This window comes from Mytilus galloprovincialis, chromosome 9 (assembly GCF_965363235.1).
Source record: "Mytilus galloprovincialis chromosome 9, xbMytGall1.hap1.1, whole genome shotgun sequence".
NCBI classification, from domain to species: Eukaryota; Metazoa; Mollusca; class Bivalvia; order Mytilida; family Mytilidae; genus Mytilus; species Mytilus galloprovincialis.
This window is the reverse complement of record NC_134846.1, coordinates 19,088,387-19,232,565: the sequence shown is the minus strand read 5'-3', so window position 1 is coordinate 19,232,565 and position 144,179 is coordinate 19,088,387. Positions and strand designations below refer to the sequence as shown.

At 32.0% G+C, this 144,179-nt stretch overlaps 3 long non-coding RNA genes across 3 annotated transcripts; 1 reads left to right on the top strand and 2 right to left on the bottom strand.

The window, feature by feature from the left end:
- Positions 1-32,987: 32,987 nt before the first annotated feature.
- LOC143046680 (uncharacterized) lies at positions 32,988-94,596 on the bottom strand. Its single transcript, XR_012969225.1, has 3 exons — positions 94,379-94,596; positions 93,170-93,409; positions 32,988-33,692 (listed from the first exon to the last, which is right to left on the bottom strand). It is a non-coding gene; the product is annotated as an uncharacterized LOC143046680 (long non-coding RNA).
- On the bottom strand, positions 34,422-39,705 carry LOC143046679 (uncharacterized). Its single transcript, XR_012969224.1, has 3 exons — positions 39,604-39,705; positions 35,615-35,842; positions 34,422-34,628 (listed from the first exon to the last, which is right to left on the bottom strand). It is a non-coding gene; the product is annotated as an uncharacterized LOC143046679 (long non-coding RNA).
- Positions 94,597-104,304: 9,708 nt separating the features above from the next.
- LOC143046678 (uncharacterized) lies at positions 104,305-107,085 on the top strand. The gene is made up of 3 exons (XR_012969223.1): positions 104,305-104,391; positions 106,397-106,499; positions 107,001-107,085. It is a non-coding gene; the product is annotated as an uncharacterized LOC143046678 (long non-coding RNA).
- Positions 107,086-144,179: the final 37,094 nt, after the last annotated feature.

The following is a 144,179-nucleotide window of genomic DNA, read 5'->3' as shown; positions in this document are numbered from 1 at the left end:
TGTCTAATAAAATCATCCAATTTTTGTCGGGATGCAATCCATTTTATGTCAATCATCATCGATAAAACGGAACTAAGGCAGAGGTTTTGATAAAGATGTTGAAATAATTTATTTCTCTAATTATATATGTTATATATATGTATATATAATTGAGAATGGAAATCAGGAATCGGTAAAAAAAACATCAACCCGATAAAAGAGCTGAACACGGCCGAAGGCCTCCAACGGTCTTCAACGCAGCAATAAGGCAGAGTACGGAATACTTTTTTCACAGTGTTTGGGGTGACAGTTTTGGGGAGAAGTTGACAGAAGAGATCTGTTGATATGAGAACGTCCTTGATAAAAGTGTCTAAGAAAGATATTTTGGAGTCATATGTAAATTTAATAGACTGGTTGGCGTTTTTTTGCATGTCTAATAAAATCATCAAATTTTTGTCGGGATGCAATCCATTTTATGTCAATCATCATCGATAAAACGGAACTAAGGCAGAGGTTTTGATAAAGATGTTGAAATAATTTATTTCTCTAATTATATATGTTATATATATGTATATATAATTGAGAATGGAAATCAGGAATCGGTAAAAAAAACATCAACCCGATAAAAGAGCTGAACACGGCCGAAGGCCTCCAACGGTCTTCAACGCAGCAATAAGGCAGAGTAAAAATTAGTTTAAAGGAAGTCCCAGTCCGATGTCAGAATAGGTTTCAAAAGTAGCTAACCAAAATGACAATGATACATAGTTGAACAAAGGACTACTAGCATTTAATAAAATGTCAGCTGCAGACCTCAATTAAACCGATTGAAAGATTATGTCTTCATTATATGAAAATCAAGCAAGATCCCTCCCGCAAGGGGTTTTGTATCATACCATCATATACTATATATATGGAAAGAAAATGACCCGTAGCATGCGAACTACTGATTTTAGAATAAATGTGTTGATATCCGATGCAAAGACCCTATGCGTGAATTACATGTAATACTAGTAGCACCATATGCAGTCTTTAATTACTAGACAACAATATCGTAACTATTACCCTCTGAATAAGTCTTTTTAAAGGTTTAATTAGCTTTTGTAGTGAATGTCGATATGTTTTGTACTATGTAAAGAATGTTAAAATCAAATAGTTACATTGTTACAAACATGAGCGAATCGCACAGGTTAAGATAAATCAACATTAAAAGATGGTGACAAGGGGACGTCATCATCTAAAACTGTATAATTAAAATTCTTTTCTTGTTTCATAAATTTTAGAAATAAGCTTCCCTTAAGGATACAGAAAAGGGCAGTATTCTTTGTTAGTATTATCTCTTTTTATATCAGTTCAGCAGAATAAATCTCTTAAGGGCACATACTGAAGTCCTCATTATTGCGAGTTAATATATCATCCAAATATCTAAAAGTGTTGTAAAATATTGTATTAGATGTTATGTCGATGGGTTTAAGCTAATCTTGAAAAAACTCAAAATAACCTAGAAGCAGGTCAGCAATAAGTTGTGCACAGTTAGCACAAACATATTTACATAGGTTGGGATAGCCCTACAGCAAGGAAAAATAAAATGCAATATGTAAGAACACCCATATCTGTTGTTTACACCAATAATAAACAATATATGTGTATATCATTACAGCAAGGAAACATAAAATGCAATTTGCAAAAACATACATGACTCTCAATTTCACTTACAATAATTAATACATAAGTACATGCTAAAAAAACAATTTTTAAAACGATATGTTGTACGCAAAAGTAAAAAGTGACAGAAATGCTCCAATAGATACATTTTTTGTAAACTGATAAAGATGAACATCTAGTAAAGAACTGACGAAGATGCCTCAATATGAAAGAACTGTCGAAGACAATTCAATAGTACAGAACTGACAAAGGTGTTCCAATAGGTTAGAACTGACAAAGATGATCTGAGAGTTTAGAACTGATGAAGCTGATCCGATAGTTTAGAACTGACAAAGATGTCGAATATTTTAAAATTTACGAAGATGAACCACTAGCATGACTAGTTCAGAACTTACGAAGATACTCCGAAAGATTAGTTCTGACGAAGATGAACAAGAATAACTGGATATTGCAGGAAAACAATCAAGCATTTGAGATGTATCTCCCTTGTGAAGGTTGCTTAATTAAAAAAAACATTTACAATAAAGTTTCATAATTGAATATAATTTAAAAAATAAATAAATATAGCTCTATAAATTTCATACGTCCGACAAACTTTGCGAAATATTTTTTCATATTCATCAGAAAAGTTTTTAAGAGTATTCAAAATCCAAAAATATATAAAAAACAAAAAAATGTGTGTGTAATTGACGGTACAGACTACGAGTTTCTTCTTGATATTGCCCTTAGTACAGTTATATTTTATTTGTGAATTTTACACGTTTATGACTCCGGTCATTACCATGGTTACACAGAATATTTTTTTTTCAATTACACTTGATCTATAACACACCTTATTTCTTTTTGATTTTTTATCGAAAATTTGCATATGATCCTTTTATAATCAAAGCTCTCATGTGGAGGAATAATCTGTCTTTTTGGTTAATTTTACTCGATTTGTTGTCAGATTTGCAACTGCCAGAAAAAATCCCGTTAGACCGCAAAGTAAGGTAAACATATACTCCAGCCATTCGGAGACATAGAGGGCGTTGAAAATACCTATAAACCAGAATACTCCCGATAAAGCGATCATACGAAGGTACATTTTAGCGTCTTGGTATATGTCCAGTTTTCGAATGTTTGCAGCTTCAGTTCGAATTTTGCAAACTTGAATAATAACAAATATTAAACAGGATGAATTTACAAACACTGATAGCATAACAGGTCCTGTGAAAAAGATAAGATTAGCAGGGTAATTATTTGGAAAGCAGGCATTTGAACCGTATCCAGCAGAAAGAAAACTAGGTCCATATGCATCAATACAGATAGATGGGATAACTAAAAATAGAGGCATTATCAATCCTAAGGCTGTTAATTTTCTTTTTCTTTTCCGAGAGCTCTCATTAGTTTTAAATCTCTTAATTGTCATTTTCGACAACGTTGAAGTAATACATGCGACAGAAATAGTCATAAAAGAAAACACACAGAGCAACAAATAATGAAGTATAACCCCAATAACATAACACATTGCTGATTTCTTTTCTGAAGCCCCAATCCCAACCATAAATAAAATGTTTGACAGCATTATTGATACAGATATGTTTTCAATGTTAGAAATCGGAATACTAGTGATCATATTTAATTGTCGGTTGACTATAATTAGCACACATAACGCAATAGCGGATACAGAGAAGGAAACGTAAGTTATAATGCCAGATATCAAATTTCCAGATATTGTTTGAGTGTTTAAGTTAAAAGTCGTTAAACACCTCATTTGCTGAACGTGTAATTCCTCTCCCACAAATTGAACTTGAATATATACCTCGTCACATCGCCAATCGTCGATCTGGTTTATTCCGACTATTCTATTTTCCGAAGGGAATGCCTTTAGGGATTCTAGTGGAAAGTTATGTGTCTTATATAATTCCAGCTGAGATATGGAAGAGGTATTTGAGCCATTACCGGGCATTTCATATGTGTTAAATATCTCAATATCTTGATCACGAGAACCGTTCTTCAAAATAACTCTAACTTTTCTTTTACTCAAGTGTTTTCGAATATCTTCAATTTCATGATGGAAAGCGGATTTTTGTATAATCATTTCAACTCGTATAGTAACAATTAGTCCGTTTTCATCCATCCATATCTTGAATTTTGATGTTCTTATGGTAAAATTCTTTGTATTATAGCTGTGTCCTACCATTAAAACAATTTGGTGAAAGATTTCTTTTCGTAACATTTGGTTTGAAATCAAAGAAAATCTAAAATTTATTCTAGCATTTATGAAAATATCATACTGACTGCAAAAACCCAGTTGTTTAATCTGAAAAAAAATCCATAAAATTAAAACTGGAATTGTGAAGAAGTATTATAAATATGCAATAGTTTATCGAAAAATATCTGATACATGATTTAATCAAAGTGTATTCAAAATGTGTGCAGAACAATAAAATAAAGAAAACTAAGAGAATATGTTTTTAATTCCAAAAATGGAAAGGTTAACCGTACTCGGAGTGTAATAGTCCGTATGTTCAGTCCACATCCGCGACAAACCAAAGACCTGAAACTAATATTGAAACCGTGTAGCACGCAACATATGTAAGTGAGAACAGACAAATATAGTGCTGAGAAGGGATAACGTGTCCATGTAGTAAACATTTCGATGTGAAATTTTGACTCAGCATGTTGGGGTTACAAATTGTCCAAATTAACTTTAATCAATAACCAATTCTCATTGTCGTCCAAAGGTGTAACTTCTAATAGCAAGGTGAAAATTATTTATTTCAAGCACTTTCAAGGCTGCATTTCTTATCGATGGTTTTAATGAAATATTTGTCAAAGGTTTATACCATCAATGTCTCAACGAGTATAAAAATCAGTAACGTAAAAACATTAACGAGTCATGTCCCTTTCGAAAGTAAACTTAGATATGAATATTTGAATCGTAGGCGCTATCTCGCTCATATTTCATTTTTCGTGTTTTGATTAGGATTTTTATTCCCTTAATATCAAAGTAAATTTCAGCAATATTTCGAACATGTTTCAAATCAAAGTCATGTATTATCGGATGATTATGATCATGATGTCTGACAAGAGTTATACGAGCAATTTCTTTGAAACCGATATAGTCTTGGCAAATGAAATAGACAATGATCAGAGTAATTTCTGTTGGTCAGATTAAATATGTACTCCGCCGATGGACATCGACAAAACAACTTTTAATATACCATATACTATTTTTGAGGCACAATGTACAAATAAATTTTAAATCAAAACAGTAGTTTCGGCAAACTGGAACAAACTGAATCAATTCTCTTACCTCTTCTGTCCATTCCCTGCATTTGTTTTCATTGGTATAAGCTCCTGTTGGGTTTCCTAGAGAAACAAGAATCGACAAACTAAATACAAGTGAATCTTGAAGTAGCATATCCAATATTTTGTATATACATACGAACGAATACATATCGCTTGAAACATTTGAGTCTAGACAGAAATAATTCTTATACAATTTGAACGAATCAAATACTAAAATAGGATTGTTATAACTTTGACATATATTGTAGTTGCTGTTTGATATAAGATCTTTCATACAAAACCGCAGGTTAGTGTTGCCTGGTGGAATAACCTTGAAATCGGAATTGCTGAGAAAATATGTCATTTTGTCCTCCTTTTTCAATTTAAACATATATTCATACAAGTTTTCATTTAGAACAAACACAATATCAAATTCTTGAACATCTGTGACATTGTTACATAATGCACAGAACTTATTTTTGAATATCAGGATCTTTCCATATGACACGAAAATACCGTTTTCTGTAAAATTATTTTGTAAACACCTTTCTTTTACAGTTCTGTTTTTGTAAGAATTAGGACAAGATCCCACTGCTAGAAATCCAGTTCGGCTATTACTTCTTTTGACGTAAGTCTGTGGATAGCATTCAAATGATAGTTGACTATTACTGTTTCTGATATTTCCATTATAATCACTACAACAGTCGTTAAACATTTTACAGTCGCTATCACAGTAACAGTACCATTTTGTTTTATTCTGTGCCACGGAACAAGTTCCATATTTTTGACATGGATCACGTTGGAGTTCTTTCAAGGTTGTTAGATACTCTGTTGACTGAGTGCTCAAACCACTGAGTAAATTTAAGGTATCATTTATTTTCGTATTACTTATTTCTGAAGGGATATTTTCTTTACTTTTATTCAAACCTAATAAAAGACCATCATTGAAGGTTGTCCTTGATGCTGTAAATAAATCTTGGTTATATCTTTTTCGGTGTTGAGTGTGATTTGCAGAACCATAAGATATCCTCTCCGTCTGTGTTGCAGTATGCTGATTTGAATTAACAAAGCCACGAGGAGTCCTCTCCGTCCTTGTCTTTGTATTCTTATCGAGATTTTTTAAACTATCAGGGATCTTCTCCGTCTGTGTTGCAGTATTCTGATTTGAATTAACAGAACCACGAAGAGCCTCCTCAGTCTGTGTGTCTGTATTGTTATCACTATTTGTCGAACCATAAGATATCCTCTCCGTCTGTACAGTATTCTGAATTATATTAACAGAACCACGAATAGTTGTTTCTGTCTTTTTGTTTGTATTCTTATTGTTATTTGTCGAATCATAATAGATACTCTCGGTCTGTGTTGCAGTATTCGAAATTGACTTAACAGAGCTACGAGATGTCCATTCAGTCTGTGTGTCTGTTTTCTTGTCGCTATTTGTCCAACCATAAGAGATCCTCTCCGTCTGTGTTGCAGTATTTTGAATTAAATCAACAGAACCACGAGGAGTTCTGTATATCTTTGTGTTTGTATTCTTATTGGTATTTGTTGAACCATCAGATATACTCTCCGTTTGTGTTGCAGTATTCCTATGTGAATCAACAGACGCATCAGGGATTCTCTCCGTCTTTGTGGCTGTATCATCATTGCTATTTGGTGAACCATAAGGGATCCTCTCTTTCTCTTTGGCTGTAGTCTTCTTTGTACTTGGTGAAACATTAGTGATCCTCTCCGTATATTTGACATGTACAGTATTTTGATCATATGTTGAACCACCATAGCTCCTCTCTATCTTTGTGACTGTATTCTGATTGAAATTTAAAGAACCATCCGGGGTCTTTTCTGTGTTTGAGACATAATTCCATGATAAAACACCGCAAATCAGAAGAAATAAAATGGGAAAATATGATTGTTGAGTTGTTTTCATTGTAATGCCCGAACAACAAGTAATAAAGCAGATAACTCCTTATATACCCGAACGAGTTAAAGACATATTGCTCATCAACATTTAATAGATGTTGTTGCGTTTTTATGTTCACTAAAACTGAAGCTTTAAAGCAAAAATGGATACTTAAAAGCACATTATATGTTATAGTCTTTTTACAACTATCAAAGAAAGATAAATGGTCCATAAAAAAGTATCCGTTTCAGGAAATAATATCATGTTTTAAAGTCGTTTATTTATTATGCAGTTGAGACTACAAAAACATCCATTTATGTATATTAAACAATTATAGATTAACAAAAGTTAATAAATTGCGATCATTTGTCGTTCATAATGAGACATACCATTATAACATCTTTTAATGTTAGACGTTTCGTCCGAGGCCTAGTGTATCACCAGCCCAGTAGTCAGCACTTCAGTGTTGACATGAACAAAATGATGAATATCAATTAAATGGTAATTTTTTATAAATTTTCTGTTTAAAAAAAATTGAAGTTTTCAAAAACCAAGGATTTTCTTATTCCAGGAATAAATTACCTTAGCCGTATTTGGCATTTGGCAACAACTTTTTGGAATTTTGGGTCCTAAATGCTCTTCAACTTTGTACTTGTTTGGCTTAATAACTATTTAATCTGAGCGTCACTGATGAGTCTTATGCACGTCTGGCATATTAAATTATAATCCTGGTACATTTGAACTTTTTAATGCTAGATTCTAACATTGTTTGTCCAATGTACTGTTACCATCGGTCAGAAGCTATATAAAATTAAGAAGAAAAAAAACTAGGTACATAATTCCTATCATAAATATGTATTATGACTGTGAAGACAGCTGTGCTTTGGTTATTTAAAATTATTTTAGATTTACACATTACACTATAAAATCGGTTATCTGATTTTGGTAATAGCGGCTGGAAAAAATTGAGCTCATGTTGCTTACAAAGCATTTGATTTAAAATGTATATGTTGACTAAAGCTAAGTGTGGAAATGGAACTGTATGCTTTTTAAATGTTTTGGTCATTCGGTAGACTTTTAAGCGGGGCTCCCATATTCGAAAAAAATACAAGTTGCTTGATGGAATGTTTGATGAACTCTTATGTTACTATATAAAGTTGCTGCAACTTTTGGTAATCAAAACATTCTATAGGTGAATATGAACCAATCAAGAATTAAAACGATGAATGCGTTCAAATTTTTCCTTAGAATGGTGGAGCTCCGAGTAAATCGACTAAAACTTTCGTCAAAAATGTCATATAAAAACATAGAAAAACCAATCGCTGCTACCAGAATTTTCACATGTACCTTTTCTGATATATAGTTTAAATGTCCGAAAGTTTTAAAGCCATTGTCCAAGTAGAAATTCATATATATTATATTTCTCAATGTCGGATATTTTTTAACACTACAATCGCTTGCGAGTTTACAGTACAATCACTTGGACCTTTTCTGGCAAACTTAAATTCAAAAGTTTGGTAAAGAAAAATTGAAATGATGTAGACATCGATGTTCATTATTACTGAACTAGTATATATTTGTTTAGGGGCCAGCTGAAGGACGCCTCCGGGTGCGATAATTTCTCGTTGCATTGAAGACCTGTTGGTGACCTTCTGCTGTTGTCTGCTCCATGGTCGAGTTGTTGTCTCTTTGGCACATTCCCAATTTCAATTCTCAATTTTCTTAAATTGTCTTAATTGATTTAATTTCTTTGATTCATAATTATATGTCATTGATTAAAAATGTTCTTTATAAAAACTGGCTTAGCACACATATTTTCAATTGCAGGTTAAATCATTAACATAACATTAAAATTAGTTGTATCATCATATTTCGTGATATATAGCTTTTAGTTACAACACATTTTATTAGAAATTTATGAATCACAGAATATGATTGCATTTATACACAAAGGGATCCAGAATAATATTGTTCTTACATTAATCTGCGTGTTAAAAAAATTTGAAAATAAAATAACAGTTAAAAATGTCACCAGGAGATGTGTTTCAATGCTATTCCAAATCTGAGTTAAAGGGAAAGTCATTATATATAGACCAAAAAAAAAATTGATATTTTTATAGAACATATAATAGTTTTTAGTGTTTACTTTTTTTGGCAGATGAATAATTATGACAAATGTGGAAATGATTACTAATATCTTTTCTGCAGCATTCATGAAAAGTTTATATTTTCAATCAGACTTCTGTCATATAAATTTTCATTAAAACTACTTCAATCCAATACAACATATGTCTGCCATGAGGTTTAGTTTCCTATTTCTGTTACGATTTGATAACAGTTATTTGGTATATTTTTTTAAATTTATGACTCAGTTACAAATTCTAAAGGGTAACTAATGTTTATAGGTTTTGTTTTAATGGATGCGAACTGCATTAGCGGATCCGGTGAGCGACGAGAGGATGTCCTGTTGGTTGAAACCCAATGTTGTTCGATTTTTTTTTTAATTTTGTGAACGTCTAAGGGTACTCATTTTTTTTTTTAAAAAGTCAGGATCAGCGCCTGGTCTGATATTGTCCATGATAGTATTAAATGATGACCTGATCATTCAACTGATTTTTTAAAGGTTTGATCTTGTGGTCTTTTGTTGTGCTGTAAAACCAGTCCCAGTTTTGGATTGAGCGCACACAACAGAAACATGTTTACCCCCGCCACAGTCCATATGTACCTGTCCCAAGTCAAGAGCCAGTAGGTCAGTGGTTGTCGTTGTTTCATGTCTGGCATATATATTTTTTGTAAATTGTTCATATTTTTCATGTCAAGACCTTTTTAAGAGCCGAGTATACTTGCTAACGTCACTTTCATTTTAACTGTTGTTGATAGTTGGCTTATTGGCATTTATACATTTTTGTCGAGCCCACGACCTTTGTTGATTAAGCGAGACAAAGCGATCCTACATTTCGTCGTCGGCGTCGTCCACAACTATTCACCCGGTTGTTAAATTTTTTGAATTTTTTATAATTTCTAAAACTGTCCTAGATTATTGCCAAACTTGGACATACGCTTGTTTATGATCAAAAGCTTCTATCTAGAGGGAAATCAGGTAAGAATTATTTCCTGGTTATCCGTATATAACATGTATAACTTATAAATGGAATAGTTTTTCTTCCAGTTACAACAGTTTGCAGTTAAGGATTTTAAATCATTAATAAGAATCATAAACCATCCTGTTTTTTTCTAAACTTAGACAGAAGTTTCTTACAATCAAAAGATGGTATCTAGAGGACAATTTTTAATGATGTTTTTCCAAATTGTTTTTAGCATGTGACTAACAGCAAAAGTAGGCAAGACACTGTATTCCACGGAACCCTTACGCATTTTATATATTGACGATATAAATGTGGTTATGACTTAAACAAATAATGTTATTATTGGAGGATTGCACTGCTTATAACTATGAAAAATTTGATGTTTATGAATATTGTGTTTTTTTCTGTCTTTTAGATAAAAAAATGTCACACCCCGATTCTTTTGTTTGGTCAGTTATTAGTTTTGTTGCAGGTTTTTTGGAAACCAGGCACTTTTCCTGCATAAATGCAGTCTAAAACAGGGCGATGCAATATTTTTAATGAGCGTTTGTAAATATACATTAAATGGTGCCATAGTTGGTTATATAAACCAATGGGACAAGTATGTTAAGAAATTCGCCAAGGTTTTACAAACTGGCATAGATATTTTGGTTTTTAATTAAATATTATTAGACACAAAAGTGTACTTGCATTCATCATTGTTCATCATTGCAATAAAAGTTATAGATATGCTAAAAATTTATAATAAGAATAATACTATAAATTTGAGTAAAAAGTATTAAACACGAATAGTTCTTTTTTTAACCGAATTGAAGAAGCTGTACATGTATTTTATAATTTTAAGTCAAACTGGGACAAATGGGTTGCAGCTTATAAACATTTCAAATTATAATCTTTGCAGAAGGAAGTAAACTGAGGATTTACACATTGTGGAACGAGAATGGTCGCAGATAGCATGTACTGCCATATACCCCCATGACACTTACCAAAGAGGAAATCCTTGATAATCATAGGTCTGTTCTATGTTCCTTTTGAATTTCAATTAGAGATGAAGAACTGGATCTTCCATTACTGTATTGGATACTTAAACTAAATAAGTGTCTTTACAAACAACGGTATTATGCTGGGTCTTCCAAGTGCTCCACGAAACCTTTTTCTAAATTATTAACATCTATTCTATCAGCAATCAAAGCCGGGCTCATAAGTTATTGTGAAACAGATATGGATACTTGAAAATTCCAACGATCTTATAGAGTATATACAATCTAAGACTCTTTCATCTTGCAATAGTATTAAAACATTTCACTTTCCCAATTGTGAACTTTTCATTTCTATGTAATAACATTCCAGCAGCGCCTGCATACAGAGTATATATCTTCTGATTGATACGATATTCTAGGGCTTGTATTTTACATCATGATTTCCTTGATAGAGGGTTGCTGCGAACAAGGAAGCTATTACAACAAGAGTTTTACATAATGAAGTTGTGATCATCCATTCGTGAATTTTACGGACGCCATCACGAGTTGGTTGACCGTTTCACAAATGATATCAAATATGTTCATTATGTCGTAACTACACTCCCCTTCCCTTATCACGAATGTGACCTACCGAATTAGCCTATTTACAGAGTTTGTAATAACACATCAAAATGAAATTGGCGTTTTTCTAATAAGATAAGCATGAATCTACAATAACCTATTTATCGGGTAACATGTATATGTAGGACTCGAAAGTGCGATGTCACGCTAAAGTGCGATTGGCTACGCTAAAGTACGATGGTGTATCACGCTAAAGTGCGATGGTCACGCTAAAGTGCGATTGGCTACGCTAAAGTACGATGGTGTATCACGCTAAAGTGCGATGGTTGTTTGTTTGCTAAAGTACGATGGTATATCACCCTAAAGTGCGGTGGACCAAAAGGGTAAGATTATAGGGCTAAAAACGTGAAAGTACATGAATGTTGAAAAAAATGTATTTTTGTAAAAGCTAGTAAGCTATAAGTGTAAAAATGTGGTAGTCTTGAGTGATTGGTACTAAATATAGAAAACCGACCATGTTTTTATTGCTAAAAGGTAATATTGTGACTGAATTTGATACAATTCGGGCGTAAAAAATATTTGGATCATTGGTTTCGCTTATTGTTCACACCGTCTAACAATTATGTGAATATCTCCCCTTACATTTGTTTTGGTAAATTGCAAATCCAAAATTCATTAATTTTTCGGAATGTGTTACATTTATTTTTATAAGCTTTAATTCAAATGTGATGGAAAGGAGATGTTGTCCAAGTTTTCTCCATTTTCTTAGCGAGTACAGATACATGATATACTTTAAATGTATCCATCAGCTTCCAGTTAAAGCGGAATACAGGATACGTATGCGTATACTATTTTGTATCTATAAAGTAAACTTCAGATTCAAGTCCTCTTTTAAGCAACCTAGAAAAAAACACACATTTGCTTCAGCCAAGAAAGCACGGTTCTAGGCTTAAATTAATAAAGTCATGAACACTTGTTTTTCGACTGCATTGTTTATAAGTTATAAATGAAATGTATCTTCCAGCATGTACATTTATGGTTTGTATAAAGGACTGTTTACGTCATAATCAAAGCAACGTTTAGTTCGTCTATACTTTCGCGGACCATCGGACTTTAGCGTATGGAGGAATCGCACTTTAGCGAAGACCATCGCACTTTAGCGAAGACCATCGCACTTTAGCGAAGACCATCGCACTTTAGCGAAGACCATCGCACTTTAGCGAAGACCATCGCACTTTAGCGAAGACCATCGCACTTTAATTAGCGTGACCATCGTACTTTAGCGTCCCCATCGCACTTTAGAGTCCTACATATATATGATAAGTATACTGTTTATCAGATATTCAATTTAATGTTTTAGTTACAATAAAATGTCAGATGAGCAACATTGAAAATTATCAAAAAAGCGGGTAATTCAATACAATGCATGTGTTGTTCCGAACTAATTTCTTTACAATTAGTTGCCACATTACGAAGAATAATCAAGAAATTAGATATGATTTTTAATAGGTGCATTCCCACAAATTTTGCTTCTAATGAAAACATAAATGCACTTCGTTTTATATGACATTTATTTTTTGAACAGTTGATATTTGAATTTATATACATGAAGTTTGTTGCTATTATGTTACGGAACAAATAACAAATTAAAACACTATTAGATATACTACATATTTAAAAGTTGTTTGGAGTTATTAAATAAAACAATCAAGATTCTACGATCTTAGTTTAGAATTAGAACAGTTTATTACAAAACAGAAATAAAATTGCTGATTGAACATACTTCTAATATATAAATCCTAGCACCTCTTAAATTTTTCGCCAACATGCAGGTTCAAAATCTAAAAGACTATTTCACGTCATTGGTTAATTTTCTATTGTTTATAACGTTTTGAACCAATCACGACGTTTTCGTGTATACTTTTGAAAATATGACCCAGAATGCATTAGATTCTGAAACGCCCAATTAACCTATGACTGCCAGTGCGACTCATAATATTTTCAATATTTTTATATATATCCTTATTAACAGATTAAGAGTGGCTTAAAGGTTTAGGTCTCCATGTTGAGGCTGTTCTTAATTAAACTGATTTAGTTTGAGCTTAGAGTGTCCTCGAGATCTGAGGAGAAAAATTAAAAAGAAACATTATCTCATGTAACTATAGCATAGCGATTCCAAGCATTCAATATAATTCAATAACTTTAGTATGGTTCCCCTCTTTTCATATGACTTGCATGTATTGGAACACCCCTCGCTTTAAGAAGCCTGGATCCGCGACTGAAATGGCATGCATGCATGTTAAAAAAGTAAAATAACAAAAATACCGAACAGATAAAATAAGTGAACTAATTCTGGCTTGATAGCTAGATAAACTTCTGACAATCGCATAAAATTCCATTATATTAACAACGATGTGTGAACGAAACAAACAGATATAGTTGAACAAAATGTCAAAATAGGTGTACAGCAGTCAAATTTGTGTTATAATCTTATTCATTATAAAACAAACAAATTTGTCAACAAAGATTCTAGAAAAAGTCTACAGACATAGCACACCAGTAAAAACGAAAAACAAGACTAGAAGTAACGTAATGAAACTCTGCTAATTATAATAAGCAACATAGGACAAACATTAACATCATAAAACATTATTATAATAATGATTCAGAGTCAACTAAATGAGCAATATTGTGTCTAGACTTAATTTTGAGATACGAGTAATCGACAGCATAGGAAATGTCAAATTCATTTGTAGCATTCGCAATATCAACTGATTAATAAAAACTGAGATTTGAGTTTGCCTTACAAAATTTTGATTATATCCCTTGTTTCCCCAAAAGGTGCACGTGTTTCTATTATAAGATAAAACTATCTTCTCAGTAGGAAACAAAACAGAAAACAGCGGATCAAAATAAGCAGAATCTTAGCATAATGGTTGACATCACGTAAAGTGTACAACATGGTTTCTTTCCTTACCTTTATTTTTTAAGTTTTCATCAATGGTATTATTTTGATTGTCAATCATAGTCTTCTTTATAACAATGCAGGCTGCAGTATGTATGTCATTTTGTAAATTTTGTATTTCGGGGTTTGATACATTAATAGAAATAATGATATTTTAAAAAACTGATTCGCGCGAACACAGAATCGTTTGAAATTGATAAAATTCATGCATGCATTTCCTGATAAACTTCATATTTTGGCAATGGGTAAAAAAACATATTTGATAAAAATCCAACATAATTATCAAAAAATGTTGACAAAGAGATATATTTCGACTCTTTGTGATTTTGATAGTAAAAACGTTGAAAAAACATGCATGAAGGTACCAAGTCAAATTCAATCTGAAGCCTTGTTTCGATATTTAAGTATTTTAACGCTTTGTTTCTATTTATAGGTATTTGATATGTGAAAAATAATTTAAATAACAATGTAAAAATACACAGAAAGAACATTGAAATCCATTTTCACAATACATGTTTTACATAATTATGTAATAAAACAATTAATACGTCCAATCGGTCAAAACGTGACATATGGTCCTGTTAGATTAAAATGACTCTCAGACTTCGTCCTCGGTCAATATTATGTAAACAGCTTCATATTTAACGTATTGGCCTCGTCAAAATTCAACAATTGATAAATATCGCCGAAATTATACTACGGATATGCAAAGACTACACAGAAAGATAATTTGCATGCTTTTTACTAATTTTATCATATAAACTTTGAATTCTTGTTCTTGTTGAATTCTCTCGCACATGATTTCAAAGCTGTCATACAAACTGCAGTGAATTGTTTTTGTTGAAATTACGAACACTTTACAGTTGACAGACGTGGAACAATATTGGGCACATTCTGTTGTGCTTGATACCGTGAGCACTTGGTTTGCCATTGATGTGAGTTTCGTGTTATTTGACAGTAACAAATATCGATGTGTTCTTGTTTGAAGGGTACGAACTCTGAAGGAAAAAATATTTCTCGAGTTTCAATGTATATGAGATAGTATAAATGATAAACTTTACATATGACTTCATGACTAATTGCGACAGAAATTATGTCACCACATTATACTGTTTATGGTCAATTAAAATTATTTTCGAAAAGAACTTGTAATGAATACGCTATAAACTCAATTTTTTAAAAAGCAATAAAAATTCACCAAAGAAATAAGTCAAATAATCTTTCAATTGTGGCTATTCAATAATTAATTCATAGAAAGCCTCCAATTTACAAAATAAATGAAAAAGTTATCTTAATTTTGAAATTATTTTCTCAGATTAGCAACTGAACGTCTCATGTTTGCTAATATGTTCCAAACAGAATGTTCAATCAATACAGTTACCCAAATTAACTATTACAGTGTATTCCTAATAATTTCAAAATGCACTGTAAATCTAACATTTATATTGGTTTTATTGAACTCGTAGTGAATGGAGTCGTATGGCATGCTATTAATTTATAATATTTCGGATTTATTCCATTTGAACGCTCTTCCAACAAAATTTACATAATAACTTCAGTCATAGATTACATGTTAAAAGGGATTAAACGACTTATTGTATAACAATAAATTGGGTTTATATCGGGAACGTATCAAAATACTGTCACTGAATATGTATTTGAAATTTTGTGCAATTTAGTCAAATTACAGTTTTTGAATTGGTCTCTTTTTCAAATTGCAATACCTGTGCTATATATCGACAATCTCAACCCTCCTCCACACGTCTGCATGAAATTACCAGCGCACTCTTGATCACAGTCATAATTCATGATGTATGTAGAAGCAACATCATCTGGTCCATACCGATACGGGTCATTACCACAAAAACAAGCAACATGATTCTTAAACAAGATTGCACGTCTAGTAGATAAGTTAACTAAAAAAAAATACCACACCATGTGTTTCGATATCACAGATTAAAAAATAGAAGTTATTATCGCTACAAAAACAACATTCGTCACAAAAAATCAACTACACACATCTTATACGTTCAGGTATTACACATTCAAACATTAAGGTAATACTTTACACAAAGCATACACATATAGTCATTCACCTTAGGAGCTAACCAAACCTTTAAACAGACTTATTCACGAGGGATTAACTGTTGTTAAATCGTTAAAGAAAACATTGTTTACAATCATTACTGATTGACTCGTACGGTCTTGGCATCGGAGGTAAACAATTTAGTCTAAAAATATTTGTTCGCATGACATGTCTTTTTTCTTTTCGTATAATGTATGATGACATGCTACATAACCCCTAACATACTAAATTATTGGTTTTGATTGTTATTGTCTTCTGCTTGTTGGTCGGGTTATTGTCACTTTGACACATTCCCCATCTTCATTCTAAATTTTATTAATAGTTTTGAGTTAAAGCCCTTCGGATCATTTAGCCATGTACAAAATTTTCTTTGGGAGGTAACGTCAGACAAATAAATAGAATAAACATTGGAAACATAATCGACTGGTAGAACATTCAGCAAAACTCCAAAGTCCATAACTTTTAAAGATGGTGGGCTGACAATCCCATAAGCCCATCTGCACGTTTGCCTGGTTCACAAACCTGTTCGTGACAATTTCTCTGTTATGAAGCTATTTAAGTTGAAGTAGAATTTTAAAAGTTAGGTCACGTTTTCCCTCATGCGACACAACCATTAATTGATCAATGGGGTCGCGAAAGCAAAGACAAATCAGTCAGCCAAAAAGTAAAATTACAAAAATACTGAACGTCAAGGAAAATTCAAAACGGAAAGTCCCTAATCAAATGTCAAAATCAAACGATAAAACACATCAAACGAATGGACAACAACTGCAATATTCCTGATTTGGTACAGGCATTCTCAAATGTAAAAATTGGTGGATTGAACCTGGTTTTATAGCACTAATCCTCTCACATGTATGGCAGTCCATCAAATTCCATTATATTTATAACTATGCGTGAACAAAACAGACAAATATACATAAAATTGACAGCGAAATTCATCTCAAGTCAATTTTGAGAACCTGATTGAAGCCTAAAAAAAAATTCACTTTAAATATAAAGCAAGTGCTTATTTAGAAGAATAAAAATGTACAAATAGCATTTATACCTATTCGATTATTTGACAAGTATATTTTTTGTACGGCTTGTACACAAAGCTTAACTCTCTGTACATGCTGTAAGAGCCTTGAACGCTATCCTGATAAATTCGAAATGTATCTAGATTTCTAACAAAATTGACAGTTTTTAACAATTTTGTAATGCAACTATGGTGTCCGAATTGCGAGTATATAGTTTTCATTATGATTTATATCTGTAAGACAATTAAAAGGACCATCGTTCTGTAAGACTTACTTTCGTTTATTTACGAGGAAATGGTTTGACTGTTCATTTCCTTTATAGAGATAGAGTTATTCTAGGTGGAATGGTTACTTACAACTTTTGCTAGAACGACTGCGTGTTTGTATTTTGTCAAAATCAGTGTTTTCGTTTTGCGGTTGACATCTGGCCAGAATATATATTTTTAATCATCCTGCCCGCTCCCCAAATGTTATTTTTTTTAGAAAAATATAAAGTTGTTAATGACGTTTAAGTGTGTATCCTGTCTGGCGTATATACAAAATTTAGTCCTGGTATCTATGATGAGTTTGTTTACAACAACTGGGTCGATACCACTGCTGGTGGAGATTTATAATCCCGAGGGTATCACCAGCCCAGTAGTCAGCACTGTTTGTGCTGACATGAATTATCATTGATATGGTTATATTTATAAATTAACTGTTTACAAAATTTAGAATTTTTGAAAACTAAGGCTTTTCTACCTCAGGCATAGATTACCTTAGCTGTATTTGGCATAACTTTTAGAAATTTTGGTCCTTAATGCTCTTCAACTTCGTACTATATTTGGCCTGTTTAACTTTTTTGGATTCGAGCGTCACTGATGAGTCTTTTGTAGACGAAACGCGCTGCTGGCGTATATACAAAATTTAGTCCCAGTATCTATGATGAGTTTATTTACAACAACTGGGTCGATGCCACTGCTGGTGGAGATTTATTTCCCCGAGGGTATCACCAGTCCAGTAGTCAGCACTGTTTGTGCTGACATGAATTATCATTGATATGGTTATATTTATAAACTAACTGTTTACAAAATTTAGAATTTTTGAAAAACTAAGGCTTTTCTACCTCAGGCATAGATTACCTTAGTTGTATTTGGCATAACTTCTAGGAATTTTGGTCCTTAATGCTCTTCAACTTCGTACTTTATTTGTCCTTTTTAACTTTTTGGATTCGAGCGTCACTGATGAGTCTTTTGTAGACGAAACGCGCGTCTGGCGTATATACAAAATTTAGTCTTGGTATCTATGATGAGATTATTTACAACAACTGGGTCGATGCCACTGCTGGTGGAGATTTATTTCCCCGAGGATTTCACCAGCCCAGTAGTCAGCACTTTTTGTGCTGACATGAACATGATGAATTATCATTGATATGTTTGTATTTATAAATTAACTGTTTACAAAATTTTGAATTTTTGAAAAACTAAGGCTTTTCTACCTCAGGCATAGATTACCTTTGCTGTATTTGGCATAACTTTTAGGAATTTTGGTCCTTAATGCTCTTCAACTTCGTACTTTATTTGGCCTTTTAAACTTTTTTGGATTCGAGCATCACTGGTGAGTTTTTTGTAGACGAAACGCGCGTCTGGCGTATATACAAAATTTAGTCCTGGTTTCTATGATGAGTTTATTTACAACAACTGGGTCGATGCCACTGCTGGTGGAGATTTATTTCCCCGAGGGTATCACCAGCCCAGTAGTCAGCACTTTTTGTGCTGACATGAATTATCATTGATATGGTTATATTTATAAATTAACTGTTTACAAAATTTAGCATTTTTGAAAAACTAAGGCTTTTCTACCTCAGGCATAGATTACCTTAGCTGTATTTGGCATAACTTTTAGGAATTTCGGTCCTTAAATGCTCTTCAACTTCGTACTTTATTTGGCCTTTTTAACTTTTTTGGATTCGAGCGTCACTGATGAGTCTTTTGTAGACGAAACGCGCGTCTGGCGTATATACAAAATTTAGTCCTGGTATTTATGATGAGTTTATTTAAAACAACTGGGTCGATGCCATTGCTGGTGGAGATTTATTTCCCCGATGGTATCACCAGCCCAGTAGTCAGCACTTTTTGTACTGCCATGAATTATCATTGATATGGTGATATTTATAATTAAACTGTTTACAAAATTTAGAATTTTTGAAAAACTAAGGCTTTTCTACCTCAGTCATAAATTATCGTAGCTGTATTTGGCATAACTTTTAGGAATTTTGGTCCTTAATGCTCTTCAACTTCGTACTTTATTTGGCCTTTTTCACTTTTTGGGATTCGAGCGTCACTGTTGAGTCTTTTGTAGACGAAACGTGCGTCTGTCGTATATACAAAATTTAGTTCTGGTATCTATGATGAGTTTATTTACAACAACTGGGTCGATGCCACTGCTGGTGGAGATTTATTTCCCCGAGGGTATCACCAGCCCAGTAGTCAGCACAAGAGTTATCATTGATATGGTTATATTTATAAATTAACTCTTAACCATATTTTGAATTTTTGAAAAACTAAGGCTTTTCTACCTCAGGCATAGATTACCTTAGCTGTATTTGGCATAACTTTTAGGAATTTTGGTCCTTAATTCTCTTCAACTTCGTACTTTATTTGGCCTTTTAAACTTTTTTGGATTCGAGCGACACTGATGAGTCTTTTGTAGACGAAACGCGTGTCTGGCGTATATACAAAATTTAGTCCTGGTATCTATGATGAGTTTATTTACAACAACTGGGTCGATGCCACTGTTGGTGGAGATTTATTTCCCCGACGATTTCACCAGCTCACTAGTCAGCACTTTTTGTGCTGACATGAACATGATGAATTATCATTGATTTGGTTGTATTTATAATTAATTGTTTACAAAATTTTAATTTTTGAAAAACTGAGCCTTTTCTACTTCAGGCATAGATTACCTTAGCTGCATTTGGCATAACTTTTAGGAATTTTGGTCCTTAATGCTCTTCAACTTCGTAATTTATTTGGCCTTTTAAACTTTTTTGGATTCGAGCGTCACTGATGAGTCTTTTATAGACGAAACGCGCGTCTGGCGTATATACAAAATTTAGTCCCGGTATTTATGATAATTTTATTTACAACAACTGGGTCGATGCCACTGGAGATTTATTTCCCCGAGGGTATCACCAGCCCAGTAGTCAGCACTTTTTGTGCTGACATGAATTATCATTGATATGGTTATATTTATAATTTAACTGTTTACAAAATTTTGAATTTTTGAAAAACTAAGGTTTTTCTACCTCAGGCATAGATTACCTTAGCTGTATTTGGCATAAATTTTAGGAATTTTGGTCCTTAAATGCTCTTTAACTTCGTACTTTATTTGGCCTTTTTAACTTTTTTGGATTCGAGCGTCACTGATGAGTCTTTTGTAGACGAAACGTGCGTCTGTCGTATATACAAAATTTAGTCCTGGTATCTATGATGAGTTTATTTACAACAACTGGGTCGATGCCACTGCTGGTGGAGATTTATTTCCTTGAGGGTATCACCAGCCCATTCGAGCGTCACTGATGAGTCTTTTGTAGACGAAACGCGCGTCTGGTGTATATACAAAATTTAGTCCTGGTATCTATGATGAGTTTATTAGTACCATTTGTCTCACAAATAAGTTGTTCCTTTCCGGCGTAAGAATTCTTGTTGCTTTCAAAGCCCTTCATCTGTGGTTTGTTCGCCTGCCTTTCAATCAACCTGATGTACAGAGTTTTTCATATGTTAACCTACTGGGACTTAACAAAACCATTGATCTTTTGTATAGGTTACCAATGGTTTGAAAAAGAATGCTTTGACTACCTCTTTAGGACTGTAAATATTACAAATATTACTTTAGTAAAGAGGTACAGATCAATGCGCAATGAAATATTTAAATGACTTCATTGGTTGAAAAACTATTTAAAGAAAACCGAACAGTTTAAGTGATAGTTTAATTATGATGTAACCATAGAAGCACACTAGTATTCAAACACACATTTTTTTCATAGACGAATAAAAAACCTTAAGTATTTCCCTTTACCTAGACTATAACTTGTATACAAATTTTCAATAATTGTTTTGTCTGAAATATGTTTCAATCAAATTTGAAGCTCAATTATTATGTGAAAAAAATTCAACGAAAAAAATTAATAAAAGGATATTGAAACTACAATTCAACGATATACACAAATATCCAACGACTCTGCAGTATAGATTTTTTTTAAATGTAAATATTTGCATTCTCTTTACGAATCTATCAACTAAACTTATGGTAAAAATCATGTTTATCTATGTTTAGAATATCATTTATTAATTGTTTAGAAGGTATTTTATTCCCGAAATCTGGGAAAACATAACAGCTGTTTTACAACGAAATTGGATTTCAATCAACTTTTTAAAATAACTGGATCGAATGATCATGTTGATGTAAAAAGTATACACGTGTACTACAAATATCTGTATTACACCTTCAATCATTCAATACCAAGGACTCAAAATGAAGTAAGTAAAAAATTCTGAGATCTTGACTGACAAACAAAAATATTAAGCGTGTACTTTTTCAATGTATGTGGGAAAAAAAGAAACTTCATTTTGTTTACCGAAATGACAGAAACTGATCTTAGTATTCAACAGCATAAAAAGAGACAACGTTTCAACCTTTGCTTGGCTATGTTTGTTACAATTTAAATCTGCCTGTACCAAATAATGAGCTTCGTCAGCGGTTGGGTTTTTTTGTATCGAGCGATTTAGAGCTTCCTTCGTAGTAAAGATATAAATATGTTTGTTATAACATCATGTTAACCTCTATTTTTTTTTTTATCGAATTGTAGGCCAGCTTCATCTTGATAAAACGGGTAAACAATATCATATTCATCACCTTACCAAATACACTTAGATTGACATGCTTCCTTGTTGAGAACTATTAATATGGAAATCTACATCAAGAAAAAAAAAATAAAATCATAAACCTTTTGAATTTTTGCTCACCTGCCGGAAGATATAACTTAAAGTATTCCAACTACTTCCAATTTTCAGATTCAGAGAAACCACAGATTTTGTGTCATTATACCTTTTTATTTCTAACATAATGCAATTTCTCAACTTTTGAACGTCTAGAGGCTTATGAAAAGAACATAGAAAAAAAATCAAATGAAAATTTTTTGTAATGTATTTAAGGAGGCTCGAGGGTATAAAAATTTCAGAAAAAAATCAAACATTTGTTTTTCATTACAAATTTTATTTATTTCCTTTTGTAGTTGTTACTTTATCATATGGTACAAAAATCATTCAAAACAATCAATTCGTGTTGGCCCCAGATGACTTTCAAAATGTATACATCATTGAAAAAGTTCCAAATTATCTCCCTTTGGTGGAAAAATGCCATTTTTTGGCTCTAAAATTGAAATATCTTTTTCAACTCATCGGTGACCTATCTTTTTTAATATAATTTCCATATAATCTGTACTTAAACTAAATTATTGTAAAATTTTAGCGATTTCTGTAATAAATTTCTTATTTTTCTTCCGATATTACCTTTATTTCTCCTATTACTTCAACAGAAAAAAAACCGCCTTTACACAAATGTATGCTTCTTTCGAAGGCAGATTGTGAGCGCAAATGAACGGTGACCCTACTTTTTTATTTTATTTTTCTATTAACTATAAGATAAAGTTCATTTATAGAAAAATATAGAGAAATCCTATATAAATGATTTAGACCCGCGAACCCCCTTAATATGTAAAACCGATGTTTTTTTAAATTTTTACCGAACAGGCACATTATACTGATTGGTTCATTTGATACGCTGAAAAAAGTTTTGTTTCAATTCACACAAAAAAAAGGTTAATATTTATTTCTAACGAAACACTTAAAAAATTTATCATTTATGAATTATTGTTATTTTATGCATGTAATACAAATACGAAGCAACAAACATCAGTATGCTTCAAAATATTGATACAAGAAAACAGTATTCTTGTAACTATCATCTGATACTATTTAATTTTCGAAACGCGCATGAAATATTTGCTGTCTGTGCTATCAACAAAATTGAAAAAAAACGTCTAAGGTAAACATAGGAAATTTTATCTCATGATTTAAAAAGTTGTACATCTTTTCGGTAAATTTTCTTACCATAGGATGGTAATTAGCTATATAAGCTTATGAGTTCGTCAAAATATGACTAACGAACAAGACTTTAAATGATTGTACTTACACTCATGTCATGAAACAGTAGGAATTTACGTCACATACAACAGGAAGAAGTAAAAATAAAGTAAAATTATTTTTTTTCTCATTTATTACTGCACATATAATGATAAAACCTTGTACATATGTATCTTATGTTCAAATGAACATATTTAAACTATTAGTTTCCCCCCTTAACCATGTGGGTCGTCAAAAGCAAGAAAACATGCAAATCAAATATGACACAGAATATATAGATGATTAAACTATTAACAAACATCATCCTGGAGCACCGGTTCCGCCGTGAGTCTCGTATAGTTTCTGAAAGACATATAAATAATAAGATAACACTTGTGTCAAATCCTGTTTCTTTTCTTCAGGAATACAATATATCTGTTTTGTAATTAAGTCTTTCCACTTTTCTTTGGAAAGACTTATTGTATTTTTTCTGATTAATATTATTATTATTATTATTTTTTTCTTCCGGCAAATTTTTTTAACGCGTAAAATTTTGTTTCACAATATCACGAATATGTCGGTAAGATATTTGTAATATAGTATCATACAGTTCATGCAGTTTATGCGCTTTTTATTTTCATCCATTCTTAGCCGATCAATTTTCTTTGTAAGAGTTATCTCCCTATTCACTGTTTATTAAATGTGAACATCTCCTTCGTAACAAAAAAAAGATATCGACAAAATTCTTGTTCGTTAAATCATTGGCTTATTTGGATCGAAGCGATTCGATGAAATTTTATAGGAGTTATCTACCTTTACCAAATAAATTTGTCGGTATGTTTTTTTAACTCATGAACAATAAACCGTATAACCCTGGAATGTTTTTATTTGAGGCCCCTAGGTCTTTACAAAGAAAATGAGGTTAAGGTCAAAGGTCAAGGTCAAGTTCTCAATTTTGACTTTTACTTGTTTTGGCATTTTCTCCCACACTTTTGAAGATATATATAAAAGTAGCAGTGCAAAATGTTTGCTGAATTGTAATAAAGATATGTTACATTTGGTTTGAAACAATATACAAATGTAATGGCATTAGGAGTTAGTTCCCCTGAAATGTCTAATTATTAGTTTTTTTTGTTTACTATTTCAACTTGGTTTATTATATAGCAATTTGACCTTTAACAAAAGGTTGAATGACATATGACTTTGAAAAATGACAACCGGAAGTGACCTTCAGAGAACCGAAAGTAGCCATTTTTGCACTTTTTACATGGAAATATTACTCGAAATCCATGTATTTTGTAATTTAAATACATTTACTTATAAAAAAAGACTAGAAGTGACTTCCCATAAACCTGAAGTGGCCAATTATCTCCTGGTTTGCAAGCAAAAGTATAAAAAACTTTACATTTTTGGAATCAGTGTCAAAGATGAGACCGGAAGTGACATTTAATTCACCAGAAGAAGGACATTATATCCATTCTTTCACTCAAAAGTATATAGAAACTCTTTATTTATCTCATCAGTATGAAGAAACTTATAATTGGGTGCCAATTTTAACTTTGAGTAAACCGGAACTAGCTTTTTTCAATAACTTTGATGTGGAAAGGCTTTCAATTGTTCTCCGAACAATTGGTTTTTAATTCTAAATAGTTTTTTGTTTATCCTTTTTTTTTATATTCTGGTATGACATTGTCTGCCCTTTGTTATGTGAATGCTCCCATCGTATTTTCGTACTTTTCCTTTACATAAAAATTAGTTTTTGAAATTGAAAAATCGGTAAAAAACCTCTAAGAGCTATGGAACTTTCCCATTTACATCCTTATTATACCAGATATACATTTTTTAAAATTGAAATTAAATTAATTTTTTTTGTGGATAAGTTCATCGGTCGTACGAAAATATTGAATTGTTATCGAAGTTCATTTATTGGCAGTTACTCGATATCGCTGTTCATAGGCTCTTTATGGAACGCCACAGCTGCCTTATGATAACAATACCCATATCATTAAGGGTAGAGATATATCATAAAGAAAATGTTCTATACTATAACGGCATTTGGCTATATTACTCTGTCAATTTGCTATATCACTAAGGTACATTTATATACTATAACGGCATTTGACTATAATACTCTGTCAATTTGCTATATCACTAAGGTACATTTATATACTATAACGGCATTTGACTATAATACTCTGTCAATTTGCTATATCACTAAGGTACATTTATATACTATAACGGCATTTGGCTATAATACTCTGTCAATTTGCTATATCACTAAGGCACATTTATATACCATAACGGCATTTGACTCTAATACTCTGTCAATTTGCTATATCACTAAGGTACATTTATATACTATAACGGCATTTGACTATAATACTCTGTCAATTTGCTATATCACTAAGGTACATTTATATACTATAACGGTATTTGGCTATAATACTCTGTCAATTTGCTATATCACTAAGATACATTTATATACTATAACGGCATTTGGCTATAATACTCTGTCATAAATTTATATACTATAAAGACACTTTGATACAACATGGACTTAGCTTTTCATATTATTCTGTCATTTAACTTTGTTATGAAGATAATATTTCATACTATGAAGAAATCTTTATATAACATGGAGCTACATTTTCATATTTTAATAAACTATTATGTGATATTGCTACGTCATAAAGATACATTTCAAACTATAAAGACATTGTAATATAGCATAAAGCAATTTTTTCATACTACTTTGTCACCTCAGTATGTTATAACAATACATTTGTATATCATCTCTCTATATAGCATGGAACAATTTTTTCATACTATTATGTCATAAACTATCTTATAAACAAATTTTGATATCAAGCTAATAATTCTTATATCACGAGGTGTCATCTATATACCAGTAGACTATTTCATTACGCTATAAGACCATTTCACCATACCATAAGACCATTTCATCATACCATAAGACAAATCTATTAATAGCGGCGAAAATTCCGCGCGAAATTCATCAGCAACATCGATTGTAAAAAAAAAAGACTGTAAAGATAATTGTTTTGCGGACCCTAGGAAATCGCTTTCAAGATGAATGAATTTATCGACTTTAGCGATGTGGAGCTGAAAAGACGCGAAAGGCGACACATACAGTAATAATATTATAAATTCTTTTTTTAAAGAGGATAACTCAAGCCAGGAATTTCGTAACCACAAATTTTTTAAAACTTTTACTAATTTCTTCCATAGACATGATAGATATAATTCAAGATTTGGTTTTGAAGTTTGGGTGTGCCTTGAGAAAACGTTTTTCAAACGGGATAGAACATCCTCATTTTTACGGATGTTGTTTACCGTGCCATGAAATTTAGAAACGATTCTGGTAAACTTATCGATCCTTTAAATACTAGTAAACTTATTCTAAAAGGTTACCAATTCAACACTGTAATTAGATCAGTAAATATTGTTTTTTTTATTGGTATTAATAATGATTTTGTTATCAGTAAATTAAAAGCAAACTAAATATTTCTATAATGTTATATACATATACACATTCATGGATCTACAATCTGTCGATACCTGTATCATTGTATCATGGCATTGTACAAGGTTATGTTTTCTCTGACTGTGTATGACGTCTTTACACCGGCTAAATCCATTGGATGTTGGATGTTTACTGATTGACAATTCAGTCTAAGATGCATAATTTTTTTTTATTAGTTGTTACTGACTTTGACCTAGCTGTCAGTAACTACGAGTACTCTCAGATCTGTGCTTAGCGTCTTTTTGTTGTTGGGATGTACAAGTACCCGGCCACGTCTACTTGTATTTGCAGTATTTCTATTTCTTCAATCCATCTAATGAGTTAAGCCTTTTTAAACTGATTTTTATAATTCGTTCTTATATTGTAGTGAATTGTACTGTTATACCACTGTCCAAGGTAAGGTGAAGGTTGAGATCCCGCTAACATGTTTAACCGTGCCATATTCTTTATGTATGTTTCTGTCCCAAGTCAGGGGCCCGTATCTTAGTAGTTGTCGCTTGTTTATGTGTTACATCTTTATTTTTCTTTCTTTTTTTATACATAAACTAGGCCGTTAGTTTTCTCGTTTGAGTTGTTTTACATTGTCATTTTGACCATTTCTGCGTTTTTATAGCTGACTATGCGGTATGGGATTTGCTCATTGTTGAAGGACGTACGGTGACCTATAATTTCTGTGTTATTTGGTCTCTAGTAGAAAGTTGTCTCATTGACAATCACACCACATCTCCGACTTCTTTATATCAGATAGTTACAATAAGCGAATCTTCCTTGAGGCCCTCACATACAAGTTACAATACAATCAAACTCAGATATTTACACATAGTTAATTTACAGGTTGGTATCCCTTAAAAATAAACAAACTAAACTAGAGGCTCTCAAGAGCCTGTGTCGCTCACCTTAGTCTATGTGCATATTAACAATGGACACAGATAAATTCATGACAAAATAGTGTTTTGGTGATGGTAATGGGTTTGTAGATCTTTCTTTACTGAACATTCTTGTTGCTACAATAATCTCTTTCTATAATGAACGTGGCCCAGTAATTACAGTGGAAAATATTTCCTAAAAATTTACAAAAATTAACAAAACTTTATGAAAATTGTCAACAATTGACTATAAAGGGCAATAACTCCTTAAGGGGTCAATTGACAATTTTGGTTATGTTGACTTATTTGTAGATCTTATTTTGCTGAACATTATTGCTGTTTGCAATTTATCTCTATCTATAATAATATTCAAGATAATAACCAAAATCTGCAAAATTTCCTTAAAATTAATAATTCGGGGACAGCAACCCAACAACAGGTTGTCCGATTTGTCTGAAAATTTCAGGGCAGATAGATCTTGACCTGATAAACAATTTAACCCCCATGTTAGATTTGCTCTAAATGCTTTGGTTTCAGAGATATTAGCCAAAATCTACATTTCACCCCAATGTTCTATTTTAGCCATGGCGGCCATCTTGGTTCGTAAGCCGGGTCACGCCACACATTTTTTAAACAAGATACCGCAATAATGATTGTGGCCAAGTTTGGTTAAATTTGGCCCAGTAGTTTCAGAGGAGAAGATTTTTGTAAAAGATTACAAAAATTTACGAAAAAATGGTCAAAATTTACTATAAAGGACAATAACTCCTCAAGGGTCAACTGATAATTTTGGTTATGTTGCCTTATTTGTAGATCTTACTTTGCTGAACATTATTGCTGTTTACGTTTTATCTCTTTCTATAATAATATTCAAGATAATAACCAAAATCTGCAAAATTTCCTTCAAATTACTTATTTCGGGGCAGCAACCCAACAACCGGTTGTCTGATTCATTTGAAAGTTTCAGGGCAGATAGATTTTCACTTCATGAACAATTTTACCCCTGTCAGATTTGCTCTAAATGCTTTGGTTTCAGAGATATAAGCCAAAATCTACATTTTACCCCTATGTTCTATTTTTAGCCATGACAGCCATCTTGGTTTGTTGGCCGGGTCACGCCACATGTTATTTAATCTAAATACCCCAAAGATGATTATGACCAAGTTTGGATTAATTTGGCCCAGTAGTTTCAGAGGAGAAGATTTTTGTAATGGATTACTAAGATTTACGAAAAATGGTTAAACATTGATTATAAAGGGCAATAACTCCTCAAGGGATCAACTGACCATTTCGGTCATGTTGACTTATTTGTGAATCTTACTTTGCTGAACATTATTGCTGTTTACAGTTTATCTCTATCTATAATAATATTCAAGATAATAGCCCCAAAACAGTATAATTTCCTTAAAATTACCAATTCCAGGGCAGCAACCCAACAACGGGTTGTCCGATTCGTCTGAAATTTTCAGGGCAGATAGATCTTGACCTGATAAACAATTTTACCCCGTCAGATTTGCTCTTAATGCTTTGGCTACATTTTACCCCTATGTTCTATTTTTAGCCATGGCGGCCATCTAGGTTGGTTGGCCGGGTCACGCCACACATTTTTTTAAACTAGATACTCCAATGATAATTGTGGCCAAGTTTGGTATAATTTGGCCCAGTAGTTTCAGAGGAGAAGTTTTTTGTAAAAGCTAACGACGACGAACGACGACGACGGACGCAAAGTGATGAGAAAAGCCCACTTGGCCCTTCGGGCCAGGTGAACTAAACCTGAATATCATACAAGCTTAAAACAAAAAGATGGCCTATATTCTTTTCCCCAAATTTGAAAGCAAAATTCGCGTATGCGAAAGTGATTTTTTTCCATGTTGTTTTGGTTTCATATAAGGTGTGTTGAAAAATTGACCACCAAAGTGACAAGAGGGAAAACTTGAGGACAGCCATGAACACCCAGATTTTTGGCTATAAAAAAAACTTTTTATTGAACAAGAAATGACATTTATTTTTTAATCTTATATATTTCTGATATTTTCGCCTACCTTTTATGTTGTTCCGGTCGCTGTTACATTTTCTCTAATGTTAATGGATTTGTGCTGTATCCAGAAAAAAAATTAATAATCAACTTCGAATGTTACTTATTATATACGTGTCAGTGCAGTTAAGCAGGGAGAGCATGTCTGATATGTGTAGGAAAAATGCGTACTAAAAGGATGAAATGCGTCTTTGCAGACTGTTTTTTGTGCACTTGAATCGTATAAAATCCAACTAAGCATGTATGCCTTGTATGAAACATGTTCATATTCAAACCATCATAACTTACTCCTGTTCCGATATGAATGTAATATTTGTTACTGGACCTTAAACACTAGCTCATCATTTTCATCCATTTTTTTTCAAATAAACAATCCAGTCTAAAACTTAAAATTCAACGGGATATAGTATATATATATATAGGAAGATGTGAGTGCCAATGATACAACTTTTCAACACGGAACCTTGGCTCACACTGAACAACAAGCTATAAAGGGCCCCAAAATTACTAGTGTAAACCATTCAAACGGGAAAACCAACGTTCTAATCTATATAATCTATATAAAAAAAAAATGATGTTTCTCATCGATGTTTATTATTATATATTTGATTAATTTTTATTTTGTTTCGTTTATTTCGGTTACTTTCGTTCGTTTCTATTTCGTTTCAACCTTTACAGGTTCCCGATAGTAGCGTTCCTGTCTGATGTTGGTGTGGGGATTATCGTTAGGTTTTGGTTCATCAATCAAAGATTAACACCTGAACACTTCAAACTACTTCAAATAATAAAATATCAAAACATAAATGCCTCCGGGTGCGGGAGTTTCTCACTGCATTGAAGACCCATTAGTTGCTTTCGGCTGTTGTCTGCTCTATGGTCGGGTTGTTGTCTCTGACACATTCCCAATTTTCAATCTCAATTTTATTTCAGTTGGAAAAGGTTACATTTTTTCAGCTAAATAATATGTGAAAAGGTAGATTATATATGAAATACATATATATGATATGACACAAAAAAAAAAGTTCCCATTACTTGTTACTTAAAAAGCCTGGTATTTTTTTTCACAGTCGAAATTGCATGGCTATGTTTCTATCCACAAATAGTCCCTCTTCGACACTTTGATAGTCATTTTTTAACACACCAGATGAAACCAACCAAAATGTAAAAAGGTTACACTTTCACATACGCAAATGTTTAAAACCATGATTATATGGAAAGGGTAGCGTACATCAACCCCAGCGGCACCCCTTATCAATTGAGTATTGAAGTGCACCCCACCCCCTTTCTGGCCCGACGATGTCTTTGTAAAACGCTAGGAAAATTCGTTAAATGTAGATAGAAAAGTAAAGTTTAATCGACTTTCAGCATTGATATGTTAACTTCATTTTACAGATCACTATGATTTTAACAATAATGTCATTTCAAACATCTACCGATCTGGACTATCTCTCAGCTTTTAGTTAATAATAAGATTCAAGAATACGGCTAAATTATCATGGGTACAGGGAAAATTGATACAAGTTACGGATAACACAGTTTTCGCCGTACCTTTCAACATGATTTGCAAACAAATGCTTAAAGTAAACTATCTAAAAAAAAACAGGTTGCTTTCATAATAGTTAAAATATGGCGAAAACAATGTAAGCCTGCATCTTTTTGTTTTAAGCTTGTATGTTATTTAGTTTTTGTCTGTTCATTTTTTAGGGGTACCAACCTATATGCGTTGTCTTTTGTGTCGCCCTAAGTCTTTTAAACCACCCCCCCCCCCCTTTTCCAGTCTTCATTGTATGAAACATTATCTTCATAACAAAGTGAAATGTCAGAATAATATGAAACGCTAACTCCATGTGGTATCAAAGTGTCTTTATAGTATATACATTTATCTTAGTGATATAGCAAATTGACAGAGTGTTATAGTCAAATACCTTTATAGTATATAAATGTACCTAAGTGATCTAGCAAATTGACAGAGTATTATAGTCAAATGCCGTTATAGTATATAAATGTATCTTAGTGATATAGCAAATTGACAGAGTATTATAGTCAAATGCCGTTATAGTATATAAATGTACCTTAGTGATATAGCAAATTGACAGAGTATTATAGCCAAATGCCGTTATAGTATATAAATGTACCTTAGTGATATAGCAAATTGACAGAGTATTATAGTCAAATGTCGTTATAGTATATAAATGTACCTTATTGCTATAGCAAATTGACAGAGTATTATAGTCAAATGTCGTTATAGTATATAAATGTACCTTATTGCTATAGCAAATTGACAGAGTATTATAGTCAAATGCCGTTATAGTATATAAATGTACCTTAGTGATATAGCAAATTAACAGAGTATTATAACCAAATGCCGTTATAGTATATAAATATATCTTAGTGATATAGCAAATTGACAGAGTATTATAGTCAAATGCCTTTAAAGTATATAAATGTACCTTAGTGATATAGCTAATTGACAGAGTATTATAGCCAAATGCCGTTATAGTATATAAATGTACCTTAGTGATATAGAAAATTGACAGAGTATTATAGTCAAATGCCGTTATAGTATATAAATGTACCTTAGTGATATAGCAAATTGACAGAGTACTATAGTCAAATGCCGTTATAGTATATAAATGTACCTTAGTGATATAGCAAATTGACAGAGTATTATAGTCAAATGCCGTTATAGAGTATTATAGTCAAATGCCGTTATAGTATATAAATGTACCTTAGTGATATAGCAAATTGACAGAGTACTATAGTCAAATGCCGTTATAGTATAGAACATTTTCTTCGTGATATATCTTTTCCCTTAACATGATATTGTTATTATTATCATAAGGCAGCTGTGGCGTTCCATAGCTCTTTATCTCCGAGGTATCACCATCTCAGTAGTCAGCGACAAATTTAATGGACAAAAACTTTATTGATTTTTAAGCTGTCGGAAACCTTATAATATAGTTTTATAGTCAAATACATACAAAAAGATGTTATGCAGCTGTATACAATAAAATTAACGGTACCAATTTTCTTGCACCAGATGCGCATATATATCTACCTTTTCTGCATTCTGCAAAGAGTTGCAATAGATGTCAGATAAAAACTATTTTGTTTTGAATATAAAACAGATAACTTGTATTAATTGATGTAAATAACAATGTCAATCGAATAAGTCTTTTTGGAAATTGGATCTTGTATTTCTCTTAATTTCTAGGAATAGTCATGAGTTTGACTGTCCCTCTGGTATCTTTCACCCCTCTTTTAAGATTTTCTTGTTGTCAAATACCATTTTAACAGTTTTCAGAAAGCACAAATGATCAGCATCGGCTACGGAAATGTTTAATTGATGAGAAAAACGTTGTGGTCAGAATTTGACACAACATTGGCTCCAGTGTTCCGTTTCATTAAGGTGCAATTCGAGGTCTTCTTGTTGAATTCTGCAACATGACATTCTTTCATGACGGCACACATATAGGTACAATAAATGTCACTTTTCACCGTAGCGCTGCTTAGGGTCAAACTATGTCCCTCATAACTGTAACCTTGAAATCCACAGGTATAAGGAATGGTAACTAATGAATAAATAAACATATGAATAAACTATTTACTACATGGTGTTATTTTTATAAAAAGGTATAATCTACAGTTTTAAAAAAAAATAACAAAACCAAAATACGAAAATATCATTGAAGTATAAGTCACTTCCAAGTCAATGCTTTATTTTTAAACCAATCACTAAGTCAATACTTCAACCGCATTTGATGCAGTACTGTTTTCAAAAGAAAAGAAAGTCAACACTGAAAATTGAAACACCAGAAAAAATAATTGAGTATTAATCAGACCACAAAAATATGATTATGTATGCATATAAATCTATTGATTGGTTATATTTTATTTCTTTTTATAGTTTGTATATTCGTTTTGGTATGTTATAAATCCAACATGTCAATTTGAATAAAAGCCGTTTGCATGAATTAGACAGTTATAATCCTAAACAAACAGGGATCGTACATTGATCCTATTTAATGCGTAATTGTTGCATACAGAACATAACAATATATCCCCTTTTCGTTTATGAATGTGTTAAAGTGGGGCATCAGTGGTCAGTTGATCTAAATCGAAATGAAAACGATAATGAATAAAGGGTATACAAAAGATCATCTTAGTTCTTCATACTTTTAGTGTGTATGCTTAAGGGACGACATCAAAAGTTCAATGTAGGATGAAACACTTAATTCGCATAGTTTTATCAGAGACCCCCCCTTCCCCTCTTAACTTAATTTGGGAAAAATTGCCATGAACTTCAACTTCACATAGTGTTAAGGGATTTGGATCATTGAGCCGTATGCGAACATACTGTCCAAACAATCTGGTATGGCATGAAGCATTCAAAAATGTTATTGGTGCTTGCTGGTGATAACACAATTCCCTGACGCTGTCCACAAACCAATTGGGGTTGTTTCTGCATGGTTTAATCACCTCAATGTCGAAATTCGAAAATCTGTCAACTGAAAGAATGAGAACTTAATTTGAAAATGAAAACATGAAAATTTAAATTATTTATATTAATCCTGACATAAATAACGAGTGCAAACAATATCCACAAAAATACAAAATATTTAAGTAAGTGCAAGGTCTGATAATCAGCACAGAGAGTGTTAAACCATATAAACGGGAAAAAAAAAATTATAAATTAAATCAATTTATATCAAAAGGAGAAACGAGAAACATTTATGAACCACATCAGGTTCCTGACTTAGGACTTAAACACATCTTAGAGATTTAAGTATTTTAACGTCATTGACAGCCAAAGAAGACATGACTAGTTCAATGCTAAAATTTTTATCGACAGGCAGTAAGATAGTTAGGAGCTAAGATCTATATAAGAAATGAACGTGAGTGTGTATTTATTTATCCGTTTGAAAAGAATACAAATTTAGTAATGTTTTAATTTGCTGAAATCTAAATCTACATTTTTCCCAATGTAAACTACATGAATATTCAAAGATCTAATTACAATTTTGGTAAAATAACCTTTACTTATAAATTTGTTTAAAGGGTTCAATGAGTTTATATGGATCACATAGTGATTTATTGGCTTCAAGTACAATATTACTGTATATTTTAGGATGTGAAATACTGTTTTTAATAATTATTCAGGTAAATTTACTAATCACATCTTTGCATCGATAAAAAAAATTTAGTTAAAGTTTAAGTAATTGATAGTAACAATATACCTGGCTTGATAATCTACCAGTGATGCATTGATTTCGTTCGTTAAAATCTATGACGTCACTACACATTCTACAAACTCGGGCTTAACGAACGCGTTGGGATATATTAACACAGTATAATGGAGCCAAAGGAACATCTCCGTCTAAATATTTATAATTATATTGTGTTTTAATGAGAAAGAAATAACTTGTTCAAAAGTTCAAAAATTCTGTTTAAAAAACTTCTTGTCTGAAAGCAACCAACGAAATGTAGAACATACCACAACAACCATCATTTCTGCCAAAGATAATCACATTGCTGATTTCATAAATGGCACCAAGATCGACTGCCCACCACGATGATTCATCTACCACGTCAGTATGTGTACAAAAATCTCCTGTAGATGGTAATTGTAAGTAATCGCCATCTACCGCATTTTGAGAATGTCTGATACTTCCCATATTGGTTGACTGCTTGGTTGGTTTGTTTCTTGCAATTTCCATTGTATCTATAGAGTGCATATAAAACAAAATAAATTTAATTTATTAAGTAACAACTTCGAGTATGATATTGGACTAAACATGATTATTAATGTCTGTACAATACATCATTGTCTACTCGGCAAATAAGGTTTCACTTGGTAAATAGGGAATAACTCGGCAAAAACAGTAATTTAAAAGATACTTCCTTTGCTCGAGAGATACAGTAACAAGAAGGTAAACGTCAGGTAATATGATTTTGATTGTCTCTGGGTTTTCATTCAGAACGATAAAATTGTTACTTAATTTAAGATGTCGTCTGCAAGACTATGTATATTTACACCTTATGAACATGCCGAACGTCAGGGTATTTTATGCTGATTTAAGTAACATTCATATAAAAAAAAGCTTTAGTAAGCAGATGCGTTGTGGTTTGTGGTTTCTAGTTTGGTCAATGCGTGGTATAGTATCACAAAGCTCCTTTCATGTCGACCCCAAATTACTATTTGAAACATTTATATGACTGCAATGCGATTTACTGCTTTTGTGTCGCTTTGTGTGTTCTTATAAGGTATATATTTTCAACCCTGATCACGTATATCAATGGATGAAGGCAGCACGGTGACCTGTAGTTGTTCATGTCTTTGCTGGGTTTTTTTTTGTCATTTGTTTTGTGTATAGTTGTCTCATTTCCAACTTCCAACGAGCAATGGCAGTATCTTTCCAATTACTTTGTTATATTGCGTCTAATATGAATTGCAACATTTACAGTGACTAAAGAGGATGAAAAGTCCTCTGTTTCAAGAAAACAAGAAACAGAAAATGTAAGAGACACTTGTTACAGTTACAGTTATTTGTCCATTAATATAAAATGAAAAAGGTCAGTCATACATGTACTAGATCCCCGCTGGCTGTAAGTAACAAATAGGTATACATTTGCGAAAACGTCAACCCCCCCCCCCCCCCCCGGCAGAAAAAAATTAACTGAAATCATAGTCGGCCACCGGAGGCCCTTTTGTGGAAAAAAATTAGTTGATTATATAGGGAATTGCTGAAGAACGACTGGAGGAACCCCCTCCGCCCCTCTGTCTGTCAGCGAGCCCTTATAAAACAATCGTGATCCGCCACTGCAAATTACCTTGAGAAAGTGAAATTTGAAATTTCATATACGGTATGGGCCTAGCTCATTATTGAAGGCCGTACGGTGACCTTTAGTTGTCAATTTCCGTGTTATTTTGGTCTCTTGTGGAGAGTGGTCTCATTGATAATCATACCACATCTTCTTTTTTATATATACCATGTGTATATCATAGTAATAACCATGCGATGCCGATTTCATCAAATTGTTAGGCTTTTTCTGATGTTAGAATATAGTTGTGGTGGAGAGACATGAAGAAGGAAGCGATTTTGACAAAACTAAGCACTCTAAAGCAACAAATGATATAAAGATCGTCTATCGAATGTATTGAAGGTAAATAATACAATTAAAAAAAATCATTTGGACCTTAATTCGTTTTGCATTATACAAACTGCAAAAGAACAATATCAACCCGACCATATGATTTTAATACGACTGCATTATGATCTTTTTTATCACCAAGATATAGATGTCTTTTCTTTCAAATTCACATAGTAGGTCTGTTGTTAGGTATTGTCTATTGTCTTCTACTAACGTATCACCTATCGAGAATACTAGTAGACAGTCATATATATAAGAAATCAAGGAATCCAGTCAAGATTGCTTCTTTCAGTGACCCTGAGGCCACTTACACTAGTCGTATATATTTGTATATACTGTATTGGTCATTACGTTCAGTTGGTCATTTTAAATTATTTTTCTACTGCAACAATATCACTTGCACTTGCACTGAACTGACATTTCTTTTGCTCCAGACCCCCCTGGCGTATGGTGTTCCCTTTTTGTCTTTTTATTTAAATAAATGTTTGTTTTCAACCACCTTTTGTTTTTCATTTTCAGTAAATGGTGCGATGCCTCTGTCAGCGTACTGATAGTCATAGGGGTATCACAAGACCAGTAGCCTGTACTTCGGCACTGATTTGAATTTTCAAATATTTTGGCCTCGAGCATCTTGAAGATAACTTGATTGTCCAAATGTATAAATGGTGCAGAAAAATTGATACGTTTATGTTATTGATGATGGAGGTGAATTCAGAAAAGTGATTCCAACGTCTAAAGTCTGCCGTGTAGTTTTTTTCTCTCTTTAATGAACTAAAAACAGCCTAGCACTTGATTTAAAATACTTGTATATATATATTTGTTTTAAACCAAAAAAAATATATCATGTTACAGGTGCCTTATGATGCATGAGAATCGGAACAAATGACGAGCTATAAGACATATAGCAGCAAATATAAGGTCCACTTTGCCCGAGGTTGTTAACAATAGTTAAGTTGCGACCAATCAAATGTGATTCCGACGCACACAACTAATAAAGAATTAATAGATAACTTTTCAATCAAATTGAATGAAAGATTGAATGTGAAGTTTATTAATATGAAATGGATCTGTTTGTTTACATTTCAAAAATCTAAAGAACATATGTAAACCGACCATTTCATTTTAATACAACTGCAAATGATCTTATCTGTATTACTTTTTTCATTAAAATATTGAAACCAACATTGTTTCTAAGAGTGTCTAAACGTCTTTTCATCTAATAAAAAAACCCGATGTGATTCATAAATAGAATAAATAAATGTAATTCACCAAATGTAGACAACAACAGAAGGCAACCAATGGGTCTTCAACGCATTCTTGAAACACATTTTATTATTTCTCGGCGTACATGTACTTCCTTACATGGCAAGATGACGAAATAAGTTGATCAAAACATGCTTTAATAATATTGCAGTGGAAGCTTTGTATGTTTTGGAAGCATTTTTCTATTTCACAGTAAAATTAAACCTGTAATGAATTTGAAACATATAAATAGTATGCAGTAGCGGATCCAGACCGGATTCTGGGGTAGATAAAACCCAATTTTTGAACGATGACTGCTTTTGAATAGGGATACATATATATCATGTATATGTTTAGAACCCCAGAATTTTAATGTTGGTTGAATCCCCGATGGTACATGTTTTTCCATAAAAATAGTCTAGCAGATAGTAATTAAAAAGCAACTACCGAGACTGAAATGCGATTTTAATGTTTACGATTTTGAGACAAATCCTGTTAAATTTATATAAAATATTTCAAAATGCGAGTTTAAATTATTGCGTTTACAACGCTGTCGCATTTTTCACAATAATAAAAACCTCGCATTAATTTCTGAATTTACAGTATCACAATCTAATAATTATTTTAATAATTATACAATTAAAACCGAACACAAAACAAGTGTACAATTCTAAAATAAAAAAAAATTACGTAGATTATTATAGGTATTTAAAACAGAGTCTGTAAAATTAAAATTGAGAATGGAAATGGAGAATGTTTCAAAGAGACAACAACCCGACCATAGAACTTGTACATATATACCTTAGAATGTTAGAACTGTACCAGTTAATATTGAATTTTACTATTTTATGTGCAGTCTCTGTCATGTCTGTTGTAAATACATATAATAGCCTACGTCAGTTTAGTAATTTAAAAAAATTGTACATGCGTTTGCGATTCCGATATTAATTGTTTTAATGTAGGATATCTGTTATTCGAAACATTTAATATGTATTTAACTAAAATGATATTAAACAATTCACTTCTTTGAGATGATATTTATATTCACACAGAGGGAATACAAAATGAACAGAATACAAAATAACGTACCACTTGCAGCAAATAAAAAGCAGAAAAAGGTCCACAGAATAAAAAACATTTTACATAACATGTCCATTTACTCCCTGCTGTAGTCGACACCTCTGACAACGGACTGTAACAGAGATCATAATAGTCAACGTAAACTGAATTATGATAAAGCCTTTATAGTTAAATCAATTTCAATTTTCAATTTCAAAAGTAGACGCTGCTTAATTGAATAGCAAAAAACAATTTCCGATTATCAATGTGTGTATTGCTGTGAAAACTCACAAAATAAAAGCCTGAATGAGGAATTTCATGATAGGCTTGGTCCAGTTTATACATTTACAAGTTCCTCTTATACATGATATTTTGCTTTCGATCTCTATTATTCTTAAATTGGTTATTATAAATTTAATTTATCCACACGCAGCCTCGTTTATTAGTATTTGTATATTTTTGTCGTTGAATTGGCTTAGCTTAGGAATATGAAAGCTTGTGAAAATGGATTAATTAGTGTTATTCAAACGAATGTCTGTGTTATTATTTTGTGAAATGATGAAAGCGAAGTGGAAAAAGATATATGTTTAAGCTAGATTCTGTTTGTTGTCGCCGCCATCTTATTCACATCAATTTGGTAGAAAAAGTCATCTATCCAAAAATAAATAAATTTTAGAGCATATACCCGAAGTCTTCTTAACAAATCATAAGAACGTATTATAATTTTATATCTGGGCGTCACTGAAGAGTCTTGTGTGGACGAGGCGCGTTTTTGACGTATTGAATTTTAAACCTGATGCTTTTTGTTATTCATTAATCATGTGTTTCTTTGTCTAATACGTTCTCCTATTTATTTGTATTGTAGTCCTGTAATATTATGTTGTCATTTCAATGTTATATTTAACATTGCCATAAAAGTGCGAGGTTTGGCATGCCACAAAACCAGGTTCAACCCACCATTTTTTCCTTTAAAAATTTCCTGTATCAAGGTATGTTTAGCTATACAACTAGCTTAACTCTACCATTTACTTAAGCAAATGTCTGTACCAAGACAGAAATATGACAGGCGTTTGTCATTTGTCATTCATTTTGTGGTCGAGATTTTGTTGTGTTTTCCAGACTTTCCAGTTTTTTAATGTACCTTGGAAATCGTCTTGTTTTTTAATACTTTTTTTAATGGATGCAATCCCAAGGGTGTGTGTTTTCATTGTTTTTCACCCTTTCAAAGTAATGTTAGCTGTCAAAATTAATGTTTGAAAATTCGAAATAAACACTTGTATTTTTGTTAAAAAAAAATACGTAAACGTCTTTCAAAAGAAAAATGCCCTAAAGATAAAGTTTAAAATGCCAGGACTCCTTATCATGCTTAAAATATATGAACATTTCGCCCTCAAACTTACCATTGACAGGACCGGATGTTAACATAGCTATTCAAATCAATACACAATAATCAATGAGAAAAACATATTCCGTCGGATATAAAAGGCACCGACATGAATAATATGAAACAATTCTCTCGATAAAAACTTATGACATATGTCAAACTGGATGATTTCAAATTCCAAATTATCAATTTCCTAATTTTCAGCAGTAACAACCCCTTTGCTCCGTCGTATGGTGTTTATCTCAATTAATAAGTTATGCTCGAGCATGTTCATACTATACGACCTCATATACTGGAGTGTGTTCTTTATGCAGAAACAGCTTAAACAGAGTTATGAGATTATGAAAGATTAAAAATGTCACTCAGTGTATTTTATAGACACCATCAAGAGTGGGTTGATCTATAAGATGTGTCTATGTCTCAACTAACTAAAGACATTTTACCACGTCATAGATTGTGGTTTATCATCTATATCATCTATGTAATAAATCATGAACGTGGCCATTTCCGAAATAATGAATTTTGTGCAGAATTTGAATTTGCATTACTTTACGACGTGTCTCGGTATTTTATATATCCAATAATTTCTGGTATCGTTTCGGTTGATTAATGTATTATATTTGATGGTTTGTAGTCTAAAAAAAAATTAAAAAAAACTTCAATACCATCATTGTCGTGATAATTGTCTCGCCTGGTGTTGTTAATATAATTGTGGTAAATTCATAAAACATATTCGTTACATCATGATCAGTACGTCAATGTGTGTGATGTCCTGTGGCGTCTATCGGTGAAGACAGATGTTTGTTGTTGTTTTATGGCTGGAAAGTTGTGTCTCATATTAAAGTATATGTCTGAGCAGTATTTCTGTTATGTATATTTGTCATTTAAGCAATATTTAAACATTGCCATACAAGCAGGAGGTTTGGTTAGCCATTACATCAGGTTCGACTCAATTTTTTTTCCTGTACCAAGTCAGAAGTATGACAGTTGTTATCTTAAAGTTTGTTTCAGTGCATGTTGACTTTTGTTTGTGTTGCACCTAAGTTTTACACTAATATCTAACGTGTTTTTCTCGGTTTTAGTTTGTAACCTGGATTTGTTATTTCTTAACCGAATAATGACTTTTCAACACACGTATAATACTGTTGCGTTTATTCATAACAAAACAATTTATAAAAACCAAATATGACAGATATGAACCACTGAACTACATGCTCCCGACTTAGGACAGGCACATACAGAATGTGGCGGAATGCACATGCTTTTGATCGTTCAACCCTTCTTTAACATTAGACAGTTGTGTAAAAGCATATCATAAAAACAAACATAACACTAATCAGATCAATTCAACGAAATCATGAAACTAAAACACAGATTGACATTGATGGATATATCCATCCCTGATGCTTCAAAACATAAAACACATAGAGTGCAGATCTGAGAGTATTCGCATTAACTGATCGCTGGTTCAAACCCAATAAAAAAACTAATGAAATAAATCATGTTTCCAAGACTTCAATATCAATAAGTACCCATCAAACATCAAGTTGATTAAAGAAAAGGCGTCAGTAACAGTTTAATAAACCAAAAACTAAGACTTTATACAATTTCAAAAATAGGTATCAATATATGGTAGGACCATAAAAGGACGTATGTGAAATTATTTAGTATGGTTTGAATTTACCTTTAACAAAATCAATATCATGTGAAATATTTAGTATGGTTTTAATTCAACAGTTTAGTAAAACAAAAAATAAAGACTTTATGCAATCTCAAAAATAGGTATCGACATATTGTAGTACCATAAAAGGACATGTGCAATTATTTAGTACGGTTTTACTATACTTTTAAAAAAATAAATATTATGTGAATTATTTGGTATAGTTTTAATTTACTTTTAACAAAATCAATTTTAATACAAAGAAAACATTATTCTAAATTGTTATAAAAGATGTGGTGGAATTATACATGTTTTTGAGCGCTCAACACTTTTCTCACCTGGGACAGTGATGTAAAAACATAACATCAACACAAAAATAAACTCATCTGATCAATTCAACGAAAACATGAAACAAAAACACAGATAGGACGTGGCAGTGTATATCCACCCCTCATGCTTCAAAACATAAGGAACACCTAGTACAAATCTAAGCTGATTCGCATTAACTGATCGCTAGTTCAAACCCAATAATAACTAATGAAATAAATCATGTTTCTAAACACTACAATATCAATAAGTACCCATCAGACATCAAGTTGATTTAAAGAAAAGGCGTCAGTAACAGTTTAATAAACCAAAAACTAAGACTTTATACAATTTCAAAAATAGGTATCGACATATTGTAGTACCATAAAAGGACATGTGCAATTATTTAGTATGGTTTTAATATACTTTTAACAAAATAAATATCATGTGAATTATTTGGTATAGTTTTAATTTACTTTTAACAAAATCAATTTTAATACAAAGAAAACATTATTCAAATTTTAATTACAGTGTTGGTTTGATAACTTTAAAGAATTGATTAGTTTACCTGGATCGTATTTAAATTTTCAACTTTTTCAGAAATAATGGCTGACAGTAATTACTGATTTCTATCATATTATGTAACATTCCAACATATGACTATAGTTTTTAAGATAGCCCTACAGTCACATTATTTTAAAGTATTGATCCATCTGAACATTTTGTTGAATCCCAAAATAATTGTGATGTTACAACAGGAAAAACATTAAGAATCACATTATGGAAATAAAAACACATGGTAAATACTTAATATGTAAGAGCATATTGGAGAAGCTAATTATTCAAATGACAGCATCTCATGGTACCAAGTGTCGAGCTGTGAATGTTGATCTCTGACCACAAGAAAAACAATATGGTCTTATCTTAATATGTTGTAATCAAACTTGTGATTTGGATGGAGAGTTGTCTTATTGGCACTTATACCACATCTTCTTATATCTATTAACTAGCTAGAATGATAATAGATGTAAACAAAAATAACAAAATAAAAGAGTAAAAATGAAGAGGTAATCAGATCTAAAGTAAAGACATATATATAGAGATCTAAAAGTAGCTGAAACAAAATGTAAGGCTTCTGACACATGTTCTAATAACGCAAAATGATTTGAATTTGAATCTGACACCAGCAACAATCCTTAATCTAGACAAAACATCGAATTATTTTTTTAACTTGTACAATGAGAAGTATCAGTTTTAATTTGAAAACGAAAGTTGTAGTATGAAAATATTTTTATTGCATAGTTTTTAATTCTGTTTTATCTTTTTTTTTTATCTCCAGATAGAAATGAACAAATAGCTGTGTGCATTAAAAATTGAATTGTATTGTTAATGTCACTCGTCTAATGTACCTCAACGTATATGATACTATCAATTACCTTTTTAATTTATCGACCTATAGTATAGAATGTCATTACGTTTCTGAATTCCGCAAACAACAGTGTAACAAATATGAAAGTTATCCAAGTCAGACCTTTTTTTCTATGATTATTTTTTCAACCAGGAAATACAAACATAAAGACAGAAATTCTTAAACATATACGGATATATCAGTTGGTTTTCCTTGTTTAACATCATGCGTCTTAAAAACACAATTTAACATAATTCCTACATTTTTTTATAAATTTAATTCTACTGAAGTGCTTTCCTGTATTTATCTTTTTCGCATTTGAAATGTGTAAAGCCGAATAATTGAAAGCCAAGAATGTATAAGAACAGAAAAGACATGCCACCAAAAAGAACCTAAAATAAATGATCAAATCCGTTTAAGCTCAAATATTGTTTCATTCTACTACAATTCATTCGCAGTATTTGTTTGCTCATTTATACAAAACGGAACCAAAATGGCTTCTTGAAGCGATTTGTTTGCTTCAATTGTTCACTTTCATTTATAATTTTTCAACAAAAATCTTTTTATTTTTTTCTATAACTTTGGAAATATTACCCAGAATGCATTAGATTTTGAAACAGCAAATTGCAAAATAATAAAACATATAACCGGAAGCACAATATGTCAGTTAACGCCATGTCTTAATTTACTTGTAACTTTTTTGTGTGATATTAATTCTTTAGATACTATTACTGACGTCTGTTCCGTAATTATACCAAATGTATCATATTTCCAATTTTGGCATGTTGACTAAGCGTCAATGTGCAAGGCCGGTGGTGCATGCATAGAAGATGACGCTTTAACAATTTACGAAAAAAAAATATGACAGACATAAACGGACGACAACCATTGAACTACAGGCTCCTGACTTTGAACAGTCACATACAAAATGTGGTTGAATTAAACATGTTTTTGAGCGCTCAACACTTCTCTCACCTGGGATAGTGATGTAATAACATAACATAAACACAAAGAATAAACTCATCTGATCAATTCAACGAAAACATGACACAAAAACACAGATAGGACGTGGCAGTGTATATCCACGCCTCATGCTTCAAAACATAAAGAACAGCTAGTACAGATCTGAGCTGATTCGCATTAACTGATCGCTAGTTCAAACCAAATAATAACTTATGAAATAAATCATGTTTCAAACACAACAATATCAATAAGTACCCATCAAACATCTAGTTGATTTAAAGTAAAGGCGTCACTAATTAGTTATCAAAGGTACCAGGATTATAATTTAGTACGTCAGACGCGCGTTTCGTCTACATGAGACTCATCAGTGACGCTCACATCAAAATATTTATAAAGCCAAACAAGTAAAAAGTTGAAGAGCATTGAGGATCCAAAATTCCAAAAAGTTGTGTCAAATACGGCTAAGGAAATTTATGCCTTGGATAAGCAAATACTTAGTTTTTCGAAAAATTCAAAGTTTTGTAAACACATGAAACAGGAAATTTATAAAAATGACCACATTATTGATATTCATTTCAACACCAAAGTGTTGACTACTGGGCTGGTGATACCCTCGGGGACGAAACGTCAACCAGCAGTGGCATCGACCCAGTGGTGTAAATAGTTATCAAAGGTACCAGGATTATAATTTAGTACGCCAGACGCGCGTTTCGTCTACACAAGATTCATCAGTGACGCTCATATCAAAATATTTATAAAGCCAAACAAGTACAAAGTTGAAGAGCATTGCGGATCCAAAATTCCAAAAAGTTGTGCTAAATACGGCTAAGGTAATATTTGCCTGGGATAAGAAAATCCTTAGTTTTTCAAAAAATTCAAAGTTTTGTAAACAGGAAATTTATAAAAATGACCACATTATTGATATTCATGTCAACACCGAAGTGTTGACTACTGGGCTGGTGATACCCTCGGGGACGAAACGTCCACCAGCAGTGGCATCGACCCAGTGGTGTAAATAGTTATCAAAGGTACCAGGATTATAATTTAGTACGCCAGACTCGCGTTTCGTCTACATAAGATTCATCAGTGACGCTCATATCAAAATATTTATAAAGCCAAACAAGTACAAAGTTGAAGAGCATTGAGGATCCAAAATTCCAAAAAGTTGTGCCAAATACGGCTAAGGTAATCTTTGCCTGGGATAAGAAAATCCTTAGTTTTTCGAAAAATTCAAAGTTTTGTAAACAGGAAACTACAGTTTAATAAACCAAAAACTTTATGCAATTTCAAAAATAGGTATCCATATATTGTAGGACCATGAAAGGACGTATGTGAAATTATGGTTTTAATTCAATTTTAACAAAATCAATATTAATGCAAATGAAAACAATATAAAAAGATTTAATTACAGTGTTGGGTTGATAACTTTATAGACTAAGTGTATATCTGAATTCCAATAAGAACAGTTCAACTAACATAAAATTAACCAAGTCAGACCATGTTTTTTTCTAGGATTATTTTTATGCCCCACCTACGATAGTAGAGGGCATTATGTTTTCTGGTCTGTGCGTCCATTCGTACGTCCGTCCGTTCGTCCGTTCGTCCGTCCGTCCGTTCGTTCGTTCGTTCGTCCGTCTGTCCCACTTCAGGTTAAAGTTTTTGGTCAAGGTAGTTTTTGATGAAGTTGAAGTCCAATCGTTCCCTATGATATGATCTTTTTAATTTTAATGCCAAATTAGAGGGTTTACTCCAATTTCACGGTCCACTGAACATAGAAAATGATAGTGCGAGTGGGGCATTCGTGTACTGGGGACACATTCTTGTTTCATCCAGAATTTATAAAAATGAAGAACTTAAACTTTTAAACATATACGGATATATCAGTTGGTGTTCATTATTAAACATCATGCGTCTTAAAAACACAAGTTTAACAAAATTTCTACTTTTTCATAAATTTAATTCCACTGAGGCGCTTTCATGTGTTTACCTTCGTCACATTAGAAATTTGTAAATTTGTGAAAGCCAAGGATGTATAAGAACCGAAGAGATATGCCACAAAAAAAAAAAAACAAACCCGTTTGAGCTCAGATATATGTTTCATTCCACTACAATTCATTCGCAATACGAATCGAAGACGAGGTCATCCCATGATTGAGAACATAAAATCTGAATGAATTTTATTCAGGATCTTAAAAGAGTGTATGTCCTAAAGTTCATTAGTGCTCCGTTTAGTTATGAATTTATCAGATTGATTTTTAGATCGTAACTGTGAATCATTGGCATCAACACGGGCAAACGAAAAGGAAACAATTACAAAATGGCATTATTTCTATTAGTTTATACACTGAAGATTTGTTTTCAATATTTAAGTCTATCTTATGTTAGCAGAAGTCCAAATAATTATCCATTCCTGAGATATAATTAGAGTATGCTCGATTTTGCCGTTCTATACGACCTACTATTTTTACTACCAGATGTGCTTAAAATAATTTCAAGTGGCATTAAACAAACAACAATCAATCAATCTTTGTACCATTTGGCAATACTAGTATCAATTTTACTTTATTTGACAAATAGGTCTTCTTTTAATTTATATTGAATATTTATAGTCAGCATCTTTGTAAGGCAATCGCCTATGACAATTTTAACCTTTCTTTTTTAAAGACACGAATTTTCCCTCGGAGTAGGGGCAATACGGCCCTTATTTAGCCCAACTATTACCACAGAATTTAAAAGTGATCATACCTATTCCTAAATTCGTCGAAAATAGACCGTGTTCAAGGTATTCAGAAAATTAAAAAAAATAAAATTAATCGAGTTACCATGGCAACAAACCGTGACAAAATCTGCATATTTTGTAAAATGTCTTGAATATCCTTGTCTTTCATCAAATGCTAAGTATGATTTAGATCCAAAAGTATATGTGCATCCAAGAAAAAACTTTATATATGGTGGGATTATTTTGATAGTCATAATAAATTTTCTCTTTATAAAATATTTTGTTGTTTCTTGGCTGCGCAAGATATTTCCGTAATGGAAATAACAGTGAAAAATTGCATAAATTCTGTAGTTTTCATAGTTTTAGAGAAAACAGTAAATACTATGACGTGATATCGACGTCATCAGATAAAAATCTTTATGTTTTTCATTTCCTGACCCTATGCATTTCCAAACATTATGTGCAAATTTGAAATAGTTTTCAAACAATTTATTTTCTTGGGCCAAAACTGGCCCTTCTAACTATAGAGGACGGAAATTACTTACTGCTTTAAAAATGCAATTAAAAAAGGGCTTCATGTCGTTTTCGATCGTTTTCTGATAACCAGTTCTCATCAAATTAAACATATTTTTATAACAATATCATGAATATGGAGTACAGCTTTTTTTTTTGGCCTCTCATAATCATGATTTTTTTTTTGGATTGCTGCTCGTAATGTGGCATCCCTCTAGTTGCTCATGTTAGAACAAACTGGGTAATTCGGTAGGTCTCATTTGGGGAAAAAAGAGCACGGTAGTGTACAAGAGTCAACATTTAGTTCCAATAATTTGCATTCAGTCATCACAATCTTCATTTATTTGCCTGCAGTAACAGTCAGTGGCAACAATTATATTTTTATTCTACCATGCAACATTTTTGTCAATATTACTTATACATGTTATATTTTCCTTGATTAATATTTGTTATTTTAATGTTCAAATTTGAAATCACAAGAACTTCGAATGGTTATGAGATGCAATTGCCACCTTCCGGACAAGGAAATTTGCCCCTGAATTCTATATGTCTTCGTATTGCTCAGTTGTTGGTTCACTATGTTATGTCTAATAGCCTTGATTTGTGTTTGTGTTTTGGTTTATTTTGTTGTTTTTTACTTTTTAAATGGCATTGTGACCTCGTTTTCGACTGATAAGTTTGCTCATCCAGTAGATATTGTCGGCCTTTATTCAATTGTTTTCTCTCTCGAAAATTAACGTTAAAAACAATTGTCATTTTCTATGCTTTGGAAAGTCAGTTCTTGAATGAGTGAGCTTTCAAAATCTTTTTGAAAAATCTAATGGTCACAATTAAGAAGTTCTACAGTAATATTGATGCACTGCTTCGTGCAACTTATGACTAAATGCATAGCATTTATTTTTGTAGTTGTTAAAATAAATCAATGATTCATTAAATGTATCTCATGTGTTTTTAACCTATCTTTTTCAATGATAGGGAGAAATATAAGTCAATCGTTTTATAATCATCTTCTATTGATTCGACAGATTTGAAATTTTATATGCTAATCGTATCAAAGTTTCCGCACCTGTTTTTTTTTTTTTTTTTTTTTTTACATATTTTACATTTTGACAATATTCCAAATTAGATTATCTCTCTTTGATCCATAAATCGTAAGCAAGTTTAACATTAATTATGCTTAATAATTGGTTGCCACTAGTCATTTAGGGGCCCTGATAGCTTACTGTTCGGTGTGACCCGGGGGTCCGTGTTGAAGACCGTACTTTGACCTATAATGTTTTTTTCTTTTACTAATTGTGACTTGGATGGAGAGTAGTGTCATTGTCAATCATATCTCATCTTCTTCTCAGTTATTGTCAATGATCCGGTTAAAATATAAACTATACGTGTATTTGCAAAATAGGGGATGGGTAACACGTGGTTAAGTTGGAAATAGAATTGATCATATTTAATGAAGGAAAAACAGGGTCCAAATATTTTATTTCTTAGCATACATGTATATATTTTATTGTAAAAATCAAGTTTAAAATAAAAGAGGGGCGAAGGTTACTAGAGGGACATTCAAACTCATATATCGAAAATAAACTGACAACGTCATGGCTAAAAAAAAAACCAAACATACAAATAATAATACACAAGGCACAACATAGAAGACTAAAGACTAAGCATCACGAACCCCACCAAAAAGGAAGGGGTGGGTGATTTTATTTAAAATAAATCTCAAACAATTTCCAAACTGATGATACAATAGCCGATATTTTAACACACATGAAAGCTATTTATCTTCAACTACTGTATTCATCTCTTATCCTACACTCAGTTCTTTTGTAAATATATGTTTTGGTGACATTGATAGGTAATTAGAAATCAGTAATTATTATAATGTCAACCATTCTTATCACACACATCTTCGAATAGACTGTCCTTATGCAAATTAAAACCTAATCTCCGCCCGATCAGTTGAAATAACATTGATAATAATATTGAATGAAGGTGTGATAAATATCAATGAAACCATAACTGGCATAGCCATATTAATTTCCAAGTCGCAAACAACTTCCACACTTAAAATTCTAGATCCATTATTGACGTGATATTTTAAACCTATAATGCAAAGAAATGCAATGCTTTGTTTGGTTATTACGAACAAAGTATTGAGAAATTATTCCAATAAGGATTTATTTAGGGGGAGGGTTGTGGAAAGTTTAGGTCTTTTGAAAGGGGTCTTGATTGTTTTTGTTTTTGATTTCAAGGTAATGACTTAATAAAAAATAGAGAAATTTGCATGTTTATATCTACTATTTTGCTAAGCAAAGATTTCTCTATAGATAACATTTTTGTTCGCTTTGGGGATTCCGTATATCGTCAGATTATCGGAATTCCAATGGGGACTAACTGTGCACAACTTATTGCGGACCTGTTTTTGTATTGTTATGAGTTACAATTCATGACAAAAATAAGCAAAGACCCATCGAAACAACATCTGATAAACAAATTTAATAATACTTTTAGATATTTGGATGATATTTTGGCTCTCAATAATGACGACTTCAGTATGTATATTATTGAAATTTATCCTGTTGAACTTACTTTAAATAAAGCTAATACTAACAATGACCACTGCCCTTTTCTCGATCTTGATATCTATATCACTAATGGAAAGCTGAATACTAAAATTTATGATAAAAGGGATGATTTTTCATTTCCTATCGTTAATTATCCGTTTTTAGATGGTGACGTTCCCTTGTCACCATCTTACGGTGTTTATATATCTCAACTTGTACGATTCGCTCGTGTATGTAACAATATTTTAGATTTTAACGAAAGAAATTTATGTGTTACTGAAAAATTATTACACCAGGGTTTTCGATATCACAAACTAGTCAAAACATTTACTAAATTTTATCATCGGTATAAAGACATCATTCGTAAATATAGCTCAACATGCAGACTTCTAATACGTTCAGGTATTTCACATCCAATTTTTTATGGAAATATTCTTTATAAAGCACAAAGGTGTCAGTATTCACCTCAGAAACTTACAAAACCTTTGAATAGACTTATTAAGAAGGGATATAATTACGATACTGTTGTCAAGTCATTAAAGATTGCATATTTTGGCGTTAATATTAAGTCACTGATAAGGTCTTTGCATCGGAACTAAACACATTTATTCTAAAAACAGATGTTGGCATGACACGGGTTATGTTCTTCTCATATATGTTATGATGATATGATACTAAACCCCTAACGGGAAGGATTGTGCCTGATGTTCATATGATGAAATCATAATCTTTCAGTCAGTTTAATTGAAGTCTGGAGCTGGCATGTCAGTTAACTGCTAGTAGTCTGTTGTTATTTATGTATTATTGTCATTTTGTTTATTTTCTTTGGTTACATCTTCTGACATCAGACTCGGACTTCTCTTGAACTGAATTTTAATATGCTTATTGTTATGCGTTTACTTTTCTACATTGGTTAGAGGTATAGGGGGAGGGTTGAGATCTCACAAACATGTTTAACCCCGCCGCATTTTTGCGCCTGTCCCAAGTCAGGAGCCTCTGGCCTTTGTTAGTCTTGTATTATTTTAATTTTAGTTTCTTGTGTACAATTTGGAAATTAGTATGGCGTTCATTATCACTGGACTAGTATATATTTGTTTAGGGGCCAGCTGAGGGACGCCTCCGGGTGCGGGAATTTCTCGCTACATTGAAGACCTGTTGGTGACCCTCTGCTGTTGTTTTTTATTTGGTCGGGTTGTTGTCTCTTTGACACATTCCCCATTTCCTTTCTCAAGTTTATGTTATCAAGATAATAGTCAATAAAACAACAAAACTCATTAGAGCCAAAATTGCTCAAATGAGACCTTTAAATTTACAATAGAAAATATTCAGACACATTGCACTACTTGTTTTTAATCTATTGTAGATTTTAAAAAAAACCGCAAAATATTAAAAGTCACTACCGTAAATCTTCACGTAGAAAAATTTAAAACACAACTCTCTATCTGTGAGAGACAATAGCGTATTAATTTACGTTTTTTGATTGAGTAAAGCCTGCCAATTGATATTTTATCGTGTGTTTTTCTATGTTGTGATGTTATGCTATTGTTTCAGAAAAAGGGAGAAGGTTTTGTACCATTAAAAAGTTTAATCCCGCTGCAAATGTTTGCACCTGTCCTAAGTCAGGAATCGGATGTACAGTAGTTGTCGTTTGTTTATGTAATTTAGACGTGTTTCTCGTTTTTCGTTTTTTAATATAGATCAGACCGTTGGTTTTCCCGTTTGAATGGTTTTACACTAGTAATGTTGGGGCCCTTTATAGCTTGTTGTTCGGTGTGAGCCAAGGCTCCGTGTTGAAGGCCGTAAATTGACCTATAATGGTTTAGTTTTTTATATTGTTATTTGGATGGAGAGTTGTCTCATTGGCATTCACACCACATCTTCCTATATCTACTCAGTACACAATAAATAAATGCAGTGTTTTATGTTCATTTAGACACCAATTTATTTAAATTACAGATATTGTGTGTCCAAGCTATGCTTACGCGGATCTGAAAACGCTCCATTCTATTTTCTGTTTAAAGACCTTTTGGATTCTCGTTTTTTTCTTCAGATTTATATACACCTTCAAAAATATGAAAGCTGAATTTCATAGGCTGATGTAATATTTTCCAGAACAGAAAGTATAAAAGAACTTAAGTACTAGACATCGGATGACAGCAAGTTCTTGTAGATGGTCACACGTATTTGTCTAAAACAATCACATCTCTATACCTGAAAGTGAGATTAATTTACAGAGATATATTTTTTTCTGATACAAGTTCGTGCGTGGATAATGAATAAATTACAGGGATGTCAACCTCACCGTTTTCACTATTATGTTGTAATGATACAAATCAGTATGCTGTGGTCTGTTGTTATATATCATTAATATTTGAATATAACAGTAAATTGTATATAATTTTCATCCATCTGTATCAGTCTATTCTACTATCTTAATAATAGTGCAGTGAAGGTCTTGGTGAAAATTCTTCTGTAATTATTCGATTTTTCTAATAGATTGGATTTGAGTAGGCATTCATTTTTTACAGCAAAAACATTTTTTAGATAATTTCCCGCATGCGTTGACAAAAATTTTCTCTGCCTGTGCATAGATATCAATGATTAAACAGTTGATTTTCAAATATGACAAAATGTAATTGATAATTCATCTCAACACAGAAGTTGTACTTTGACCTGTAATGGTTTACTTTTATAAATTGTGACTTGAATGAAGAGTTCTCTAATTGGCATTCATACCACATCTTCTTATATCTACAGATGTAATTACTACATGGCTTGTTAAAGTAAACTCGACGAGAAAGACTTCATCAACAGTAACATTGACCAAGTACCGGCAAATATAATCTTCACAAAGATACAAAGGCGTCAGATAGTGACGCTCGTTAACATCTATACAAGCTGAGTCGTAGGTCCAACATTTTGAAGGACTCATTGACCCTTTAAATATTGGAATATTGTTTCAACAACAAAAAGTTTATACCTAGCTCGTCAACCTATTGAAAGAAATCTTCGATGAAGACTTACATCCAATTAAAACAGGTAAAAGTGGGGTCAATTGTGTTCTTTGATATTAACAACAAAAGGTCTCCCCTTTTTAACATACGAATAATACATTATCGTTTAATTGAATAGCTTATTCTAGTTTATTTTATTTTTTAAATTGATTTTATAATCAACAACGTATTTCTTTTACATGTTTAATTATTAAAGGTTTCTATCGATGGATATCAATCTTATTTAAAAAAAAAATACACTGTTCTTAATTTTCGATTATGATAAAAAAAAATCAGTTCAGAAAACAAAAACAATACTATCTTTAATTGGTAATTTATTTAACATGATGATTAAGATATATACAATATCAATAAATGTCAGCAATCAAAGACGAATATTGGTAATATTGAATGCCACATCAAAACAAACTCTGAAATGACATAAGCAACAATATATCTGTTATATGTATGACATGACTGAATACCAACGATAAATTTTACGGGGCGATGGATATTACGATTATGATACAGTACACTACAACATATAATATAAACATGTCTAAATAGGTACAACAATCACAATAAAATAACGAACGAATGTCGATAAAACGGAACCAAGACAGAGGTTTTGATAATGATGTTGAAATAAGTTGTTTCTATTATTAAATACTAGAACACACCCGTGATATCGCGGGTCCGTGACTGATATATAACTATGCGTATGCCTTATTTTAGTATTGGTATTGTCATCTGATAAAGTCATGCCGATTATAACATGTATAAGATGCACAGTTTTCTCTGCTTTCAAAATCTTTCTGTTTGAACCCGTCGACCTGGAACCTATCAATTACTGGTAATATTAATAATTTGGAAAACAAAAGGGCCTGGAATGGAATGTTTTTTACTCAACAGTATATAGCAAAATTCTAAATACACTGTTTGGTGGTGCGCCTGTCTGATGCGGAACGTACAGATAAGGTAAAAGGTAACAGGTGAATATACTGTTGGTATCGGTGTCGGACTCGATCCGGAACTTCATAATTATTGGCAATATTAAATACGTGGAAAACAGATGGACCTAGAGTGGTGTAATTTTTAATCAACACCATTGTACTATATTAGTTATATATAAAGATGAATTCTTTGATTCATCGTTTTTACGTGATGACGGCTGACAAATTGGACCTCGTAATTTTAGTATTATAGATATTTTATATATATGTATATATAATTGAGAATGGAAATCATGAATTGGTAAAAAAAAAACATCCACCCGACAAAAGAGCTGAACACGGCCGAAGGCCTCCAACGGTCTCAACGCAGCAATAAAAATCCTGCATACAGAGGTAGAGTAAAAAATCAGTTTAGACGAAGTTCATCTCCGATGTCAGAATAGGTTTCAAAAAAAGCTAACCAAAATGACAATGATACATAGTTGAACAAAGGACTACTAGGATTTAACAACTGGTTTTAGAATAAATGTGTTGATATCCGATGCAAAGACCCTATAAGTGAATTGATACTAGTAGCACCATATGCAGTCTTTAAAGACTGGGCAACACTATCGTAACTATTTCCCTGTGAAGAAATCTTTTTAAAGGTTTAATTAGCTTTTATAGTGAATGCCGATATGTTTTGTACTATGTAATGAATGTTAAAATCAAATAGTTACATTGTTACAAACACGATCGAACCGAACAGGTTAAGATAAATAACATTAACATGGTGACAAGAGAACGTCATCAGCTAAACCTGTATGATTAAAATTCTACTCGTGTATCGTAAATTTTAGTAATAAACTCCCCATTAAGGATACAGAAAAGGGCAGTATTCTTTGTTTGTATTAGCTCTATTAATATCAGTTCAGCAGAATAAATCTCTTTGGTGCACACACTGTAGTCCTCATTATTGCGAGTAAATATATCTCCTAATATCTAAAAGTGTTGTTAAATTGTGTATTAGATGTTATTTCGATGGGTCTTAGTCATAAATAACCTCATTATAATATAGAAGCAGGTCCGCAATAAGTGGTGCACACTTAGCATAAACATATTTACAAATGTTAAATTATCATTACAGCAAGCAAAAATAGAATGCAATATGTAAGAACACCCATGTCTGTCGTTTACACCAATAATAAATAATACATGTGTATATCATTACAACAAAGAAACATAGAATGCAATTTGCAAAATCATACATGACTCTCAATTTCACTTACAATAATTAATACATAAGTACATGATCAAAAACAATATTTCAAACAATATGTTGCACGCAAAGGAGTAAACAGTGACAGAGATGTTCCAATAGATACATTTTTTGTAAACTGATAAAGATGAATAGCTAGTAAAGAACTGACGAAGATGCCCCAATATGAAAGAACTGTCGAAGATAACCCAATAGCACAGAACTAACGAAGGTGTTCCAATAGGTTAGAACTGACAAAGATGATCTGATAGTTTAGAACTGATGAAGCTGATACGATAGTTTAAAACTGACGAAGGTTGTGGAATATTTTAAAATTTACGAAGGCGAACCACTAGCATGACAAGTTCAGAACTTATGAAGATGCCCCCAAAGATTAGACCGGACGAAGATGAACAAGAATAACTGGCTATTGCAGGATTACAATCTAACATTTAAGATGTATCTCCCTTGTGAAGGTTGCTAAAATCAAAAAAGATATTTAAATACAGTTTTATAATTGAATCGAATCTTTTAAAAGTTTAAAAAAAAGACCGACACACTTTCCGACATTTTTCTTCATCTTCATAAGAAAAGTTCAAAGGGAAGTATTTAAAATGCAAAAATATAAATAAAACAAAACGAGCTTATGTATGTAATTGACAGTACAGACTACGATTTTCTTCTGGATATTGCTCATAGCACATTTTTTTTTGCTTTTGGGAGTCATCCAAACAATTATTTGTGGATTATGTTTGTATATTACTATGGTAATTACCATGGTTACACGATTTGTTTTCTTCAATAAGACTACATCCACAAAACACCTTATTTCTGTAAGATTAAATACCAAATTAATACACATAACGCAATAGCGGATACAGAGAAGGAAACGTATGTTATAATGACAGATATCAAATTTTCAGATATTTTATGAGTTTTTGAATTAAAAGTCGTTAAACACCTCATTTGTTGAAAGTGTAATTCCTCTCCCACAAATTGAACTTCAATATATACCTCGTCACATCGCCAATCGTCGATCTGGTTTATTCCGACTATTCCATTTTCCGAAGGGAATGTCTTTAAGGATTCTAGTGGAAAGTTATGTGTCTTATAGAATTCCAGCTGAGATATGGAAGAGGTATTTGAGCCATTACCGGGCATATCATATGTGTTAAATATCTCAATCTCTTCATCACGAGAACCGTTGTTCAAAATAACTCTAACTTTTCTTTTACTCAAGTGTTTTCGAATATCTTCAATTTCATGATGGAAAGCGGATTTTTGTATAATCATTTCAACTCGTATAGTAACAATTAGTCCGTTTTCATCCATCCATATCTGGAATTTTGATGTTCTTATGGTGAAATTCTTTGTATTATAGCTGTGTCCTACCATTAAAACAATTTGGTGAAAGATTTCTTTTCGTAACATTTGGTTTGAAATCAAAGACAATCTAAAGTTTATACTAGCATTTATGAAAATATCATACTGACTGCATAAACCCAGTTGTTTAATCTGAAAAAAAAATCCAAAAAATTAAAACTGGAATTGTGAAGAATTATTATAAATATGCAATCGTTTATCGAAATATATCTGATACATGATTTAATCAAAGTGTATTCAAAATGTGTGCAGAACAATAAAATAAAGAAAATTAAGTGAATATGTTTTTAATTCCAAAAATGGCAAGGTTAACCGTATTCGGAGTGTAATAGTCCGTATGTTCAATCCAGATCCGCGACAAACCAAAGACTTGAAAACTAATATAGTGTAGCACGCAACATATGTAAGTGAGAACAGACACATATAGTGCTGAGTAGGAATAACGTGTCCATGTAGTAAACATTTTGATGTGAAATTTTGACTTAGCATGTTGGGGTTACAAATTGTCCAAATTAACTTTTATCAATAACCAATTCTCATTGTCGTCCAAAAGTGTAACTTCTAATAGCAAGGTGAAAATTATTTATTTCAAGCGCTTTCAAGGCTACATTTCTTGTCGATGGTTTTAATGACATATTTGTCAAAGGTTTATACCATCAATGTCTCAACGAGTATAAAAATCAGCAACGTAAAAACGTTAACGAGTCATGTCCCTTTCGAAAGTAAATTAAGATATGAATATTTGAATCGTAGGCGCTATTTCACTCATATTTCGTTTTGGTAAGGATTTTCATTCCATTAATATCAAAGTAAGTTTCAGCAATGTTTCTAACATGTTTCAAATCAAAGTCGATCAACCATTTGTAAGAGTTTTTTTGTTTTTTTTTGGGGGATATGTGTAAGTTATATGGTGAGTGCATTATAATAATTTTACACAGCATGTATTGTCGGATGATTATGATCATGATGTCTGTCAAGAGTTATACGAGCAATTTCTTTGAAACTGATATAGTCTTGGCAAATGAAATAGACAATGATCAAAGTAATTTCTGTTAGTCAGCTTAAATATGTGCTCCGCCGATGGACATTGACAAAACAACTTTTAATATACCATATACTATTTTTGAGGCACAATGTACAAATAAAATTTAAATCAAAACAGTAGTTTCGGCAAACTGGAACAAACTGAATCAATTCTCTTACCTCTTCTGTCCATTCCGTGCATTTGTTTTCATTGGTATAAACTCCTGTTGGGTTTCCTAAAGAAACAAGAATCGACAAACTATTTAAAATTCGATCTTGAAAGAGCATTTCAAATATTTTGTATATACATACAAACGAATACATATCGCTTGAAACATTTGTGTCTAGACAGAGATAATTCTTTTACAATTTGAACGTATCATATACTATAATAGGATTGTTATAACTTTGACATTTATTGTAGTTGCTGTTTGATATAAGATCTTTCACACAAAACCGTAGGTTTGTGTTGCCTGGTGGAATAACCTTGAAATCGGAATTGCTAAGAAAATATGTCTTTCTGTTTTCCTTTTTCATTTTAAACATATATTTATACAAGTTTTCATCTAGAGCAAACACAATATCAAATTCTTGGACATCTGTGACATTGTTACATAATGCACAAAACTTATTTTTGAATGTCAAGGTCTTTCCATATGACACGAAAATACCGTTTTCTGTAAAATTATTTTGTAAACACCTTTCTTTTATAGTTCTGTTTTTGTAAGAATTAGGACAAGATCCCACTGCTAGAAATCCAGTTCGACTATATACATGATCAACGTAAGTCTGGGGATAACATTCAAATGATAGTCGACTATTATTGTTTCTGATATTTCCTTTATAATCAATACAACAGTCGTTAAACATTTTACAGTCGCTATCACAGTAACAGTACCATTTTGTTTTATTCTGTGCCAAGGAACAAGTTCCATATTCTTGACATGGATCACGTTGAAGTTCTTGCAAGGTTGTTAGATGCTCTGTTGACTGAGTGCTCAAACCACTGAGTAAATTTAAAGTATCATTTATTTCCGTATTCCTTATTTCTGATTGGATATTTTCTTTACTTTCATTCAACCCTAATAAAAGACCACCATTGAAGGTTGTCCTTGATGCTGTAAACAAATCTGGGCTATATCTTTTTCGGTGTTGAGTATTTGTCGAACCATAAAAGATCCTCTCCGTCTGTGTTACAGTATTCTGAATTAATTTAACAGAACCACGAACAGTTTTTTCTGTCTTTTTGTTTTTATTGTTATTGTTATTTGGCGAATCATAATAGATCATCTCCGTCTGTGTTGCAGTATTCGGAGTTAAGTTAACAGAGCCATGAGGAGTACTCTCCATCTTTGTGTCTGTATTCGTATCGCTATTTGTCGAATCATAATAGTTCCTCTCCGTCTGTGTTGCATTATTCTGAATTAAATTAACAGAAACACGAGGAGTTATTTCTGTCTTTGTGTTTGTATTCTTATTGTTATTTGTCGAACTATTAGATATACTCTCCTTGTGTGTTGCAGTATTCCTATTTAAATCAACAGACGCATTAGGGATTCTTTCTTTCTCTTTGGTTGTATTATTCTTTGTGTTTTGTAAAACAGTGGTGATCCTCTCCGTATTTTTGACAGTATTTTGATCGTAATTTGTTGAACCCCCAGAGCTCCTCTCCGTCTTTGTGACAATATTCTGATTGATATTTAAAGAACCTTCCGTAGTTCTATCTGTGTTTGAGACATAATTCCATGATAAAACACCGCAAATCAGAAGAAACAAAATGGGAAAATATGACTGTTGAGGTGTTTTCATTGTAATGCCCGAACAACAAGTAATAAAGCAGATAACTCCTTATATACCCGAATGAATTAAAGACATATTGCCCATCAGCAATTAATAGATGTTGTGACGTTTTAATGGTCACTAAAACTGCAGATTTAACTTAAAAAACACATTATATGTAATTGTCTTTTTACAACTATCAAAGAAAGATCAATGGTCAATAAAAAAGTATCCGTTTCAAGAAACAATATCATGTTTTAAAGTCGTTTATTTATTATGCAGTTGATACTACAAACACTGCAGTTTATGTATATTAAACAATTATAGTTTAATTTACATTGACTTTGTGTGCGATTAGGTTCCTTGTACGTGTACTCAATATTCCTTTTTCTTCTGTTAAAAGAGTCTGAACATGACTTAACGCAAGGGTAACCCTTCAATGTAAAAGGTCATATGGCAATACATTGTTGTTGGTTTTTTTTTCAATTTTTTTTATACCGTGGAATTGATGACCATATTTGGTCTTGTAGCATATTAACTCATATTAGAGAAAACAACACAAGCGACATAAGTATCTACTTTATGCATTAAATGTAACTTAACAATGGTATTTGTACGTATGAAGCGTCAACTTCATTTTATTTATACCTTTCAAGCATACATTGTACGTATGAAAGTGAAAATTATTAATTTGGATTGTCTTTCTTTTCCCAAAATCATTTTTAGACCGTTAAAAAGGTGAAAACTTATGTATTACGAACTTAATCACTGACTGCATACGTAAGATGGTAAGTCGGTGATTCTTTTTACAGATATATATTTTTTTTTGACAGTAAGCTAAAAAAAAAATACGATTTTTATAGATAAAATGAAATTTATCAGTATCTTTTAATTTAAGTTGACATATGTTATGACGTTACACGCGATGTTCGTACCTCATTGGAAATTCGGTGTACAATGTAGTTGGCAAGATGCAAGTCCAAAATATATAATTTTGTGAAATCATATTCATTGCTTTTGCTCTTATAATGATAGAATTTTATGATTTTTTAAAATATTATTTTTTTTAATTTTTCAAAAAACTAAAATATATCAATTTTCGACAAGTAGTTAAAAGGCACCATCGATTTAGCGGAGTTTCAGTCCAATTTTTGGTTTGAACGTTACGAAATTTTAGCGACGTTGTGTCACGCTTTCATGTACGAACATCACGCGTAACGTCTATACATTTTTTTCCAAATTGATTATTCAAGTTTTCGGTGAAGACGACATTTGTATTTTTACAGTTGTTACGTTAACGTGCAATGTCATTTGTCAACTGATGAATATTTATTTAGATTACTAAAGGATCTTTGTAGAGTCCCCTGTCTTTTTAAATGCGTTACAGCACATACTACATGAAATTGAACAAGCTTAGAAGTTTTTGCAAGGAAATAAATCAAGATTTTATAATTATAAGGAGTCAAAACAGATAAAAGAAAATGTAGCTGATGGTTGCAAAATTATTATTTTTTTTTTGCTTTCTGAAAGTTTATTTTCTTTCATGCTGAAAGAGCAAGAGCCATAACAACATATGCAAAGTAAATTTGCAGAAATTTCAGTCAAACACTGGTACACGATTTCATATTACATTCATTTTTTTATAGTCTAAGAGTAAAGCTATTTTTAATTAATATTTTATAGTGCGTCTTTTCAATTGTAATGTTATACTGCTGTATCAGTTTTAGGGTGAAGGTTGGCGCCTGTTAAAACGTTCAAACCCGCAGCATATATTATATGCACCTGTCCTAAGTCAGAAATTTAAGTCAGGAACAGTGCTTGTCGTTTGTTGGTATGTTTGATAAATGTTTCTCGTTTAAAATAATAATAAAAACAAAAGAAGATGAGGTGTGATTGCCAATGAGACAACTCTTCACAGGAGACCAAATAACACAGATACTAATAAAAATGATCACAGTAGAGCCTTCATCAATGAGCAAAGCCCATGCCGTATAGTCAGCTATAGAAGGCCTCGAAATGACAAATGTAAAACGTTTTACAATTCAAACGAAAAAACTAACGTCCTAATTAATGTACACAAAAAAAAAATGAACGAGAAACAAATATGTAACACGGCACCAAACGACAACCACCGATTTACAGGCTCTAGACTTGGGACAGGCACATATGTACGTAATGTGGCGGAGTCCCAACCCTCCCTTAACCTGGAACAGTGGTTTTATAGTACAACAAAAGAACGAACTGTAAAAATCATTTGAAAAAGGCTTATCTGTAGATATTTGGTCTCAACAGTATTTCATGTACATTGTAGAAACCCGCAAATATATTACCTCTTCTCTTTATTTCATAGCAACGTTATGTTACATATTTATATATGACCTTTAAAGCCAAGACGCAAAGATATGCTGATTTAGTTTAAGTTTGGTTAAGTTTAATCGGTAATTAAACTAAATTGATTTATGTGGGACTAGTGCCTAATTAGCTATAAAACATTTTGTTGATTGATATAGATCGTTAATCATCTAGTGTTAACTAGATATATAAGTCCCTGACCTGTGAAGTGCAGCTGTAGTGGAGACTTTATTATATTTGTTTGTCTGTCTGTCTTGTAGTCTTTTTTGTCTGTCTGTCTGGGGGTCTTGTTTGTCTTGTCTGTCTGGTGGTCTTCTCTGTATATCTGTCTGGTGGTCTTGTGTGTCTGTCTGTTTGGTGGTCTAGTCTAGTTGTCTTGTGTGTCTGTCTGTCTGGCGTTCTGTGGCTGTCTGTCTGTTTATCTGGTGTTCTTGTCTGTCTGTCTGTTTACCTGGTATGTCTGTCTTGTCTGGTGGTCTTGTCTGTCTGTCTGTCTGTCTGGTGGTCTTTTCTGTCTGTCTGGTGGTCTTTTCTGTCTATCTGGTGGTCTGGTCTGGCTGTCTGTCTGTCTGGTTGTCTTGTCTGGCTTGCTGTCTGTCTGATTGTCTTGTCTGTCTATGCCTGTTTGGTAGTCTTGTTTGTGTGTCTGTCTGGTGGTCTTTTTGCGTGTCTGTCTTGTGGTCTTGTTTGTGTGACTGTCTGGGGGTCTTGCCTGTCGGTCTGTCTGTCTGATGGTCTTGTCGGTGTGGTGGTCCTATTTGTCTGTATATCTGTCTTTCTGGTGGTCTGATCTGTCTGTTTATCTGTCTTTCTGGTGGTCTATCTGGTGATATCGTCTGGTTGGCAAATGTCCATGATAAAATCCAGATCAAGTTCGAATTTGTTTGGGTCTCATGAGTTTGACCGAGTAATTCTCTTATATGCTGGATACTGTCCACGCTAGTCTGTGTCCACACTTGTTTCATTCGATTTTTCGTATAAAGAAATTCTTCCCAAGATATATCTTCGTTATTTATATGTTCAACCTTACTGTGGATACTCGTTTAAAGAGATGTTTGGTAGAATATGGCAAGGAGATAGCAACTCAGATGTTCCGTTATTTTTCTTTCTAATGTGAACATCACAGAAGGAATGAACCATCTTTTTATGTGTTTAAATATTTGGTGCGGAGGGGCATTTTATTTCGTACAGACAATTTGATGAAGTATATATATGAAGCCAAAAAAAATAAACTTAAAAAAAAAATCCTTTGTTCAACCACAAAAGATGAATCGTCGATATCTAACAGTATTAACAATCAGATAGCTAACTATCAGGGGAAATAATGTTGATTTTAAGCAACTATTGGTTACCGTATGGCCTTCGTTTTTAGCTTTAGTCCGGACCAAGGGCTCAATTTCAGATTGCCTTAATTATGTACTGACGACAATAAACAAACAAGAACTATCTTGATACAAGATATACGACACATTTATATGTTGGCGTGAAGTTTTGTATCAACCATAAACATTTATCTTTTGATTTTTTATAATTTCACACATATGTTGATTCTGACTTGACTATAAAGTATATCTGAAGGTTTTTTCCGGAGAAAAAAAAAACCCTTCAAAATACTAGTTATGATAACTATACGTCAAACACAACTTTAAATTAGAGATACAACCTATTTTGGTTTGAAAATCGTGGATTGACGGTCAACAAAGTGGGATGATATTTGTATTTTGAGATTTTTTATTTCAATTATAATAGTTTAATGATAATATGCTTTGACTTAATAATTAACCCTTGGCATTTTACACAAAGTACAACAGATGTATAGCAGTGTCTCCAGTTATTGAATCCTAAACTGGATATAAGCTCTTTATACATTCCTTTGCTTCCATTAATTACGATTATTTTTCTTAAGGTTTAATAGTCAATAATTTTAAGTTACAAGAATCAATATAAATACTAAAAATCGAAACTGCTTTTTCAAGTTGAAGACGTGCATGTACGCTTAAAGATCGATTAATTATGCACTGACAAAATCGCTATTTTGGAAAGGGAAAGGCAAGGGATTTAAAACGAGAAAGCAAACATGTGCGAACCAAACACAAATATTATAAACAGCAACAAAGTCAAGCACTGAGTAGCATATGACCGAGCATAAATTATGGCGGTAGACAAACATGTTTACCGACTCAAATTGCTCTCCTAAGTTTAGAAAGTGATGCAACAGCAGTCGGTAAAAATCAATTTAAAAAGACAGTTGCAACAATTCACACTAAATAACTCGTAAGAAATAGTCTAAGCTAGGACATAGATTAACGATCTGAGATATTAACGCCCGGGATGACGAAGTATGAAAATAAATGAAAGACGAAAACATTCCAAAAAAGACCACACCAGACCATAAAGCATAAAACAGTCCATTAATGGCATTGGGCTGTAACTGGTTTTTGATCGGTTTGTTTCTTATAAACAAAAAGACTTACACGTACAGTATCAAGATTGTTTTAATTGTCCAATGTATTCATGATTCCCTAACTGAAAATAAACGCTTTCCCTATGTACAACAATGTTGTCTTAATTCAAATATCCTAATTAGATTAAGAAAAATATGAAGATAATGGCGAAATTATAGCTGAATGCATTTTGATATGGGGTTTTTTTTTGGAAAAAGGGAGACAATTTAATCTCAAATACAGTCTTAATTGTGATTTCTTACGTATACTTTATGTATGACGTTAGTAAAGTCAGATATCGAGAATTCTCTATTTAGACATACCATATGAACATCTTTTAATGTTAGGTTCCAACATTGTTTTGTCCAATGTATTGTTACAATTTGTGTGAAGCTATCTTTAATTAAGAATAGAACAAATAGGTACATAATTACTATCATAAATATGTATAGACTAGTGACTGTTAAGACAGTCTTTTGTTATAAAAACATATTTTAGATTTACACATTACACCATAAAATCGGTTATCTGCATTTGGTTATGGCGGCTGGAAAAAAATGAGCTCATGTTGCTTACAAACCATTTGATTTAAAATGTATATGTTGACTAAAGCTCAGTGTGGAAATGGAACTGTACGGTTTCTTAATGTTTTTGTCATTCTTGAGACTTGTAAGCGGGGCTCTGACATTCGAAAAAAAAAATATAAGTTGCTTAAAGGAAAGTTTGATGAACTCTAATGTTACTATATAAGTTCCTGTTGCAATCTGATTGGTCATTATGACAAAAGTGTGTCAGAAATCATATCTGATATTCTTCCTCAGTCATAATAACCTTCCATCATTATCGAACTGTACAAAGAAATAACACGACGGGTTCCGTATACGGTGCAGGAAATGCTTACCCTTCCGGAGCACCTGATTTCACACCCGGTTTTTAGTGGAGTTCGTGTTGTTTCATATTTATTATTTATAACTGTTGATGTAAATGTCTTTTGGTTTTGTGAGGATTTGTTTACTCCTTGGTTTTGATTGTTATTGTCTTGCTAATCAAAACATTATATAGGTGAATATATGAATCAATCGAAAAACTAAAACGATATATGCGTCCAAATGTTTTCCTTAGAATGGTGGAGCTCCGAGTAAACCGACCAAAACGTTTGCACAACAGTAATCAAAAATGTCAAATAAACATAGAAAAACCAGTCGTTGCTACCTTAATTTTACATGCACCTTTTCTGATAATTATATAGTCTTAATGTCCGAAAGTTTTAAAGCTATTGTCCTTGTAGAAATTCACATATATTCATTTTCTCAGTGTCGGGTAGATTTTTAACTGTACAATCACTTGCGAGTTTACTGTACAATCACTTGGACCTTTTTTTACAATCGCTAAGCAAACTGTATTTCAAAAAGTTTGGTAAAGAAAAATTGAACATTATCAAAATAGACAACGTTCAAGTTCGATGCATATCCGTAAAAACTCTGGTTTTATGTAACATCATTTTTGCGTTTGAGGGCATCGTCACTTCTGTTCCAATGTTGTATCTGGACGTCACTGGTGAGTCTTCTGTGGACAAAATGCACTTCTTGCGTATTAAAACATTTTAAACTTGTTGCCTTTTGTTAGCTATTGTTCGTGTGTTTCTTTGTCAATTGTGTTCTCCTATTTATTTATATTGTACTGTAATGTTGTGTTGTCATTTTAATGTTATATTTCACATGGCCATAAAAGAGGGAGGTTTGGCATGCTACAAAACCAGGTTCAACCCTCCATTTTTTCCTTTAAAAATGTACTGTACCAAGTCTGGAATATGACCATTGTTATATTATAGTTCGTTTCTCTGTGTGTTACATTTTAAAGTTGTGATTCCGTTGTGTCGTTTGTTTTCTCTTATTTTTGAGTGCGAATTCACATCACTATAAGACGTGTCACGGTACTTATCTATCCCAAATTTATGTATGTGGTTTTGATGTTATATTTGTTATTCTCAAAGGAATATGTCGAATGCTTTGTCCGTTTCTGTGTGTGTGTGTGTTACATTTTAATGTTGTGTCGTTGTTCTCTTATATTTAATGCGTTTCCCTCAGTTTTAGTTTGTTACCCCTATTTTGTTATTTGCCCATGGATTTATGAGGTTTGAACAGCGGTATACTACTGTTGCTTTTATTTAGCAAGTGGTTGGGAAACTATCATACTATATTGCAGGAACTATTCGGCAAATTAAATTCTAATAGTTGACAATCAGAACAGTTGTCATTAGGGAATTGTGATTAAGTACTTACAATACAAACATTATATCTTGTTTATTCTGCACAATTACGATGACTAAGACGCTTGATGAACATTGACAGTACAGGGATACAGGCGATCCCCTCTATCTGGTAAATGGCGTCATACAGGCGCACAAAATGTTCGATTTTTTCCGGTGACGGATGAACTCGAAAGTGGTCTATTGGTTCGATTTGTTAGAATCGTAATTAAATTATTAAAAATGTTCTATATAAAACATGGCTTAATCAATGACACAAATGTAATTAAAATTAGTTGTATCATCATATTTTGTGATATATAGCTATTTAGTTACAACAAATTTTATTAGAAATTTTTGAAACCTGTCAAAAACATGAAAATGATATCACGTCTATTCAAACGGATAAAAATGTCAACACGAGATGTGTTTCATTGCTGTTCCAAATCTGAGATAAAGGGAAATTCATTATAGGTCAAAAAAATGTATTAGTATTTTTTTAGAACATATAATAGCTTGTAGTGTTTACTTTTTTTTGGCAAATGAATAATTATGACACTCAAGAAGATAATTAGGTCTTTCCACTTTTCTGTGGAAAGACCTATTGTTTTTCTTCTGATTATTTTTTTTTTTTTTCTTCCGCCTAATTTTGTTCTTGCGATAAACATTTGTTTCGCAATATGTCGCTTAGATATTTTGTATATGATATAGAACAGTTTATGCGCTTTTGAAATTTACCCTGCGTAAACAAATACTTTTCTTTGTAGGAGTTATCTCCCCAAACACTGTTTTCCTTGTTAGCGCATCTCCTTCGCAACCGTAAAAGATTATGACAAATTTATTTTACAAAATTGCTTGTTATATCCTTCGCATGATTTGTCCTATTTTGACCGAAGCGATATGACCGCTCCATATGAGAGTTATTTCCCCTTATGCATCTGATATAAGTGATATGAATTTCTATCTTATAAATCATAAGTGATAGAGACCTAGGATCTTTTGATTTGAGGTCCTTGGTCCCAAAAAATGAAAATTAGGTCAAGGTCAAAGGTCAAGGTCATATTCTGATATTTGAATTTGGTTTATTTTCACTTATATCCAAAGACTGTATAAGATATCAACAAATTATTTTTACTAAATTGTTAGTTGCGACATGTCGTAAGATGTAAATTTTGATTGCAAGCGTACGTTGAATGTAAAAGGGAGTTTTCTCCCCTCTTGTATGTAAAAATACGCGCTTGGTGATATAACTCATTAACTAAATATAATTAAGACCTATGGTCTTTTGATTTGAGATCCTTGGTTTATGACCTTGAAATTGATCTCAAGGTCATAGCTTAATTTGACGTTCTAGATTTTGACCTTTGATTTTATTCTATATGTATACATGATAAATATATACAACTTTTAGAAAAAGGTATCAAACCATTTAACCTTGAAAAAAAACAACCGGAAGTGACCTTTTGTAAACCGGAAATAGCTATTTTTTTGTACTTTATTAATATAAAAGTATATAGAACCAGATATTTTTGGAATCAGTGTCAAGTAAATATTCAAATATAATCGGAAGTAACATTTTTCAAACCGGAAGTAACAAATTATCTCCCTTATTTAAAAAAAAATGTATGGAAACAATATATTTTTGGAATCTGTTTACTAGGAGCTATCATTTGACGATTGAAATGACATTTTAAACTTAGTTTCACAACTTTTCATATCAAAATACATTGTTTTGATGGAAAGACCTTCAATTGTTCTCTGAACAATTGGTTTTTAATTCTTACTAGTATCTATTCTGTCATATTGATGAAAAAGTTTATATTTTCAATTAGACTTCTGTCATATAATAAACTCATCATAGATACCAGTATTGATATTTTATATGTGCGCCAGACGCGCTTTTCGTCTACAAAAGACTCATCAGTGACGCTCATATCAATAAATATTTAAAAATTACAAATGTTCATTTAAACTACTACAATGCAATACAACATATGTCATATATGATTGTTTCCCCTATTTCTGTTACATTTAGATAACAGCTATTGTTGTTTTTTTTATTTATGACTCGGTTACACATTCAAAAGTGTTACTAATGTTTGGAGATTTTGCTTTAATTGATGCGAACTGCATTAGGGACTTTTTCGATTACTGTAAATTCAGAAATTATTACGAGGTTTTTATTATTGCGAACAATGCGACAGGGTTATAATCGCAATTATTTAAACTCGCAATTTGTTTTTTTTAATAGGAATTAAACAGGATTTTTCTCGATATCGCAAAATTTTAAGTCGCATTACAGTCTTAAATGACAAAATCGCAATAACAATTGGCTTATTGGCAATTATACCACAAATCCATATTTTTGTCGAGCCCACGACCTTTGTTGCAAAAGCTATCCTACATTCTGTGGTCGGTATCTCCGTCGGCGTCGTCGACGTCATCCACAATTATTCAATCTGTGGTTAATTTTTTTGAAATTTTAATAATTTCTAAAACTATCCTAGATTATTGCGAAACTTGGACAGAAGCTTGTTTATGATCAAAAGCTGGGATCTAGAGGGAAATTTGGTAAACAATCATTTCCTGGTTATACGTATATAATATGTAGAACTTATAGATGGCCTTAGTTTTTCTTCCAGTTTACAACAGTCTGCAGTTCAGGATTTTGAATTATTTATTAGATTCGTAAACCCTCCTGATTTTGCCAAACTAAGACAGACGTTTCTTACAATCGAAAGATGGTACATAGAGGAACATTTTTAATAACGTTTTACCCATTTCTGTTGAGCCTGGGACTAACAGCAAAAGTAGGCAAGACACTGTGTTACGCGGAACTCTTACGAAATTTTATATTGACGATAAAATTGTGGTTCTGACTAAAACAAATAATGTTATAGTTTGAAATATTGAAAAGTTCCTGGATGGTTGCACTGCTTATTATTATGAAGAATTTCTTGTTTAAGAATGTTGTGTTCTCTCTGTCTTTCAGATAAAAAGTGACATCTCGATCCCTCATGCAATTTATGTTTGTTTGAGTGTTTTCCACCAGTGGCTAGAGGTTGTTATAAAAAAATATCTAATTTGCAATTGCACCAATTTTTTTTATAATTTCTATTCATATATTCGTTTCTTTTCCTGGTTCCGTTAGTAGCTACCACCAATCGACATTCGAATGTCTCTATCTAGTTAGAATCCCGATCCTCTGATGAGTAATTCTTTGTTGCATTGTTGTATTACTTATATATTCTTTTTTTAATTGCTTGTAAATGATAAATTATGTTCCCTTCAAATACATTTACCCTTCCAGAGCACCTAGTCACATTGTCGGTTATATATTTTGTACAAGGATTATTTACTTTTTCGAAATTTGAATCTTCGTAGGATTATGATACAAAATCGATACAAAAAAAAACAAACTCATACATACAAAGATGCGTATTTCTGTTACTAAAGTACTGAATATAATATCTGTGAGATATTTTGGTTTATGGGGTGTCCCTTTTTATGTTGATTTTTCTACTGTAAAATAAAGACGTCTATTTCTTTAAATTATTATTCTCGACAAAATCAAGGTTGTTTTTTATCCTTTATAAAGTTTAATTTAATAATAAATAATTTGATTGCTTGTATTAATGCTTTGAGTATTGGTATGAACATAGACGAAAAATAACTTTCGAATGTGTATAACTATCAGTATTTAGGCTTGCCGCAGACTATTTTTTGAATTATCAATTAATGACAAATCAGTATAAAATTAGTCGATACATATTGGCATGGGATAAGTGAAAAACATGTAGGTTTTAAACTCTTTTCTGAAAACTGTACAATACTTTGGTATGGTCAGTTATAAGTTTTCTTACAGGTATTTTGGAAACCAGGCACTTTTCCCGTATAAATGCAGTCTCAAACAGGGTCATTCAATATTTTTAATGAGAATTTGTAAATAAACATTACATGATGCCATAGCTGGTTATATAAACCAATGGTGTAGTGCATCGGACTACTAACACAAAGGTTCCTGGTTCGATTCTCGTTCCGGGATGAACATTTCAGGGACTGAATTTTCGGCTCTCCCTTGACACCATTTGCGAGTATGGTCTTTAGGAAACGATTATAATTCGTCGGAAGGGGGGGACAGATGGGTGATCCGTGTTAAGAGAGAGACATGTCTCTTGCACGTAAAAGAAACCCTTGTAGATTTCGAAAAAAAGCAGGTTAATGCCGCTACAAGGCAGCACTCGGACCTGCAAAGTGGAAAGGGGTTAATATAAGTTGCAAGACTTGTTTCCCAATTCACTATAAATTAAAATGTGTAATCCATATCATGTATATAAACCAATGGAACAAGTGTGTTAAGACATTTTAACAAGGTTTTACAATAAGGTATTTAATTTTAGGTTTTCAATTTAATAATATTCGATACAAAAGTGAATAACTTGCATTCAGCATTGCAGTTTAAAGTTATAGAAATGTTTTCAATCTATAATTATGAACAATACTGTAAATTTTAGTTTAAATAATTTTTAAGAAATTGAGAAAGACATATTTAATAAGTTTAAGTTAGACGGGTGCAAATGGGTTGGTGCTTATAAACATTTAAAATTACAATCTTTGCAGAAGGAAGTAAATTTAGGACTTTTATCTCATTGTGGTATGAAAATGGTCGCAGATAGCACGTGCAGTCATATACACCTCACGGCACTTTCCAAAGAGAAAATCTTTGATAATCATAGGTCTGTTCTATGTTCCTTTTGAATTTCAATTAGAAATGAAGAACTAGATCTTGCATCACTGCATTGATTCCTTAACTACATAAGTGTCCTTACAAACAACGGAAAGACAAATTGAAAACATTGGTAATACTTTAATTCTTTAAAAAAAAATCACCAACGTAGATATAAGTCTCTTGTCTTAGGGTGGTATAAATCATACTTTGTAAAGAATCACCATAATTCAAACTAAAAATTATCTGAAACTGACGTTATCAAGATGCTTATTTTCTTGATCGACAATATATTTGTTACGTTTAGAGAACAGACGATCGGCATTCCAATAGAAACAAATTGTTCCCCTCTTCCTGCCGACTTGTTTCTTTATCATGATGAGGTTGATTTCATACAATAACTTCTTATCAAGAAAGGTAAGAAGAAAGCAATATCCTTTAACTTTACTTTCCGCTATAGAGATGATGTTCTAATTCAAAATTTGATGATTATGTTGAACGCATCGGTCCCATAGAACTAGAGATAAAGGATACAACAGATACAGTTAAGTCTCTTGACTTCCATCTATAAATTCCCAATGAGGGTCGGTTGAAAACACAACTTTACGAAAAAGGAGATTATATCAACTTCCCAATTGTTAACTTTCAATTTTATGTAGCAACAATCTAGCAGCGCCTGCATACCGAGTATATATCTCCTGATTGATACAATTTTCCCGGACTTGTATTTCCTATCATGATTTCCTTGATAGAGGATTGCTGATCACAAGGAAGCTTTTAAACCAAGAATTCTACATAATGAAGTTGAAATCATCCCTTCGTGAATGTTGTTGGTTGACCCGTTATGGAATAACTGTTTCACAGATGATATCGAATATGTTCCTTATTTCGGAACTACAGCACCCTTCCCTTTTCACGAATGGGACCTACAGAATAAGACTATTTACCGGTTTTGTGATAACATGAGCAACACGACCGGTGCAACATGTGGAGCAGGATCTGCTTACCCTTCCGCAGCACATGATATCGACCCCAAGTTTTTTGTGGTTCGTGTTGCTTATTCTTCAGTTTTCTATGTTGTGCCATGTTTATTATTATTTGTATGTTTGTCGTTCTCATTTTTACCAATGGCGTTGTCAGTATTTTTATTTATGAGTTTAACTGTTCCTCTGATTTATTTCGCCCCTCTGTCATTGCTGTAATTTATACGGAAATGAAATATAATATTAAGAGTGACTCACGTTTGTTGTCAACCAATCAAAATCACAGATTCTTATAAAACATGCATGTTATGTAGTATTATCCATTAAGTATTTACATGTTATTAAATATATCCTTTCTTTAAAGCAATTCTGTTTCATTTTAGTTTTACGCAGTATCATATTGTTACAAATGACCATAAACAGCAAATATTAAAGTACAATATGAAGCATGTTTTTGTTTGAACAAACGAAATAAAATTTGAACTTGAATACCTGTTGTTTTGTTTTTACAAAATGAAATTGGCGTTTTTCTAATTAGATACGCACTAATCTACAATGAAGCTACTAATTGGGTTATATAATTATTAAGTACACTGTTTATCAGATATTAAGTTAAATGTTTTTGATACAATAAAATTTTAGATAAGTTACATTGAAAATTAACAAAAAAGGCCAGTAATTCAATACAATGCATGCTTTATTTCAAACTAATTTCTTTACAATTAGTCGTGCATTACAAAGAATAATCAAGAAATTAGATATGATTTCAGTTGGTGTATTTCACTTAAATTTTGCTTCTTATGAATATATACATACGCTACGTTTTATGTGACATTTATTTCTGAAATTATGATGCAGTTGTCATTTGAATTTATATAATATAAAGTTTGTTGCTATAATGTTACGGAACAAATAGCAAATTAAAACACTATAATTACATATAAAAATTGATTGGAGTTATTAAATAAAACCATCAAGATTCTACGAGCTTAGTTTAGAATTAAAACAGTTTGTTACAATAAAAAAATAAAATGGCTGATTGGACAAGTTACTACATTAGACCTAGCACCTCTTAAATACACGATTTTTGCCAACTTGCAGTTTCAAAATGTAAAGGACTAAAAAAAGGTTCACGTCATTTGTTAAATTTCTATTGTTTATGACGTTTTCAACCAATCACGAAGTTTTCGTGTATATTTTCGAAAATATGACCCATAATGCATTAGATTCTGAAACGCCCAATTGACCCATGACAACCAGTGCGACTCATAACATTTTCTATATTTTCCTTAACAATGCCTTTATATACATCCTTATTAACAGATTAAGGTTGTCTTAAATGTTTATGTCTACATGCTGAGGCTGGTCTAAAACTGTCTTCACCCCTAGTTTTTTGGTGGAGTTCGTGTTGTTTATTCTTTAGTTTTCTATGTTGTGTCATGTGTGCTGTTATTTGTTTGTCTTTTCAATTTTTAGCCATGGCGTTGTCAGTTTGTTTTAGATTTATGAGTTTGATTGTCCCTTTGGTATCTTTCGTCCCTCTTGTTTGAGCTAAGAGTGGCCTCGAGATCTGAGCAGAAAAAAAAATAAAAATAAATATTATCTCGTGTAACTATAGCAAAGCCAGTTTAAGCGTTCAATATAATTCAATCACTTTAGTATGGTTCCTCTCTTTTCATTTGACTTGCATGTATTGGAACATCCCTCACTTTAAGATGCCTGGATCCGCGTCTGAAATGTCAAAAGTCAAAGCTCTAACAAATTAAACAAATGGATAACAACTGTCATATTCCTTACTTGGTATAGCTATTTCCGTATGTAAAATTAGTGAATTAATCATGGTTTTATAGCTAGATAAACTTCTCACGTGTATGACAATCGCATAAAATTCCATTAAATTAACAACAATGTGTGAACGAAACAAACAGATATAATTGAACAAAATTTCAAAACAGGTGTACCGCAGTCAACATTGTGCTATAATCTTATTCACTATAAAACAAACACATTTGTCAACAAAGAATATAAAAAAAGTATACAGACACAGCAACCCAGTAAAAACGAAAAACAAAGCTAGAAGTAACGTAACAGAAATAGATCATCATAGTCAACATAGGACAAACGTTTACATATTAAACATTATAATGATTCAGAGACAACTAAATGAGCAACATTGTGTCTAGACTTACTTGTTATGCATACGAGTAATCGACAGCATATATATGAACTGTCAAATTTATTTTCAGCATTTGCAATTTCATCTGATAAATAAAACTGAGATTTGAGTTTGCCTTACGAAATTTTGATTCGATACCTTGTTTCCCGAAAAGGTGCACGTGTTTCTATAGGATGAAACTATCTTCTCAGTAAGTAGACAAAAAGAAAACAGCGGATCAAAGTAAGCAGAATAGACCGTGTATATTTACGCCAAACATTTTTCATTTTAAGCTGAAAAAATAGATTTTGCAAAATACTCTACAAATTTTAAAGTTTATTTGTTTGATAAATCTGTTGAAGTCAATTCTGAAAAATCATTTTCATTATAAGATTTGAAATTTGTAATATGTATGTCATTTTGTTAATATTGTAAATCGAGGTTTGATACATTAATAGAAATAATATAATTTTAAAAAGCTGATTCCAACACAGAATGGTTTGAAATTGATAAAATTCATGCATGCATTTCTTGATAAACTTCATATTTTGGCAATGGGTAAGAAAACATATTTGATAAAAATCCAACATAATTATCAAAAAATGTTGACGCAGAGATATGTTCCGACTCTTTGTGAATTTGATAGTAAAAAGTAAAATCACAAAAAAACAGAAAAAAACAGAAAAGAAAATTCAATTTGAAAGTCCATAATCACATGGCAAAATCAAATGACAAAACACATCAAACGAATGGACAACAACTGTCATATTCCTGACTTGGTACAGGCATTTTCAAATATAAAAATGGTGGATTGAACCCTGGTTTTAAACCTCTCACTTTTACAACAGTCTCATCAAATTCCGTTATATTTACCACGATGTGTGAACAAAACAGACATAATAAATAAAATAGTCAAAATATGGGTACAGCAGTCATCATTGTGTTACAATCTTACAACAAACAATTTTACAAAAAAGGCACACAAGCATCTTTCAAAGTATAAACACATTCATTGCTTCGCGTGTCTGACGTCAGAAAATTTATACGTCACATAGGAATAAATTTTGTCGTTCGGTGTTTACAGAAAACAATTTTATAATTCACATGGGAAATGTTGGCATACAGGGTTAAAAAATCAAAAGTATGTTAGAATTAATTTCAGAAATAGACCTAGTTTTAAAATTGTCCAGAAGTTCTGTAGAATGTCTAAGAATCCAAAAATGTTTAATACCACTACTCGATTAAAATAACTGTGTCATTTGTCGTTCATTGTATTTTCGAATTTATATTCGAACTATAAAAAAATGACATTTGATACTATAACATAAACGACACAAAATGTCAACAAACCATGCATGAAGGTACAAGGTCAACCTCTAACTGAAGCCTTGTTTTGATTTTTAAGTATACTAACGCTTTTTCTATTTATGTGTATACTAACGGTGAATTTAGATCCGGATATGAGCCGTTCCTCTCCGAAATTTTACTAGTAGATAAGTTAAATGACTTTACACATAACAATTACAGGAAAACACCACAGCATTCTAAAATCATATAATATTTTTTTAATTGTCCTAAACAGAAAAACAAAGGTTTATCTTCTTTATTAATATTCTCAATGGTATGTGAAAAATATTACAAAACAAAAGTTAAAAAAACATAGAAAACACATTGAAGTCGATTTTCCTACTAAATTTTTACATAATTATGAAATAAAACAATTAAGACTTCCAATCAGTCAAAATGTTATATCGGTCAATAAAGTCTAAACTGGCTCATCTTTAACATATTGACCTCGTCAGTAGTTTATTTGATAATTGATAAATATCGACAAACTATATATATATAGCTAATAATATGGATCGGCAAAAACTATTCAGAAATATAATGTGCATGCTTTCAACTTATTTCATCAAGTACACGTTGAATTCCTGTTCTTGTTGAAGTCCCTCGCACATAATTTCTAAGCTTTCATATAAAACTAATTTTGTGGAAATTACGAACACTTTACAGTTGAGTGACAAGGAACAATATTGGGCACATTCTATTGTGCTTGATACCGTTAGCACTTGGTTTGCCATTGCTGTGAGCTTCGTGTTATTTGACAGTAGCACATATCGAGCGTGTTCTTGTTTGAAGGGTACAAACCCTGAAAGAAAATTTCACCAATGTATATGGGATAGTATAAACGATCAAGTTTACATATGACTATTTGTGATTGAAATTGTGTCACCATATTATACTGTTTGTTGTTAATTTAAATTATTTTTTAAATGAACTTGTCATGAATAAGCTAATGTCTCAATTTAAAAAAAAAAACAATAAAGATTGACCAAATATGTTTTCGGAATGTTGACCTTATGTTGATACAAATGAAAATATGTTAAATAATCTTTCAATTGTGGCTTTTTACTTATTAAGTCAAAGAAAACTTCGGATGCACAAAATAAATGAAAGTTATCTTGATTTTGTAATTATTTTCTCAGATAAGCAATTGAACGTTTCAGGTTTGCTAATATGTTTCAATCAATACAGTAACCCAAATTAGCTATTGCAGTGTATTTCTAATATATTCAAAATGCACTGTCAATCTTACATTTATATTGGTTTTGTTGAATTCGTAGTTAATGGAGTCGTATTGCATGTCATTAATTTAGAATCTTTCGGTTTTATTCCATTTGCACGCTCTTCCAACAAAATTTACATAATAACTTTAGTCATAGATAATATGTCAAAACGGATTTAATTCCCCATTTCCATTCTCAATTTTATCATTGTATAACAATAAATTGGGTTTATACCGGCAACATTTCAAAATACCACCTTGAATATTCATTTGAAACTTTGTGTAATTTAGTCAAATTATATTTTTTGATTTGGTCTCTTTTTCAATTTTCAATACCTGTGCTATATATCGACAATCGCCAACCGCCTCCACATATCTGCATGACATCACCAGCGCACTTTTGATCGCAGTCATAATTCATAATGTATTCAGAGGCAACATTATCTGGTCCATACCGAAACGGGTCATCACCACAAAAACATGCAACATGTGCCTTAAATAAAATATCACTAGAAAATAAGTTAACTGAAAAAATACTACACCAGGGGTTTCGATATTTACAAAAAAAGTTATTATCGATAAAAACATCATTCGTCACCATAAATCCACTACAGACATCTTAAACGTTCAGGTATTCCACATTAAATCATTAAGGTAATATTTTACACAAAGCATACACATGTGGTAATTCACCTTAGGAGCTAACCAAACATTTAAACAGACTTATTCATAAGGGAAATACTGTTGTCAAATAACTAAATATGACATGGTTTGTATTCAGAGGCAGCATTATCTGGTCCGTATTGATACGGATCATCACCGCAAAAACAAACACGATGATGCTAAAACAAGTAATTACACTAGTAGATACGTTTACTGAAAAAATATAACACAAGGATATGTAGATATCACAGATGAATACGCAACATTTATCATCGCTTCATCATTTTTTTTACAAAGGCATCATTCATCAATATCTATCAACTTTCAGACATTGAGTTATTTCACATCAAATTATTAAGGTAATATCTAATACAAAGCAAAGAAATGTGGTCATTCAACTCAAGAGCTAACCAAACATTTAAACAGACTTATTCATAAGGGAAATACCGTTGTCAAATAATTAAAAATGACATGGTTTGCATTATAATCCTGGTACCTTTGATAACTTTTTGCAATCATAACTGATCGACTCGTACGGTCTTGGCAACGGAAGTAAACAATTTAGTCGAAAAATATTTATTCGCATGACATGTCTTTTTATTTTCGTATAATTTATGATGACATGATACGTGACCCCTAACATACAAAATTGTGGTTAATTTTCATATGATTATTGCATTATACTTCATTATACTTCAGTCGGTTATATTATGTAGCTGGCATGTCCTGTGACTTAAGGAGAGATAATCTGGAACGATTGACTATTTTAAATATTCGTCGCTTATTGGAAATAATTGTGTGATAGCGATAATTTAGGTAAAATGTGCTCATTTGGAACTATTTTAAAAGTGTATTATTCATACATTTTATATTTATGAATTTTTACTGATTTCAAAATGTTCGGTCATAAATTTACATTATATTGTTTTATCTAAATAATTTAATTTGCAATATTTGTCATTTTCGTCATTGTTCTTTATAAATCTTTTTTTTTCTGTTAGAAGAAACAATTAATGTCATCATATTTTCTCATAGTCGGAAATTTATTTCCAGATATTTTTTTTGTAATAATAGATATAGTCGCAGCTTTACATAATTCTGATGTTTTCTGATGTAAAGAATAATTAATACTTTATAGTTATTTCAGTTAGCCGGCTATTTAGCATAACGCCAAAGCGACATACTTTTCATCTATATATTCTTTTGTTAATTCATTTGCGCGCAAATGTAATGGTAATGCGCGCAAACATAAAGCACCGGTGCTGATTGTATTATTTCTTTGTCATTCGATAATCTTGTGTTTATCATTAAATTGTAACCTTGCAAATTTGAATAAGTATTCTGAAGTTCTAAAATCAGTGAGAGTCAGGCATTCGTACTGACAATATCCTCTCAATTTGTATCATTTTGTAAAACTACATGTAATTCATCCTGAGTTATTAAACTTTCAACTATGTCAACTGCATATGACTTGTGTCTAATTCTACAAGTGGAATTCAAGCAAGTATTTTCAAGCAAGTGACTAAATGCTAGTCATTGTCTGACGCTGGCATCGCCAACATCTGCAATCGGTCGTGGGTTGTAGCTCGTTATCAACTTCAAATCAGTAGCCAGTCTCCCGGTTACTTTTGGTTAAATTGAGAAAACCATCATTTGTAGCAAGGCTATAGGTTCCTAATACATTTAAAGTCGTATGAAATTCAAATTAAAAACAAAATGATGTATATGTTTTTCTATAACTTAATGGATGGGTTTTGTTTTGATAAAACTTATGAACATATACTTTTTTTCTCAAAACAAATCTATAATTTTTCCAAATTAAGAAGACATTTATGTTGTTTTAATTGTTTGCTTCAAGGAAACAATTCGCCGATGTGTTTTCCGTATGCAATAAACTCAGCGTGACCTTTTTAGTAGAAATGCGGGGATCTCAATACGCATGGATCTGCCATTTTAATAAGCCATTATCGTATTGTACATGTTATACACGTCCTCAACATCCATGTTTATTTGTTGATTGTTTATTATTAGGCAACAATTGGTAAACTACGGCTTCAAAACATGATAACTAATTAGCTGCCACATTTTCATGTCATAACAGTGAGAGCAAGTTTTTATGTATATACGATATTGATGCGTAAAAAATTATCAAATCGTGCACATAAGACCAAGCGTATGGTATATATATGCATGCATTGGTTCACGAATTGGATATGCATCAACAGTCCCGCGTTGCATATGACTTTAATCTACTTAAATAGTGTGTTGACAATGAATAAATAGGAAATCATTTCACGCGTGTTATACATACATGTTAACATTTTACTATTCGATTTAATTCTACAAATTTAGAAAACCTTACATTTCTTAGGCATATTATGAACAAATAAAATTGCAACGATTTATACAGAGTAAAATTGTTCAAGCAAATTATAGTTAATGGTGGCATCTAATTTCGGAACATATCTAGCATAATTACTCTATTAATCAAATACATGTTATAAGCCAGAAAAGAATATCAATAATGGAAAAAATAAAACAAAAAGATCAAATATATAATCAGCCGTGTATGTTGACATTTGCAGGAAAGAACATGCAAATCTCGTTCTCACTAAATTAAAAAACGAACAGATGTCATTCAGTCTAAAAAAATGTACAATGTATATTCCAATAAAAAAATAGAAAGTTATTTTGCAAAAACAAATAAACAAAAACCGGAAAAAAGGAAATGGGACATACAATGCAAAAACGCTACCTCACCACAATAATGACAACAACCATGTCTTAATAAATATATGTATATATATATATATCCTTGAAAAGCAGGTCAGTATACACATTTGTTAAGAATTGCACATGAGGTGTTCCCGCTACCGCTCTCCATGTACACGACGTCACTGTTGTTGTGACGTTAGCTTTTCAGAGTTCAATACAAGTATCATTGCAAGCAGACGTTCTTATTTACTAAGCCTTAATTTGTGTCCGAAACAACCACTCTACGATATTGGTACCGAGACCAGGATGAATCTGAAGCTACGTTCGATACGAGCAGGACATAGAAGTGCAGTTTCCAGACTGATAAAGAAATTTGAAGATGTTCAACAGGAAGATGATGGAACCGTGGACACGGAGGATTTGTCAAACATATTGGATAGTCTGAATCGGAAGCAAGAAATATTACGCAAGTTAGATGAGGACATAGTACAGGAACTGGACGACGGAGATATTGAAACAGAGATCGTTGAAGCAGATGAGTATGCATTTAACTTAGAAGGTAAAATTCGTCAAGTCAACAAATTTATCTTAGTCAAAACTACAGCGTTGAATACACACGTAGAAAGTTTTACTTCACGCATAGAAACTACTCAACCCGTTCATACTATAAACTCTTCATATACAGAACATCAGAACAATTCAAATTACCGTTTGTCAGATTTTCGCCCATCTTTTAGCTCAACTAGTGAATACAACAAACTACCCATGTTGAATCTCCCTACTTTCGATGGAGATATACTTCAATGGCAATCATTTTGGGACTCATTTGAGACAGCCGTGCATACGAACCCAACCTTAAGCAACGTCCAAAAATTTAATTATTTGAAATCGTTACTTCACGATGAAGCTCTAAAATCAGTGACAGGTTTTGCGCTCACTAATGCAAACTATGAAAAGGCCATTTCCCTATTACAAGAAAGATATGGTCAGCAACATAAAATTACACAGAGGTATATGCAGGAACTTATTGATATTACGTCGCCTAGGTACACACTTTTCAACCTCCGACATTTTTATGACAACATTGAAATTTACATAAGAGGTTTAGAATCACTAGGACAAACTGATGATTCATACGGAGCGCTGTTAGTGCCAATAATATTGAACAAACTACCAGGGGAAATTCGAAAAAGCCTAGCAAGAGAATTTGGGTCCACAAACATACGCTTAGCAGACTTACGAAAAGGCATATTTAATGAAATAAATATCATGGAAGCCGGTAACTCAACAGACAGTCATGAAAATCCTACTGCTACTGCAGCATTTCACACCAATGTAAAAGTACATACAAAACAAACCAACAGACAAATTCACGTAAAGTCATGCGCATTTTGTAAAGAATCACACACGTCGGTAAACTGTACCAAAGTTACTGATTATAAAGACCGCATGTCAATAGTAAAAAGAGACCGCCTCTGCTTCAACTGTTTAGGACATCACAATTTGGTTGATTGTAAGTCAATCAAATCATGCAGAAAGTGTGACAAGCGTCATCACACAAGTTTATGTAAAGAGAATACAAATAATGATTATCTAGACAGTGTAAACGTAAGTACCATACAACACAACGCGAAGGAACCGGACACAATTTCACAATCACAGGCAACCACAAATGTTTTGCTCAAAACTGCAATTAACCCTGTAAGATCGGGACGAATCTGTTCAGATGCTTTATTACAGACTGTGAAATAGTATTATTTTCATTCGTGCTCATTATCAAAGACAGTGAAAGATTTAAAGTTTTATATTTATCAGAGACAGTAATTCAAAGTGAAATTTTCATAATTTATTTCATCTTATTGTATTAAAAATTCATTTGCGGGCCCCAGAATGTTAAGAATTACACATGAGGTGTTCCCGCTACCGCTCTCCATGTACACGACGTCACTGTTGTTGTGACGTTAGCTTTTCAGAGTTCAATACAAGTATCATTGCAAGCAGACGTTCTTATTTACTAAGCCTTAATTTGTGTCCGAAACAACCACTCTACGATAACATTATTGAGACGACATCCTATTCACCATATGTACTGATACAAAATTTAAGATTTAAAAATAGTAAACTGAAAAAATACCCTTAAATTTATAAGTTTAAGAAAGATACTATGGAAGTTATAAGTTTTGGTGTTCGTTAGTAGATGCATTCTGGGAAATATTTCAAAATACTATATCAAAACCGTGTAGTTGAGGACAAAAGTCTTAAGCACAGGATATCCTACCAATGACGTAACGTTTATATTCATTTTTGATGTAAAATCAAGAACATTATTCACTGTGAAATTCTTTAACTCATATGCATAATTTATGTGTTTGTTTAGCGGAGCAGGATCTGCTTACCCTTCTGGAGCACCTGAGACAACCCCTAGTTTTTGATGGGGTTCGTGTTGCTTATTTTGTTGTTTTCTATGTTGTATTATGTGTACTACTATTTGTCTGTTTGCCATTTCATTTTTTGCCATGGCGTTGTCAGTTTATTTTCCATTTATGAGTTTGACTGTCTCTCTGGTATCTTTTGTCCCTCTTTTATTTGAAACGTAGTCATTTTTCAAAGATATTGTAGCTTTTAAATTTTCAATATTACCTCTGTTCCAGCATACATATATCCTTGATCTTTACAATAAAGTACACATCTGTTGTTCTCCATTTCCTGGTAATCTCTGCCATTAAGCTGATATCTTAATGGTAACAGTCTATTACGGGTATCAACAAAACACCCAATATAACTTTGATCACCTGTACAATATATTGATAGATATTGTATAGCGGGTTATTGTCGTTGGTTAAAACATTTGCGATTTTCATTGAATAATGTATACGAAATATCTTGGCGATTTTTATTTTGACGGATTCAAAACATTATCAATATCTTTGTATGTGCACTTTCAAATTGGCGGAATTTATTTTGGCGATTTTGTTCTATCTGCGAAAATTTGCAGCCGCGAAAATAACCCGCTATACGTGTCACAGTACTTGTCTATCCCAAATTCATGTGTTTGGTTTTGATGTTATATTTGTTATTCTCGTGGGATTTTGTCTGATGCTTGGTCCGTTTCTGTGTGTGTTAGTTACATTGTAGTGTTGTGTCGTTGTTCTCCTCTTATATTTATGCGTTTCCCTCAGTTTTAGGTTGTTACCCCGATTTTGTTTTTTGTCCATGGATTTATGAGTTTGAACAGCGGTACACTACTGTTGCCTTTATACGGTATGCCATTTGATTGATAATGGATAGATTGTCAGAACTGTCACTTAATTATTGTGTGTTTCCGGGACCGTTGAGTACAACATTATCATTTTAGAATATTTCTAAACTACTTGAGAAGCAGTCTTCACAACTGCTCGTTTATTATTTTTCAATCTAATTCAGGTTATTATCAAGATAAATAAAAAAAAACATTCTTATTTTAAGGTTACGCTGCTAATTGGTGTTCCTTATTGAGATGGTTATCATCAACTCTCAATGATATTTATTGTAAAGACATGATTTACTGTTGAAATTGTCCCGAGTTTTAATTTTGCAAGATCTGGTGATTGTAATTTATAGTCACGAGAAATAATGTTTACCTTAGTTCATTGGTATTGTATAGTTGAGCCAATAAGCCAATTACGAAGATATTTCTAACATTTATGACATTGATCATCTGAAGCTATATCTTTACTAGTGTAAATCTTAGAGTATTGAAGACTTTCTTTTGTGTCTTTTCGTTCCACTTATGACATTGCTGAACAATATTTCAATACATTGTTCTTGTTTAATTTTTTTCTTACTTGTATGATTACTAACAATTATGGGTATTGATAATACGAATAGTTACAAATTAATTCATAACGACCAGGGGAACTAAATTTAACCGTAAACTTACTTATTACTTGTACTTCACACTAAAAATAGATATAAAAGTATAAACTAAAATTTAAATCAGAATTTTTAATTAATACAAACAACATTTTGACATATGATAGAATCTACAATAACGATATGAATTTACGTGGCCAATTAAATCATTTATCTTGTAGTTTGAATGTTTTTTGTTATCTTTCTCATCACATTTAGAGGTAAGTCTCAACATCTTAATGTCTGTTAAGCATATAGATGTCACTCCAGAGATTATGTGGTAGATAATCATATTATTATCACATCTCAGGCGAAGACGTTACAAGAACATTTAAAATGTACTCACTGTGTATTGACCACATAAACTACTCAAACTATATCGCTTTATCTTTGATCAATAATATATTTTATTCAAATAATCCCTTGCTAAAATTAACGAATCTCCCGTACATTTCATTACAATGAACAAATTACTAGTATTAGGCAATAATTAGACTAAAATAGTAGTATTACCTTAAATGATTCCACAGAATGAACACAGATCAACAAGCTTAACAGCTTCACCAACATGATTGTCGTAACGAATTGAAACCACAGAATTTACGTTAGCTTGGAGGAGCTCCTTTTAACAAAATAAATGATGTGTGTTTTCTAAAATACCTTAGTCTCTTTAAGCTTTAATTATTTCTGACTTAATGGCCAAATAACGATTCTTCTTGTACTGCATACAAAGTATTTGGTATGATATAATAAATGTTTATAAACAACATGAACAACGGTTAAAACTAAAAAGTCAAGTGTCTATACTATACATTTTAAAATAATCTATTTCGAAGATGAGTATCCAAAAGGATACATGTTGAACAATAAGTACTAAACGTCTATATTTTCGATTTTACACAATTAAAAACGAAAACTTGGAAAGTTAAATTGAATGAAAAGCGGAACATTTTCCGGTTATTTGAACAAATATTTGAAGAAATACAATCTAAAAGCTTCTTTTTATACAAATGTTTACTGATAGAATTGTTTGAAAATTAATGTCTACATGAATTTGATGTGGAAGCATATTTATAGAGAAAAAATATAAAGTAAAATTGTATACGTATCGTAATATTATTGTGAAAATTGTTTAATCTCTATCCAAAAATAGATTGTCTCGTCAAACCCGGCAGATCAATTGGATTTTTCAAGAGCTTGTCATTATGTGACACTTGAAGCTACACTTCTGCTCAATTAGGCTTAACTCAATACTGCCTACTATACTTTGTAAAGATTTCTTCTTTCAAAATACAAAAGATTGAATATTATTTAGCTTTATTAAATATTAAATTACCGGTTATCGAAATTCAGCTTCAAAATTTAGTACATATAACAATTGTGTCAAAGGAGGCAATACCTCTGTAGCTACGTATACAGTCATCAACAAAATCGCACGTGGTTATCCATAAAATTTCAGACCTGCTCCGGATAATCTTCAGATATTACTGTGCAGTAACCGGTAAACGGAAGAACCTTTTCTCGATCTTTTACATGTGACATTACATAAAAAACAAATAAAAGACCATTATATGTCTTATAGAAAAACTGAATTTGTTTAAATGCCAATAAGGAAATGCCATAATATTTATAGTGTAATATAATATCTTTTTGTCAGTAAGAAATATGAATATACACCTATTACAACAGATATTTGTCACCATAGACTTCCTTCAAATTTTCAAACCTGATGCTCATAAAAATTATTTTATAAAAAATAAAAGAAAATGATTGAGATACTGATTTTAATAATTTGTCTTATATTTGTCATGACTCTACCGTTTAATATTTTATACATCAATATACTGTGGGAATTACCGAAGGAAACTTGCTTTTAATCAATCAAATAGTAACAACAATAAGTGTCACATAAATAAACAATAAAACAACTGTTTTTTCTTTCACTGCTTTTAGTATCATTTTTCCTTTTTAGACGATGTTGTTCCTTTTCCTTTTAACGGCATTTTTATATCTAAACTCGTTCGCTAGGCCCGTGTCTATGTCTATGCAATGAGCGTAATATTTAAATTTGTAGTAAATAATTAAATCAGGAATTACGTTTCCGTATATTACTTAAAACCTTTACTAAATTATTCACTTGAAACCAAGATTTGGTTCGCAGGTTTGACTGTACCCATAGAAATAGTTATCAAAGGTACCAGGATTATGATTTATTACGCCAGACGCGCGTTTCGTCTACAAAACTCATTTAACGAAATAGCGCATCATAAATTGTACAGTGATGTTGATAACCGAATCCGGACATTTAGAAACAATCGACGTAAACTTATCAATCTTTGAAAACAAAATAGTATAAGAGGTTACCAATTCAATACTGTAAATTAATCTCTGAATATTGTTTTATTGGTATAAATATTCTGTCATTAGTTAGTTCAAATCTTACTAACTATTATTATTATTAAACACATATGTACTTACATGTACATCGTACTTCAATATATCGATGCTTATCTATCAGTGATGCGCTGTTATAGAGAGGAGTGTATAAGAATCAAGTACTACGTAGACTTAACTTATAAGGAAAATTTCAGGGAATACGTGTACAATGCACGAAAATATTGTCAAAATATAAAAAAAGAAGATGTGGTATGATTGCCAATGAGACAACTGTCCTCAAAAGACCAAAATGACACAGACATTAACAACTATAGGTCACCGTACGCCCTTCAACAATGAGCAAAGCCCATACCGCATAGTCAGCTATAAAAGGCCCCGATAAGACAATGGAAAACAATTCAAACGAGAAAACTAACGGCCTTATTTATATAAAAAATGCACGAAAAACAAATATGTAACACATAAACAAACGACAACCACTGAATTACAGGCTCCTAACTTGGGACAGGCACATACATAAATAATGTGGCGGGGTTAAACATGTTAGCGGGATCCCAACCCTCCCCTAACCTGGGACAGTGGTATAACAGTACAACATAAGAACGAACTATAGAAATCAGTTGAAAAAGGCTTAACTCATCAGATGGACAAAAATACAAGTGGAAAAAATTCCTTTCAATTTAAGAAACAACAAGTTTGAGTCAATTTACTATGTATTTAAACTTAAACAAAATCGATACCTGAAAAACCTGAAAACGACCAGAAGTGATTAGCCAAATTAACAAAGTTAAAGTTACAAGAAAGTATTGTCAATGTCGCACTTAATGACTGGTATAATTTTGAGTTAAAGCCCTTTATATAGTCATGTACAATATACCAAATTTCTACGGTAGGTAATGTCAGACAAATAAAGGGCATAAACATTTGAAACCTACTCGTCTGGAAAAACAGTCAGCAAATATCCACAGCCCATAACTCTAAAAGGTGGAGGGCTACCAATCTGCACGTAAGCCTGGTTTACAAACCTGTTCATGACAGTTTCTTATTTATTTACAGAAGAAATAAGTTTTAAGATACCTATACGATCCTATTGGAAACAAGATGACTATTGTTTTCGTAGTGTACATGTTATACTTTTAACTTAAAAAACCAATGCAGCTATTTAATTTGAGGTTGAATTTAAAGTTCACTCACGTTTTCACTATTGAGATACGTCATTTTAACAACTGGATCGAATGATCATTTTGATGTAAAAAGTATACAAGTGTACTACATCTCAAAAATCTGTATTACACCTTCAATCATTCAATACCAATGATTCAAAATGAGGTAAGTAAACAATTTTGAGTTTCATAACCGACCAAAACAAATATTTAGCGTGTATTTTTCTATGTATTCGAATTAAAAAAGAAACTACATTTTGTATACCGTAATGACAGAAACGTATCTTAGTATTCAACAGCGTAAAAGAGAAAATGTGGAGGCCTTTGCTTTGCTTATTTGTAAGCATTTAAATGTGCCTTAACCAACTGATGAACTTCGCCAGCGGTTGGATTTATTTGTATCTATCGATTTAGAGCTTTTTTCGTAGTAAGATATAAATATGTTTGTTAAAACATCATGTCAACCTCTATTTTTTTTTATCGAATTGTAGGCCAACTTGTTCTTGATAAAACGGGTTAACAATATCATTTGAATTGCATATTCATTACCTTACCAAATACACTTAGATGGGCATGCTTCCTTTTTGAGAACTGTAAATATGGAAATCTATATAAAAATAACAAAAAAAAGAAACAATACATTTTGTATATTTTGTGTCATTATACCTTTTTATTTCTAACATAATGCAACTTCTCAACTTTGAACGTCTATAAAAAACATAGAAAAAATCGAATGTAAAATGTTTGTAATGTATCTAATATGTAAAACTGATGTCTTTTTGATTTTTACCGAAAAGGTAAATAATACTGATCGCTGAAAAAAAGTTTTGTTTCAATTCACACAAAAAGAGTTAATATTTATATCTTACGAAACACTTAAAATATTTATCATTTATGAATTTTTGTTACTTTATGCATGTAATACAAATACGAAGCAACAGACATCAGTATGCTATAAATTATTGATACAAGAAAAAAGTATTCTTGTAACTATCATCTGATACTATTTAATTTTGAAAACGCGGCATGTCATGTGTGCTTTCTGTGCTATCAACAAAATTAAATAAAAACATCTACGGTAAACATAGGAAATTTTATCTCATGATTTAAAATGTTGCACATCTTTTCGGTAAATTTTCTTACTATAGGATGGTAATTAGCTATCAAAATTAGTCATCGGCGCGCTTATGAGTAAGTCAAAATATGACTAACGAACAAGACATTAAATGATTGTACTTACACTCCTGTCATGAAACAGTAGGAATTTACGTCACATTTAACAGGAAGAAGTAAAAACAAAGTTAAGACTAATAATTTTCTTATTTATTACTGCGCATATAACGATACAACAGTATACATATATCTTTTATGAACATATTTAAACTATTAGTTTTCCCCTTACAATGTGGGTAGATAAGCAAGAACACATGCAAATGAAATATGGCACAGAATATAAAGATGATTAAACTATTAGCAAACATCATCTCGGAGCACCGTCGTGAGTCTGGTATAGTTTCAAATAGACATATAAATAAAAGATAACACTTGTGTCCATTCCTGTTTCTTTTTCTAGTTTACAACATATTTGTTTTGTAATTCTAAATTGTTTTTTGTTTATCTTTTTTTTTTTTGTATTCTGGTATAACATGGTCTGCCCTTTGGTATTTGAATGCTCCCATCGTATTTGTTTACTTTTCCTTTACATAAACAATAGTTTGAAATTGAATAATCGGTAAAAACCTCTAAGAGCTGTGGACTTTCCCCATTTACATCGTTATTATACCAGATATACTTTTTTTAAATTGAAATTAAATTTGATTTTAACGTGGATAAGTTCATCGGTCGAACGAAAATATATTTTTTTATTGAAATTCATTCATTAGCAGTTACTTGGTAGCGCTGTTCATAGGCTCTTTATCTCCGAGGTATCAACATCTCAGTAGTTAGTGACATATTTCATGGACAAAAACTATATTTAAGCTGTCGGAAACAGTCAAATACCTTCAAAAATGTTATGCAGCTGTATACAAAATACATATCTATCTTTACCGCTTTCTACAAAGAGAACAATAGATACAAGATAAAAACTATTTTGTCTTGAATATATAACAGATTCCTGGTATGGCTACATTATCAAAATGTTTAATTGACGTAAATAACAATGTTATTTTAATACGTCTTTTGGGACATTAGATCCTTTTTTTTCTTTATCTCTAGGAAAGGTAAGGGTTTTCTGGTCGTCTGATACCATTTTAAGAGATTTCAGAAATCCACAAATGAACAGCATCGACTACAAAAAATGTTTAATAGATGAAAAACACTTTGTGTTCAGAATTAGCCACAACATTGGATCCAGTTTTCCTTTCCATTAATATGCAATTCGAGGTATTCTTGTTGAAGTCTGCAACATGACATTCTTTCATGACGGCACACATGTAGGTACAATAAATGTCACTTTCACAATAGCGCTGCTAAGGGTCAAATTATGTCCCTCATAACTATAACCTTCAAATTCACAGGTATAAGGAATGGTAACTAATGGATAAATAAATTAATTATTTACTACATATTATTATTTTTTATTAAGGGTAATATCTACAGTTTTGAAAAAAATTACAAAAACTTTAATGACTTTGTGTAAATATCACTGAAGTATAAGTGACTCCCAATTAAATCATCTTTATTGCAGTAAGTCAATACTTCAACCGCATTTGATGTAGTACAATTTTCAAAAGAAAAGAAAGTCAACAGTTACACTGAAAATTGAAAAACCATAAAAAAAAAATTGAGCATTAATCGGACCACAAAAATATGATTACGTATGCATACACATCTATAGTAGTATGAAATAAAACTATCCCTTACAAATCGTAATTATACGATTGCACGTGCTTGCTTGTCTATGATGTCTTTCTAAACACGCACAGAACACTGATAATTTGTAACCAATACCAGCATTGTTTACTGATTATATATATATTTTTTTAGTTTGAATATTGTATGTTAGACATTTTCATACAAGTGAGAGGTTTAGCTAGCTATAAAACCAGGTTCAATCCACCATTTTCTACATTAGAAAATGCCTGTACCAAGTCAGGAATATGACAGTTGTTATCCATTCGTTTGATGTGTTTGGACTTTTGATTGTGCCTTTTGATTTTTGATTTTCCTTTTTGAATTGTCCTCGGAGTTCAGTATTTTTGTGTTTTTACTTTTTTCCAATATGTCAATTTGAATGAAAGCCGTTTGCATGAATTAGACAGTTTATTATCCAAAACAAACAGAAAACGTACATTGATCCTATTTGATGCGTAATTGTTGCATACAGAATATAACAACACATCCTCTTTTTGTTTATGAATGTGTTTAGGAGGGCATCAGTGGTCAGTTGGTCTAAATCGAAATGAAAATGATAATGAATAAAGGGTATACAAAAGATCATCTTAGTTCTTCATACTTTCAGTGTGTATGCTTCAAAGTTTAATGTAGGATACAAAACTTAATTCACATAGTTTTTTTTTTCACAGACCCCCCTCACCCTCTTAACTTAATTTGGGAAAAATTGATTGATCAATATGGATATATCGTCGCTGGGCTTCTAAAATGTCGTATATGACTTTTTTGGCTAAAAATACTTTTTGACACCAATGCGGGAGGAAATCATTGGTATTACAAAATAACATACAGTTAGACCAATCAAAATGTGTGAAATAAGACATATTACAAAATTGCCAATGTCAGTTGTTTGTAAAGTTTGCTTCCAAAATGTTGTATGAAAACTTGAAAATCGTTGTAAAATGGCTTTGAGAAAAAATAACTGTACATTTCTTTATTTCTGTGAAAATAGTTTAAGTTCTAGGATAATCCAGAAATGTCGAAGCTTTTATTTCACTGCTATTTAAAAAAATGTTCAAGTTCACATACGACATTTTGGAAGCATGCATTTTGCCACAATTTTCAAAGCCTGTTTGTGAGATATTTTTTTATTGAAAATTTTGTAATTCACAACATTTTAGAAGCTCAGCGACGATATGTAAAGTCGATGTCAAATAAACAAAACTTTTGCCTCAAACCCCAAAGTATTTTAATTAAGTTTTTTATCCTTCATTTACATCAAATTATGTCGTCCCTTAGTAGAAACATTTGTTGTAATATACAATCTGCTATCTTCGATTTTCGAGCTTACACTAGATTTTAGAGCAAACATTCACCATATCTGTGTTGATTGACGTCATGGTAACCTAAGACAAATGATACAAACGTGACCAATAATATACTTCCAGTTTTCACTGGCCATATGAAAACATGAAAATCCCATGTTAAATTAAAAACGTTAAACAAATGTAAGGTATTACATGTTTCTATTATTTGACTTGACTTAATGAAGAATAGTTTCTTGAAAAATTACCTGAACGTGAATAACTAATAAATGTGCCATGAACCTCAACTTCACATAGTGTTAAGGGATTTGGATCATTGAGCCGTATGCGAACATACTGTCTAAACATTGTGGTATGGCATGAAGCATTCAAAAATGTTAGTGGTGCTTGCTGGTGATAACACAATTCGCTGACGCTGTCCACAAACCAATTGGGGTTGTTTCTGCATGGTTTAATCACCTCAATGTCGAAATTCGAAAATCTCTCAACTGAAAGAATGAGAACTTAATTTGAAAATGAAAACATGGAATCCTGACATAAAAAACGAATGCAATCAATAACCACAAAATTATAAAATAATTAAGTAAGTGCAAGATCTGATAATCAGCACAGAGAGTGTAAAACCATTCAAACTGGAAAACCAACTTATAAATTAGACCAATTTATATAAAAACGAGAAACGAGAAACATTTATGAACCACATCAGGTTCCTGACTAAGAACTTAAACACATCTTAGAGATTTAAGTATTTTAACGTCATTGACAGTCAAAGAAGACATGACTAGATGAAATAAAAGTATCGACAGGCAGTAGGATAGTTAGGAGCTAAGTTCTATATAAGAAATAAACGTGAGTGTGTATTTATTTATCAGTTTGAAAAGAATACAAATTTAGTAATGTTTTAATTTGCTGAAGTCTAAATCTATATTTTTGCCAATGTAAACTACATGAGTATTCAAAGATCTAATTACAACTTTGGTAAAAGAAACCTTTACTTTTAAATTTGTTTAAATGGTTCAATGAGTTTACATGGATCACATAGTGCTTTATTGGCTTTAAGTACAATATTACTGTATAATGTAGGATGTGAAATACTGTTTTAAATAAGTTTTCTACGGGTTCAGATAAATTTACTAATCAAATATTTGCATCGATTAAAAAATTTAGTAAAAGTTTTAAGTAATTGAAAGTAACAATATACCTGGCTTGATATAGTACCGGTGATGCATTGATTTCGTTCGTTAAAATCTATGATATCACTACACATGCTTCAAACTCGGGCTTAACGAACGCATTGGAATATATAAACACCGTATAATGGAGCCAAAGGAACATCTCCGTCTCAATTTTTATAATTATATTGTGTTTTAATGAGAAAGAAATAACTTGTTCAAAAGTAAAAAATTCTGTTAATAAAACTTTTTGTCTGAAAGCAACCAACGAAATGTAGAACATACCACAACAACCGTCATTTCTGCCAAAGATAATCACATTGCTGATTTTATAAATGGCACCAAGATCGACTGCCCACCACGATGATTCATCTGCTAAGTCAGTGTGTGTACAAAAATATCCTGTTGTTGGTGATTGTAAGTAATCGCCATCTACCGCATTTTGAGAATGTCTGATACTTCCCATATTAGTTGACTGCTTGGTTGGTTTGTTTCTTGCAATTTCCATTGTATCTATAGAGTGCATATAAAACAAATACATTTAATTTATTAAGTAACAACTTCGAGTATGATAGTGGACTAAATATGATTATTAATGTCTGTACAATACATCATTGTTAACTCGGCAAATAAGGTTTTACTTGGTCAATAGGGAATAACTCGGCAAAAACAGTAATTTAAAAGATACTGCCTTTGCTCGAGAGTTACAGAAACAAGAAGGTAAACGTCAGGTAATATGATTTTGATTGTCTCTGGGTTTTCATTCAGCACGATAAAATTGTTACTTAATGTAAGATGTCGTCTGGAAGACGATGTATATTTACACCTTATGAACATGCCGAACGTCAGGGTGCTAGATATATTATGCTGATTTAAGTAATATTCATATAAAAAAGACTTTAGTAAGCAGATGCTTTGTGGTTTGTGGTTTCTAGTTTGGTCAATGCGTGGTATAGTATCACAAAGCTCCTTTCATGTCGACCCCAAATTATTATTTGAAACATTTATATGACTGCAATTCGATTTACTGCTTTTCTTTCGTGTTCTTATAAGGTATATATTTTCAATCCTGATCACGTATATCAATGGATGAAGGCAGCACGGTCACCTGTAGTTGTTCATGTCTTTGCTGGGTTTCTTTGTCATTTGTTTTGTGTATAGTTGTCTCATTTCCAACTTCCAACGAGCAATGGCAGTACCTTTCCAATTACTTTTTTTTATATTGCGTCTAATATGAATTGCAACATTTATAGTGACTAAAGAGGATGAAAAGTCCTCTGTATCAAGAAAACAAGAAACAGAAAATGTAATAGACACTTGAAAACAGTTAAAGTTATTTGTCCATTAATATAAAACGAAATAAGTCAGTCATACGGTGTACTAGATCCCCGCTGGCTGTAAGTAACAAATAGGTATACATGTTGCGAAAACGTCTTCCCCCAAAAAAATGAAACGACACTTTAAAACACTATGTCAATACAACAAAACGAACTGCTGTATCATGCTATATGACAAATCATAGGCGGACACCGGAGGCATTTTTGTGGAAAAAAATTAGTTGATTATATAGGGAATTGTTGAAGAACGACTGGAGGAACCACCTCCGCCCTGCTGTCAGTCAGCGTGCCCTTATAAAACAATCATGATCCGCCACTGCAAATTATCTTGACAAAGTGAAATTTGAAATTAATATACGGTATGGGCCTTGCTCATTATTGAAGGACGTACGGTGACCTATAGTTGTTAATTTCCGTGTTATTTTGGTCTCTTGTGGAGAATGGTCTCATTGGTAATCATACCACATCTTCTTTTTTATATATATACCATGTGTATATCATAGTAATAACCATGCGATTCCGATTTCATCAAATTGTTAGGCTTTTTCTGATGTTAGAATATAGTTGTGGTGGAGAGACAAGAAGGAAGCGATTTTGACATAACTAAACATTCTTAAGCAACAAATAATATGAAGATCGTCTATCGAATGTATTGAAGGTAAATGATACAATTCATTTTTTTTAATAGGACCTTAATCGTTTTGCATTATACAAACTTCAAAAGAACAATATCAAACCGACCATATGATTTTAATACGACTGCATTATGATCTTTTTTATCACCAAGATATAGATGTCTTTTCTTTCAAATTCTCATAGTAGGTATGTTGTTAGGTATTGTCTATTGTCTCGAGAATACTAGTAGACAGTCATATATATAAGAAATCATGGAATCCAGTCAAGATTGCTTCTTTCAGTGACCCTGAGGCCACTTACACTAGTCGTATATATTTTTATATACTGTATTGGTCATTACGTGCAGTTGATCCTTTTAGATCCCTTTTCTACTGCAACAATATCACTTGCACTTGCACTGAACTGACATTTCTTTTGCTTCAGACCCTCCTGACGTATGGTGTTCCCTTTTGGTCTTTATATTTAAATAAATGTTTGTTTTCAACATGTTCAACCACCTTTTTTTTTCATTTTCAGTAAATGGTGCGATGCCTCTGTCAGTGGACTGATAGTCATAGGGGTATCACAAGACCAGTGGCCTGTACTTCGGCACTGATATGAAAATACGATTTTGTTTTATTAAAATTTGATTTAGAATTTTGATTTTTTCATGCAAAGCTCTAAATCATTGACCCGTTCTGACTATACTTATTGGTTTTTTTTTGTGTTTTTTTTTTTTTTTTTTTTTGGGGGGGGGGGTATAGAACTTCATCTTTCAAAAAAACTTTGAATTTTCAAATATTTTGGCCTCGAGCATCATAAAGATAACTTGATTTTCCAAATGTATAAATGGTGCAGAAAAATTGATACGTTTATGTTATCGATGATGAAGGTGAATTCAGATAAATGGTTCCAACGTCTTAAGTCTGCTGTGTAGTTTTTTTTCTCTTTAATGAACTAAAAACAGCCTAGCACTTGATTTAAAATACTAGTATATATATTTTTGTTTTAAACCAAAAAAATATATCATGTTACCAATGACTTATGATGCATGAGAATCGGAACAAATGACGATCTATAATTAAAGGGACATAAAGCAGCAAATATAAGGTCCACTTTGCCCGAGGTTGTTAACAATAGTTAAGTTGCGACCAATCAAATGTTATTCCGACGCACAAAACTAATAACAGTCGGCAAGCAAGCCCTTAGAAACGACCGTTGTTGCTTCTTTCTTAAGACGACAATGGGACTGATATTAAAACCATCCATTCTGAAATTGCATTAATTTCGCGGAAAAAAAAATTTGGCACTAATTTGGTATTTTGTCTTTTGTCTGTTTTTAAATTGCCATTTTTGCTATTGATTTTTTTGGGAAAGAAAGTTTGTTTCCAATTTTGGATAAAAAAATAATTTGTTTTTGACCCTGAGAAAAGAAATGTTTTTTTTACCCTCAGCTGCCATTAAAAAAAGTTTGTCTGGAAAAAAATCCATAGCCCCCCAAACCTAAACCTCCCCAACCCCCCTCCCTGAAAATCAAATGGTTGTTGCCTTAAAACCATCTCTTGCAGAGTAGCCATACTGACATGAAGTGTGACTTAATTTTGACTTGTTATCTAAAACATAACTGACTAAGCCTCCCCCCTCCCAAACAAACAAAAAAAACTGCTCTGAAATACTTTTATATAAATATAAAAATGCAGTTTTTTTCAAATAGAAGAAGAAAAATATTACTGAGTCTTTTTTGTTCTTATTTATTTTCAAGTTCATGATTATCACCATTTATTTATTGGTTTAGTGTGGGTTTTTTTTATAATTTGAGTCCATTCATTAGAACTAACTTGCATGGAATCAATGAGACAACATTCATTGTTATATTTAGTTTGTTCATACAAGGATTGCAAACTAATTTCCTTTTATTTGAAATAATGAAGATTTTACATTCAGAATACTTTCATTATGATCTCTTTTAAGTTTAAATGAAAAAGGTAGGACCAGGTATCAGTAATGAGAAGGAACTCCTGTTTTTATCATTTTAATTCTGTCTTGATGAGTTGATCCATTATTCATGAATATTTTGACTACCCCTTGTATTAATTGAGTAGAAATTTATTTCTGTGTTAAAATAATTTGGTTACAGCAGTAAAAATACTTACCAAAAACATAAATATTAAATTAACTCTTGGAATATTAAATTAATATTAAATTATTATCGCTATTAAATGCCACATAGGGACACATAGGGCCTATTTCACTGGGACTGAGTTCTGAATTGTGATAAAATGTGTTTCTTTCATTTTTTTGCAAAAGTGACATGTTTACAGTATCAAAATATATTTAATAAGATTATTTTAATAATATCCAGAGGTAAATAACAGCATATGGTGCTTGATATATATAACAACAGTTTGTTCATGATAGCGTCAAACAAAGGGACGTAACTCGTGAATTACCGTCGGCCCCGCTTTGTCAGAAATATCGACACATCGAAGTGGCACATTTGCATATCTTAGCGTATCAAGTGGTACAAACTTGACATCATAGTCCAATTTATGTTACATAACATAATTTTAATTCAGCATAGCTTCCCGAGAAGTTAAGAAAGAAAATTACGATTTTAATTTCTGTAACCATTTTTTTTCGTCAACACCTTGACTTTGAAGAGACATTTTGAGAGAAAAAAATGAGTTTAATCCATAATTGAGTTAAGTAATATATTTCTTATATACTAAAGAATGTTCACTTAAAAGGAAATCAGTTTTAATTCATGCAAAAAACTACATATTTCAAAAAACGGGCTTCACTTTTTTTGGTAAAAAATGCCCATATATGGTAATCACATGACGTCCATTGTTACTTTAAGAAATGGGGTCAAACCGGGGTCAGCTTTCCGACTGATAAAGAATTAAAGATAACTTTTCAATCAAATTGAATTTACAGATTGAATGTGAAGTTTATTAATATGAAATGGATCTGTTTGTTTACATTTCAAAAATCTAAAGAACATATGTAAACCGACCACTTCATTTTAATACAACTGCACATGAACTTTTCTGTATTACTATTTTCATTAAAATATTGAAACCAACGTTGTTTCTAAGAGTGTCTAAACGTCTTTGCATCTAATAAAATAACCGATGTAATTAATAAAATATGTGTATTATAAATGTACAAACAGAATGATAGAATTTTATCATCAAATCAAGATTGCTAATTTAATAACCGTGAGATTCGTGTGTTTTTGTAGTGTATTTCATCAACAATTTTCCAATACTCAGCAATCTTTTTGGGGTTATTTCGGACAGTTGGTCCTTGAATGACTTTTTTTCTACTTAAACAATATATCTTGTTTGGTACTGCCATGACTTGAATTATTCGTTTTTTTTTTAGACGAAATTCAGAAGCTTAAGTTCAAACTTTTGCAGACAAATCTGACTTAAATTGCATAAACCAATTCTTTGTAGTTTCCTTTTAGTCTTTTACCTCCCCATGTACAATGTTTTCAATAAAATAGATGATGGAAATGGGGAATATGTCAATGAGATAACATCCCGACCAAATGTAGATAAAAACAGAAGGCATTCAATGGGTCTTCAACGCATTCTTGAAACACATTTTATTATGTCTCGGCGTACATGTACTTCCTTACATGGCAAGATAACAAAATAAGTTGATCAAAACAGGCTTTAATAATATTGCAGTGGAAGCTTTGCATGTTTTGGAAGCATTTTTCTATTTCACAATAAAATTAAACCTGTTATGAATAGTATGCAGTAGCGGATCCAGACCGGATTCTAGGGTAGATAAAAGTCAATTTTTGAACGATGACTGTTTTTGAATAGGGATACATATATATCATGTATATGTTTAGAACCCCAGAATTTTAATGTTGGTAGAATCCCCGATGGTACATGTTTCTCCATAAAAATAGTCTAGCGGATAGTAATTAAAAAGCAACTACCGAGACTGAAATGCGATTTTAATGTTTACAATTTTGAGACAAATCCTGTTAAATTCATATAAAATATTTCAAAATGCGAGTTTAGATTATTGCGTTTTACAACTCTGTCGCATTTTTCACAATAATAAAAACCTCGCAATAATTTCTGAATTTACAGTATCACAATCTAATAATTATCTTAATAATTATACAATTAAAACCGAACACAAAAACAAGTGTACAATTCTAAGATTAAAAAAATACATAGGTTATTATAGGTATTTAAAACAGAGACTGTACAATTAAAATTGAGAATGGAAATGGGGAATGTGTCAAAGAGACACCCGACCATAGAACTTGTACATATAGACCTTAGAATGTTAGAACTATACCAGTTAATATTGAATTTTACTATTTTATGTGCAGTCTCTGTTGTAAATACATATAATAACCTACGTCAGTTTTGTAATTTAAAAACATTGTACATGCGTTTGCGATTCCGATATTAATTGTTTTAATGTAGGATATCTGTTATTCGAAACATTTAATATGTATTTAACTAAAATAAACAATTAACTTCTTTGAGATGATATTTATATTCACACAGAGGGAATACAAAATGAACAGAATACAAAATAACATACCACTTGCAGAAACTAAAAAGCAGAAAAAGGTCCACAGAATAAAAAACATTTTACATAACATGTCCATTTACTCCCTGCTGTAGTCGACTCCTCTGACAACGGACTGTAACAGAGATTATAATAGTCAACGTATACTGAGTTATGATAAAGCCTTTATAGTTAAATCAATTTCAATTGTTTATTGTCAAAGTAGACGCTGCTTAATTGAATTGAAAAAAACAATCTTCAGAGATTTCCGATTATCAATTTGTTTATTGCTGTGTAAACTCACAAAATAAAAGCCTGAATGAGGAATGTCATGATTGACTTGGTCCAGTTTATACATTTACAAGTTCCTCTTATACATGATATATTGCTTTCGATCTCTATTATTCTTAAATTGGTTATTAGAAATTTAACTTATCCACACGCAGCCTCTTTTATTAGTATTTGTATATTTGTGTCGTTGAATTGGCTTAGCTTAAATTAGGAATATGAAAGCTGGTGAAAATGGATTAATTAGTGTTATTCAAACGAATGTCTGTGTTATTATTTTGTGTAATGATGAAAGCAAAGTGGAAAAAGATAAATGTTTTAGCCAGTTTTAGTCAGATTCTGTTTGTTGTCGCCTCCATCTTAATCACATCAATTTGGTAGAAAAAGTCATCTATCCCAAAATAAATAAATTTTAGAGCATATACCCAGAGTCTTCTTAACAAGTCATAAAATTCATGTTTAACAGTTCGAAATAAACACTCACTTGGATTTTTGTTAAAAAAAAAATACGTAAACGTCTTTCAGATGAAAAATGCCCAAAAGATAAAATTTAAAATGCCTGGACTCCTTATCATGCTTCAAATGTATGAACATTTCGCCCTCAAATTAACCATTGACAGGACCGGATGTTAACATAGCTATTTAAATCAATACACAATAAACAATGAGAAAAACATATTCCGTAAAGTCGGATATAAAAGGCACCGACATGAATAATATGAAACAATTCTCTTGATAAAAACTTATGACATATGTCAAACCGGATGATTCCAAATTCCAAATTATCAATTTCCCATTTTTCAGCAGTAACAACCCCTTTGCTCCGTCGTATGGTGTTTATCTCAATTAATAAGTTTTGCTCGTGCATGTTCATACTATACGGACCTCATATACTGGAGTGTGTTATTTATGCAGAAACAGCTCAAACAGAGTTATGAGATTATGAAAGATTAAAAATGTCACTCAGTGTATTTTATGGACACCATCAAGAGTGGGTTGATCTATAAGATGTGTCTGTGTCTCAACTAACTAAAGACATTTTACCACGTCATAGATCGTGGTTTATCATCTATATCATCTATGTAATAAATCATGAACGTGGCCATTTCCCGAAACATGAATTTTGTGCCGAATTTAAATTTGCATTACTTTACGACGTGTCTCGGTATTTTATACATCCAACATTCATGTTTTTATCTTTTTAAATTTCTGGTATGGTTTCGGTTGAATAATGTATTATGTCTGATGGTTTGTAGTCCAAAAACAATTAAAAAAACTTCAATACCATCATTGTCGTGATAATTGTCTCGCCTGGTGTTGTTAATATAATTGTCTTAAATTCATAAAACATATTCGTTACATCATGATCAGTGTGTAAATGTATGTGATGTCCTGTGGCGTCTATCGGTGAAGACAGATGTTTTTTTGTTGTTTTATGGCTGGTAAGTTGTGTCGCATATTAAAGTATATGTCTGTGCTGTATTTCTGTTATGTATATTTGTCATTTTAGCAATATTATTTAAACATTGACATACAAGCAGGAGGTTTGGTTAGCCATAACATCAGGTTCGACTCAACCTTATTTTCCAGTACCAAGTCAGAAATATGACAGTTCTTATCTTAAAGTTTGTTTCAGTGCATGTTGACTTTTGTTTGTGTTGCACCTAAGTTTTACACAAATAGCTAATGTGTTTTTCTCGATTTTAGTTTGTAACCCGGATTTTTTATTTCTCAACCGAATAATGATTTTTCAACACACGTATAATACTGTTGCGTTTATTCATAACAAAACAATTTATAAAAACCAAATATGACAGATATGAACGAACGACAACCACTGAACTACAGGCTCCCGACTTAGGACAGGCACATAAAGAATGTAGCGGAATAAACATGTTTTTGAGCGTTCAACCCTTCATTAACCTTAGACAGTGGTGTAACAGCATATCATAAAAACAAACATAACCCTTATCAGATCAATTCAACGAAATCATGAAGCAACAAGAATGTGTCCAAAGTACACGGATGCCCCACTCGCACTATCATTTTCCATGTTTTATGGACTTTAAAATTGGGTACATATCTAATTTGGCATTAAAATTAGAAGGATTATACTATAGGGAACATGTGTACTAAGTTTCAAGTTGATTGGACTTCAATTTCATCAAAAACTACCTTGACCAAAAACTTTAACCTGAAGCGGGACGAACGAACGAACGGACGGACGGACGGACGAACGAACGAACGGAGCCACAGACCAGAAAACATAATGCCCTTCTACTATCGTAGGTGGGGCATAAAAACACAGATTGACGTTGATGGATATATCCATCCCTCATGCTTCAAAACATAAAACACACAGAGTGCAGATCTGAGAGTATTCGCATTTACTGATCACTGGTTCAAACCCAATAAAAAAAAACTAATGAAATAAATCATGTTTCCAAGACTACAATATCCATAAGTACACATCAAACATCCAGTTGATATTAAGTAAAGACGTCATCAACAGTTTAGTAAAATAAAAAATAAAGACTTTATGCAATCTCAAAAATAGGTATCGACATATTGTAGTACCATAAAAGGACATGTGCATTTATTTAATATGGTTTTAATATGCTTTTAACAAAATAGATATTATGTGAATTGTTTGGTATAGATTTTATTTACTTTTAACAAAATCAATTTTAATACAAAGAAAACATTAGTCTAAATTATTATAAAAAATGTGGTGGAATTAAACAGGTTTTTGAGCGCTCAACACTTCTGTCACCTGGGACAGTGATGTAAAAACATAACATAAACACAAAAATAAAGTCATCTGATCAATTCAACGAAAACATGAAACAAAAACACAGATAGGACGTGGCAGTGTATATCCATCCCTCATGCTTCAAAACATAAAGAACAACTAGTACAGATCTGAGCTGATTCTCATTAACTGATCGCTAGTTCAAACCCAATAATAACTAATGAAATAAATCATGTTTCAAACACTACAATATCAATAAGTACCCATCAAACATCAAGTTGATTTAAAGAAAAGGCGTCACTAACAGTTTAATAAACCAAAAACTAAGACTTTATGCAATTTCAAAAATAGGTATCAATATATTGTAGGACCATGAATAAGGCACTCTGTCCGCTAAAGTAACGTCGTAATTTTACGAGCTGCCGTCATACAATATTTGGTTTTGTATTGCCACTTGTTATCGCAATTGCAATAGAATTACTGGGTTGAATTAGAAATAAATAAGATGCAAAAATAAATGAATACTTAAAGAATTTTTACATGGTATTATATTTATTGATATACAATAAATGAAATTTGCGTCCTGTCAAACAAAACGGCATTTTTTAGACGACGTTACACTTTTCGTTTGTTTTATCGGAACAGACTTTATTTTATTAAGCTGGCGCGCCATCTATAAACAACGGATATTTATAGCAGAAGACTCATTGTGATGGAAAAGTTTTAGAGATTGTACTGGCTGATGCTCCTATCGTTCGGTAGGTAAATACATTAGCCCTGTTCGTTTAAAATGTAAAATGTTATTTTTCTCTCGAAAACGTACGTAAATAAATTGGAACATATTTGAGAACTTCGTTGAAATGATCCCAAAATTTGAGCTTGATCTGGCTTTCTAATGCATAGCGCGAACCAGGCAAACTATAGATGTTGATGCTTTTTATGGAATTAGTCTACAACGTCGCTTTGTGCTTTGTAATGTTTCCTCATTTGACAATTTGTGTAATTCCGTGAAAATGAAAGGCATTTGTGTTGCCCAAAATGTAAACAATCATAACAAAAAGTATGGCAGCCCGGCACCAAAGAAGCCGTGTATGTTTGATATTTATTACATTGGATTGTTAATAGTAATAAAGAAACATCTACGCCAAATTAAAACAGCATACTCTATGTAATGTCTGATTGAAACGGATACCCGAGTTATAGTCTATTTCTCTTTTAACTTTAACTTTACTGTCTTTAGACTCGGGGATGTGTGTTATTTTTACGAGAACAACCAAAGAGATGAGACAGTGATTGTTGGACCTCACATTACAACCGGGGCAGTTATGCCACTTCAATTTTTTGCTATATAATTCAGATAGAACTACCAACAAAAAATATAAAAAAAATATTTTAAAGGCATTTTTTTTTGCTTCAAGAAAACAGTATCATCAGACTCAGATTTAACACAGCTGTATTTATTTAACAAATTCGTTTTCATGAAGTGTTCTCCTTTATGATAATATAAACAAATATTTGTTTGTCCTTATCAATATTAGATGAATTGCTAAGATTAAAGAATATATTTTAAAAACATGTGCACTTTTAAAAAGAGACCACAAATTTTTTTTTTATTACATATATGCTATAAATCTTGAGATACAATTATTATAATTTCTGTTTAGATTAAATACCAGCCACTGTACAAAATGCATGAGAATTAAGAAAATATGATGATGCTATTTGATTTTTTAATTATTTGTAATAAGTAATACTACATTGTATGCTTTATATTTATATTTTTGTCAATACTTGTATCAATTATTTACTATATTAAAAGCAAGTCCACGAGTGCAAAAAACACAACATCTAAAGGTGTCCAATTATTAATTATTCTGTCACATGTGTAATTTATGTCAATGGTTAATTGGTGTTTAATGCCACTTTCAGCATTATGTACTATTTCGTAGTAGTTGCTTTTTATCGGTTGAGTGAGAAAATAATGCTTGTAGAGAACTAAGATCCAAGATAGTAAAACTGACAAGCTAGCTAAGTCAATTAAGATTGTAGTCAAACTGAAAGGCTAAGTGTGTGCTTCGAAATTCACAACCTTTGTGTTGACAGGATAGTGATAGAGAAGTTATTTACTTAAGACTATTTAGCCACTGAAACCAATTTCAATGAAACAGTAACACAACAATGTGGCATAGAAAAAAATACAGTCTTAATTTATATGCCCCACTTACTATAGTAGAGGGGTATTATGTTTTCTGGTCTGTTCGTCCGTTTGTAAGATTGTCCATCCCTTTTCAGGTTAAAGTTTTTGGTCAAGGTAGTATTTGATGAAATTGAAGACCAATCAATTTGAAATATAGTTCACATGTTCCCTATGATATGATCTTTCTAATTTTAATGCCAAATTAGATGTTTGACCCCAATTTCACGGTCCACTGAACATACATGTAGAAAATGATAGTATGATAGAGGCATCCATGTACTTATTGACACATTCTTGTTAGATTTCAAATTGAGAATGGAAATGGGGAATGTGCCAAAGAGACAGCAACCCGACAATTGTATTGTTTAGTTGCTTCATTACTGATGTATTATATCATTTAACCCATCACTATTTTTTTTATATTTTTATATGGTTATTGCCCGTCCTTTTTGTGACCTGTATATGAGAACACACACAATCATGCACATAAAAAACCTCATATACATTTTTGAAAGTCATTTGATACATATGAATTATTTCAATTGAGTATTTTATCTATTTTGAAGTAGAATGGAGAATTGTCCTTGTCTAGTTGACTATGCTCTACTGATATGATAGATATGCCGATGTCTAACTTGGAGATCTTGATTAGGTTGGGAAATATATCAGGTAGGTGGTTATTCATACAGATATATCATGGAACAAATATGTTATAGAGAAAACATTGCAATTAGTTATATGTTGCCGAGACAGCAACCAAACAACATGATCATATAATCAAAACTAAAAACAATTTGATAGTAATATTTGAATAAATAACTTTAAATGGCCTTAACAATTACTAAGTAGATGTATAAATTTGTGTTGTTGAATTATGCTGAAAGTATTTACTAGTTCATCTGACTGGAAAAAACTGATCAATATTTAAGGTTTTACAAACCAGACTAGACAAATTGCAAGATAGCAATTATGGAAGAGTCACAGTTGAAAAAAAACATAAAATCTATGAAAACAGCTCACTCATAGCATTTTTTTTAATCCAATTGATATTTGTTGTCTTGATTTTAAACTACCAGTAAAGCTTTAGATTTTTAAATATAGAAACAACCGAACAGCGCACACTAATTTCAACAATTTTATTTTATTTTTGGTATTATGTGTTTTTTTCAGATGTAGAATTAGAAGAAACAACAGTGAAAAAAGAATGAGAGTCATCATTTTAGCTTGAAATTTAAATAAATCTAATTTTTCTTTATTATGTATTTCAAATATGAGCATTGGGATAAACTTTAATGAGACAGCAAGCTAGCAGCACAATCCCAATAGCTATTTGGAGGTCTACTCAAACTTCATGCAAAAATGAAATTTGTGGTTTTTCAATATATATTAAATTGAAAGTTAGCAACTCTTTCAGGCTTTGGTGCATTTTGCAAGGTTTCAGATTTATAGCTTTAGAACTTGTTTATGAATGATTTATTTATTCCACATTTAAGATGGATATATCAGTATACAACATTGTACAAAGAAGGAGATGTGGTGTAATTGCCAATATGACAACTGATTTTATATGTTTTGAAATATCTTCTACTCTTGTCTGGTTATGTCTTTCATCCCACTTCATACTGACTTCTCTCTGTGTAATTATATTGGTTTCGATGGTGACTGAGTGATATTACATTATGTAAGTCATTTTTCTTTAATTTATTGTATGTTTTTTTTTATTAAATAGTATTCTTTTAAAGAGTCATTGCATTTCAAATGGTATGCATTGCTCAGAAGTTTCCTTGGTATAAAATATTGTTATTTTCTGAACTTCAGTTTGTGCTGATATATGATGTTGGGCTACTGCCACAACCTTGTTCATGCTCTTTACTGTCCCGAAACAATCTAATTACTATCAACAGTGATTCATTATATGTATTAGAAATTACTTAGGTATATTAAAAGGGCAATATGCCAATTATTTAGTCTTATTGCCATATGACCGAACAGAGCAGATTCCTCCAGGGAAGAAAACGCGCCAAAGGGGGAGATAATGCCCTTTACAAAAATCTGCCGTACCGATGACAAAAATATAATGTCATTTTTTTTACCAGGCAATAAGTATGCATCAAATTGTTGTACACAAATAATCATCTTCTGTTAGATTAGCGAAAGCTGCAGAGTCACGACCATGAAAGGACGTATGTGAAATTATTTAGTATGGTTTGAATTTGTTTTTAACAAAATCAATATCATGTGAAATATTTAGTATAGTTTTAATTTACTTTTAACAAAATCAATTTTAATACAAAGAAAACATTATTCTAAATTTTAATTACAGTGTTGATTTTATAACTTTAAAGAATTGATTAGTTTACCTGGATCGTATTTAAATTTCCATCTTTTTCAGAAATAATGGCTGACAGTAATTACTGATTTCTATCATATTATGTAACATTCCAACATATGACTGTAGTTTTTAAGATAGCACCACAGTCACATTATTTTAAAGTATTGATCCATCTGAACATTTTGTTAAATCCCAAAATAATTGTGATGTTACAACAGGAAAAACATTAAGAATCACATTATGGAAATAAAAACACATGGTAAATATTTAATATGTAAGAGCATATTGGAGAAGCTAATTATTCAAATGACAAGCATCTCATGGTACCAAGTGTCGAGCTGTTAATGTTGATCTCTGACCACAAGAAAAACAATATGGTCTTATCTTAATATGTTGCAATCAAAATTGTGATTTGGATGAAGAGTTGTCTGATTGGCACTAATACCACATCTATTTATATCTATTAACTAGCTAAAATGATAATAGATGTAAACAAAAATAACAAAATAAAAGAGTAAAAATGAAGAGGTAATCAGATCTAAAGTAAAGACATATATATAGAGATCTAAAAGTAGCTGAAACAAAATGTAAGGCTTCTGACACATGTTCTAATAACGCAAAATGATTTGAATTTGAATCTGACACCAGCAACAATCCTTAATCTAGACAAAACATCGAACTATTTTTTTTAACTTGTACAATGAGAAGTATCAGTTTTAATTTGAAAACGAAAGTTGTATGAAAATATTTTTATTGCATAGTTTTTAATTCTGTTTTATCTTCTTTTTTTTAATCTCCAGATAGAAATGAACAAATAGCTGTGTGCATTAAAAATTGAATTGTATTGTTAATGTCACTCGTCTAATGTACCTCAACGTATATGATACTATCAATTACCTTTCAAATTTGTCGACCTGTAGTATAGAATGTCATTACGTTTCTGAATTCCGCAAACAAAAGTGTAACAAAAATGAAAGTTATCCAAAGTCAGACCTTTTTTTCTATGATTATTTTTTCAACCAGGAAATATAAAAATAAAGAACAGAAATTCTTAAACATATACGGATATATCAGTTGGTTTTCCTTGTTTAACATCATGTGTCTTAAAAGCACAAGTTTAACATAATTCCTACATTTTTTTATAAATTTAATTCCACTGAAGTGCTTTCTTGTATTTATCTTTTTTGCATTTGAAATGTGTAAAGCCGAATAATTGAAAGCCAAGGATGTATAAGAACAGAAAAGACATGCCACCAAAAAGAACCTAAAATAAATGATCAAATCCGTTTAAGCTCAAATATTGTTTCATTCTACTACAATTCATTCGCAATGTTTGTTTGCTCATTTATACAAAACGGAACCAAAATGGCTGCTTGAATCGATTTGTTTGCTTCAATTTTTCACTTTCATTAATCATTTTTCAACAAAAATCTTTTTATTTCTTTCTATAACTTTGGAAATATTACCCAGAATGCATTAGATTTTGAAACGGCGAATTGCAAAATAATAAAACATATGACCGGAAGCACAATATGTCAGTTAACGCCATGTCTTAATTTACTTGTAACTTTTTTGTGTGATATTAATTCTTTAGATACTATTACTGACGTCTGTTCCGTAATGATACCAAATGTATCATATTTCCAATTTTGGCATGTTGACTAAGCGTAAATGTGCAAGGCCGGTGGTGCATGCATAGCAGATGACGCTTTAACAATTTACGAAAAACAAATATGACAGACATAAACGGACGACAACAATTGAACTACAGGCTCCTGACTTTGAACAGTCACATAAAAAATGTGGTGGAATAAAACATGTTTTTGAGCGCTCAACACTTCTCTCACCTGGGACAGTGGTGTAAAAACATAACATAAACACAAAGAATAAAGTCATCTGATCAAATCAACGAAAACATGAAACAAAAACACAGATAGGACGTGACAGTGTATATCCATCCCTCATGCTTCAAAACATAAAGAACAACTAGTACAGATCTGAGCTGATTCGCATTAACTGATCGCTAGTTCAAACCCAATAATAACTAATGAAATAAATCATGTTTCAAACACTACAATACCAATAAGTACCCATCAAACTAAGTTGATTTAAAGTAAAGGCGTCACTAACAGTTTAATAAACCAAACACTAAGACTTTATGCAATTTCAAAAATAGGTATCAATATATTGTAGGACCATGAAAGGACGTATGTGAAATTATTTAGTATGGTTTGAATTTGCTTTTTACAAAACAATATCATGTGAAATATTTAGTATGGTTTTAATTCAATTTGAACAAAATCAATATTAATACAAATGAAAACAATATAAAAAGATTTAATTACAGTGTTGGGTTGATAACTTTATAGACTAAGTGTATATCTGAATTCCAATAACAACAGATCAACTAACATAAAATTAACCAAGTCAGACCATGTTTTTTTTCTAGGATTATTTTTTCATCCAGAATTTATAAAAATAAAAAAACATAAACTTTTAAACATATACGGATATATCAGTTGGTTTTCCTTATTAAACATCATGCGTCTTAAGAACACAAGTTTAACGAAATTTCTACTTTTTCATAAATTTAATTCCACTGAGGCGCTTTCATGTGTTTACCTTCTTCGCATTAGAAATTTGTAAAGTCGAATATTTGAAAGCCAAGGATGTATAAAAACCGAAGAGATATGCCACCAAAAAGGTCCTATAAAAAATAAACAAACCCGTTTGAGCCCAGATATTGTTTCATTCCACTACAATGAAGACGAGGTCATCCCATGATTGAGAACATAAATCTGGATGAATTTTATTCAGGATCTTATAAGAGTGTATGTACTAAAGTTCATTAGTGCTCCGTTTAATTATGAATTTATCAGATTGATTTTTAGATCGTAACTGTGAATCATTGGCATCAACACGGGCAAACGAAAAGGAAAACAATTACAAAATGGCATTATTTCTATTAGTTTATACACTGAAGATTTGTTTTCTATATTTAAGTCTATCTTATGTTAGCAGAAGTCCAAATAATTATCCATTCTTGAGAAATAATAAGAGTCTGCTCTATTTTGCCTTTCTATACGACCTAATATTTTTACTACCAGATGTGCTTAAAATAATTTCAAGTGGCATTAAACAAACAACAATCAATCAATCATTGTACCATTTGGCAATTATACTAGTATCAATTTTATTTTATTTGACAAATAGGTCTTCTTTTAATTTATATTGAATATTTATAGTCAGCATCTTTGTAAGGCAATCGCCTATGACAAAGGCAATTTTAACCATTCTTTTTTAAAGACATGAATTTTCCCTCGGAGTAGGGGCAATACGGCCCTTATTTAGCCCAAATATTACCACAGAATTTAAAAGTGATCATACCCATTCCTAAATTCGTCGAAAATAGACCGTGTTCAAGGTATTCAGAAAATTAAAAAAATTAAAATTGATCGAGTTACCATGGCAACAAACTGTGACAAAATCTGCATATTTTGTAAAATGTCTTGAATATCCTTGTCTTTTAGCAAATGCTTAGTATGATTTAGATCCAAAAGTATGTGTGCATCCAAGAAAAATCTTTATATATGGTGGGATTATTTGATAGTCATAATAAATCTTCTCTTTATAAATATTTTGTTGTTTCTTGGCTGCGCAAGATATTTCCGCAATGGAAATAACAGTGAAAAATTGCATAAATTTAGTGTTTTTCATAGTTTTAGAGAAAACAGTACATACTATGACGTGATATCGACGTCATCAGATAAAAATCTTTATGTTTTTCATTTTTATTTCCTGACCCTATGCATTTCCAAACATTATGTGCAAATTTAAAATAGTTTTCAAACAATTTATTTTCTTGGGCCAAAACTGGCCCTTCTCACTATAGAGGACGGAAATTACTTACTGCTTTAAAAATGCGATTAAAAAAAGGGCTTCATGTCGTTTTCGAGCGTTTTCTGATAACCAGTTCTCATCAAATTAAACATATTTTTATGACAATATCATGAATATGGAGTACAGCTTTTTTTTTGGCCTCTCCTAATTATGATTATTTTTTTGGCTTGCTGCTCCAAATGTGGCATCCCTCTAGTTGCTCATGTTAGAACAAACTGGGTAATTCGGTAGGTCTCATTTGGGGAAAAAAAGAGCACGGTAGTGTACAAGAGTCAACATTTAGTTCCAATAATTTGCATTCAGTCATCACAATCTTGATTTATTTGCCTGCAGTAACAGTCAGTGGCAACAATTATATTTTTATTCTACCATGCAACATTTTTGTCAATATAACTTATACATGTTATATTTTCCATGATTAATATTTGTTATTTTAATGTTCAAATTTGAAATCACAAGAACTTCGAATGGTTATGATATGCAATTGCCACCTTCCGGACAAGGAAATTTGCCCCTGAATTCTATATGGCTTCGTATTGCTCAGTTGCTGGTTAACTATTATATGTCTAATAGCCTTGATTTGTGTTTGTGTTTTGGTTTATTTTGTTGTTTTTTACTTTTTAAATGGCATTGTGACCTCGTTTTCGACTGATAAGTTTGCTCATCCAGTAGATATTGTCGGCCTTTATTCAATTGTTTTCTCTCTCGAAAATTAACGTTAAAAACAATTGTCATTTTCTATGCTTTGGAAAGTCAGTTCTTGAATGAGTGAGCTTTCAAAATCTTTTTGAAAAATCCAATGGTCACAATTAAGAAGTTCTACAGTAATATTGATGCACTGCTTCGTGCAACTTATGACTAAATGCAGAGCATTTATTTTTGTAGTTGTTAAAATAAATCAATGATTCATTAAATGTATCTCATGTGTTTTTAACCTATCTTTTTCAATGATAGGGAGAAATATAAGTCAATCGTTTTATAATCATCTTCTATTGATTCGACAGATTTGAAATTTTATATGCTAATCGTATCAAAGTTTCCGCACCTGTTTTTTTTTTTTTTTTTTTTTTTTTACATATTTTACATTTTGACAATATTCCAAAGTAGATTATCTCTCTTTGATCCATAACTCGTAAGAAAGTTTAACATTAATTATGCTTAATAATTGTTTTCCACTAGTCATTTAGGGGCCCTGATAGCTTACTGTTCGGTGTGACCCGGGGGTCCGTGTTGAAGACCGTACTTTGACCTATAATGTTTTTTTCTTTTACTAATTGTGACTTGGATGGAGAGTAGTGTCATTGTCAATCATACCTCGTCTTCTCAGTTATTGTCAATGATCCGGTTAAATGAAGGAAAAACAGGGTCCAAATATTTTATTTCTTAGCATACATGTATATATTTTATTGTAAAAATCAAGTTTAAAATAAAAGAGGGGCGAAGGTTACTAGAGGGACATTCAAACTCATATATCGAAAATAAACTGACAGCGTCATGGCTAAAAAAAAAGCCAAACATACAAATAATAATACACAAGGCACAACATAGAAGACTAAAGACTAAGCATCACGAACCCCACCAAAAAGGAGGGGGTGGGTGATTTCATTTAAAATAAATCTCAAACAATTTCCAAACTGATGATACAATAGCCGATATTTTAACACACATGAAAGCTATTTATCTTCAACTACTGTATTCATCTCTTATCCTACACTCAGTTCTTTTGTAAATATATGTTTTGGTGACATTGATAGGTAATTAGAAATCAGTAATTATTATAATGTCAACCATTCTTATCACACACATCTTCGAATAGACTGTCCTTATGCAAATTAAAACCTAATCTCCGCCCGATCAGTTGAAATAACATTGATAATAATATTGAATGAAGGTGTGATAAATATCAATGAAACCATAACTGGCATAGCCATATTAATTTCCAAGTCGCAAACAACTTCCACACTTAAAATTCTAGATCCATTATTGACGTGATATTTTAAACCTATAATGCAAAGAAATGCAATGCTTTGTTTGGTTATTACGAACAAAGTATTGAGAAATTATTCCAATAAGGATTTATTTAGGGGGAGAGTTGTGGAAAGTTTAGGTCTTTTGAAAGGGGTCTTGATTGTTTTTGTTTTCGATTTCAAGGTAATGACTTAATAAAAAATAGAGAAATTTGCATGTTTATATCTACTATTTTGCTAAGCAAAGATTTCTCTATAGATAACATTTTTGTTCGCTTTGGGGATTCCGTATATCGTCAGATTATTGGAATTCCAATGGGGACTAACTGTGCACCACTTATTGCGGACCTGTTTTTGTATTGTTATGACTTACAATTCATGACAAAAATAAGCAAAGACCCATCGAAACAACATCTGATCAACAAATTTAATAATACTTTTAGATATTTGGATGATATTTTGGCTCTCAATAATGACGACTTCAGTATGTATATTATTGAAATTTATCCTGTTGAACTTACTTTAAATAAAGCTAATACTAACAATGACCACTGCCCTTTTCTCGATCTTGATATCTATATCACTAATGGAAAGCTGAATACTAAAATTTATGATAAAAGTGATGATTTTTCATTTCCTATCGTTAATTATCCGTTTTTAGATGGTGACGTTCCCTTGTCACCATCTTACGGTGTTTATATATCTCAACTTGTACGATTCGCTCGTGTATGTAACAATATTTTAGATTTTAACGAAAGAAATTTATGTATTACTGAAAAATTATTACACCAGGGTTTTCGATATCACAAACTAGTCAAAACATTTACTAAATTTTATCATCGGTATAAAGACATCATTCGTAAATATAGCTCAACATGCAGACTTCTAATACGTTCAGGTATTTCACATCCAATTTTTTATGGAAATATTCTTTATAAAGCACAAAGGTGTCAGTATTCACCTCAGAAACTTACAAAACCTTTGAATAGACTTATTAAGAAGGGATATAATTACGATACTGTTGTCAAGTCATTAAAGATTGCATATTTTGGCGTTAATATTGAGTCACTGATAAGGTCTTTGCATCGGAACTAAATACATTTATTCTAAAAACAGATGTTGCCATGACACGGGTTATGTTCTTCTCATATATGTTATGATGGTATTATACTAAACCCCTAACGGGAAGGATTGTGCCTGATGTTCATATGATGAAATCATAATCTTTCAGTCAGTTTAATTGAAGTCTGGAGCTGGCATGTCAGTTAACTGCTAGTAGTCTGTTGTTATTTATGTATTATTGTCATTTTGTTTATTTTCTTTGGTTACATCTTCTGACATCAGACTCGGACTTCTCTTGAACTGAATTTTAATATGCTTATTGTTATGCGTTTATTTTTCTACATTGGTTAGAGGTATAGGGGGAGGGTTGAGATCTCACAAACATGTTTAACCCCGCCGCATTTTTGCGCCTGTCCCAAGTCAGGAGCCTCTGGCCTTTGTTAGTCTTGTATTATTTTAATTTTAGTTTCTTGTGTACAATTTGGAAACTAGTATGGCGTTCATTATCACTGGACTAGTATATATTTGTTTAGGGGCCAGCTGAGGGACGCCTCCGGGTGCGGGAATTTCTCGCTACATTGAAGACCTGTTGGTGACCCTCTGCTGTTGTTTTTTATTTGGTCGGGTTGTTGTCTCTTTGACACATTCCCCATTTCCATTCTCAATTTTATGTTATCAAGATAATAGTCAATAAAACAACAAAACTCATTAGAGCCAAAATTGCTCAAATGAGACCTTTAAATTTACAATAAAAAATATTCAGACACATTGCACTACTTATTTTTAATCTATTGTAGATTTAAAAAAAAACCGCAAAATATTAAAAGTCACTACCGTAAATCTTCACGTAGAAAAATTTAAAACACAACTCTCTATCTGTGAGAGACAATAGCGTATTAATTTACGTTTTTTGATTGAGTAAAGCCTGCCAATTGATATTTTATCGTGTGTTTTTCTATGTTGTGATGTTATGCTATTGTTTCAGAAAAAGGGAGAAGGTTGTGTACCATTAAAAAGTTTAATCCCGCTGCAAATGTTTGCACCTGTCCTAAGTCAGGAATCTGATGTACAGTAGTTGTCGTTTGTTTATGTAATTTAGACGTGTTTCTCGTTTTTCGTTTTTTAATATAGATCAGACCGTTGGTTTTCCCGTTTGAATGGTTTAACACTAGTAATGTTGGGGCCCTTTATAGCTTGTTGTTCGGTGTGAGCCAAGGCTCCGTGTTGAAGGCCGTAAATTGACCTATAATGGTTTAGTTTTTTATATTGTTATTTGGATGGAGAGTTGTCTCATTGGCATTCACACCACATCTTCCTATATCTACTCAGTACACAATAAATAAATGCAGTGTTTTATGTTCATTTAGACACCAATTTATTTAAATTACAGATATTGTGTGTCCAAGCTATGCTTACGCGGATCTGAAAACGCTCCATTCTATTTTCTGTTTAAAGACCTTTTGGATTCTCGTTTTTTTCTTCAGATTTATATACACCTTCAGAAATATGAAAGCTGAATTTCATAGGCTGATGTAATATTTTCCAGAACAGAAAGTATAAAAACTTAAGTACTAGACATCGAAGGACAGCAAGTTCTTGTAGATGGTCACACGTATTTGTCTAACACAATCACATCTCTATACCTGAAAGTGAGATTAATTTACAGAGATATATTTTTTTCTGATACAAGTTTGTGCGTGGATAATGAATAAATTACAGTGATGTCAACCTCACCGTTTTCACTATTATATTGTAATGATACAAATCAGTATGCTCTGGTCTGTTGTTATATATTATTAATATTTGTATGTAACAGTAACATGTATATAATTTTCATCCATTTGTATCAGTCTATTCTACTATCTTAATATTAGTGCAGTGAAGGTCTTGGTGAAAATTCTTCTGTAATTATGCGATTTTTCTAATATATTGGATTTGAGTAGGCATTAATTTTTTCCAGCAAAAACATTCTTTAGATGATTTCCCGCATGCGTTGACAAAATTTTCTCTGCCTGTGCATATATATCAACGATTAAACAGTTGATTTTAAAATATGACAAAATGTAATTGATAATTCATCTCAACACAGAAGTTGTACTTTGACCTGTAATGGTTTACTTTTATAAATTGTGACTTGAATGAAGAGTTCGGTCATAGGCATTCATACCACATCTTCTTATATCTACAGACAGAAGTAACAAGTGAAACTGCGAGCTACTGCTCATTGATGATACCCCCGCCGCAAGTGGATAATATTAATAGTGTAAAAATATGCAAGTGTTCGGTAAACAGGAAGTTGTCGAGTGATGAATCTGAAAACGCATCACACGGTAAAGCTGACTTATATAAATCCTGAAACCAAATTTCAGAAATCCTTGTATTGTAGTTCCTGAGAAAAATGTGACGAAAATTTTCAACTTGGCTATCATGTGTAAAATCATACAAGTGTTCGGTAAACAGGAAGTTGTCAAGTGATCAATCTGAAAACGCATCACACGGTATAGCTGAGTTAGATAAACCCTGAAACCAAATTTCAGAAATCCTTGTATTGTAGTTCCTGAGAAAAATGCGACGAAAAATATTCATGGGACGGACGGACTGACTGACGGAAGGACAGACAGAGGTAAAACAGTATATCCCCCCCTTTTTTTTTAAAGCGGGGGTATAATTAGTACATGGCTTGTTAAAATAGACTCGACGAGAAAGACTTCATCAACAGTGACATTGACCAAGTATCGGCAAATATAATCTTCACAAAGATACAAAGGCGTCAGATATTGACGCTCGTTAACATCTATACAAGCTGAGTCGTAGGTCCCACATTTTGAAGGACTCATTGACCCTTTAAATATTGGAATATTGTTTCAACAACAAAAAGTTTATAACCTAACCTATTGAAAGAAATCTTCGATGAAGACTTTAATCCAATTAAAACAGGTAAAAGTGGGGTCAATTGTGTTCTTTGATATTAACAACGAAAGGTCTCCCCCTTTTAACATACGAATAATACATTATCGTTTAATTGAATAGCTTATTTTAGTTCATTTTATTTTTTAAATTGATTTTATAATCAAAACGTATTTCTTTAACATGTTTAATTATTAAAGGTTTCTGTCGATGGATATCAATCTTATTAAAAAAATACACTGTTCTTAATTGTCGATTATGATAAAAAAAAAAAAAAAAAAAATCAGTTCAGAAAACAAAAACAATATTATCTTTAATTGGTAATTTATTTAACATGATGATTAAGATATATACAATTTCAATAAATGTCAACAATCAAAGACGAATATTGGTAATATTGAATGCCACATCAAAACAAACTCTGAAATGACATAAGGAAGAATATATCTGTTATATGTATGACATGAATGAATACCAACGATAAATTTTACGGGGCGATGGATCATACGATTATGATACAGTACACTACAATATATAATATAAACATGTCTAAAAAGGTACAACATCACAATAAAATAACGAACGAATAACAGGTGTCCTTCATCAGTATGAGCACGATGTAAATTGTATCAGATCAATCTATGTCAATTATGAAACTACAAATGCATTGCAATCTTGAATTTTATACAATAAAAAAAAGTTAAACAGTATCACCTGAAAATCATATATAGAGACGCTAGAACAATTTAAAAATTAAAAAATTTCCCAAAAAACGACTCAAAGACATGACAGTTTAGTGTAAACACATTTCCAATAAACAGCACTGACCGTACTAAGCTTGTAAAATATGTCAAATTTGACAACAGTAGAGTAATAAAAACAGAGGCTGCGTATTTATCATTCCAAATAAATAGCCAAAAAAAAAAAAAAAGAGTAATAATAAATTTTTACTATGGTTAAATAATTGAGTGTAAATGGGTTCTTGTACAACCTTACAAAATGAAAAGAAACCCTGTTATTTTAACTAGCATAATTCCAAAAAAAAAAATGTTGGAGTCAAGTAAGGAAGCCGGAGTTACTGGAAACAAGTGATGTCAGGAAAATAAGTGACTCATGTTTTTTTCATTAATGCCCTGTGGGGAAACATGTCATAGGTTTCTCATCCACAACTTTCCCTCGCAAGTCTTTGGGCCCTTAACTAACCATCGTTGTGGTCTATGATTGTCATTGTAAGGTTTTTGAGATCACCTTGGGCCTGCCCAGTCGACACTAAAGATGGTATACACCATTATGGGTTTTGCAAGTTACATTACAAAATATATTGTACATAGATCCAGTGGAGTGGCATGTTAAATATTTGAGTATTCAGTATTTATTGGCATGTTAGATATTGCCTAAACCCACACGACTTGCACAATCCATCCTGCAGTTGAACAGCTTTTATAAGAGGAGACGTCAGCGGAATTGGGAAAGATCTTGAACAATTTAAGGTGCTTGGTAATAATTTGCCAATTAGCACGGATCAAAGGTGAAAGGTTAGTAAAGGCGGGATGGTATGTTAAATAAAAAGAAGCTATTTTGCTGCGTCTCTTCTCGGCTGTGTGTACTGTAATATAGGTCATTGCGACTGTTGTTTTTAGCACGCAGAAATCCCTCATCTATTTCAAATTTCTTATAACCTCGTTTGGTCAAAAAGCTGTGAAGTTCCTGTAACCGTTGAAATAAGTTGTTTCTATTATTAAATATATTTTATATATATGTATATATAATTGAGAAAGGAAATCAGGAATCGGTAAAAAAAAAACATCAACCCGACAAAAGAGCTAAACACGGCCGAATGCCTCCAACGGTCTTCAACGCAGCAATAAAAATCCTGCATACAGAGGAAGAGTAAAAAATCAGTTTAGACGAAGTCCAACTCGATGTCAGAATAGGTTTAAAAAAAACTTACCAAAATGAGAATGATACATAGTTGAACAAAGGACTACTAGCATTTAACAACTGGTTTTAGAATAAATGTGTTGATATCCGATGGAAAGACCCTATGAGTGAATTAATACTAGTAGCACCATATGTAGTCTTTGAAGACTGGGCAACAAAATCGTAACTATTTCCCTGTGAAGAAATCTTTTTAAAGGTTTAATTAGCTTTTGTAGTGAATGCCGATATGTTTTGTACTATGTAAAGAATGTTAAAATCAAATAGTTACATTGTTACAAACACGAGCGAATCCAACAGGTTAAGATAAATCAACATTAAGATGGTGACAAGAGAACTTCATCAGCTAAACCTGTATAATTAAAATTCTACTCGTGTATCGTAAATTTTAGTAATAAACTTCCCATTAAGGATACAGAAAAGGGCAGTATTCTGTGTTTGTAGTAGCTCTATTTATATCGGTTTAGCAGAATAAATCTCTTTGGTGCACATACTGAAGTCTTTATTATTGCGAGTTAATATATCTCTTAATATCTAAAAGTGTTGTTAAATTGTGTATAAGATGTTATTTTGATGGGTCTTAGTCATAAATAACCTCATTATAATATAGAAGTAGGTCAGCAATAAGTGGTACACAGTTAGCATAAACATATTTACAAATGTTCAATTATCATTACAGCAAGCAAAACTAGAATGCATTAAGTAAAAAACAACCATGCCTGTCGTTTACACCCATAATACATAATACATAATACATATGTATATCATTACAACAAGGAAATATAGAATGCAATTTACAAAATATTACATGACTCTCAATTTCACTCACAATAATTAATACATAAGTACATGATAAAACAATATGTTGGAGCAAAAGTAAACAGTGACAGAGATGCCCCAATAGATACATTTTTTTGTAAACTGATAAAGAACAGCTAGTAAAGAACTGACGAAGATAATCCAATAGAACAGAACTGACGAAGGTGTTCCAATAGGTTAAAACTGACAAAAATGATCTGATAGTTTAGAACTGATGAAGCAGATACGATAGTTTAAAACTGCCGAAGGTTGTAGAATATTTTAAAATTTAGGAAGACGAACCATTCGCATGACAAGTTCAGAACTTATGAAGATGTCACCGAAGATTAGACCGGACGAAGATAAAGAAGAAAAACTGGCTATTGTAGGATTAGAATCTAACATTTAAAATGTATCTCCCTTGTGAGGTTCCTAAAATCAAAAAAGATATTTAAATACAGTTTTATAATTGAATAGAGTCTTTAAAAGTTTGAAAAAAAAGACCGACACACTATGCGACAGTTTTCTTCATCTTAATAAGAAAAGTTCAAAGGGAAGTTTTTAAAATTCAAAAATATATATATAACAAAAAACGAACCTATTTATGTAATTGACAGTACAGACTACGATTTTCTTCTGGATATTGCTCAAATATAAAATTGAGAATGGAAATGGGGAATGTGTCAAAGAGACAACAACCCGATCATAGAAAAACAACAACAGAAGGTCACCAACAGGTCTTCAATGTAGGGAGAAATTCCAAAGGCGTCCTTCAGATGGCCCCTAAACAAATATATACTAGTTCAGGCATAGAATACCTTAGCCATATTTGGCACCACGTTTTGGAATTTTAGATCCTCAATGCTCTTCAACTTTGTACTTGTTTGGCTTGATAAATATTTTAATATGAGCGTCACTGATGAGTCTTATGTAGACGAAACGCGCGTCTGGCGTACAAAATTATAATCCTGGTACCTTTGATAACTATTTACACCACTGGGTCGATGCCACTGCTGGTGGACGTTTCGTCCCCGAGGGTATCACCAGCCCAGTAGTCAACATTTCGGTGTTGACATGAATATCAATAATGTGGTCATTTTTATAAATTTCCTGTTTACAAAACTTTGAATTTTACGAAAAACTAAGGATTTTCTTATCCCAGGCATAGAATACCTGAGCCATATTTGGCACCAATGCTCTTCAACTTTGTACTTGTTTGGCTTTATAAATATTTTAATATGAGCGTCACTGATGAGTCTTATGTAGACGAAACGCGCGTCTGGCGTACAAAATTATAATCTTGGTACCTTTGATAACTATCAGTGATAATGAACGCCATACTAATTTCCAAATTGTACACAAGAAACTAAAATTAAAATAATACAAGACTAACAAAGGCCAGAGGCTCCTTACTTGGGACAGGCGCAAAAATGTGGCGGGGTTAAACATGTTTATGAGATCTCAACCCTCCCCCTATACCTCTAGCCAATGTGTTAAAGTAAACGCATAACAATGGGCACATTAATATTCAGTTCAAGAGAAGTCCGAGTCTGATGTCAGAAGATGTAACCAAACAAAATGACAATGATACATAAATAACAACAGATGAATATCAAGCACAATCCTTCCCGTTAGGGGTTTAGTATCATACCATCATAACATATATGAGAAGAACATAACCCGTGTCATGCCAACAACTGGTTTTTGAATAAATGTGTTTAGTTCCGATGCAAAGATCTTATAAGTGAGTCAATATTAACGCCAAAATATGCAATATTTAATGAGCTGACAAAAGTATCGTAACTATATCCCTTCTTTATAAGTCTATTGAAAGGTTTTGTTAGTTTCTGAGGTGAATACTGACATTTTTATGCTTTATAAAGAATATTTCCATAAAAATTGGATGTGAAATGCCAGAACGTATAAGAAGTATGCATGTTGAGCTATATTTACGAATGATGGCTTTATACCGATGAAAAAATTTAGTAAATGTTTTGACTAGTTTGTGATATCGAAAACTCTGGTGTACTAATTTTTCTGTAATACATAAATTTCTCTCGTTAAAATCTAAAATATTGTTACATGCACGAGCGAATCGTACAAGTTGAGATATATAAACACCATAAGATGGTGACAAGGGAACGTCACCATCTAAAAAAGGACAATTAACGATAGGAAATGAAAAATTATCTCTTTTATCATAAATTTTAGTATTAAGCTTTCCGTTAGAGATATAGAAATCAAGATCGAGGAAAGGGCAGTGGTCATTGTTAGTATTAGCTTTAACAGGATAAATTTCTTTAATATACATACTGAAGTTGTCATTATTGAGAGTCAAAATATCATCCAAATATCTAAAACTATTATTAAATTTGTTTATCGGATGTTGTTTCGATGGGTCTTTGCTGATTTTAGTCATAAATTGTAACTCATAGCAATACAAAAACAGGTCCTCAATGAGTTTTGCACAGTTAGTCCCAATTGGAATTCCGATAACCTGACGATATACAGAATCTCCAAAGCGAACAAAAATCTTATCTAGTAAAAATTCAAAGCACATTTTTGTTTGCTTTTGGGAGTCATCCAAACAATTATTTGTGGATTATATTTGTATATGACTACGGTAATTACCATGGTTACACGATTTTTACTTCAATAAGACTACATCCACAAAACACCTTATTTCTTTAAGATTAAATACCAAAATAGATTTACATCTAATCTTTAGATAATCAAAGCTCATGTGGAGGAATAATTTGTCTTTTTGGTGAATTTTACTCGATTTGTTGTCAGATTTGCAACTGCCAGAAAAAATCCAGTCAGACCGCAAAGTAAGGTAAAAATATATTCCAGCCATTCGGAGTTATAGAGTGCATTAAAAATACCTAAAAACCAGAATACTCCCGATAAAGCGACCATCCGAAGGTACATTTTAGCGTCTTGATATATGTCCAGTTTTCGAATGTTGGCAGCTTCAGTTCGAATTTTGCAAACTTGAATAATAACAAATATTAAACAGGATGAATTTACAAACACTGATAGCATAACAGGTCCTGTGAAAAAGATAAGATTAGCAGGGTAATTATTTGGAAAGCAGGCATTTGAACCGTATCCAGTAGAAAGAAAACTAGGTCCATATGCATCAATACAGACAGATGGGATAACTAAAAATAGAGGCATTATCAATCCTAAGGCTGTTAATTTTCTTTTTCTTTTCCGAGAGCTCTCATTTGTTTTAAATCTCTTAATTGTCATTTTCGACAACGTTGAAGTAATACATGCGACAGAAATAGTCATAAAAGAAAACACACAGAGCAACAAATAATGAAGTATAACCCCAATAACATAACACATTGCTGATTTCTTTTCTGAAGCCCCAATCCCAACCATAAATAAAATGTTTGACAGCATTATTGATACAGATATGTTTTCAATGTTAGAAATCGGAATACTAGTGATGAGATTTAATTGTCGGTTGACTATAATTAGTACACATAATGCAATAGCGGATACAGAGAAGGAAACGTATGTTATAATGACAGATATAAAATTTCCAGATATTTTATGACTTTTTAAATTAAAAGTCGTTAAACACCTCATTTGCTGAACGTGTAATTCCTCTCCCACAAATTGAACTTGAATATATACCTCGTCACATCGCCAATCGTCGATCTGGTTTTTTCCGACTATTCCATTTTTAGAAGGGAATGTCTTTAAGGATTTTATTCGAAAACCATGTGTCATATAAAATTCAAGCTCAGATATGGAAGAGGTATTTGAGCCATTACCGGGCATATCATATGTGTTAAATATCTCAATCTCTTGATTTCGAGAACCGTTGTTCAAAATGACTCTAACTTTTCTTTTACTCAAGTGTTTTCGAATATCTTCAATTTCATGTTGGAAACCGGATTTTTGTATAATCATTTTAACTCGTATAGTAGCAATTAGTCCGTTTTCATCTAGCCATATCTTGAATTCTGATGTCCTTATGGTGAAATTCTTTGTATTATAGCTGTGGCCCACCATTAAAACAATTTGGTGAAAGATTTCTTTTTGTAATATTTGGTTTGAAATCAAAGAAAATCTAAAATGTATTCTAGCATTTATGAAAATATCATACTGACTGCAAAAACCCAGTTGTTCAATCTGAAAAAAAAAACAAAAAATTAAAACTGGAATTGAGAAGAAGTATTCTAAACATGCAATAATTTATCGAAACATATCTGATACATTATTTAAGCAAAGTGCATTAAAAATGTGTGCAGAACCCTAAAATAAAGAAAATTAAGTGAAAATGTTTTTAATTCCAAAAATGGCAAGGTAACCCGTACTCAGAGTGTAGTAGTCCGTATGTTCAATCCACATCCGCGACAAACCAAAGACTTGAAAACTAATATTGAAACCGTGTAGCACGCAACATATGTAAGTGAGAACAGACTAAGTGCTGAGTAGGAATAACGTGTCCATATAGTTAACATTTCGATGTGAAATTTTGACTCAGCATGTTGGGGTTACAAATTGTCCAAATTAACTTTTATCAATAACCAATTCTCATTGTCGTCCAAAAGTGTAACTTCTAATAGCAAGGTGAACGTTATTTTTTAAAGCGCTTTCAAGGCTACATTTCTAATCGATGGTTTTAATGAAATATTTGTCAAAGGTTTATACCATCAATGTCTCAAAGAGTTTAAAAGTCAGCAACGTTAAAACGTTAACGAGTTATGTCCCTTTCGAAATTAAATTAAGATATGAATATTTGAATCGTAGGCGCTATCTCGCTCATATTTCGTTTTGCATGTTTTGATAAGGATTTTCATTCCATTAATATCAAAATAATTTAATTTTGGATGTTACGCGTCTTCTGATTGGCTGACGTTATTTTGTTATGAGCCCATAGACATAATTTAGTCATGTGACCGTGACGTCATCAACGTTTTTCATGGTTTTCTACGGTTTAAAATGGAATTTATGATTAAATTATAAGAAATGACTGTAATATTATTTCTGTCTATTCGAAATAACATACAAAAAATGTGGTGCACACTGTTAAATAACCCGCTACGCGCGTTATTCAGTGTGCACCAAATTTTTAATGTTATTTCTTCATAGACAGAAAAAATATTACAGTCATTCCTTAGGTAAATTTCAGCAATGTTTCTAACATGTTTCAAATCAAAGTCGATCAACCATTTGTAAGAGTTTTTTTTGTTTTTTTTTCGGGGGTATGTAAGTTATATGGTGAGTGCATTATAAGAATTTTACACAGCATGTATTGTCGGATGATTATGATCATGGTGTCTGTCAAGAGTTATACGAGCAATTTCTTTGAAACTGATATAGTCTTGGCAAATGAAATAGACCATGATCATAGTAATTTCTGTTAGTCAGATTAAATATGTGCTCCGCCGATGGACATTGACAAAACAACTTTTAATATACCATATACTATTTTTGAGGCCCAATGTACAAATAAAATTTAAATCAAAACAGTAGTTTCGGCAAACTGGATCAAACTGAATCAATTCTCTTACCTCTTCTGTCCATTCCGTGCATTTGTTTTCATTGGTATAAACTCCTGTTGGGTTTCCTAAAGAAACAAGAATCGACAAACTATTCAAAGTTCGATCTTGAAAGAGCATTTCAAATATTTGGTATATACATACAAACGAATACATATCGCTTGAAACATTTGAGTCTAGACAGAGATAATTCTTATACAATTTGAACGGATCATATACTATAATAGGATTGTTATAACTTTGACATATATTGTAGTTGCTGTTTGATATAAGATCTTTCACACAAAACCGCAGGTTAGTGTTGTCTGGTGGAATAACCTTGAAATCGGAATTGCTGAGAAAATATGCCTTTCTGTCTTCCTTTTTCATTTTAAACATATATTCATACAAGTTTTCATCTAGAGCAAACACAATATCAAATTCTTGGACATCTGTGACATTGTTACATAATGCACAGAACTTATTTTTGAATGTTAAGGTATAACCATATGACACGAAAATACCGTTTTCTGTAAAATTATTTTGTAAACACCTTTCTTTTATAGTTCTGTTTTTGTAAGAATTAGGACAAGATCCCACTGCTAGAAATCCAGTTCGACTATCAACATGATCAATGTAAGTCTGGGGATAACATTCAAATGATAGTTGACTATTACTGTTTCTGATATTTCCATTATAATCAATACAACAGTCGTTAAACATTTTACAGTCGCTATCACAGTAACAGTACCATTTTGTTTTATTCTGTGCCAAGGAACAAGTTCCATATTCTTGACATGGATCACGTTGAAGTTCCTGCAAGGTTGTTAGATGCTCTGTTGACTGAGTGCTCAAACCACTGAGTAAATTTAAAGTATCATTTATTTTCGTATTCCTTATTTCTGAAGGGATATTTTCTTTACTTTTATTCAACCCTAATAAACGACCATCATTGAAGGTTGTCCATGATGCTGTAAACAAATCTGGGTTATATCTTTTTCGGTGTTGAGTACTTGTCGAACCATAAGAGATCCTCTCCGTCTGTGTTGCAGTATTCTGCATTAATTTAACAGAACCACGAACAGTTTTTTCTGTCTTTTTGTTTGTATTCTTATTGTTATTTGGCGAATCATAATAAATCATCTCCGTCTGTGTTGCAGTATTTGGAGTTAAATTAACAGAGCCATGAGGAGTACTCTCCATCTTTGTGTCTGTATTCGTATCGCTATTTGTCGAATCATAATAGTTCCTCTCCGTCTGTGTTGCAGTATTCTGAATTAAATTAACAGAAACACGAGGAGTTCTTTCTGTCTTTGTGTTTGTATTCTTATTATTATTTGTCGAACTATTAGATATAATCTCCTTGTGTGTTGCAGTATTCCTTTTTAAATCAACAGACGCATAAGGGGTTCTTTCTTTCTCTTTGGTTGTATTCTTCTTTGTATTTTGTAAAACAGTAGTGATCCTCTCCGTATTTTTGACAGTATTTTGATCGTAATTTGTTGAACCCCCAGAGCTCCTCTCCGTCTTTGTGACAGTATTCTGATTGATATTTAAAGAACCTTCCGTAGTTTTGTCTGTGTTTGAGACATAATTCCATGATAAAACACCGCAAATCAAAAGAAATAAAATGGGAAAATATGATTGTTGAGTTGTTTTCATTGTAATGCACAAACAACAAGTAATAAAGCAGATAACTCCTTATATACCCGAATGTGTTTTCATTGTAATGCCCGAACCATAAGTAATAAAGCAGATAACTCCTTATATACCCGAACGAGGTAAAGACATATTGCTCATCAACATTTAATAGATGTTGTGACGTTTTTATGGTCACTAAAACTGCAGATTTAAAGCAAAAATGGATACTGAAAAAACACATTATATGAAATTGTCTTTTTACAACTATCAAAGAAAGATAAATGGTCAATAAAAAAGTATCCGTTCCAAGAAATAATATCATGTTTTAAAGTCGTTTATTTATTATGCAGTTGATACTACAAACACTGCAGTTTATGTATATTAAACAATTATAGTTTAATAAAAGTTTATAAATTGTGATCATTTGTTGTTCATATTAAGACATACCATTTCAACATCTTTTAATGTTAGGTTCCAACATTGTTTTGTCCAATGTATTGTTACAATTGGTGTGAAGCTATCTTTAATTAAGAATAGAACAAATAGGTACATAATTCCCATCATAAATATGTATAATGACTGTTAAGACAGTCTTTTGTTATAAAAACATATTTTAGATTTACACATTACACTATAAAATCTGCATTTGGTTATGGCGGCTGGAAAAAAATGAGCTCATGTTGCTTACAAACCATTTGATTTAAAATGTATATGTTGACTAAAGCTCAGTGTGGAAACGGAACTGTACGGTTTCTTAATGTTTTAGTCATTCTTGAGACTTGTAAGCGGGGCTCCGACATTCGAAAAAAAATACAAGTTGCTTAAAGGAAAGTTTGATGAACTCTAATGTTACTATATTAGTTCCTGCTGCAATCTGATTGGTCATTATGACAAAAGTGTGTCAGAAATCATATCTGATATTCTTCCTCAGTCATAATAACCTTCCATCATTACCGAACTGTACAAAGAAATAACACGACGGGTTCCGTATACGGTGCAGGAAATGCTTACCCTTCCGGAGCACCTGATTTCACTCCCGATTTTTAGTGGAGTTCGTGTTGTTTCTTATTTATTATTTATAACTGTTGATGTAAATGTCCTTTGGTTTTGTGAGTCTTTGTTTACTCCTTGGTTTTGATTGTTATTGTCTTGCTAATTAAAACATTATATAGGTGAATATATGAATCAATCGAAAAACTAAAACGATATATGCGTCCAAATGTTTTCCTTAGAATGGTGGAGCTCCGAGTAAATCGACCAAAACGTTTGCACAACATCAATCAAAAATGTCAAATAAACATAGAAAAAACAATCGTTGCTACCTGAATTTTACATGTACCTTTTCTGATATATAGTCTTAATGTCCGAAAGTTTTAAAGCTATTGTCCTTGTAGAAATTCATATATATTCATTTTCTCTGTGTCGGATAGATTTTTAACTGTACAATCACTTGCGAGTTTACTGTACAATCACTTGGACCTTTTCTTTACAATCGCTAAGCAAACTTGATTTCAAAAAGTTTGGTAAAGAAAAATTGAAAGGGTGTAGACATTATCAAAATAGACAACGTTCAAGTTCGATGCATATCCGTAAAAACTCTGGTTTTAGTGAACATCATTTGTGCGTTTTGGGGCATCGTCACTTCCGTTCCAATGTTGTATCTGGGCGTCACTGGTGAGTCTTCTGTGGACAAAATGCACTTCTTGCGTATTAAAACATTTTAAACTTGTTGCCTTTTGTTAGCTATTATTCGTGTGTTTCTTTGTCAATTGTGTTCTCCTATTTATTTATATTGTAGTCCTGTAATGTTGTGTTGGCATTTTAATGTTATATTTCACATGGCCATAAAAGAGAGAGGTTTGGCATGCTACAAAACCAGGTTCAACCCACCATTTTTTCCTTTAAAAATGTCCTGCAAGTCAGGAAAATGGCCATTGTTATATTATAGTTCGTTTCTGTTTGTGTTACATTTTTTAGTTGTGTTTCCGTTATGTCGTTTGTTTTCTCTTATTTTTGAGTGCGAATTCACATCACTATAAGACGTGTGACGGTACTTATCTATCCCAAATTTATGTATGTGGTTTTGATGTTATATTTGTTATTCTCAAAGGAATTTGTCTAATGGTTAGTCCGTTTCTGTGTGAGTGTGTGTGTTACATTTTAATGTTGTGTCGTTGTTCTCTTATATTTAATGCGTTTCCCTCAGTTTTAGTTTGTTATCCCTATTTTGTTATTTGTCCATGGATTTATGAGTCTTGAACAGCGGTATACTACTGTTGCCTTTATTTAGCAAGTGGTTGGAAAACTATTATACTATATTGCAGGAACTATTCGGCAAATTAAATTCTAATAGTTGACAATCAGAACTGCTGTCATTAGGGAATTGTGATTAAGTACTTACAATACAAACATTATATCTTGTTTATTCTGCACAATTACAATGAATTACGATGATTAAGACGCTTGATGAACATTGACAGTACAGGGATACAGGCGATCCCATCTATCTGGTAAATGGCGTCATACAGGCGCACAAATGATTTTTTTCCGGTGACGGATAAACTCGAAAGTGGTTTATTGGTTCGATTTGTTAGAATCGTAATTAAATTATTAAAAATGTTCTATATAAAACATGGCTTAATCAATGACACAAATGTCATTAAAATTAGTTGTATCATCATATTTCGTGATATATAGCTTTTAGTTACAACAAATTTTATTAGAAATTTATGAAACCTGTCAAAAACATGAACATGAAATCACATCTATTCAAACGGATAACAATGTATTTTTTTAGAACACATAATAGCCTATAGTGTTTACATTTTTTTGGCAAATGAATAATTATGACACTCAAGAAGATAATTCTTACTAGTATCTATTCTGTCATATTAATGAAAAAGTTTATATTTTCAATTAGACTTCTGTCATTTAATAAACTCATCATAGATACCAGTATTGATATTTTATATGTGCGCCAGACGCGTTTTTCGTCTACAAAAGACTCATCAGTGACGCTCAAATCAATAAATATTTAAAAATTACAAATGTTCATTTAAACTACTACAATGCAATACAACATATGTCGTATATGATTGTTTCCCCTATTTCTGTTACGATTCGATAACAGCTATTGTTTTTTTTTTTTATTTATGACTCAGTTACACATTCAAAAGTGTTACTAATGTTTGGAGATTTTGCTTTAATTGATACGAACTGCATTAGGGACTTTTTCGATTGCTGTAAATTCAGAAATTATTGCGAGGTTTTTAATATTGCGAACAATGCGACAGGGTTATAATCGCAATTATATAAACTCGCAATTTGATTTTTTTAATAGGAATTAAACAGGATTTTTTTCGATATCGCAAAACTTTAAGTCGCATTACAGTCTTAAATGACAAAATCGCAATAACAATTGGCTTATTGGCAATTATACCACAAATCCATATTTTTGTCGAGCCCACGACCTTTGTTGCAAAAGCTATCCTACAATCTGTGGTCGGCATCTTCGTCGGCGTCGTCGGCGTCATCCACAATTATTCAATCTGTGGTTAAAGTTTTTGAATTTTTAATAATTTCTTAAACTATACTGGATTATTGCCAAACTTGGACAGAAGCTTGTTTATGATCAAAAGCAAGATCTAGAGGGAAATTTGGTAAACAATTATTTCTTGGTTATACGTATATAATATGTAGAACTTATAGATGGCCTTAGTTTTTCTTCCAATTTACAACAGTCTGCAGTTAAGGATTTTGAATTATTTATTAGATTCGTAAACCCTCCTGATTTTGCCAAACTAAGACAGAAGTTTCTTACAATCGAAAGATGGTACATAGAGGAACATTTTTAATAACGTTTTACCCATTTCTGTTGAGCCTGGGACTAACAGTAAAAGTAGGCAAAACACTGTGTTAAGCGGAACTCTTACGAATTTTTATATTGACGATAAAAATGTGGTTCTGACTAAAACAAATAATGTTATAGTTTGAAATATTGAAAAGTTCCTGGATGGTTGCACTGCTAATTATTATGAAGAATTTTCTGTTTAAGAATATTGTGTTTTCTCTGTCCTGCAGATAAAAAGTTAAATCCCGATCCCTCATTTATGTTTGTTTGTGTGTTTTCCACCAGTAGCTATAGGTTGTAATAAAAAAATATCTCAATTTGTTACCGGATTTGTTAATCACATAAGCAACACGACGGGTGCCACATGTGGAGCAGAATCTGCTTACACTTCCGGAGCACTGGAGATCACCCCTAGTTTTTTGGTGGGGTTTTTTATATAATAAAAAGTTTGTTGCTATAATCTTACGGAACAAATAGCATATTAAAACATTATAATTACATATAAAAATTGATTGGAGTTATTAAATAAAACCGTCAAGATTCTACCAGCTTAGTTTAGAATTAAAACAGTTTGTTACAATAAAGAAATAAAATTGCTGATAGAACAAGTTACTAGCACCTCTAAAACACACGATTTGCAGTTTCAAAATCTAAATAGTCCAGCGGTTACAAGCATATTTCAGACAAATTGTGCAAATCCTGCAACAAGCATGAAATTTAGCATTGACCTTCCATAACTATTACTCTTTTGTTTCAGATAGGGAGGCATTTGAAAAAAATGTCACTTCCGGTAAAATCCAAAACGGCGGACATCATACTAAAATCAGCTCAATATCGAAGGCTAGTATGTGAAAAGGTGTTATTATCATGCTACTAACATAATATTTGGTACCAACCTTTGCTATATGCTACTGTTGAATATATGATATAGATAAAATGTCTTCAAAAACCTTACTTCCGGTAAAATCCAACATGGCGGATATAGTACTAGAATAAGCTTATTTTTAGGGAGGGTAATTGAAATGTGTTTTAAAGTATTACTACTATCATTAAATTGTGCAGGAACCTTTCTTTTGTGCTTCTCATGGATACAATGTATAAGGCATATCTCTTTAAAAACCTTGCTGCAGGTATTTTGGAAACTGGGCACTTTTCCCGTATAAATGCAGTCTCGAACAGGGCCATGCAATATTTTTAATGAGAACTTGTAAATAATCATTCATTCAATTAAATGATGCCACAGTTGGTTATATAAACCAATGGTGTAGTGCATTGGACTACTAAAACAAAGGTTCCTGATTCGATTCCCGTTCCGGAATTAACATTTCAAGGACTGAATTTTCGGCTCTCCCTTGACACCATTTGCGAGTATGGTCTTAAGGAAACGATGATCATCCGTCGGAAGGGGGCGACAAATGGGTGATCCGTGTTAAGAGAGAGAGACATGTCCCTTGCACGTAAAAGAAACTCTTGTAGATTTCGAAAAAAAGCAGGCTAATGCCGTTACAAGGCAGCAATCGAACCTGCAAAGTGGAAAGGGATTAAAAAAAATCATTTGTGCGCCTGTATGACGCCATTTACTAGATAGATGGGATCGCCTGTATCCCTGTACTGTCAATGTTCATCAAGCGTCTTAATCATCGTAATTCATTGTAATTGTGCAGAATAAACAAGATATAATGTTTGTATTGTAAGTACTTATTTCCCAATTCACTGTAAATTAAAATGTTTAATCAATATCATGCATATAAACCAATGGGACAAGATCAAGGTTTTAGGTATTTAATTTTAGGTTTTTAATTTAATAATATTCGATAACTTGCATTCAGCATTGCAGTTTAAAGTTATAAAAATGTTTTCAATCTATTATTATGAACAATACTGTAAATTTTAGTTTAAAGTATTAAAGTCGAATATTTTTTAAGAAATTGAGAAAGATATAATATTTAATAAGTTTAAGTCAGACGGGTGCAAATGGGTTGGTGCTTATAAACATTTCAAATTACAACATTTGCAGAAGGAAGTAAATTTAGGACTTTTATCACATTGTGGTATGAGAATGGTCGCAGATAGCACGTGCAGTTATATACACCCCACGACACTTTCCAAAGAGGAAATCCTTGATAATCATAGGTCTGTTCTGTGTTCCTTTTGAATTTCAATTAAAGATGAATAACTGGATCTTGCATCACTGCATTGATACCTAAACTACATAAGTGTCCTTACAAACAACGGTATATTACTGGGTATTCCAAGTGCTCCAAGAAACGTCTTTCTAACATATTAGCATCTATGTTATCAATACCGTGCTTCTAAGGTATTGTAAAAATGCCTATTCTAGAATTGGCGTGAACCAGACATGGATACTTAAAATGCCAACCATCTTTTAGAGAACATACAATCTAATACTCTTTCATCTTGTAATAGCATTAAAACATTAGACTTTTCTACACTTTACACAAGTGTTCCCTATTCTAAACTGAAAGACAAATTGAAAACATTGGTAATACTTTGATTCTTTAAAAAAATTACTAACGTAGATACAAGTATCTTGTCTTAGGGTGGTATAAATCATACTTTGTAAAGAAACACCATAATTCAAACTAAAAATTCTCTGAAACTGACGTTATCAAGATGCTTATTTTCTTGATTGACAATATATTTGTTACGTTTAGAGAACAGACGATCGGCATTCCAATAGTAACAAATTGTTCCCCTCTTCCTGCCGACTTGTTCCTTTATCTCTGATAAGGTTGATTTCATATAGTAACTTCTTAACAAGAAAGGTAAGAAGAAAGCAATATCCTTTAACTTTACTTTCCGATATAGAGATGATGTTCTAATTCAAAATTTGATGATTATGTTGAACGCATCGGTCTCATAGAACTAGAGGTGAAGGATACAACAGATACAGTTAAGTCTCTTGACAGCCATCTATAAATTCACAATGAAGGTCGGTTGAAAACACAACTTTACAAAAAAGGAGATTATATCACCTTCCCAATTGTGAACTTTCAATTTATATGTAGCAACAATCTGGCAGCGCCTGCATACCGAGTATATATCTCATAATTGATACGATTTTCCCGGACTTGTATTTCCTATCATGATTTCCTTGATAGAGTATTGCTGCTCACAAGGAAGCTATTCAACCAAGAGCTCTAGATAATGAAGTTGACATCATTCCTTCGTGAATTTTGTTGGTTGACCAGTTATGGAATATTTGTTTCACAGATGATATCGAATATGTTCATTATTTCGGTACTACAATACTTTTCCCTTTTCACGAATTGGACCTACAGAATAAGACTATTTACCGGTTTTGTGATAACATGAGAAACACGACCGGTGCAACATGTGGATCAAGATCTGCCTACCCTTCCGCAGCACATGATATCATCCCAAGTTTTTGGTGGTTCTTGTTGCTTAGTCTTCATTTTTCTATGTTGTGTCATGTTTATCATTATTTGTATGTTTGTCGTTCTCATTTTTACAAATGGCGTTGTCAGTATTTTTATTTATGAGTTTGACTGTGCCTCTTATTTATTTCGCCCCTCTGTCATTGCTGTATTTTATACGGAAATGAAATATAATATACTAACGTTTGTTGTCAACCAATCAAAATTACAGATTCTGATAAAACATGCATGTAATGTTTTATTATCCATTAAGTATTGCATGTTATTCAATATATCCTTTCCAAAAAGCAATTTTGTTTCATTCTAGTTTTACGCAGTATCATATTGCTACAAATGACCATAAACAGGAAATGTTTAAGTGCAATATGAAGTTTTTGTTTATACAAACGAAACAAAATTTGAAATTTAATACCTGTTTTTTGTTTGTTTTTACAAAACGAAATTGGCGTTTTTCTAATTAGATACGCATGAATCTGCAATGAAGCTACTAATCGGGTTACATAATTATTAAGTACACTGTTTATCAGATATTAAGTTAAAAGTTTTTGATAAAATAGAATTTTAGATAAGTTACATTGAAAATTAACAAAAAAGGAGAGTAATTCAATACATTGCGTGCTTTATTTCAAACTCATTTCTTTACAATGAGTCGTGCATAACAAAGAATAATAAAGAAATTAGATATGATTTCAGTTGGTGTATTTCACTTAAATTTTGCTTCTTATGAATACATACATACGCTACGTTTTATATGACATTTATTTCTGAAATTATGATGCAGTTGTCATTTGAATTTATATAATAAAAAGTTTGTTGCTATAATGTTACGGAACAAATAGCAAATTAAAACATTATAATTACATATAAAAATTGATTGGAGTTATTAAATAAAACCGTCAAGATTCTACCAGCTTAGTTTAGAATTAAAACAGTTTGTTACAATAAAGAAATAAAATTGCTGATAGAACAAGTTACTAGCACCTCTAAGACACACGATTTGCAGTTTCAAAATCTAAATAGTCCAGCGGTTACAAGCATATTTCAGACAAATTGTGCAAATCCTGCAACAAGCATGAAATTTAGCATTGACCTTCCATAACTATTACTCTTTTGTTTCAGATAGGGAGGCATTTGAAAAAAATGTCACTTCCGGTAAAATCCAAAACGGCGGACATCATACTAAAATCAGCTCAATATCGAAGGCTAGTATGTGAAAAGGTGTTATTATCATGCTACTAACATAATATTTGGTACCAACCTTTGCTATATGCTACTGTTGAATATATGATATAGATAAAATGTCTTCAAAAACCTTACTTCCGGTAAAATCCAACATGGCGGATATAGTACTAGAATAAGCTTATTTTTAGGGAGGGTAATTGAAATGTGTTTTAAAGTATTACTACTATCATTAAATTGTGCAGGAACCTTTCTTTTGTGCTTCTCATGGATACAATGTATAAGGCATATCACTTTAAAAACCTTGCTTCCGGTAATATCTAAAATGGCGGACATAGAAATATCAATTTTCTTTTTCAATATTCAATTTTTTTTTAAATGTAAAGAAAAAGTTTTTTTTGTTGTTGTTTTTCTTTTGCTTGTCAAAAAACTATTGGCTTCTAGTTATCATCAAAACCACTAATTTGTTCTGTTGTAAATCTTTAAATCATATTTCCGGTAAAAATAACCCAATATGGTGTAAATTTCAAAAATCAGTCCTAAATCCATATCTTTGATTTAGAGTTTTAGAGAGATTGGTTAAAACAAAATAAAATAACTGAAGTACTAAAACATTTTATAAATTACTACTATTTGGCTAAAAATACATGTTTATGCAAAGTCACCACCGTATGCAAACAAAGCAGAGCACGGGAGACCCGATTTTCTACATAAACAACAATAGAAGCATCCTCTGTATCTGTATGAATAGGTTGTCGATTCCGATTCTGGCTTTAATATAATGGTTTGAGAGAGCGCTGTCGATTTATTGACGAGGCATAAGAGCAGATTTTACGTTCACTACGCTTGGTGCGCGCACTACAGTGTCGTCTAGCTGATTCGACGCTATAACTGTCTTTACAAAGAATGAGTTTGACTATTGTGGTGTTTTGCTTATTGGAATGTCAAAACATTAGTGTGATTCTTTACTTGCTTTTCCAAAATATTTGTTCCGTGGTATTCTTCAAACTTCTTGACAGTTATGTTTCTCTTAGGACGTGCTTTTTTTTTTAGAAATTCGTCTGGTTCAATAGCGGGAATCAGCCCCTAAACCACTTTGTACATAAATATCAACTTCTAGCTTGTTCGTCTTTCAATTGTCTGGAGGTCTTGTAGTTCCAGTTGGGTAAGTGTATTGAAGACACACCCGTCCTCTCTTGACTTGTAATCTATGGTGATCAATCATGCCGCTTGCCGTTGTATCCTTTCTAGCTTATTTATGTTTTTTACAGTGCAGGAGTCTCATACAACGACTCCATATTCCATCGTTGATCAATGAGCCAGATGTAATATAAGCTGGTTTTTTTGCAATCTTGTGGGCAGTTTTTCAAGTTTCTTCTTTGAAAGTCTAGTGTTGAATTTGCTTTCTTTGACACGTTTAATATGTGGGTGGTCCATTTGAGGTCTTCCGAAATTTGTAGGCCTAGGTACGGGCTATGCTTGTGACTTGTTGTGATATGTGTCCATTTAAACTGTAGATTTTATGGCTTTTGTTTCTGATTCTTAGGATGTAGCATTTGTTGGCATTGAACCGAATTACCCAGTACATCCACAATGTACAAGCTTCTGACAAAATGGTGAAGCCTTAGAACGAGTTATTTAAGAGTTATCCCCTTTTGTCACTTCGCCATCCATTAGCGCCTGAACTGGGTAGCATAAGGGCCAATTCCAAGCTCGTCCCAATAAACACCTGCCTTAGTATATTGCACGTTTTACATGCTGGAAAAAACTAGACAAATAATTGGTTGAGGAAGGTCTATGCCAAATTTCATGATTGTAGCAGGATGTGCACAATTTTTCACAAAGCCGCCGTACTAAAAGGACTAATGACATGTTCACGTCATTTGTTAAATTTCTATTGTTTATGAAGTTTTTAACCAATCACGACGTTTTCGTGTATACTTTCGAAAATATAACCCATAATGCATTAGATTCTGAAACGCCAAATTGACCCATAACAACCAGTGCGACTCATAACGTTGTCTATATTTTCCATAACAATGTATTTATATATTATATCCTTATTAACAGATTAAAGTTGTCTTAAATGTTTATCTCTAAATGCTGAGGCTGGTCTAAAACTGTCTTCATCCCTAGTTTTATGGTGGGGTTCGTGTTGTTTATTCTTTAGTTTTCTATGTTGTGTCATGTGTGCTGTTGTTTGTTTGTCTTTTCCATTTTTAGCCATGGCGTTGTCAGTTTGTTTTAGATTTATGAGTTTGACTGTCCCTTTGGTATCTTTCGTCCCTCTTGTTTGAGCTAAGAGTGGCCTCGAGATCTGAGCAGAAAAAAATAAAAATAAATATTATCTCGTGTTACTAAAGCAAAGCGAGTTTAAGCGTTCAATATAATTCAATCACTTTAGTATGGTTTCCCTCTTTTCATTTGACTTGCATGTATTGGAACACCCCTCACTTTAAGATGCCTGGATCCGCGTCTGAAATGTCAAAAGTCAAAATCTCTAACATATTAATCAAATGGATAACAACTGTCATATTCCTCACTTGGTATAGCTATTTCCGTATGTAAAATTAGTGGATTAATCATGGCTTTATAGCTAGATAAAGTTCTCACTTGTATGAGAATCACATAAAATTCTATTAAATTAACAACGATGTGTACACGAAACAAACAGATATAATTGAACAAAATTTCAAAACAGGTGTACCGCAGTCAACATTATGCTATAATCTTATTCACTATAAAACAAACAAATTTGTCAACAAAGAGTCTACAAAAAGTATACAGACATAGCATATCAGTAAAAACGAAAAACAAAGCTAGAAGTAACGTAACAGAAAATAAATCATCATAGTCAACATAGGACAAACGTTTACATGTTAAACATTATAATGATTCAGAGACAACTAAATGTGCAAAATTTTGTCTAGACTGACTTTTTATGTATACGAGTAATCGACAGCATATATATGAACTGTCAAATTTATTTTCAGCATTTGCAATTTCATCTGATAAATAAAATGCCTTACGAAATGTTGATTCGATACCTCGTTTCCCGAAAGGTGCACGTGTTTCCATCAGATAAAACTATCTTGTCAGTAAGTAACAAACAACAAAACATCGTATTAAATTAAGCAGAATCTTATAATTTAGCAGAATGGTTGACATCACGTTAAGTGTACAACATGGAGTCTTTCGTAAACTTTATTTTTTAAGTTTTCATCAATGGTATAATTTTGATTGTCAATCATATTCCTCTTTATTTATAAAATGCAGGCTACAATATGTATGTCATTTCGTAAATTTTGTAACTCGGGGTTTGATACTTTGATAGATATGATGATATTTTAAAAAGCTGATTCGAACACAGAATGGTTTGATATTGAAAAAATTCATTCATGCATTTCCTGATAAACTTCATATTTTGGCAATGGGTAAGAAAACATATTTGATAAGAATCCAACATAGATACGTAACTGTGTCTAAACCACACAGGCAAAAATTGTTCGGACTCGATGGTATCTAACATCCGGCACAATGACAGAACATCAATAGACAGAAGAAAGATAGATTTCTCTTTATTTTCTTATTTTATTTATGATATCGAAGAATACATATACATATACAACTATTTTCTATTGTGTGATGCAATATTTTCTACAACCGTTCTATATTAACGGAGAAATAAGTAAAAATGCACGTCAAAATGACGAATTGAGTGAACCTTGTCTCGAAATTGTTTAATTTCTCGTTAAATTGTTCACATTGTACGGAAAGAAAGGCACGGGAAGATAGATACTAACACGGAGATTGCAAAACTTCTCATTATGAACATCTCAATACTTGTATTTTTGAGTATGGAACGAAAGAAATGGGTCATGTCAAATTAAAATACACCGGTTTTGTCAATGTTGTTTAAAAAAGGAAAAAGGAGCACATGTTAGACATGTGATATGTTAATCACGACTCCTGATTTCACTAGTAATTTAACATCTAAAACATATTATACTAAATCTTTCGAGTCTCTGGACTGTTCCACGGACAATGTCGTGTTCGGAATCGAATGTACTTTGTGTGGACTACTTCATGTCAAACTTTGCGTAAAAGAATGAATCAACACCTGTCTGATAATAAAGATCCTCAATTTAGGGTTCTTTATAATCATTTCAATCAACCGGACCATGATCCTTCTTTATCTATGAAAGTACGCATCATTGAGAAAATGTATCACCACACAAATAGCCCTGTACTAAGTACTCCTTTCCGCAAAGATAGAGAAAATTTCTGGATAAGGGAGTTAGGGACTGCAATGCCATATGGTTGCAATGACAATATTAAAAGAGTAGGAAATTTGTCAAGTCCTGCCTGCAGTGATGTTAATGTAATGAGTTTATTTGATATTACCTTACGACAACAACGTAGTCATGGGCAAAAACATTACCATCGGCCTAATGTAAAAAAGTCTTCCAAATCTAGATCACCCTCTTGGAGCTGTGATGACCTTCTTTCACATCTTCATCATCCACTAGGGTTACATTACATAAGAACTATTCTCTTTTCACTGCCAGTTAATTTTCTAAAACGTTTGAGAGATTATGCACTTGACAAAGGAGGCACCAATACATTTTCTGCAATATACAGACTAGTCAGTATTATTTGTGATGTAGCTCTTTTCCGTCTTTTCAAACCAGTAAGATCGGAACCTTTACATGAGGAAAAGAGGAAATTCCTTCCGGTTGATTTTGCCAATAGAGGAATTGATGCAATCAATATCGGCAACGTTCTACATCACAAGGAGATAACATCTAAAATTCCTATTTATTTTCAAAATCAATCTGTTCCTATTGTATCCTACAGTTACACCAAAACCATTGCACCTAAAATATTTAACTATAAACAAGCATTGCAGGACCTTGACTTAGAACAATACTTAAAAAACCCTCCGACATGTGACTGTTCTCACTTGCCTTATAATTACAGCCCCTCTGGAGATCTAAACATAATTCAACATGAAAATCTCCGAAAGGTGATTTCTCATGGTCCTAAGTTTAGAGAACCCCAACACATCAATGGAACCATAACTTCAAAATAATTATGGATTCCATTGAGGACTACACCAGAGCATGGGCTAAGCAAGAAGAAGTTGAACTGGACACTTTGTCAGAATGAGTTAAAACTATCAGGTCTCTGATAAAACGTCGCATTCACAAGTTAAAAACTGTGTGAACGATCGACCAAAGTCCGTTTCCAGAGACAAAGAGGCCATGAAATGTCTATCATCTCTTCATGACAAGTATGTTGTTGTTGTTCCTGCGGACAAAGCTTCAAATAATATTGTCTTTGTATGTAAATCGTATTACTACGAATGTCTTGTAAAAGAATTGGGTATAAAGGAACACTTAGGTAATCCCACATACAAAGAATAATCATTTGACAAGGATGAGATTTTAGCAAATCATAAGTCCTTCATGGCTTCAATAAACATTACATTGAACACCAAATCGGAGGACCTACCTTGTTTGTATTGGATACCAAAGCTTCATAAAATTCAGTACAAACAACGGTATATTGCTGGCTCATCTTCATGTTCCACTAAAGAATCGTCTATTAGATTGACTAAAATTCTATCCGCAGTGAAAGAGGGTCTTCAGAAATACTGTGAAACTGTTTACTCGCGTAGTGTTATTAACCATATGTGGATTCTTTAAAATTCTAAAGAACTTCTAGACAATTTTAAATCTCGGTCTTTTTCTGAAATTAGTTCTATCAAAACTTTTGATTTTTCAACCCTGTATACCACCATTCCCCATGTGAAATTGAAAAATCGCATAAAAGAAATAATCCACAATGTCTTTCAATATAAAAATGGTAACATACGCTATAAATTTATTACTTTGGGATTTCATAAGGCATATTTCGTTAATAGTGACAAACAAAAAGGTAAAACATGCTACACAAAAGAACAAGTGGTCAGTATGCTGGAGTTTCTTATCGACAACATATTTGTTGAGTTTGGAGGTAGACTTTTTCAACAGATTGTCGGCATTCCTATGGGAACGAACTGCGCGCCTCTCCTTTCTGACCTCTTCTTATTTTCATATGAATCGGAGTTCCTTCAGACACTTGTCAAAAAGAAGAAGATCAAAGAAGCCAGGTTAATAAATTTCACTTTCAGATATATTGATGATGTTCTTTCCATTAACAATCCGAACTTTTCTGATTGGGTTCCATTAATATATCCACCAGAACTAGAAATTAAAGAGACAACAGACACGGCTTCCTCCGCCTCATTTTTAGACTTATACCTCGAATTTGACATACACATTCATCTTAGTACCAGAATCTATGACAAACGAGACGATTTTGATTTTGAAATTATCAATTTCCCCACCTTAGTAACAATATACCAACTTCACCTGCATATGGAATATATATTTCCTAACTTATTCGGTATTCAAGACCGCTTGCAGCTCCTACTCAGACTTTGTAAAACGTCTCCAGTGTCTGAGCAGAAAGTTGATGAACCAGGGGTATGTCAAAGAACGTCTCGTCCTTTTTCTAAAAAAGTTCATCGAAGGTACCCAGACCTTGTTGATAAATATTCCGTATCAACTTCACAAATATTACACGATGGTCGTGAAGTATAGATTTTGCGTACTGACGTTGTTTATCATCTTAATAACGTGTTATATTATTCTTTTATTTGTCTTTATGAATATTACTTTTACTGTTAAGTCTGTTTTTTGAGATATTCTCTTGACGTAATTCTGTGCTTATGTATCCCAACATACTTTGAACGAAAAAAATATTTTATGATGTGACTCTGTACCTATGTATCTTGTCATACTTTGAATGACAAAATTGGTTTATATTACTTTTACTGTTAACCCACTTTTTTGTGATATACATATGACGTGACTCTGTACTTATGTATCCCGTCATACTTTGAACCACACTATTATTTTATTTATTATTATTACTTTAACTGTTAAGTCAGTTTTTGTTATATCTATTTTGCGTGACTGTATTTATGCATCCCGTCATATTTTGAATGACAAAATTATTTTATGTCTACCTGTGCGAATTTCAAACGCGCAATTTTACACCAGTACTCAAAACCCTCCTTCCTTGATGGGTGCATTTTACATAGACAAATAAAATTGATAATATATTCAAAATGAGGATGTTAATTTGATGTATGCCTTTTTGTGCTTCTTCGTTACATTTGTTGTTTTTATAGTGATTAAGATGATAACACAATGTTGACTGCTGTACCCCTATTTTTGACATTTTTACCTATTGTGTCTGTTTGTTTTGTTCACGCATCGGTGACAATATAATGGAATTTGATGCGACTGTCATACAAGTGAGAGGTTTAGCTAGCTATAAAACCAGGTTCAATCCACCATTTGCCACATTTGAAAATGCCTGTACCAAGTCAGGAATATGACAGTTCTTGTCCATTCGTTTTTGATGCGTTTTGTTATTTGATTTTGCCATGTGATTATGGACTTTCCGAATTGGTTTTCCTCTGAGTTCAGTATTTTTGTGATTTTACTTTTTACTATACAATCACCCGGTTTCGTCTATATATATCACCCGTTTTCATTTTTTTAATTTTTTTAAAACCAACAATTTATGAAAAGCAACTTTTACACGGATCTGAACATTTTCTTTCGAAAGAATTTTAATATATATTTATTGTAAAGTAAACTTGCAGTGTTTAAATTAATTTTAAACTGGCATTTTTTGGACATAGGTAATTATAGTAATACACATTTTCCTAATGAAAGGCATATCCCTTATTTAACCTATCTTCAAACTCATTTTAAATGGAATATAAATACTCAATAGC